At 38.6% G+C, this 113,745-nt stretch overlaps 1 protein-coding gene across 2 annotated transcripts; it reads right to left on the bottom strand.

The window, feature by feature from the left end:
* Positions 1-6,374: 6,374 nt before the first annotated feature.
* On the bottom strand, positions 6,375-67,608 carry RNASEH2B (ribonuclease H2 subunit B). 2 transcript variants are annotated; one of them, XM_021689446.2, is made up of 12 exons: positions 67,326-67,344; positions 57,091-57,138; positions 45,041-45,112; positions 43,088-43,195; positions 38,875-38,951; positions 34,625-34,739; positions 24,802-24,866; positions 18,323-18,428; positions 15,698-15,779; positions 13,847-13,889; positions 9,694-9,774; positions 6,375-6,856 (listed from the first exon to the last, which is right to left on the bottom strand). In XM_021689446.2, exons 3-12 carry the CDS (start codon positions 45,084-45,086, stop codon positions 6,740-6,742), a joined length of 840 nt encoding a protein of 279 aa, XP_021545121.1. In that variant the 5' UTR covers positions 45,087-45,112; positions 57,091-57,138; positions 67,326-67,344; the 3' UTR covers positions 6,375-6,739. The 2 variants fall into 2 exon arrangements, with proteins under 2 accessions (XP_021545121.1, XP_021545120.1); XM_021689445.1 differs by lacking the exon at positions 57,091-57,138 and having other exon boundaries at positions 67,326-67,608.
* Positions 67,609-113,745: the final 46,137 nt, after the last annotated feature.

Genomic DNA, 113,745 nt, shown 5'->3' with positions numbered 1-113,745 from the left:
ATATGTGATACAAGGTGTCTAGTCAAGTTACATCACCTTTAATAGCAGAGAAAGTCAGTCCTAACCATGTGTGGAGACTATCCTTCAAATCTAGTGTTGGCATGACTTCCCAGGGTGTAACGGAAGTCAGTTCCTCTGGGGAGAGGGAGTTTGGTGTAGAAAGTCTGGGAGTCTGAGGTCCTGAGTTGACCTTCTGGCTCAGCTCTTTATTAGCTGTGTGACCTTGGGCTTTTTCAACTGTAAAATGGGGAAATAACACCAATGGTGCCATACTGTTTCTAGAAGGATTAATCACATAAATTCATGTGAAAAGTGCTTAAAACCTGCAAAGCACTTGGTCAGCTTTTGTTATTACTTCCCAGTAACTGTGCTCTTCACATTTCTTTTTACTGCAAGGTAATGTAATCTATGGAAAATGAAGAAAAGAGACAAATATATGCCAGGAACACCTCAAGAGCCAGAATGAGCATGTTGGCGGATTTCCTTCCAGACTTTCTCCTAGGGAAAGAGATAAGATAAGCCAACTAAAGAACTGAGAGGACTGCCTGATGCATGGTAAGCACTGGATGGATACTAACTCTACAGCATTTCCTCATGGGTATAAAGGAGATAAGGCTCCCCATGCAGCAGCAAATGCAGGGAAGGACATAAAAGGACTCAATGATCTAGTCTCATTTCACAGGAAAGACAGGACTGTGGGCCAGCAAAGCTAGTGATTTGTTCCTGGGCCCACAGAGTTAAGGCAGGACCGGGACTACAACCAGGGACAGTAATAATCCAGCTACTTTAAATTAATTGGTCTTTTTAGTCCAATTACTTTTACTTTTTAAAAGTAACCTTCTTAGTTTAGTTTGAAACATGGTTGGTCATTTATCTGTTTACTGATATTGTCATAAATTTGCATGTAACAAAAGCATCACTGTACATTTGGTTAAGTAAATGGATACTTTTTAGTTTCTCACTTCCAAATTGCCTTTGTGTCTTGCTAAGTCTCCTAGTAAGAGAAATATGATCCTGGGAATGGGCTGTAGCACACTACAAACACCCAAACTAACAAAACACAATTCCACTTGACATCCACATTAAACCTGATGGAGGAGAATCTCTTTGGGAGTGCAGAACCAGAGAAGTACAAACCTTGAAAGATGAGAGAGCCTGAGAGCCAGAGTACAGGGAAAATTTAAATTGAAGATAAACCAGACATAAAAAAGAAAAGAATGTGGGCAATCCGAGATCCGTTTCAGAAATATGTATGGTTTGACAAAAACGATGGAGGCTCTTGTGTGTGTACATGTGTTTTTATAGTTTGCAGAAATTTTTTGAAGCTTACCCCAAATCAGCACATTCATCAAAAAGATAACAATGTAAGTAAAGAGAAGTGAAGGGCCGAGGGATTTAAGCAAGCCCTTTGGGTTGGCTGTCCCTATCCTGACTGCTAGGGCACCCAGCCCTGCAACTCTGGCTGTTGTGGGGAATAAAGGACTTATACATAGAGCAAAGTGCTCAGAATAGTACTATGTAAATGTTATACAGTGTGTGTTGTTATCAGAATCACTATTAGTATTATGAAGTGATCACATGAGAAACAGGATATTAGCATAGTTTCAAAAACTGAGGGGCATTTTTACAAAATAACTGACCAGTATTCTCAAAAGTTTGAAAGACAAAGGAAGACTGAGAGGCTCAAACATTAGAAAAAACAGAAGAGATATGACAACTAAATACAATGTGTAATGATGGACTGGATTCTGGAATAGAAAAACAACATTAATGTAAAAACAGGTGAAACTCAAATAAGGTGGTAGATTGGTTAATAGTGTTGCATTGTTGTAAATTTCCTGGGCTTGGTAATTATACTTTGGTTACGTCAGGTGTTAACATTAGAGAAAGCTGGGTGAAAAGTATAAGTAAACTCTACTGTTTTTGCAACTTTTCTGTATGTCTAAAATTATTTCAAGATAAAAAATAAAGAAAAAAGAAAGAAAGAGAGAGAGACCCAGAAGTGACAGAGATGATGCAACCAGTAGACAGGGACAGTAATGAAGTATTTAAAGAAAACACAATGAGAGAAATGGAAAGACAAAAAAAAGAACCAAATAGAGCATCTAGAACTGAAAATTCCCATATTTGAAATAAAAATTCACTAGCTGAGCTTAATGGAAGATGAAACACTACAAGACAAAGTAAACTTGAAAATATAACAAGAAAACTGTCTAACATGAACATAAAACAAAACCAAACCTAGAAACTCAGTTAAAGGACAGGTGGGCTATTATCAAGTGGTCTAACATACATGTAAATGAAGTCCTAGAAGCTGAGGGGGTGAGCAGAAAAAAGCAGAAAAATATTTAAAGAAACACTGGCCAGAAATTTTCCAAATTTGATGAAAATTACAAACTCAAAGATTCAAGAAGCTCAATAGACCCACAAACAAGTTAACACAAAGAAAACCACATCAACACATCATAATCAACTTGCTGAAAACTAATAATAAAGAAAAAATCTTAAAAGAAGCCAGGGAGGAGAGGGGACACCATTTAATATAAAGTAGAAGAAATAAAAAAATTATCACAGATGTCTCATCAGAAATAACACGAGCCACAAGACAATGATTCTCTGACAGGATCAAAGAAGTTAAAAAATTTTTAGCTGGATTAACCAAGAAAACAAAAAAGATACACATGATCAATCAGGTATGAAAAAAGAAAACAACTACAGATCCACAGACATAAAAAAGATAGTAAAAATATGAGAAACAAGTTATGCCAATAGATTTGACAACACAGATGAAACAAACACATTTCTTAAAAGACATAAATTACTAAAACTGGCACACACACATGCAAAAGAAAATTAGAATAGCTCTATATCTATTATAGAAATTGAATCAGTAATTAAAAACTTTCCTAGAAAGAAAATTCCAGGCCCAAATGGCTTCATTTGTTGAATTCTGTCCAATATAAAAGGAAGAAACAATTACTAATCTCATATAAACTCTTCCAGAAAATAGGTGATGAGAAGATATTTCTCAATTCATTTTCTGAGGTCAGTTTTGCTCTGATACCAAAACAGACAGAATTATTACAAGTAAGGAAAACCACAGACCAACATCCTTCATGAACAGAGATAACAAAAATCCTTAACAAAATATTAAGAAGTAAAACACAATACTGTATATGAAAAGAATAATACACTACAGACCAAGTAGGGTTTATCCCAGGAATGTAATGTTATTCTAACTTTCAAAAATCAACCATTATACTTCAGATATTAAAAGCTAATCCATTATTAAAGGAAAATGACATGATCATCTCAATAAATGAGGAAAAAATATGTGACAAAATATGTGAACTGGGATTAGGAGAGAAATCTACAAAAACTACACCCATTGATCGATAGAAGGATTGAGCACATCTTGTGCCTAGATTTTGGTTTCTAAATATCACTCTCCATGAACAGGAACTCTGGCTTTTTAGGAGAAAGGCTGATTCACAGCCTGGGCAGAAAGAGTACAAGAGCCTGGAATACCCTGTCACAGAAGAAGAAACCCACTGGACAAAATACAAAATACAAAATCTACAAGTCCATACTGATACAAGTTCATAAATGAATAAATAAGTAGAGACAGGAAAGCTATTCCTCCTAAAAAAAAATGCCAGCTAAATATAAAAGAATATAGAAGAAAGGAAGGAGTTAGAAAAAGCACCAGTTTTCTATTCTAAACCTTGTGGGTGAATTTTTGATGAGGAATAGTATACCTAAAAGTCCCAGAGTATTTCCCACAAATTGCCTATTAATTGCAAAGAAAAAAGTAGTAACTCTGCAGTGGATAAACGTGTATCAAAGGTTACCACCACCTTAATCAAAGTGAACATCACTGGTAGTGGGTCACACTATCACTGAGATGGGGCACTGAGAAAGACACATTGTTACGTCTGTGGGCGCCCATAGGTATTGCTCGAATCTAATCAAGAGGAAACATTAGGCAAACTCAAAGTGCGGAACATTTACCGAGTAACTGGCCTGTACTCTTAAGTAATGTCAAGGTCAAGTAAGACAAAGGCCAGGTGAGAAATTCTTCCAGGTTGAAGACTGTAACAATAACGAAAAAGAAGTCTCAGTGCTAGACAGTTTTACCGTTTTCTTTAATATGGTCCAATAGTAGAATATTCCAATGCAAAATTATTCCTTCCAGAACATTGGTCAAGATGGGAAGGTAGCATAATTCTAACACTGAAACCGAATAGCAATATTGCTTTTGAATACAGATGCGAAAATTCTAAGTAAAAGCCCAGAAAAACTAATTAACAACTAGATTTCACATGGCTAACCCAGAAGCATACACTGTGGTATTCTTTATATAATGTCAGGTAAGGGTTATTGTAGGAACTCAAATACAGTTCAACAGTGATAAAGACTCCCTCGTCATCTCAAGAGGTGTCAGAAACATATTTGATACCAACCAACACCAATTACTAATTAAAACTTTAAGGAAACTAAGTATGAAAGGAAATATCAAAAATAGATATTCTTTATCATATTAACAACAGCTAGTGTCAGAATTAATGGTAACATACATTAATCAAATCACAAATCAGACCGATTGACTACTATTAATACTCTTCAACACTGTTCCAGGTATTCTCACCATGTTATAAAAGATATATCTCACCCAGGATATAAAAGATATAAAAGAGGTATAACTATTAGAATTGAACACATTTTTTTGAAGATTATTATAATTTATGCATCAAACCCCAAAATGAATATAATAAAAAATTAAATTAATAGTTCAGTAAATTGGTTATTTAAAAGGTAAATATATAAAAATGTAAAAGTTTACCACAAAATAGCCAGTTAGAAGATCTAAAAAATAGATTTCATTAATAGCAACAAAAATACCGAGAAATATGCCTAAAAAGAAGTACCTATATGAAGATGAAGAAGCAAATGTTAGTGAAAGGTATGGTTAGGATTTTAGCAAATATAGAGAAATACTATATTCCTGAATAACAAAAAGGAATTTTATAAACATGGCTGTTTTTCCCCCAAATAATTTATGTGTCTAACAAAAGCTCAATAAAAAATCCCCTTAGAACTTAACTCTTAGAACCTGACAAAATAATTGTACAGATCTAATGGAAAAATCAACAGGTGAGAAAACAATCAAATTAGAGCTTTATCTCACAGCATATTTAAATACAAATTCTGCAGATGATTCAAGTAATTAAATATAAAACAAAAAATTATTAAAAAATGAGAAGAAAAGAAGTGACTGGTTAACTTTCCTGCAAAGGGAAGCATCTAAGTATAACATCAATGTAAAGGAAAAGTTTATATATAGATATATATGTCTCTCTCTATATAGTGGTATGTTACCATTTATACATATATATATGTGTGTGTACATATATATATATGTGTGTCTACATATATATGTCTACATAAAAACCAAAAACATCTGCATGACAAAAAAATCATATACAAAATTAAAGACAATTTACAGACCAAGAAAAAGTTTACAATGGACAAAAATTAATGTCTTTAAGTCACAGAGTATCTTTAGAGTCCATAAGAAAAATACTGACACTCCCACAATTTAACAGAGGACATACACAGATAATGCTCTATAAGATGATGAATGGTTAAATAAATGTGAAAAAAAATGTTCAATATTATTAATCAGGGAAATGTGAATTAAAACCACAATAAAATGCTTTTTTCCCCCACTTATTTGCAAAGCTCACATTCAAAGCTCACAAGGTGGCAGTGAATAAGAGAAGAACTGAGACCACTCTGTGTTCCAGTGTAAGATTCTGTATACTTTCTGTGAAAGATCTTCCCACAAATATGTATTTGGAAAATTCAGTTATAAACTGGGAAGCCCACATCTAAAATCCATTCTAAGGGAGCAATAAAAGATATGAGCAAACATTTACTTGTAATCTGATTCTTCAAACAGTGAACATTTGTAAGCCATCTAAATGTCCACAATAGGGTCATGGTCATTAAATAATCACATATCCAAAGAATTAAAAATGACCATCATTAAAAAAGCATATTTATGAAGCCTACTTTAGTAGCCTGGGAAAAGACTCACAAAATGATGTTGCCAAGAAAGAAGATGATACAATTACTATTATAATTCCTTAAAAAAATTATTATTATAAGAACATGTGCCATAGGATCTCCGGGTAATGTCAAGTTGGAGATTACAATTTTAATTTAATACCTTTCTCTATTTTCTACAACAAAAGCAGATTCATAGAACAGAAAATATTCAACAAAAGATTTACCAAAAGCTCAAGGCTTTTAAAAAGTAGTGGTTTCTCTGATCGCTGTAATCGGATTTCTGTCCGTACGCTGGAAACCATGTTGCTGTTGCTACCATGTGGCAGAATGGCATAGAAGAATAGGCATACACTCAAATACTGTCACATGTCAGTTTATTGAGGAAACTGGGATGCTAGCTAGAGGTTAACTCTATTCACTTGATTACTTTTCATGATGTCAAACAAGAGTCTGAAGGCCACAGGCCATGAAAGTTACACAATGACTTTCCTACATTTTGTTCAGAAACACAAAAATCAAATACCAAGAAATGTTCGACTCTGCAAATTGCCCTCCTTTTTTTTTTTTTTTTGGTAACTAAGGGTCAGGAAGCACAGTGGTGTGGGGGAAGGACAAAAATGGAACATGTAACAGGCAAATATTCTTGCTAGATTTCATTTTCAAAGTTTCAGATCTTTCCAATTTTTTTTTTATTTTTTGTAGCAAAAAAGGAATCAATACTTTTCATTCCACTCTTGTCAACTTTAGCCAAAGCCTTCTGAGCTGCAGTCATTTTGCTATTTTTCTGTTAAGGAAAATAAGAGAAAAACTGTTACAAATGTAACCTTTATAAATCGTACATGCAAATCAAACAAGACCATGCTTGTCTCAAAGTTCATGAAGAGAAGTATTTGCTGTTAACATGCTTCATAAGGGAGTGATTATTATTATTATTATTATTTTAATTCTGATTTCCATTCAGAATTCGGCTCTAAGACACACAATCTGGTAAAAGAGGCAGGAGAAAAAATCGCTGCCTTCTAAGGAGTGGAATGTTACAACCAACGGTTTACTTTGGGGGAGTAATTCTGGAGGGTGTATTAAGTACAATAACACCAATAAAGGAGCTGACTCAGGCAGTGATTGTCAGAGGAGGAATTCCAGCCTAGTATTACTGCGTGATGAATAATTCACCACAATGGACTGTTGCATTTTATTCATAGGCTCTACGGGAAACCAAGGACAACACCATTATATTAAAAAAATAACTTGTACTGTAGAGCATCGGGGCCAGCAGGATAACTGCCCCGGTTTTCCTCCAGCAAAGAAATCCTTTTCAAAAAGCTGACTTCAAGTAACTCTGCCTTTGAAATTCCTCTCTCTTCCTGGTCACTGTTTTTTCTGTTTGTTTTGCTTTGGTTTGGTTTTGTGCCGTGTCCTGGAACTATCACTACTAGAAGGTAAATAGCAGCTGATTCTACTTCAGCGCATCTCAACTTTTCCAGCAGAAGCAAACATGATGGGACTCAGCAAAGGAAAAAAAATGACGTCTCCCTGAGACTGTGAGACAGTCACTGCCAAAGAACCTTTTAAGGGCACAGTATATGATCCCGGAAATCTTGCTTCTCACATTCTGTCACTTACATTTTAGGAGGCTTGTTTTTTGACTGGATGGTGAAAAGCGACAGTCTCTTTGAAACAAGTTATCCCCTGTATTTAACTAACATCCTGGTCCAACCCCTTATTTCCCTGGGGCTGTGCCCAAGTAGATACAACAAAAAGCGGCAGTTACAAGGGTGGGGCAGAATTAGTTCTCCCAGAGAAACTCAAAAACATCCCTGCTTACAGAAGCCATAGAGATAACTAGCCATCTTGCCAAATCTCAACTGGGATTTATCCCCTGACGTCACATGCCCAGATAAATTGCATATAGATCAAAGAATAAAATTTATAAAAAACATTAAATGCTAAGGGGGGGTAAATGTTAAAATCTAAGAGGAAGTGACTTTATCTTGGGATGGGCAAGCATAAAAATAATGAGAAAGTCACAAGGAAAACCAATTCCTACATTTAATCCTCAGAAAAACTTAAAACTGTTTAAAAAATCGAATGAAAAGGCTAAACACAAATTAGAAAATTATTTGCACCCTATATGTCGTGAAGTGTTAATAATTCCTAATCTAGAATAAGCTCTTAAAAATCAACAAGAAATACAGGGCGCCTGGGTGGCTCAGTTGGTTAAGCGACTGCCTTCGGCTCAGGTCATGATCCTGGAGTCCCGGGATCGAGTCCCGCATCGGGCTCCCTGCTCGGCAGGGAGTCTGCTTCTCCCTCTGACCCTCCTCCCTCTCATGCTCTCTGTCTCTCATTCTCTCTCTCTCTCAAATAAATAAATAAAATCTTTAAAAAAAAAAAAAAAAAAAAAAATCAACAAGAAAAACACTACTATCCCAATACAAAAAACAGGCAAGGGGCATGAACTGACAATTTCCAAAAATGCAAATGGGCAATAAGCATTTGGAAAAACAACTAACCTTTCTCACCAAAGAAATGTACTGTAATTAGACAGTCAAAAATTTTCAAGAATAAAAATAATATTCAGTGTTGTCAAGAAAGCAAGATGAGCAATCTTGCAGCAATAATGGTTGGGAATTCAAATTTCTACATTTTTGGAAAGCATTTTATATATATGTGTATGTGTATATATACACACACACATAATCAATCATCTATATGATTATATCTGATGTATATCATATATATGATAAAATCATATATTATTATGTATGATACAGTATATGTGATAAAATCACAATCATACACACACACACACACACACACATATATATATTCTCTCAATAATCATGGAAAGAGCTCATGTTTTCTAAGCCCTTACTCTTAGTTCTAAATTGTGTCTAATGAAATAATCAGAGATACAGACTATAAATGTTTATCACTTCATTAAAACAAAGAATGAAAAAAGCAGAAGTAACCTATGTGTCCAAAAATAGGGGAATGACTAAATAGATTATATTCCATATGGTGAAATAAAATAATACAAATGATTGAATATCATGAAACCATTAATAATTTGTCAAAGAATGCCTAATGACATGAGGACATTTTCACAATATAGTGCTAAATGAAGAGCATAGAACCCCAAACTGTAAATATATTAAAATGCCAATTTTAAAAGCTATGTATGTATTTATAATGTATGTATTATATAAAACTTTGTAAGAAAGGTTATGAAAATATTTGTTGGGGTGATTGCTGAATGGTAGGGTTATTAATAATTATTGTCATCATCATAAATTCTGGGAAGATTCCAGGCAGTAGAGTTGACAAAAAATGACCTGTGGAGGCTCCCTCCCTCTGTGCCCCCACCCCCGCTCTAAATATAGATGGCAAAGTGTAGGCATGCTCTGGCTAAGTATATTGCCTTGCTTGGTTCATAAAAAGTCTTCCTGGCTTGACATATTCATTGTCATTCACAATTTTGAATTACTGAGTCACAGAAATGCAAGTTAATAATCCTTCATGGTTAAAAATCACCGTCAAGCATGAAATCATTCCTGGATGTCCTCATGCAGGATCACCTACTGAATCCAGGAATGTACTACTACAGTTGGATACACATACCTTTTCAGTCTTCCAATCTTTCCTGTTAAACTTAGTGTAATCTTCTTTTGCTTCTACAGGCTCATCAGATAACTTTACTTTCTGCAATGTTAGAGCAGTGAAGCGATGTCAAATGTCACCTCGACACATCAATCCATTTTTAAAAAAACAATGGGGTCAATTTGGACCCGCATCAAGGCCAAATGGAACAGCAGACCCTGCAAAGGGGGCTTACTCTGCATTTTGCCAATTATCTGGGAGAATGAAGCCACATATACCTTCTGGGAAGCAGCCTCGGTGATGGGGGTATATGATAGGGTGAGTCCATGACCCAGCCTCGTGGGCAATCTAGTGGTACTGATCACATACTTTGTATGTGCCAGGACTGGGAGGCATCTGGACGACTGCTGACTTCCAGGACAGTCTAAGGGGGTGAAGGCAGGCACAGAAGTCAAAGATAAGAATTTCCTTTAAGGGGCCAGGTATCCAGCTAGAACCCCCACTTCATTCACCTTCTGGGCTGGGGGTGTAATGTCCATTTAGGAATAAGGCACAACATTATTCTGTTATTACCATTTTTGTATCGCTTCATGTTCTTACCTCCTCTCAACTATCTCATTTTGTCCACACAAGGACAACCTTGCAAGGCAAGCAGCCAGAAGGAGAAGGAAGCACAGAGAGATTAAACAAATGACTTAAGCCCACTTAGCAGAGGACAAGGCGTGAGAGCTCCATTTCTGTACAAGTGCTCTTTCCATGAGGCCCAATATAACTAAGTCCACCTTTACTTCATGTTTTTACCTTTCACATGAGCATTCTGCACCAATGAACGTGGGAACCTTGTCAAGAGCTAGACTGTGGCTTTAATGTTCACATTATGGAAGGAATTGTGACACATTTACTATGTAAAAGGCACCTAACAGGGCAGGTAAGTCTTGATATTTAACACAGAGAATTGACTGCACGTGACCACAACTTGGATTTTTGCAGATCTTCAAGTTCTTTGTGGAGACACCAGGGTTGAAAGACCCAGTGTGGATCTTCCTCAGGAAATGCAGATTTATTCCCAGCTTCCCTCTTCCTACCCCAGAGTTTGCTAAGCAAAGAGCTGTACAGTTAGTGTTAAAAGATGCCACGGCACATGTATAAAACCCAACGAGGTAAAACAACGTGTCTTGAAATTCTTCGCTGTAAAAAAACAGGGGGGCATCCTGGAAATACATAACATCATGTGGCATCACCTTCTCTTGGTCACCCAGCAATCTCTAGCAAATGAATCTTCAAAAGAAAAAGACTAGCTTATCACGAACGAACTACTACCAGCACAGTATGTATATAAGCAATTTCCTTAAGAATATGTTTCTACTTAAAAATTAAGATCAGTAAAGGGCATTTAGGTGATGCATATTTTTGCTAGAAAAGTATCTTCAACGAGGAGAGTAGAACTCACAGGTAATAACGATTAAGGCTGTAATTGTCTCAAATTGCAAAAAGCTTAAAGTTATAAGATGGTTTGCTGTCCTCTGTGGCAAAATGTCCTACTTTAGGTGTCATTATAAACACTTGGGCATATTCACTTTTTGCTGGTAAGTCAAACGAAAAAATGTTCAAGGCAAGAGCTTAAGATGAAAAGTGCTTCTTCATAAATATGCAGTGTTTAATAAGATGATGGACTTGCTCAGGTGTTTTAATGGCTCCTATCAAACAGGACACCAGTAATTAGTGCTCGTAAAAAATAAAATCATTGTGGTGGGCCTCTGCACTGAACTTTTTCTAACGTTACTCACAGCACATGCTGAATATGTTTGAAAGAATCACAACTGTTACACTTATTTGAATTGTTGTTATTTAAAAGACCAAACAGGGGCGCCTGGGTGGCTCAGTCGGTTAAGGGTCCGACTCTTGATCTCAGCTCAGGTCTCTATCTCAGGGTTGTGTGTTTAAGGCCCGCTTTGGGCTCTAACTACTTAAAAAAAAAAAAGACCAAATCGCTACAGATGTCAGGGGATGTTTCAGAACAAACAGAAAAAGGGCTCAGAAAGACAGTAACAAAGGCTATGACTGAATGGGTACAGTTCTGGAAGGAGAAGAACAGCAGAGTACCATAGGAATTAATGCTAGGACGGGTCTTATTCTTACAGATGATCTGCAAGAAGGAACTCAAGAGTATCTCCAATCCACTGACTGCACTCAGTTCTGCCAGCTGACAGCGATAAATTACAACGATGGAAGGGGGCAAGGGTTGGAAGCTGAGCTTCGACACAGGCAAATGTGATAATAAGAAAATAATGCAAAACACATTAAGGATGACAGGTTTTATACTATCATTACAAACAGATACAAAGATACCTAATGACCACTGGAATGGATTTCCTGAAAACCATCAACCACATTACTGTAAAAGTCAATCAAATCTGGGACACAGACAAGAAGGCTAGCAGAAGATGTTATCCTAAACTTGTTTAAAGTGTGGTACATCATCCAGTGCAATTTGCACTCCATACACTAGAGCCCCAGCAAGATATAATAGACCAGGAGACCTCGAACAGCAACTAAACAATCCAGGAGATGAGGCTGAGATTTAGGAGAAACAGGATTGTGAGATCCAAATCGGGGCTTGGCAAACTGCCCACGGGCCCAGCCCCGCCGGCCGCCTGTTTTTATAAATGAAGTTTTGCTGGAACACAGCCGCCCGCATCCGTTTATGAATCGTCTGTGGCGGTCTCTGAGCTACCACAGCAGAGCTGAGGAGTTGTGACAGAGACCATCTGCCTTGTGAGGACTCAAACAGTCACGAGCTGGCCTTTACAGGATAAGCCTGCCAACCCCTGATCTAAATCATACACGATGACATCACAAACGATTTAAAGTTTGGAAATTAACATAGGCAAACAGAAAACCGGGTTAAAAGTTAATGTAGGAAATGCATTACCCCGGATGGTATCAAAGGCCAAAACCTTCATTCATGAATGATCTCTAAGTTCCTAAGGAAGACAGATATTTGGAAGAAAGAAAGATGCTTCGTTTTTGGAAGCAGAAAAGTAAGAGAGGAACACATATGCCCATCGTCTTAGTTCCAGCAAGGCAATCATGCCTCTATCCCCTAGAGCTACTGTCAGAGATGAACTACTAGACTGGAAGAAGTATGGGTCTGACCTAGAATGACCTTGGGTCTTACAGCAACTGACCTCTGCCCAGCGCTATTCCTCCTAAGGGAAAAGGATGGCCCTCCTTTGACAGCCTGCTGAAAATGGCCCACAGCTAAGGTTGATGCACTTGAAATTTTCTGTCCTTCTCATAAGTCAAAGTAATGAGTGCTTCTGGAACCACCACCACCTCCAAACAGGACATGATACAAAAAAAGTCCCGAGCATGTTGGCCACCTTGAAGGCAGGGAAAGAGGAAAATTCTTTAACATCCACTTTCCATTCTCAAGGCATCCATTATTCTGTTGGCAAGAGAATGACCTCACTGATGAGCTGGTTTATTTCCCTGCCTCTGAGCAGCGCTCACTTGTCTGAGATCAGGCCTGGACTGAGGGATACCGCGATTTGCCATCAGGTGTGGTTTATGGCTGGCTTCTCTACTCTCCGTATCTGGGAGACAAAAACAAGCTGCAGCCCACGAAGCCGAGGAGCTGTGGGTGGCAGTTTGAGAACATCTGGAAGAGGAAGGGGTTTTTGCAATACACAAGTTGCGTTGATCATTCCAAGCACGAGAAAAAAAAAAAAGTTTGGCTATCCTTGCTCAAAGGGATTCTTTGTGTTGCAAAAATCATGCTCTGTTCACCTCTGCGCCAGGAACAATTAGATCTGGCCAAATGAGTTTTAGTTATACGTTGAGTATTCCTGATGATTAATAAAGTTAATTGCAGGACCTGGCTAACTTAAGAAGGCCGAATTTTAATTATATATCTATGAGACTTTTAGGTAGGTGTCTGGCTACAACCAACTCTTATCTGGTTTTCACAGTGTTTTTTTTATCATTCAGGTAAAATCTACAAAAATAAAAATTACCGATGGAGAGCTCATTACAATCTTTAATCCACATAACATCACTCCACCCAAGGAGGATTTAGTATGCTTTAAAATGGACTAGAACACACTAAACCTATGTGGTAAAAATGTACTATCTTTCCAAGCCCCCCAAAGATATCTTAGTAACAGCTCCTTACCTTTGATGGAGGGTTTGGCAATGATGCTGAAGGTTCCGGAAGCCTATGGAATAAAAAATAAGAATCATAGTTATGGTTTTTCATAGACAAGCAAACAGAGAGACTGGGCCAACTGAGGACTTAGCAAGTGCTACTTTCATGGACTAGCTTCTCCTCCATGTGTCCTCCTGGACTATCACCTCAGTGTAAAGAATGACATTTCTCTAAATGAAGAAATCTACATTTTCTTCACATTGGAATTGTCTGAACTAAAAAGTAAATTAGAACTTATTTGTTGCAATGGAACTGCTTTTCTTCAGCCTCTATAAATTTACATTTTGGCGTTGTAGTATTTTTTCCTTCATAAATGACGAATCCAGCATATATATTTTTTAATTTAAATACAATTTAGTTAACATAGAGTGGAATCCAGCGTATATTTAAAAGTGAAAATTATTTTAACTGTTGACAAAAAGTCAGACAACTTGACTTTTCTTCAATTAAAGAGAAGTTTAAATGACATATCTTCCTCCGGGAACCTTTAACCAAAAGCTAATCACTTCTGAGGAGAAAAGATTCTAAAAAATAATGGGAGTACAAAGACATAGGTCTCGAATGAGACAAACAGGCACTGAGAAACCCAGGGAAATACTGAACAGAAAGATAGGGTTATCAATTTCCACCAGTTTCCAATAATTGTTTTTTCTTTTTTCACTAATTGTTTTTTAAAGTAAGACCTATGCAATTTGCTAAAAACAGCAACTATATATCTCTTAAGAAGTCACTTTATCTTCATGTATCAGAGGAGAAAGCTATTATAAGAATCTGGAAAAGCTATTATCACACCCATAAAATCTTAAGAATAGTTGCTAAAATCTAGAAAAGAAACACATTCTTTTCAGCCTAAGGTAAAGTCTTTATATTATATTAAGTATCTTTATGAAGGATATAATAACACAGAGCAAATCATTCTTAAACCCATTTTCTACCCTCAGACACAGATTGTGTTTCATCCTTTGAGTTCCAAGTGCTGGGCATAATAAAGGTACTTGGCAAACATCTAATGACAGTGAAAATGGTACAAAACCTTTAAATGTAACTTTCAAAAATATTCTAGGGGTGCCTGGGTGGCTCAGTCATTTAAGTGTCTGCCTTTGGCTCTGGTCATGATCCCAGGGCCCTGGGATTGAGTCCCTCATTGGGATCCTTGCTCAGCGGGGAGTCTGCTTCTCCCTCTCCTTCTATCCCTTCCCTCCACCTCCCCCATCCCCCACTCTTGCTCTCTCTCTCTCTCAAATTAAAAAAAAAAAAAATCGGGGCGCCTGGGTGGCTCAGCCGTTAGGCGTCTGCCTTCGGCTCGGGTCGTGATCCCGGGGTCCTGGGATCGAGCCCCGCATCGGGCTCCCTGCTCTGTGGGAAGCCTGCTTCTCCCTCTCCCACTCCCTCTGCTTGTGTTCCCTCTCTCTCTCTATCAAATAAATAAATAAAATCTTTAAAAAAAAAAAAATCTTTAAAAAAATATTCTACATTCCATCTCTTGTTTCTTCTAATCTTTATTTCTCCTAAAATGATCTTCACATTAGTGAAGTCTAACTGGAGATAAAATAGTATAATGTTAACACTCTAAAATCATACCAACCCATAATTCCAGTCCTAATACTCATCAGTTTCTGCAATCAGTATCCACCAAATCAATTTGTTCCAATAAATCAGTGTCTATTAAAAATCACCTTCAAACCATAGTCTAGGAGGTAACTCAAGAATAATTTATCAGAAACAGTGATGTGATAAAGTCATTAAGGAACCTATTGCTGGGAAACCAAGAAGCACCAAGGTACTTTCTAATTGTGACTAAAGATGAACGATACTTACTTTAAATATTTTGATAAGTCATCACTTAATTCTTTAGGGATATAATCAGATATCAGACCATGTGCATAACGAATATAATCCTCTGAAAGAAATAGAATGGAGAGTATAAGGAAAAAAAATTAGTAACAGCTATGGTAGTTTTACAGTCAAACTGACCAGAGTTAAAATTCTGGCCTTATCCGGCCTTAGAGACTCACTTAAGCTCTTAGCCTCCATTTCCTCCTTTGTAAAATGGGGATGCTAATATCTCTGGTTAGAGCAGTGAGCGATTTCATGGATGAGATATGACAGAGGGTGATATCAAAGAGATGAGATGACAGAATACAGCAGATGCCCACCAAGTGATAGTTAAAACAAAAATTCAGGGTCTTTTTCTTAGTTGAGGCCTTTGAATACAAATAAAGCTCAAAATCAGCTATAACGACATGACATATTCATGCCTTTTAAAGACTAATCTTTTCTAGGTGTTTCCATATAGAATAAATATAATTAATGAATAGTAATGAATATATTCATTTAAGAGATGTAATATATGATATGTCTCTGTCAAGTACTTGCTTTATAAGAGTCCTGAACATTATATATACTCTCAAACTAATAAAAATGCCTTCAAAAATGTAAAAAACTAAGCTCGGTAGAAGGTATAATCATTAATTCTAAAGCATGTGGACACTCAGTACTAAAATGAAGCCGCAGTATCAATGAGATGCAGTTATATAAGTCAAAATCTGTTTTAAAGCCTTGTTTTTTAATTCAGTATTTTATGTAGAATACTAGTGGATAATCAAACTTAACATATGGGATAATCATACGGGGATATAAACTACCAAAAGCACTATCTCAGGTTTGTTGCTGGGATATTCATTTGCTTCTTTTTTTCTTTCTCTTCTGCCTCCAAACTAAGATAATAATTTGCCTAAGCATTTAAGTGACTGCTTCCTGGAGCACAAAATCTCAAAGTCTTCAGTGAGAGATTTACACTACCAACATAGAACTGAAAGTTATCAACGGGCCCTTCTTAAAATGTGTTCTTGGTTCTAGGTTAGTAATTATCCAATAAGTCATGAATAGACAAAGGGAACTAAGAAAGCCAACACATTATTCGTTTGCCTCTTCTGGTAGCTTCCTGAACTAAAGATCTAAAAAAAAGGAAAGCTTACTTTATCACTAGGCCCTACATGGCAATATAGCCGTGTCCAGACCCTTATATTTAGAGACTGGTACAAACACTGGATTCAGAGCGGAAGACGTGGCCTAGCTAGGATGGGTGACCTTGGATAACTCATCTACTCTCTGAGACCACAGTTCTTCACTTTTAAAATGAGATCTGTCTAAATAATCTCTAATATCCCTTCACCTTCTTTAAAAAAAAAAAAATCTATGGTCCATCCATCCACTCCTTCTCTTTTGTTAAAGCCAGTCAAAAACCGTGAGAGCTAGTAAACTCAGTGTGGCCAAAGCTGTCCACTATTTCCAGAATGGCAGGAGTCCTCTACTATCTACATGTGCAAGGTGTTTTAAGGTAGATTTCTGCAAATCAAAGACTGCCTGAATTACCTTCAATCACAAACAGACTCCTGGTCCTAGTTTTATTTGTTTTAATGACGAAACTCAGATGCTTTGGAATTGTATGCCCACAACAGGGGAACACTGAATTGGAGCTTAAAGTCAGAAAAGTTTCTGTCCCACCATTTGGGAATGTTAATTGCATTATATAGCTGTTTTTATTCAACTATACATACAAAAATAAGAGGACACTACACTGGAAAAAAACAAAAGAATGTACCATAATAACCTAAAAGAAAAAAAATTGCCAAGGGAATCAATTTTCATCTAAAATCAAAACATTAAGACCAATAGTAGGACATACATTTCTTGAGAATAAGATGCAGAGAGGTGCAGCCCATTGGAAACCCAGGGCCACACAAACAGTAGGACAAAAAAAGTAAGAGTGTGGGCTTCAGAGTCAGGCAAGCTTCAGCTTCACCATTCACTCACTGTGGAACTTTGGGCGCAGCCTCCAGACTCTCACTGTCAAATAAGACTTATAGGGAGGGTCAGCGGAGATACTGTGTATCCACAGGCAACTCAAGCAAAGGGCTTGACACACAACACACCCTCCATAAATGATAGCCAGAGTTGTTAGGCTGGTTATGACCATTAGTGCAAAATAAATATGTGTCAAAGGCACGATCTAAGTATCAATTAGTGACAGAAATGATCTATGGTAGAAATCTTACTGGGTTCTGAAATAAAATGCACATGTGCCACAAGATCCAAGAGAACACATGGGCAAGAATGAGAAGCTTCTGAGACACTAAGATTGTAAAATCAGGGACGCCTGGGTGGCTCATTGGGTTAAGTGTCTGCCTGCAGCTCAGGTCTTGACCTCAGGGTCCTGGGATTGAGCCCCGTGTGGGCTCCCCGCTCAGCAGGGAGTCTGCTTGTCCCTCTCTCTCTCCCCCCCCCCCCTCCCCCACACTCGTTCACTCGCTCTCTCTCCTCTCTCTCAAGTAATAAATAAAACCTTAAAAAAAAAAAAGATTTTAAAATGGTAAGACAGGCATTTATACATCAGCAACTTACTCCAGGCAAAAATGATTTCTGACAAAATGATTTATTCACCTTCCTTGTCACTGGAAACCTGGTCACCAGAGAAAAATGCAGTTGCCTGTACCCGGCCACCGACATTTACGTTACTGGTTTTTAAGGCTGATACAGTCTGATGAACCTGTGAAGTAACCAAAAAGGGAACATCAGGGTATTTCCAACTAATGTTAGAAATCCACCACCTTCCAGATGCTTCTCAATCCATTTAAGATGCAGGAAGAAGCATCTGAGGATCTAGAAATGTCTTCACCAGGTATCAGATGATGAGAGATGGCCACAGCATTTTGGGATGATGTCATGACATGGACTTCTTAAGGCCTACACAATATGAGAGCACTGGCTCTGGAGTTGGGTTGCTTGGGTATGCTCTGTGACCATGGACTACTTACTTAACCTCTCTGTGCTTCTATCTAATGGGGACATGAGTAGTACCTAATGCATAGTACAGCTGTGAGGATTAAATGAGTTCATGTAAAGCCCTCAGAACAGAACCTGGCACAAAGTTTATATGCAATCATTTTTCTAAACAGAATAAATCAGAAATTTCCTACTTCCTAGATGCTGGAGGAGCAAGATGGCGGAGGAGTAGGAGACCTGGATTTCGTCTGGTCCCAGGAATTCAGCTGGATAAGGATCAAACCATTCTGAACACCTACGAACTCAACAGGTGATCGAAGAAAAGAATAGCGGCAACTCTCTGAACAGAAAAGCAACCACTTTCTGGAAGGTAGGACGTGCGGAGAAGTGAATCCGCGGTGATATTCGGGAGGATAGACGGCGGGGGAGAGGGCCTCCGAGGCTGCTTCTGGCAAGTGATAGAGCAGCGGAGCACAAAATCGGAACTTTTAGAAGTCGGCTCCACTGAGGGACGTCGCATCAGTGGCTAAGTGGCGGGTGGAACCCTCACTGGGACAGTGTGGTCTCAGGACCCTCGGGGTCACAGAAAGACTGGGGGTGCCTGAGTGCAACAGAGCTCCCAGGTATCGGAGCAGGGAAGCCAGTTGCAGAGGCGGAGCCGAGGCCCGGGCTCTCAGCTCGGGGTTGCCATAAACTGTGATCCGTGGCACAGTCAGGCCACTGCTCCTCCAGCAGGGACCCAACAAGCGGCAGATCCGGGAAGACTCCCCTTCCCCCCCCCAGGAGGAGCGGCTCGGGAGTGCACTGCAGGGATCTGCTGGGTTTGGAGACTCCGCATGGGGTCGGGTGCCAGAGATAGAAACGCTGGGTCACAGGCCGGGTGAGCACGGAGTGCGGCCGGAGACCAGGGAGACGGGAGTGATTGACTGCTTTTCTCTGGGAATGCACTGAGGAGTGGGGCCCCGAGTACTCGGCTCCTCCGGGGCAGAGATTGCAAGGCCGCCATTTTCACTCTCGTCCTCCAAAGCTGAACAGAAAGCTTGCAGGGAACAAAAGCTCCCGAGGGCAAACCCGAGCAGATTACTTAGCCTGGACGGGGCAAGGGCGGGGCAATTCCGCCTCTGGCAAAGACATTTGGGAACCATGGCAACAGGCCCCTCCCCCAGAAGATCAGCAAGAACAGCCAGTCGAGACCAAGTTTACTAATCAATGAGGACGGCAGAACTCCAGCACTAGGGGAATACAGCACATAGAATTCATGGCTTTTTTCCCAAGATGCTTTAGTCTTTCAATTTTTTAAATTTTCTTTATTTTTTTCTTTTTCTATTTTCTTTGAATTTTTCTTTTTCCCTTTTCAACCAACATCGTATCAATCCCTTTTTTAAAAATCTTTTTTATTTCTCATTTTTAGAGTCATATTCTATCCCTTCATTGTAGTTAACCTTATTTTTTGTATATATATAAGTTGTTCTCTGTTTAAAATTTTGGGATACAGTTTCTTCTAACAGACCAAAATATACCCCAAATCTAGTGTATGGCTTTGTTCTAGTCTCCTGCCTGATCACATTCTCTCCTTTTTTAATTTTTCTTCTTTCTTTTTTCAAACAATTTCTTATCAATTCCTTTTATAAAATCTTTTATAATTTTCATCTTTACAGTCATATTCCATCCCTTCATCATATTTATCCTTATTTTTGTATATATGTAAGTTTTTCTTTCTTTAAGATTTTGGGAGGCAGTTTCTTCTAACAGACCAAAATACACCCAAAATCTAGTGTGTGGCTCTATTCACCAGCCTGATCATATTATTTTTTTCTTCCTTTCTTTTCCCCCCCCGTTTGCGGGTCTCTTCTGATTTGTTTAGTGTATATTTTTCTGGGGTCGTTGTTACTCTTTAAGCATTTTGTTCTCTCATTCATCTATTCTTCTCTGGACAAAATGACAAAATGGAAAAACTCACCTCAAAGAAAAAGAACAAGAGGCAGTACCAACTGCCAGGGACCTAGTCAGTATGGACATTAGTAAGATGTCAGAACTAGAATTCAGAATAATGGTTATAAAGATACTAGCTGGGCTTGAAAAAAGATACTAGAAGATACTAAAGAATCCCTTTCTGGAGAAATAAAAGAATTAAAATCTAACCAAGTTGAAATCAAAAAGGCTACTAATGAGGTGCAATAAAAAATGGAGGCTCTGATAGGATAAATGAGGCAGAAGAGAGAATTAGTGATATAGAAGACCAAATGATGGACAATAAAGAAGTTGAGAAAAAGAGAGATAAACAACTATTGGATCACGAGGGCAGAATTCGAGAGATAAGTGATACCATAAGATGAAACAATATTAGAATAATTGGGATCCCAGAAGAAGAAGAAAGAGAGAGAGGGGCAGAAGGTATATTGGAGCAAATTATAGCGGAGAACTTCCCTCATTTGGGGAAGGAAACAGGCATCAAAATCCAGGAGGCACAGAGAACCCCCCTCAAAATCCATAAAAATAGGTCAATACCCCGACATCTAATGGTAAAACTCAGAACTCTCAGAGACAAAGAGAAAATCCTGAAAGCAGCTCAGGACAAGAGGTCTGTAACCTACAATGGTAGAAACATTAGATTGGCTGCAGACCTATCCACAGAGACCTGGCTGGCCAGAAAGGATTGGCATGATATATTCAGAACACTAAATGAGAAAAATAGGCAGCCAAGAATACTATATCCAGCTAGGCTGTCACTGAAAATAGGAGAGATAAAAAGCTTCCAGGACAAACAAAAGTAAAAGAATTTGTGAACACCAAACCAGCCCTACAAGAAATATTGAAAGGGGTCCTCTAAGCAAAGAGAGAGCTTAAAAGTAACATAGGCCAGAAAGGAACACAGACAATATACAGTAACAGTCTCCTTACAGGCAATACAATGGCACTAAATTCATATCTTTCAATAGTTACCCTGAATGTAAATGGGCTAAATGCCCTAATCAAAAGACACAGGCTATCAGTTTGGATAAAAAAACCAAGACCCATCGATATGCCGTCTTCAAGAGACTCATTTTAGACCCAAAGACACCTCCAGATTGAAAGTGAGGGGGTGGAAAACCATTTACCATGCTAATGGACATCAAAAGAAAGCTGGAGCGGCAGTCCTTATATCAGACAAATTAGATTTTAAACAAAGACTATAATAAGAGATGAGGAAGGACACTACATCATACTTAAATTGGTCTATCCAACAAGAAGATCTAACAATTGTAAATATCTATGCCCCTAACATGGGAGCAGCTAATTATATAAGCCAATCAGTAACAAAAGCAAAGAAACACATTGACAACAACACAATAATAGTGGGGGATTTTAACACCCCCCTCACTGAAATGGACAGATCATCCAAGCAAAAGATTGACAAGGAAATAAAGGCTTTAAAAGACACTAGACCGGATGGACTTCACAGATATATTCAGAACATTCCAACCCAAAGCAACAGAATACACATTCCTCTCTAGTGCCCATGGAACATTCTCCAGAATAGATCACATCCTGGGTCACAAATCAGTTCTCAACCGGTACCAAAAGACTGGGATCATTCCCTGCATATTTTCAGACCACAGTGCTTTGAAACTAGAACTCAGTCACAAGAAGAAAGTTGGAAAGAACTCAAATACATGGAGGTTAAAGAGCATCCTACTAAAGAATGAATGGGTGAACCAGGAAATTAAAGAAGAATTAAAAAAATTCACGGAAACAAATGAAAATGAAAACACAATTGTTCAAAATCTTTGGGATGCAGCAAAGGCGGTTCTAACAGGAAAGTATATAGCAATACAAGCCTTTCTCAAGAAACAAGAAAGGTCTCAAATACACAACCTAACCCTACACCTAAAGGAGCTGGAGAAAGAACAGCAAAGAAAGCCTAAACCCAGTAGGAGAAGAGAAATAATAAAGATAAAAACTTACACAGCAAAGGAAAACAGTCAACAAAACCAAAAGACAACCGACTTAATGGGAGAAGAGATTTGCAAATGATGTATCAGGTAAAGGGCTAGTATCCAAAATCTATAAAGAACTTACCAAACTCAACACCCAAAGAACAAATAATCCAATCAAGAAATGGGCAGAAGACATGAACAGACATTTCTGCAAAGAAGACATCCAAATGGCCAACAGACACATGAAAAGTGCTCAACATCACTAAAACCTCAATGAGATACCACCTCATAGCAGTCAGAATGGCTAAAATTAACAAGTCAGGAAATGACAGATGTTGGCGAGGATGCGGAGAAAGGGGAACCCTCCTACACTGTTGGTGGGAATGCAAGCTGGTGCAGCCACTCTGGAAAACAGTATGGAGGTTCCTCAAAAAGTTGAAAATAGAGCTACCCTATGACTTAGCAATTGCACTACTCGGTATTTACCCCAAAGATACAAATGTAGTGATCCGAAGGGGCACGTGCACCCTAATGTTTACAACAGCAATGTCCACAGTAGCCAAACTATGGAAAGAGCCTAGATGTCCATTAATAGATGAATGGATAAAGATGTGGTCTATATATATACAATGAAATATTATGCAGCCATCAAAAAAATGAAATCTTGCCATTTGCAATGACATGGATGGAACTAGAGGGTATTATGCTAAGCAAAATAAGTCAGTCAGAGAAAGACAATTATCATATGATCTCACTGATATAAGGAATTTGAGAAACAAGGCAGAAGATCATAGGGGAAGGGAGGGAAAAATGATACAAGATGAAACCAAGAAGGGAGACAAACCATAAGAGACTTAATCTCAGGAAACAAACTGAGGGTTGCTGGAGTGGTGGGGGGGTGGGAGGGATGGGGTGGCTGGGTGATGGACGTTGGGGAGGGTATGTGCTATGGTGAGCGATGTGAATTGTGTAAGAATGATGAATCACAGACCTGTACCCCTGAAACAAATAATACATTATATGTTAATAAAAAAATTTCCCACTTCCTAGGAATTTAAGAAAAGAGACACAATCAATAAATATAAACGTCACTTTGCTATTCGTGACATTATCATTTGCTAAGGACAAAAACTAAATGCCAAGATCCTTCTCAGCACTTACCCTGATTCTTCACCTACTACTAAGGCAAATGAAGGGTGAACCACAGGGACACTTTTAAAATCCTTCCACTATTTTGTATAGTAGGGGCCTAACTCTGCAAGGTTCATTTCCATGTTTCTAGGTTCCCTGTGTGCCCCGTAACATGATATGACAAGCATGTTTTTACATACAAGATAGAGGAGAATCTTAGGAATCAGTACTATACTGGTGTCCACTGACCTTGAAAAACTTTGTTGTCAACAGACCCAGTCTGGTGAGATTCTTAATCAGTGTGTAAGTACACAATCTTAGACCAGTGGCTTTCAAAGTGGTTTGTTTGTTTGTTTCTACTATACCCACAGTAAGAAATATATAGCAACCCAATACTTAAACACATATATAAATATATGTTTCAAAGAATCATACTTAATACTTGTCCTTATTCTCTGCTATATTTTAATATATCCCATCCCATCCCATCCCATCCCATCCCATCCCATCCCATCCCATCCCAATCCCATTCCATTCCATTCCAAGAGAAATACTGGTTTTGACCCACTAAATCAATTTGGAAAACACTGCCCTAGACCTTATATTATTCTAGGATTTTAGGATCACTAAGATCCCTCAGGCCACCAGAAGCTGAGAGTGAGACACACTTCCTCTAAGCCTGAATCCTGTCTGCCTCAGCCCCCTGCCTTGCTGTGTGATCAACGTCAACCTCTGAGACAACAGCAGGACTGACAGCAGCAAATGTGCATCCCACCTGATACTACCTGGAGTGGAAGACTCAAATCTACATCACCAAGTAGTGAGAACTTCTTTTGTCCAGTGGTGAGGATCACGGGCAATGGGGATGCAGGTCAAAGGAAAACATCAAGCTAACTCCAGAGACACATGAGTTAGGGAGGATGAAAAGTAAAAGATTTCTTTTCATATTTGGATATCTTTACACAGTTTTTCTCCTTTAGCTGGATATATAAGATGGCCTTTGGATTCAGACTTAGCACCTTCTCTAAACAATTTTTAAAAGGAGCATTAAAACTTTTTCTGCCATAAGGTATTGGAGATGTACTATACCTTTTTCTCCAGCCACTTTATTGTCTTCTCCTTGCTGTACTTGTAATATTTCTTTTTGTCTATTTCTGGATTAAAGAGAAAAAAACAGAAGAGAGTATTAAACAAAAAATAAATTCATGATATGTATATATACATATATCAACAACAATTAATGTTTCATAGCAGTTTATATTCTTGAAAAACTCAACTTATAAGCCTGAGAGCATATTTGAGAGGTTAAAAAAAAAATCCCCAAACAGAACTTGGGTGCCTCAGGTTTCATCCAAAAATTAAATGAATGGGAATTTAAGGAAATCATCAAATTTTACTAAGTTATCATCCCAAGGAGAAATTTTTTTTTTCTTCCTTTTATTACATCTATATGAGATGACAGATGTTAACTAAACTTATTGTGGTGATCATTTCATAATACCTGTGAGTCAAACCATCATGCCATACACCTTAGACAATGATGTGTATTAATTACTTCTTAATAAAACTGGAAAAAAGTACACAAACAAGTCTGTAGAAAATCTGTAATTTTTAAAACTCAGCAAATTAACATGCCAAGCAACCTTCATTTTTTTGAAATCATCTGAAGCTTAGCTCAGTGTTTTCAATGAGAGACTTCTTTTCTAAAATAAGAATGGAAATCCCAAGAAAAGAAACTGAAACTAAACACAGATGCGTATGAAGTGCACTGCAGGCATTGAGGGAAAAAACCTTGTTAACTACGTGGTACTGTCCTGGTGGGATTAGCGAGAAAGAAGAAAAGATATGCCTATCTTTGAACGCATTACCAGTATAACCGTAACTATATCTCAGGGGAATTTGGATTTACGACAGGCTTGACCTGGCCCTTAATGGGGATAAAACTTTCACCTCTTCTAAGTTATACTTCCTCCCCTCACAGTCCACCTAGCTTTACATACTGTGACACGAGGCGTTATTTCCTTGGTAACACTTCATTCATGGAGTTTTTTGCTTTCTATGCAATCGGCAGAGGCAGAGGCTTGCGGCTCCCAGCCTCCTGCCTCATGCAGGAGTGATCTTTGAGATCCCTGGAAATCTTAGGGCCAGATGCAAACTCCCCCCATGTGACTTTGCTACCCGGGTAGAATGACATTTTCTCTTTCCTCCATAATCTTTGCGGGAAATGGAAATGCTTATTCAGGGATCGTTTTCTGCAGTCTGTTACATCACTTGCGTTCCACGAAATGGTTTATATGGGAGAAGGGCTGGCCTTAGCGCCTGCATGTGTCCTCCCCGTTCCGGACTGCAGTTGTCAAAACTGTGGGCAATAGGAGGCATGATGGAGTGCGGACTGGGCTTCTGTACCCATCCCCTCAGGATGTGTCACTGGAATAGTGAAGGAGAGACTGTTGCAAATGGCGTTGTCAGAGTTTGAGAACTCCAAGGGGTGACCGACGTCTGCTATGCGGGAGCCAGGGGCAAACCTGGGCAAACCTGGGCGAACAGCCTGCTGTGGAACCAAGGCAGGTGAGACTAGACTCAACTTCCCTGGAGACAGTGTCCCACCCATGTACAAAAATAAGGGGAATTCTAAGAGCACACAGCAATCACTCAATAAATGTACTCCACTGTGTGGGTTAAAACTTCTAAAGAAGCTCCGTTCATTGCCTGAGATAAATCTTCAAAGAAGCTCAGCGTAGAGGTCTCTCCTAAGAAATCCAACCTAGACTCTTACTTCTCTCCTGCCTCTTATGTCCACACTTCTTGAAAGAACGTTCTACAACCTGCCACAGTTTCCTTCCTCTCTCACGCTCCCTGAGCCCCTTGCAGACTCTTCCTTAATCCTCTTGCAAATGCTCTGTCAGGAGAAGTGGAGACCACAGGCTCTGAGCCATGCATACTGCTGGGGCTCCGACACAGCCAGTGCACGGTGTCACCTGTTACACGAGATGATCCACACAAAGCCGAAAGCACAGCACCTGACACATAACAAATACTTAATATTACTTAAAAAAAAGATTAAATGACAACTTGCTAATGATAATAGCATCAGAAACTAATGTATCTTCAAGCCTGTGTACGTTCTTTATATACATCTCTCACTGATGTTCAGAATGAATCTCAGGTGAAAACCACTGTTTGTCCCCACCTTAAACGACTGGGCTAGAGTGAAGTGAACTACATTGTCCAAAGTCACTGAGCCATTAAGCAGGGTACCAGACTCCTACTAGGCTAACTTCAGAGCTGCGGATCTGATGTTCATTTTATCAAGATCAATTAGGTCTTCACCCTTCTCAGTACTTTTGACCCTGTTCTTTGTGGGAAAAACTTCTCCTCCGTGATTCTACAAAAACTTTTCCTCTTGGTTCTTTTAGGTCTCTGGTGACTTTTCCTCTGATTCTTTTTGGGCTCTGTTTCATCCTGCTCTGAGGCCAGGTGTACCTTTCTCTGGGGGTGAGTTCATTTTGTTTCAAGAAGACCAAATAACCCCAACCGGGAAGCCCAAAGCCCTGAGCTGAGGCTCTGTGCCTAAAGACAGACTGTTCATCTTCCTCCCAAACCATCCTCCCGGTCAACCAGGCTCGGATCTCAAAGCCATCACTTCCTCCTGCCTTGCTTCCCACATTCTATCACTGGATTCCAGCGTTACCTGGTGGGGGCCGTGGGGGAGGAAAAAACAAAACAAAATGAACAAACAAACAAACAAATGCCATGTCAGAAATGAGGAGGCTTAGCTTCTCATGGATCAGTAACTACTTCCATTTTTTTTTTTAAGTCACCTTTATTTAGGAATAATGTTCATATGGTTAATATACCCATTTTAAGTGTACAATTTGAGGAGTTTGAACAAATGTATACATACAGTCATGTAACTATCACCCTAAACAAAAAGGCTGCTCTGAACATTCTTGCACAAGTCTTTGCATGGAGATGTGTTTTTCATAAGTCTTGGGTAAATCCCTAGGAGTAGAATTACTGAGTCATAAGAAACTGTCAAGTGGTTATACTATTTTATGCTTCCACCAGCCAGGTAGGTGAGTTCTGGTAGTTCCTCAACTTATTGTTTTTCCTTTTTATTTCAAGCCACTCTAGTGAATACTAATGATATTTCCTTGTGGTTTTAATTTACATCTCCCTGGTGACTAATGATATTGAACCTGTTTTCGTGTGCCTATGGGCTATTTATAAATCTTCTGTTGCTAAGTGTCTGTTCAAACTTTGTGCCGATTTTTTTTTACTGGGTTGTATGTATATCATCTTATTACTGTGTTAAGAAAACTCTTTATATATTTGAGATACATATCTTTTATCAGATAGACCATGTAAACATTTTCTTCCAAATGTGGTTTATCTTTTCTTTTTTCTTAATGGTGTCTTTCAAAAAACAGAAGATACTAATTTTGATGAAATGTAATTTATGGTTACATTTATAATTTTTTTTTTTTATGGCTAGTGGATTTTATGTCCTAAGAAATCCTTGCCTATCCCCAAGGTCACAAAAGTTTTCTCTTATGTTTTCTTTTAGAAGTTTAGTCGTTTCCATTTCTGCATGTAAATTAGTGATCCATTTTGAGTTAATTTTTTCTGTATGACTGTGAGGTGAGAGTTAACATTGTTTTTCATACGAATATCCAATTTTTCCAGATCATTTGTTGAAAAGACTATCTTTTCTCCCACTGAATTATCTTGACACTATGGAAAAAATTCAATTGACTATATAAGTGTGGGTCCACTTCTGGATTCTCTATTCTGTTCCCTTATCTATATATTTATCCTCATACCAATGCCACACTTTCTTGATTACTATAGCTCTAGAGTAAGTCTTGAAAGCGGATTGCGTAAGTTCTCCAACTTTGTTCTTCTTTTTCAAAATTGTTCTGGTTATTGCAGGTCTTTTGCAAATTCATATTAATTCTAGAATCAGCTCATCATTTTCTTCCCCCCACTCCCTCCAAAAAAGTCTGATAGACATTACATTAAATCTATAGATCAGTTTGGAGAGAATGGACATCTTAACAATATTGAATCTTCAAATTCATGAACATGGTACATCTATTTATTTAATTCTTTAATTTCTCAGCAATGTTTTGTAAAATCCAGTGTACTGGTCTTGCCCATACTGTGTTATATTTATTTCTAGGACTTCATGATCTTTGATGATATTCTGAATATGTTTTTATTCCATTGTCCGATTGTTCACTGCTAGTATACAGAAATATAATTCATTTTTTATAAATTGACTTTTTATCCTGTTTATTAGTTATAGTAATTATTTTTTTGTAGACTCATTTGGGCTTTCTACATACATGTCCATATTGTTTATGAATAGAGATAGTTTCACTATTTACCTTCCAATCTGTATACCATTTATCTTTTTCTTGTTTTATTGAAACTGTTAGGACTCCCACTACAATGGTGAATAGAAGTGGTCAAAGCAGACATGCTTACCTTATACCCAATCATAGGGGAAAACTGTTCAGTCTTTTACAGTGAAGTATGATGTTAGCTTAGGTTTGTCATAGACACCCTTTTCCAGACTAAGGAAGCTCCCTTCTATTCTAATTTGCTGAGAATTTATATTATGACTGAATTTTGTCAAATGATTTTTCTGCATCTATTGGGATCATCATGCAGTTTTTCTTTTGTCATGTGTAAATATGGTGAATTATGCAGATTGATTTTCTAATGTTCAACCAACTTTGCATTCCTGAGATAAATCCCACTTGGTTATAATATGTTATCCTTTTTATATATTTGATTTAAAAAGTCTATGATCATAAGGGATATTGGCCTGGTTTTCTTTTTAAAATAATTTTGACTTTGGTATTGGGATAATTCTGGCTTCATAAAATTAGGTTGGGAAATATTCCTTCCTCATCTAATTTCTGAAAGGATTTGAGTAAGTATCATTATTTATTATTTCTTTCTTAAAGTATGGCAGAATTCATCAGTGATGCTAACTGGGCCTGGAGGTTTTTTCCTAGGAAATTTTTAACTATCAATTTATTTCTAATTGAACAGTCCCTGGACAAGATGATCACTAAGAAATATCCAACTCGGATATCCCAGAATGCTACAAAAGGACCAAGTGCACGAGCTACTGCTTAATTTTGAAATTTACAAATTTTGATAAGTAAGGGGGTTCAAAATATTCACGAAGGCCACAGATTACCCAAAATTATGAAAAATACCATAACATGTCTGTTCGTGTCTTAAATTTAATATTTGCAAGAGTTCATGAGTTAGATAATATGTACATATGCTGGAAAGGTTTCTTTCCTTAATGTGTCTCATGCCTATAAAACTGGTCTCAAACATCTGGAAAGATTGGGTTTACAAAATAAAGATGGAATAAAAGTGAGTCCACAATTAAATAACATGTTCAGCAATTGGGTAATCGGCTCACAATCCTGAATTTCCCTGATGTATTATTGAACAAACTGCCTAGAGCACATTTTCACATCTACTTTCTCAATGTTTTCCATAACAGAAACTCATATGGTCTCTTTTTTTTCCTGCCTCCTGGGGATAGAAACTTGGCAACTGTACTTGGGGTATTTTAATCAGGTAAGTTTTCCCGGCTCTTCCTGTTAATCACATAGGACAGCCTAGTGCAGCTTTGGCTTGCAATATGAAACAGTGTTACACTCAAGATGAAGTTCATAACCCTTTATTAGGCCTTTCCCCTGTCATCCCTCCACTGAATGTGAGCTTCTTTGGCAAGAAACGTACTGAGCCCCCAGAGCTAGCAAACACAGACACATCATTTCCTTCACTAATAAAGCAGGCAGTGCTAACTAAGGTCACGGTCATCGTCATTTGGGATACAAACAATCGTGGCTGGGTTTACTCAGCAGGGATGAGGTGGGTAGGGGGAGGTTCTTATAAACCTAGCAGGCTTAACCAGATCTTTAATGCCACAGACTTTTGAGACAGCATCTGGAGTTTAATATCAAACCAGCTGGCTGGGGAATCTGAGTATTTCAGGGTTTGCTCTATCTGCAGAGTGCCTATGGAGAGAATGGACGTTAAAGACAATCAGCTCTCTCCTTTATCTTTGCTCCCTCTCATGGATACCACCTGACCACTCCTTAGCAGTCCTCTTTGTTTAATTTGAAAATCCTAGCAATAAAATATGGAGCGAAACCAAACAGTAACTTATAAATGGACAGTAAGCTAAATTTGAATAGGCAGCTGGGACCCAAGGCAATCGCTAAAAGAGGGGAATGGGTGCCTGAGAACAGAAAGCTCACTGCTGGGATGAGAAACTTGTCTTTTCCTTACGTTATCATAGTTCTCTTCTTTCCTGACTCTCTCTTTTTGCCTCACAAAGGGAAATTATGAAGATGGGATATACAAGATTTTTTTAAAAAATAAGTTTCTATCTTTGCATGAGATACCACCTAACAATTCTACCCAAGTCTTCTGGAAGTGTTACACAGTTGCAAGAAGGAGAGGAAAGAGTGGTTGTCAGACAAGGGTTCCAATTCTGGTTCCCCACTTCTACTTCTGTGATGCTAGTCCAGTAACTTCACCTCTTTGAGCCTCGGTCTCCTCATTTGTAAAAATGTAGATTGTAACAATAACAAGAGGGAATTACTGTAAGGATACAGTAACGTATGTAAAATACAGATGATACATAATTTCTCATTAGATAGTAGATATTTTTATTATTACCTGATTATCCCCATTCTACTTAAACCACTTCAATATATATTTAGCAATGGACCATCAAACAGATGCGTACAGGTGTGCCCAGTACTTACACATCAACAAAGAATTAATAATTTCTAATTCAGAAGCCTTAATAGTACTAACATTTACTGAGCATTTACTATATATCCAGTACTCTTCGGGCATTGATTTACTTGTATTACATCATTTAATTCCAGAAGCATCTCTTTATGGTAGACACCAGAGACTATTAGCTGCAATATTTAAATAATGTTCACATCCAGGTCATTCAATAATCTCAACACTATAAAGGTGAGAAAATAAAAGCTTTATTTTATGATCTAGAACAATTTTGCAAAGTACTAATTATAATGTATGGGGGATACTCTCAACCCTTCAAACTCTTCATCTTACAGACCAAGGATGCTGAAAATCTGATTTCTTCAAAACTATACGGCAAATATACTTTTAATTTTCCTTGCATGCCATCAGATGCTAGATCAGATTACCAGACTGTTCTTAAAGAAATTCTTTCCCAAAAAAGATATGAAGCAAATATAATGAAATATAAACCTTTGCTGATTATTGGGTCGAGTGCAAATAATATTTGCAGTTTTTTTATCTGAATTTTTTGTATCTTTAATTTTCTTAACTAAAATAATTGTTTTACTGGCCCATGTACTTTCATTTTCAAAGCAGATATGTTATCAGCCTATATACATTCCAGGTTTCTAAACACTCTTAGCCTCAAATTTTTCTTTCTTTCTTTTTTAATGATGGTAAGGCAAAACATAAAGTGATAATTCAGATTAAATTTCATATAGTAAAAGATGTATGCAATTTTCTCTAAAAGTCTTGACAGTTTCTTCATAATTAAATTCTTCCCCTAATAAATGACACTCTGTAAATCTTAAAATAATGAAAGGTTTAAAAACAAAACCAAAAATTTTAAAAACAAGAAAAAAAAAGAAATTGTAGGATCTCTTCTATCTCTTAAGTATGCTTCACCCTCAAAAAGACCTCTTTATCAAAATGCACATAAACAATCTCACATTACTTGCCTTACCCCTTAACCCAGAGCACAAATATGTGAAATATTTTCTTTATGTCAGTTCTGTATGCAAGGACAGCATACTGAGATAGACATCTTTTCCCATGAAGATCCAAAGGGAAATTCATAGTATTTTGAAGTTTATTTAGAGCTGGTCAAACAAGATAAGTGCAGGCCATGCACTTTCTATTTCAGCAGAACTTCCAACTGTTAAGCCATGTTGAGGAGTGACAGAGATTAGGACAGGAGTTCAGATAATGATTTAATCAATGGTCAGGGGTTCCGTGTGAAAGAAGGGAGGAATGAGAGGGAGGGAAGTTCTTGCTTTGAACCGCAGGCTGGTTTGTTAGGTTTGTTAGGCTAAGCTAACAAATGCCAGTGTATTAACACCATTTCTCAATCTGGGTTTCTGGGTTTGGGTTAAGATAACTGTTCTTTGTACAGCTCATGTAAGCATTTGGGATAATGAATTCATTGCATTTTCAATTTACGTTAGCTGGGCAAAATTAAAATGACTTGTACTTATTCCTCATTATTTAAGCTTTCAAAAAAGGCTATGAGCTACTTCATTTGTTCACCCACAAAAAGACTGTTATCCCCTCCAAGCTCAGCATCAGGGAATGTCTTTAATGGGACTGTTTTGATAAAACCTTGGTGCCACATTCCATATCCAAAATGAAGCTCTAAGCCTGGCCAAGGGTGAATTTAGTTGAACCTAAAATGTAAAATGCAATCAGTGAGGTTCTCCCCTTTCCCACTGTAAGCTTACGCTTCTTGAAACCACCGCTTCCTTGGGCTCAGAACTGTCACGGTTGCCAAACCGACCATGAACAACCACAGCTCATTAGCCTGTTGTTTTGGTTCCCATACTCCACGTCCATATTAACCCTGAAACTACCTGGATGACTTTTTGGAGACACAGATGCTAAGTTTGCATAGTGTTTCTAACTTAACAAGACATACTTACATACACTGCCTCACTTCCTTCTCTCAGAATTCAAATGAATAGTATCTACTACTCCTCTCTTCAGTACCCCCAGCCTGCTCTTCCCACCTGTGTCTCCAGGAGGCCACCCCCACTGCGGGTCAGGGCACAACTCAACAGTCATCCTTGACTCCTCCTCCTTCTTGACTACCACCCAACCCCGAATGAGGCTGGTTCTACCTCTCGGGGCTACTTTCTGCTAGTTCCAGGTGCTAAGCTCAGGCTACCATCATTCCTGCCTAGACCACTGCAGCAGCCTCCGTGGACCCGGCCTTAGATTCTCCAACAGGTTTTTCACATTATAGCTCTTCCCTGCTCAAACTCTGCTGACACTCCACTACCATTAGACAAAGTCAGACACACATCAGGCCCTTCATCATCTGAACCCTTGCCCTGCATTCCCACCCCTTTCCTTCCTTACCAACCTAAATGCATCCCTGGCATCCTATACTCTGGCTAACCTGAACTCCTTAGAGCTTCCTATACAGGATGAACTTTCCCATATATCCTTGCCTCTGTTATGCTGCTACTCTGACTTATCCTTCAGGGCTCCACTTAGAGGTCATTTCACCCAGGAGAGCAACACCATAGCCAACTACCTGCACTCCCCACCTGCGAGGTTATAAACCGGTCCTGTGCATCCCCAGAAAACCAGGAGTTCACTTCTGTTACTTTCTGCTGTCATTGCCCTATTTGCATTTGTCCCCTATAGACTCAAAGCTTACTGAGGGAAAGGATAATGTCTTATTTATAATTAGTTTAACTCTAGTGCTCAACATATGCTTCTTAGTAGACACTCAATAAACACTTCTTGACTCAATGAAGGTATAGGCTTTATGTAATTTTACAATGAGAAATCTGAGGTAGAAAGCAGTCGAGGAACTTAACTGAAGTCACATACTTAGTTCAAAGACGAGCTGAGACCAAAGCCCAAGCCTCATGATCCCTGGCCTTGTGGGAGATAGGCCACTGTATTCCACTGGTTAGAATTTCTAAGACTGAACAGTCCAATGCAATAGAGGACTAGCACCGATGAGTGGAAGCAAGTCTGAATGACAGCTTCCCTTCCGACTGGCATAGAACAAGCCTTCCATTCAGTGGGGCAGGTGCCCAGCCTTTCCAGCAGCCATAAGCCTGATTTAAAAGGCCACATACTCTACCTTTTTCCTCTGTCACATGTCGAAGTAACTTCTCAAGATCAGGAAGTTTCAGCAACAAGATGCAATTTGGAAACATGTCATCCACCACAACTTGCTCTAGGGGCTGGAACTTTCCCTGAAAGAAGACTTCAGTCAGAATGCAAGCACTCCAGTCAGCAAACTCATACATTATAAAAAAGAAAAAGATACATCATCTCATAGCTGGATCTTTAAACTAAGTTCAAAGCCACTTGTCTCACCTAAGGAACCCCTCAACTGGGATAGGCTCCAGAACTGACTCTCAGCTCCCTCTAGGAAGCTCTTGAAAGCACTGGGGTTCCAAACAGTGTACCACCCATATCAAAAGTACAGTCACGGGTGCGGGGGGAGTTCTGGAAGAGCGCTAGAAGCCATAGAAGCTTGTGGAGATGGTAGAGATTGCATTGGGCTGGTCCAACCCATTCAGTGTGTGGGAAAGGATATAAAGCTGAGGTCACAGAGCAGGAGTCCTGACCATCACTCAGGAATAAGCCCAGATCACACACAGAGCAAACAGCTTCCCTCCCTATCCTTACCCCAGGGCTGAAGGAAGAAATACTACAGCAAGGAGAAAATTACCAAAATGAATCTGCTCCTGCCAGAGCTGTCTGACAATGCTTCCAAATGTAGACCATGATAAAATAAAAGATAGGCAGAGGGATAAGTACAAGGAAGCTGCACACATATTAAATCAGGCTCATCTACAGAGGTGTGTAAGGCCTGGAAACCAATGGGTCAGAATTCAGAACATAGGAATTCAGAACATTCTTCTTCTCAATCAGGTTATTTTTACTTAATTGTGCAGGAGCATGGAGGGGTGAAGTCTGTCTAAATGATTAGTTCCCTGACTTGGGGATACGGACTTTATAAAAAATGTATGGTTCTGCCCATGTCCCACTTCGAGCTCGTTGTGCTTTTCTGTTTTAGCGACAACTCCATGAAGACAAAGAAACCATCTGATCAGTTTTCTTTCTGCAAATGCAGTTTTATTTGGTTTCAAGGGTGAAATCTCATTCATTCAGTAGCATGTGTGAAAGCTCGTCATACTTTGTTAAGTCAACAAATGGTAAGAAATGCCTCAATTTCAATGCTGTCTTTTTCCTTCAGATAGTAAGAATAATCCACAGATTTTCCAAATCTTCTTGTCTTTAGATATCTACCTTAATCTATATTCTATCATGGTCAACAAATATTTTAAATATTTAGCAATTTAAAACAATACTCTAATTATATACAATGGATTGCCACACAGTTATAATATAATAATTTCACAATTAACTAATATTTCATTCTTACTTTCTTTACCATATATACCCAAAAAGGAAATGCAATAAGCAACCTGCTTTGAATATAAAGTTAGTAACAGTTGGGATAGCTAGAAAGAATTTTTCTGAGATTAAAAAAGACTAGGTCAACCTTTCGAAAGTGCATACCAATATTCTTTAACTCAGTAGGAAAATATCATGTGTAAAATGCAGGGAAGGAAATACCTAAATGTCATGAGTTATTTTATAGGGCACTTCAAGTATTTGAGAAGAAAAAGTAAGATGGTTTACAATGAAAGCCAACCACCACTTCGAGCAGGATTTCTGCTTCATTCTGTGTCTGTTGACCTGAACCAGCCCTCAGGACTCCCAGAGGGCCAGGGTGAGGGTTAATTCGCCACAGTCATGGTCTCAGTGGGACACAGGGAAACAACCCCACAACATGGGGGGAGGGGCTTTAAATGTGCATCATTACGGGAGCTAAGGCCGGTTGGTGACTTTCTCTCTGTTAATGTATCCTAGAAAACTAATGGGAGCCAACTGAAGTATTCAACTGAATACTACCAGATCCTTGCTTCTGGTGGTGACCAGCCCACCTCCGTTCATTAGAGACGAAGACTTACTGGCCTCGCCGCTCATACGCCTTAAATACACTGGCTCCATGGTAGCTTCCAGATAATGAGCACCATGAATGAAATAAGGAGTAAAACTTCACCAATCCACACTAACAGACAGAGGATATAGGAACGGAGGGAAATAAAAGAAGCTAAGCTGCATCCGGAGAGAGCATGACTTAAAGTTTGAAGTCTGTTTTATTGCTTTCGGTTTTTACAGCAAATTAAACTGAGGCACCCACTGTATGGAAGTTTTGGAAATTTGGTCTAAGGACTAAATAAGATGAGCCCATAAACATTTAAACTATAAGCAAACAGCGTACGAAAACCCAGATTCTTCTAAGCAGTTTAAATAACACTGATTCCTCAAAATTGTTAATTTGCAGATTTTCAAACGGTGGTTGGTAGATGCCTGGGAGTCTCCAACACCCTTTCAGGGGGTCCAGAGCTCAAAACTATTTTCACAACAATGCTAAGATGAGATCTGCATTTTCACTGTGCTGACATTTGCACGGCCAAGGTGGGTAGAACTGCAGGCTCCTTAGCACCAGTCATGGCCACGGCACCGACCTGTCTTACAGCTCCTGTGCTCTTCACTGCCGCGCAGGGCGGTTAAAAAAACAAAACAAAAGCCATGTCACTTAAGGATATCCTTCATCAAGAAGTAAAAGCAATTACTGTTAGTTAAACCTTGACCCTGAGTGCAAATCTTTTAAATATTCCGTGTGTTAAAAGGGATGCTAAAGCCCTTCTGCCGCTACCCAGGTGCAGTGATTACCACAAGGAAAAGTGCCTGCGTCACTGAGTCAAGAGCAGAAATAACTACTTTTTTGTGGGATACCATTTTTAACCGAAAAAAACATTACAGACTAGGGCTGTTCAGACTTGGGCATTTGGCAGAATATAAAAGAAGTGAACCTGTGACTTCAAGGAAAAGACTGAAAGTACTTGCAGCCAATGATACAATTTTAACTTCCAAGCAAAAATTAGAATTGTAGAAAAGTTGTATCGGCTGCTATGAGAGCTTCCCAAAATGTAGTTTTCTGATGAGGTCAGTGGTGATATTAACAAAGGAGAGGGAGAGAGAGAGAGAGAGAGAGAGACAGAGAGAGAGAGAAATGAGGTGTGTCAACATTTGGAAGATCTGCAGAAATCAGTGAAACAATATTTTCCAAATGACCAATGCATGATATTACAAAGTCATACACGGGTAAAAAATCCATTCTCAATGCAAGACAGACCAATGGATTTTCATGTAAACAGAGCACGGGAAATTCATTGACAGGGTTTCAGATTCCACACTGCAATGAACTTTTAAGAAATCACTACCCCTTGTTGATTTTTAGAGTAGTATCAAAGAAGAATATCCACAATTGTCTGAAAGAGTTATTATACTATTCCTCCCTTTTCTGACTACAAATCTGTGTGAGGTTGCGTATTCTTCATCTACTTCCACGGAAACAATACATGGAAACAGACTGAATGCAGAACCAGATATGAGAATCTAGATGTCTTCGATTCAGCCAGACATTAACAAGATTTGCAAAAATGGAAAACAGTGCCATGCTCTTCACTGAATTTTGTTGTGTGTTTCATTGAAAACATGTTATTTATGTTAACATGTAATGGGCTCATTATTTTTATTTCAAAATAAATTAACAAAACTATTTTTAAGTTTCTCGGTTTTAATTTCTAATGTAGTAAATATTGATAGATAAAACCCACAGGAACAAAAAGATTTTGGGGATCCTTAAACATTTTCAGGATTGTAAAGGTATCTTGAAACCAAAATGTTTTAGAACCTCTGGCTGAAACGATTACTGTTAATGAACTCTGTCTTTATACTGGAAGGGTAAATTTCATCTAACTGGGATTCCTTAAGTCTCAAGTACAGCTTCCCCATGAATGAGCTTTTACTAGGCACACCCCAGTTTACCTATTTAATAGTCTCACAGAAAGAAGAAAATAAGTCTTTCCTTTCTTAAGGCCCGAGGTCAGTTTCAGTTTCTTAACATTTGTATTGTATTTTCAAAACGAATGAGTACTTAGTGATAAAATTTTCATAATTAGGCTTTTTCTCAAACAAGTAAGGCACGTGGCATGGAGGCCTAGGCCATTCTCAGAAGTCACAGGTAAACTAGTCAGAGATGAGTGCCGGTTCTCAGGTCTGTGTCGGTCCTCTAATCCATCCCAGCACATGTTCTAGACCAAATCTACCAACCTGAATCAAATTAAATTACATCTGAATTGTGGGGAATCTACATTTGGGTCATTAAAAGGAGAGAGAGAAGATCAAGCAAAAAGCGATCTATTCTGTTCCCTCACTGTTAAAGTCCCAAACAGGGAAACTCACCTCTTTATCAGCCTTTCTGAGGTAGTGGAGAAGCAGAAATAGAGGGTCCATGGGTGTGGCAAAGTGGAGAAGACCTCCTACAGATTAAAAAGAGAACAAAAGGAATGAAATGTCTTGGAAAGACAACTTATTTCATCTTAATCCCAATGTGGAAACCATTCCTTGAAAAATACATGTGAAATTCCAAATTCAGAAGCTCTTCTTACATAGGCACAAGATTTACATGACGCTTTCGAAAGGCAGAATGTGCTATAGTAAGTGTAGTCACCATCTGTCACCAAACAACATTATTACAATCTTATTGACTGTATTCCCTATGCTGTACTTTTCATTTCTGTGACTTATTTATTTTACAACTGGAAGTCTGTACCTTTCAATCTCCTTTATCTATTTCAGCCACTCCCCAACCCACCTTCCCTCTGGCAATCACCAGTTTGCCCTCTGTATTTAAGAGTCCATTTTTTGGGGTGGGGGGGGTGGGGCACCTGCGTGGCTCAGTCGGTTAGGCATCTGCCTTTGGCTCAGGTCATGATCAGGGGGGCCTGGGATTGAGCCCTATGTTGGGCTCCCTGCTCAGTGGGGAGTCTCTGTGTCCCTATCGCCAACTCGTGCTCTCTCTCAAATAAATAAAAAAAATCTTAAAAAAAAATTGAGTGTTGGGCGCCTGGGTGGCTCAGTTGGTTAAGCGACTGCCTTCGGCTCAGGTCATGATCCTGGAGTCCCAGGATCGAGTTCCGCATCGGGCTCCTTGCTCAGCAGGGAGTCTGCTTCTCCCTCTGACCCTCCCCCCTCTCATGCTCTCTCTCTCTATCTCATTCTCTCTCAAATAAATAAATAAAATCTTTAAAAAAAAATTGAGTGTTTTTTTGTTTGTTTCTTTTATGTTGTTTGGTTTCTTAAATTCCATTTATGAGTGAAATCATATGGTATTTGTTTTTCTGTCTGACTTATTTCATTTAGCATTATACCCTCTAGGTCCATTCACGTTGTCACAAATGGCCAGATCCCATTCTTTTTTTTATGGCTGAATAGTATTCCATTGTGTGTGTGTGTATATATATATATATATATACATGCAAGGGAAACAAAAGCAAGGGAAACAAAAGCAAAAGCAAAAATGAACCCTATTGGAACTACACCAAAAAAAAAAGGATTTGCACAGTGAAGGAAACCATCAACCAAATGAAAAAGCAACTATTGAATGGAAAAAGATATTTGCCAATGATATAGCCAATAAAGGGTTAATACCCAAAATACATAAAGAACTTACACAACTCAACACCAGAAAAACAAATAATTTGATTAAAAAATGGGCAGAAGACCTGAATAGACATTTTTCCAGAGAAGACATACAGATGGCCAACAGACCCATGGAAAGATGTTCAACGTCACTCATCATCAGGGAAATGCAAATCAAAACCACAATGAGATATCACCTCACACCTGTCAGGATGGCTAAAATCCAAAATACAAGAAATAACAAGTGTTGACAAGGATGTAGAGAAAAAGGAGCACTTGTGCACTATTGGCAGGAATGCAAATTGGTTCAGCCACTGTGGAAAACAGTATGGAGGTTCCTCAAGAAAGTAAAAATAGAAATACCATATGATCCATTAATTCCACTACTGGGTATTTACCCAAAGAAAATGAAAACACTAATTCAAAAAGATATATGCACCCTGATGTTTACTGCAGCATTATTTACAATAGCCAAGGGATGGAAACAATCTGTGTACTGAAGGATGAATGAATGAAGAAGATATGAAATATTTAGAAATCATTTTTTTTATTATGCTATGTTAGTCACGGTACAGTACTTCATTAGTTTTTTTTTTTTTTTTTAAGATTTTATTTATTTATTTGAGAGAGAGCACATGAGAGGGGTTAGGGTCAGAAGGAGAAACAGACTCCCCGCCAAGCAGGGAGCCGGATGCGGGACTCGATCCCGGGACTCCAGGATCATGACCTGAGCCAAAGGCAGTCGCCCAACCAACTGAGCCACCCAGGCACCCCTCATTAGTTTTTGATGTAGTGTTCCATGATTCATTATTTGCGTGTAACACCCCGTGCTCATTGTAATACGTGCCGTCCTCAATACCCATCACCAGGCGAACCCATCTTGCCATCCCCTCCCCTCTAAAACCCTCAGTTTGTTTCCTGGAGTCCATAGAAATCATTTTTAACAGAGGTCCTCCCACCACCCCCAAAAAAGGCAAGAGTTGGGGAAATATTGACAGAACGTGAACCAGACAAACATCAGGAGAACTGTATGTATAAGTTTATCTATAAAGCTGCAGTAAAATGTAATTTCCTATGCACTTGAGGATGAAGCTATGGGCAAGCAATATTATTCTCTCCAAACATAACTCTTTCTATAGTCTGTGGGTTCACAGCTTAGAATTGCCAATGATTCAAAACTCAGAAGGTGGTTCCCCACCTGAGACCCTACCTTATCCAGACCTTACCTTATCCTCCTACTCCCTAAGGAAAAGGCAAGAGGAAAGAAGTCTAACAAGACTGAGCATAAGGAACAGGAAACTCTGTAGTAAGATTAATGGTACATCCAGGCTAAAAGGAAAAAAGGCAAATCAAACAAACTAGCTATTTATTCCCCACTATTCTTTCCTCTATCACAGCCCCTCCAATCATCCCCGACTCCTTCTTCCATGGAGGTGAACCAGAAGAGATATTTCATCAAATGGAACAATAAACAATTTCTTTATCTTCATACTTATTTTGGTTTCAGGAGACATATGTACTTACTTTTATTCCCTAAAAGAGCAACCTACCTATACAGCCAAGAAATTCTAACCTTAAATTATATATATGATTCCATTTTATAGTAAGTAAAAAAAAAATTAAGAAAGTAATTTTGTAGTTGATTTTTTTTTAAAAGTAGAAGAGAAACTTATGAGAACAACCTATCAGAATCTCTAAGCTCATTTTATAGGAGGCATCCATGATAGAAATTAGGAACAGGTTTCTAGGTCTGAAAACAATATCCTGGTGGCTATTCTTAAAAGCAGCTCTTTCTTCAAGGCTAAGTTTAAAAAGAAGACAATGATGAAAAAAGCAGGCACCTTTGCTATGAACGTAAAACCACTTGAATAAATAAGGTCTATTAGAAAGAAAAAAAAAAAGCAGGTACCAACTCAGACAGTCCAGGAGAGGTGATCAATCACTGCCTCCCAATATTTCCCAGTTTCATCTGGATATTACTGTGTCTATCTAGCTAAACCAGTTGCAAGTGTATTACGTTAGAAGTTAGAACTCTCATATATTGCCAAATGAATAAGCATAGCAGCGACAATAAAAGGGAATACACATACTTTCCACCTGCCAGACTATATACACAGTCTGCCATTGCATTTTGGCAACTGAAAGCCATTTCAAGTATTCTCATGCACATAGGTATATGAAATTTATCACCAGCAATAAACTCTCGTTCTGGAATGTCTTAGAAGAAAGACAAACTGGCCTTTCTACATTGGCACTAAGTGGAGACATACACAGTCAACAGAAAGCAGAGGGCTTACAAAGAAATAGAAAATACTCTCTGGAAACAATGAGAAAATAGGCAGAGGGAATGCAGAATGCCTCAACTATCCCTGACTCCCCCTCACCTCCCCGACTCCTTGAACCATCAGAACATGCAGTATCCTTTTTCCTTCTGAGTCAACACTGCCCCCAAATTAGAGGAACATTAAAAGAACCAGAACTCTGGTGTTGGGTGTGTGTGTTGGGGGGGGTAGAGAGGTGGGGGCAGTAGTAATTTATATGACAACACATTAAAAAATCTTTGTTATATTCTACTTTATTTTAGAAGCATATCCATTTGCCAAGAAATAAGATGTTAAACCTTGAAGATCCTCAAAAGTGTCTCAGAAGAACAAAGAGTCCCCAGTCCACATAATGTATGTTCCCATGTTAGAAAGATCACCTAATTTCTGACTAAGGGCGCATCTGTGTTTTAGGAGACCAAGTGGAGTTACTAGCTTAAATTTTCCTACTATCTAAGATACGTAGATATTGATTTAAACTTGCTCAAACTATCCTTCCTTTCCCCTTGATTAAACCCTACTCTGATGCCAAGGAAGGCTAAGACACAGACCAGACTCCAAACTGGGCAGACAGGCCTGCACCCCTATGCATGAAGGATGGAAAAGCTAGAGTATGTGTTTAGTTAACGGAAATATATACACTAGTCACTTACCTGATTGGACTGATTGATTTATAAACCAAGAATGGTGTTTTTCCTTGAAAATTTTTATTTCAAACAGCTGCTGTAGACACATATTGAACAAGTAAATGGTTCCTTCCCCTGTTAAGACAAATCTGTTTTTTATTTTTAAATTTTCACACACACACACACACACACATACACACACACACAAAATCAAAAGACTGTCCAATAGTTCTGAGGAATGTTCCTAATATGGACATAAACATACATAGATATATTCTATACAAACTGGCTCCCAGGAAAGTTCACAGGTATTATATACAGATGCTTGTTTTCCAGCTCTATAATCCTCACTGAACTTAAACCAATAAATAAAAAAGTGCAAATCATTCATCTTAACTGCTACAAAGCCTCTCACTGAATCCTCCATTAGATCTCAAGGGGAAACCCATTCTTAAACTACCCAAACCTAATGCTTCAATCAGATGAACTGAGCTGGCATGTGGCTCCCTGTCACCAGAGGGCCCAAGAGAGGGACAGGGCCTGAGGGCCAGCTCTAAGTGAGAAAGGCAAGGGCCCTTCGAGGCATGAAATTTTTTTCTAACCACAGCACTATCAAGGACCCTGAGTTTGAATCTATGTGTACCACATGCTGTGCATGTGTCCTCAGGGAAGTTATGTAAACCTTTCTGTGCCTCTGTTTCCATATCTGTAAAATGGGAGCAATAGGGAACCTACCTCACAGGATTTTGTAAGGATCAGAAAGGCAGAACACATGTAAAGTTCCTAAAACAGTCCTCGGCTCATAGTAAATGCTCAGCAAATGTTAGCCTTTATTTTTCCACAGTCAATGTGGTAAATGCAAACATTTGTTCCTCTGTTGTTTATGGACATTTAGATAAAACAGAAATTGTACAAGAAGCCTGACTTTTTGTGTACCTTTACTTTCATTAAATGCTTTACAACCTTTACTGCTACCTAAAACTTCTCTTGAAAAAATTTGCTTGCCTCAATTTAGTCTTAACATAAAATTAGAAGTTCCAGATAATATGAATTTTCAATTCAAATTCAATTCCATTTTGAGGAAAAGGAAACTGGAAGAAGCCAGGAATTTTTGCCTTTCTTGTGGCTTCTATTTATGTCTGTCCATCAACAACGATAACAAGGCACTACGCATGGACTTTCCCTTGTTTTTACTCTTCAATATTGTACCCACCAGCACAATGCTCTAATTTGCTAAGTATCAAATGTCTACTCAAAACCTTATAAAATTAATAACAACCCTCTAACAGAAATCTTGTGAAATAAATTAACAAAAAAATAATCTCACATAGAGATAAATATCAATATTACTATGTATTTATGGTATATTTTAATATTTTTGCCTAAAATTAGAAAACAAAATGCACTGAATATAAAGTTATAATGAAATTAGTTGTAATAAAATATGTATCTCTGTATAAAATGCTTTTAATATAAAAAAAAATCACCTCTTGACTAGGAACAAATATACTGCCTTTTCAGAAGAAAATAAGGAAAGTACCACTAAATATGAAAACACTCAAACTCTTGGCATGTCAAGTAAAAACTTTGTTTTTTCTTTTTTACTCTGGCTGTTTATTTTACTTTACAACATAAAATGAATATAAGTGGACGCTAATGTTGGATAACTACTCTAAGAAGAGTTGGCTTAAGAAAGCTAAAGAAAATCAGTCTGTTTTCAGAGAGAAGCCAAACACACCACTTTCTGTCTTGCATGCATTTCTGATGAGTGAACAGTTCTACGGATTTAAATTAGAAGAAGAAATAAACAATGTTTAGGTCAAGGTTGCTTTTGTCACCCAGTAATGCCATCTTGCCTTTAAAAGCTATTAAGGAAGAACAAACGTACAAAGGTAAATAAGTATATACACTTTTTGGCAGCAGTGTTTAAAAAACATTAAAGTTACTGTTATCGGAAGAGAAGCGGGGAGGAAAGCTTACCTGAACACGGATTAACCAATTTTACAAACATAAGCCCACTTTTCATCTTCTTTGAAGCATCTTTTAAATATTCTGAAAAGAAACGATAAGTTTGTAAACATTTGCTTTGTTGCTCACCTTATTTACTTTATTCTTTTTTTCCTTCTGTTTCTATGATTTTTCTTTGTAAACTCTCTGACTCCAATTTGGTTGTACCCTCTGCATCATACTTAAAAAGGCCTTCTCTTCCTTAAGCCTATACGAATCACCTATATTTTCCCCAAATAATGTTGTATCTTTATTCTATCTAAAATATAGTTGGATGTAAGATATGGAGAGGAGATGCAACTTTTTTTTTCAATGAATTGTCCAGTTGTACCAACGCTATCTTCTGAATAACCCATGATTGAAATAATTCCTTTATGCTAAATGTTTAAACTACATTTATAAGTCTGCCTATGGAAATTCTAATTTGGTCTACTAATCTGTGTCTATATTAGCAATACTACTTCAATATTTTGATTACTATAGCTTTAAAATACATTTTAATATCTATTGAAGTAAGTTCTCTCATTATGTTTCCTCTACAGTATTTTACTGTCAAAGTTTTAATGGTGTAGATCAAAACTCAAAGACCATGACCATTTTATTTATAACATCTTCCATACATTTTGAATGCACATTCATAGAACTCCTTTAGAGACTCTCTCTCCAAAAGGAACAAAGGGGCTCTCCTAATCTAGCAGAGCAACTACCAAAGAGCAAATCAGAGAGCTTTGGGGTAAGGAGTGGCACTTTATTGTTTTTATTTTCTGGGTCCCCCCCTCCTTTCACCCCACTTCAGATCTTCATAAACTTAAATACAGCAAGCATGATTAGAAATCGCCTTACTCATAAATGGTTAAAATACAACTTTCTTCTTAAAATAAGAGGAATATTAAATATATAAAAGAAAAAATAAACCCCAATTTTGAGATTTCTACTTGTAACTAAATGGAGTAACAAGAACTTTATTTATCCTCCCACCTAAAACCACCAAACCAACAACTACAAAACATATGAAACAATCATGTTCAAGACACTGGGCGCTGAGCCATGTGCGACAGTGATCCCTGCAAGATGGGCAACAGTTGAGGTGAACCCTATGAATCCTCTGCTTCCTGCCATGAGAGAGTTTCCATCTGCAGTGCGGGATGGAAAGCCCCAGGGGAAGGCTGGCCGACTCCCTGTGTTGAAGACGTGGGGCTGAGGGTTCTAGAGGCACCATGGCTACGGTTCACTGGGTGGCGTACAGGAAAGGAGAGAACTACAAAGAAAGGAAACTTTCTTTGTTGTGCAAAGGATACTGCTTGAGTATCCAACCGAGTACTGATCAGTGCATGCAGATGATGAAGCTACCTGAGGGCCAGGAGGATAGAGGGGAGAGTACCTCACGTTCACGCAGGGCTCGGAACTCCAGACAGACTGGAAAGCCTCTCAATTCAGAGGACTCAAAAGGGGGCCTTGCCTCAGCAGCAGGGAACAAAGAGCCCTAGCCTGAATGCTGCTGTGGTACCAACAAACTAATTTTAAAAAGCAAGACCTAAAAGGATCAAACTGTTTCTGAGTACCCTCACTGTGCCCCAGAATGAAGCTCAAGATTATTTATAGGAATACAAAAATATATTAATCGGCCAAAAAAGGTAAAATTCACAATGTCTGGCATCTAATCGAATATTACTGGGCATTCAAAGAAGCAGAAAAATTGGCCCATAATGAGAAAAATGAAGAACCCAATTATTGAGGGACGGGTCCTGATATGAGACACAAATGTTAGAATGAACAGGCAGGGGCATAAGAACGGTATTCCTCATGCACAAAAAATTAAGTAGAGACATAGAAGTTTTCTTAAAAGACCCAAATTGAAATGAAAAATACACTGGATGGGATTAATGGCGGAAGAAAAGATTAATGAACTGAAGACATAGCAATAGAAACTATATGAAATGAAAACACAGAGAAAAAAGAATGAAAAATAAATAGACATTAGTGAACTATGGGATAACTTCAAGCATCCCAGTAATACATGTGTCACTGGAGTTCTGAAAGAGAGGATGTGGGAATGGAAAAAATATTTGAAGAAATTATGGCTAAATATTTTCAAATCTGATGAAAACAATCAACCTACACATCCAAGAAGTTCAATTAAGCCAAAGTACAGGAAATAGGAATAAACTATACATCATAATCAATAGTTCAAAGCCAATAATAAAGAGCAGATCTTAAAAGCAGACAAAGTTAAAGAAGACACATTATGTACAGAGGAACAAAACTAAAAATGACAGCAAATTTCTTTATTGTAAACAATGCAAGCCAGAACACATCTGTAAAGTACTGAAAGAAAACACGATGATCCCAAAGAAATTACCCTTGAAAAAATGAAAGTGATAAATACACTTTTTCAGACATGCAGGAGCTGAGAACAATAACCACCAACAGACCCACACTACCAGGAATGCTAAAGGAAGTCCTGGCAGAAGGAATAGATTACCAGATGAAAATATCAATCTAAACAAAGAAATGAGGAGCACTGGTAATGGTGACTACAGGGTAAATCAGTAAGAATTTTTTTCTATTACTTAAATCTCTTTAAAGATCACTCACTAAACAAAAATAACAAGTTAGTGTGGGGTTTACAACATACATATAAATAAAATATATGACAACGACAGCATGAAGTCTAGGACAGGGGAAAGGAAAGCATACTACTGTATGTTTCATCCTATTGTGAGTTTCTTCTGCCTGTGTGTGGAATGCCTGAAGTAGATGGGATCAATATACGTGTGCAATAAACCCCGAAGTGACCACTAAAATTAACAAAAAATGCTGTCACTAATAAGACAACATAGGAGATGAAATAGAACCATAAAAAAAATACTCAATCCAAAAAAAAAAAAAAGGCAGAAGGGGAATAAAAGAAGTTATAAAGGACAGATGAGACAAATAGAAAACAAACAGCAAGATGACAGACTCAAACCTAACCCTATCAATAATCACATGCAATGTAAATGTGCACCCTAATTCAGAGGCAGAAATTTTCAGATTGGTTAAAAAAGTAAAGTAATACTATATGCTGCCTATAGAAACACACTTGAAAGATGCAAGTAGATTAAAAGGAAGGAAGAAGATATATCACCCTTTTCATGCTAACACTAATTAAAAGAAAGATGGAATGGCTCTGTTAATAAGACATAGAACATTGCCAGTAATAAAGAAGGTCATCTCACTGACTGACTTATTGCACTTAGCATTATACCCTCTAGCTCCATCCATGTTGCTGCAAATGGTGATTTCATTCTTCTTTATGGCTGAGTAATATTCCATTGTATATTCATATACCACCTCTTCTTTATCCATTCAGCTTCCTACATCTTGGCTATTGTAAATAATGCTGCAATAAACACAGGGGTGCATGTATCTTTTCAAATTAGTGTTTTCCTTTCTTTGAGTAAATACCCTGTAGTGGAGTTACTGGATCATATGGTAATTCTAGTTTTAATTTTTTTGAGGAGCCTCCATACTGTTTTCCATATGATTTCACTCACATTTGGAATTTAAGAAACAAAACAAATGAATAAAGAAAAAAGAAACAAACAATAAAACAGACTCTTAACTATAGAGAACTGGTGGTTGCCCCAGGGGAAGGTGGGTAGGGGGATGGGTGAAACAGGTGAAGGGGATTAAGAGTACACTCACTGTGAATGGATAAAGAAGATGTGGTGTATATATACAATGGAATATTATGCAGCCATCAAAAGGAATGAAGTCTTGCCATTTGCAATGACGTGGATGGAACTGGAGGGTATTATGCTGAGCGAAATAAGTCAATCAGAGAAAGACATGTATCATATGACCTCACTGATATGAGGAATTCTTAATTTCAGGAAACAAACTGAGGGTTGCTGGAGTGGGGGGTGGGGTGGGAGGGATGGGGTGGCTGGGTGATAGACACTGGGGAGGGTATGTGCTCTGGTGAGTGCTGTGAATTGTGCAAGACTGTTGAATCTCAGATCTGTACCTCTGAAACAAATAATGCAATATATGTTAAGAAAAAAAAAAAAAGATAGCAGGAGGGGAAGAATGAAGGGGGGAAATCGGAGGCGGAGACGAACCATGAGAGATGATGGACTCTGAGAAACAAACTGAGGGTTCTAGAGGGGAAGGGGGTGGGTGGATGGGTTAGCCTGGTGATGGGTATTAAAGAGGGCATGTTCTGCATGGAGCACTGGGTGTTATGCACAAACAATGAATCATGGAACACTACATCAAAAACTAATGATGTAATGTATGGTGATTAACATAACAATAAAAAATTTAAAAAAAAGAGTACACTCATCGTGATGAGTACTGAGTAATGTGTGGGATTGTGGAATCATTGTATTGTACACCTGAAACTAATATATGTATGTTAATTATACTGGAATTAAAAAAATAAGTAAAAAAAATTTTTTTAAAAAGGCCATGTGATTTCATAATGATAAAAGGATCAAGTGGAAATAATCCTAAATGTTTATGCTCACAAATACAGAGCTTCAGAATGCACTAGGTAAAAGCTCATAGAACACTCTGCCCCATTTCCAACCCCTGGAAACCGCTAATCTGTTCTCCATCTCTGTAGTTTTGTGATTTTGAGAATGTTATATAAATGGAACCATACAGATTTAATTTTAAGAAACTTTTAAGACTTTCCTTTCTGCAACTTATAAAAATGTGAAGGATAAAGTTTAGCACTGTTAAAAACTTTTCCACAAAACTAAAACAAGCTGTGGTTTCTCCCTCCTTCACCCTGCCGTTTCTCACTATTCCAGCATCACTGTCTCCATTATGTCAAGGAACAGAAAAGGGGACCTCTGTCTTTAGCAATACACCCGTGATTTTACTTCAGTACTGTAGTAAACCTTTCAACTTTAACTTGGTGAATCATTATTGATTTTTTGTTTCCTTTTTTTCAATAGAAAGTTCTGGTTCTAGTGATTCTTGCCAGCTCTCCTTCAGCCTTCCCATTCTTCCAGCGCTTAAAATAATTAAAATTTATAAACACCAAAAGTCTAATATATATATTTTTAACAACTATACAAGGGAAGCAGTGTTTCCATTTTTCTCAGAAAGAGCACTAAATCCAGAGGATTAGCTATAACCTAAAATGTCAAACTGTAAGAACTTTGGAATTACTAAGTACAAATAAATACTGAAATTAATGTGTTCTGCTGCAAATGCCAGGGTTCTCTGAAATATACTTTGAGATGTATTAGTGTAGATAATGCTGAAATGTCTATGTAGTAGGTGAAAAAAGTCCTCTTTTCTCAGTTGTGTCAATAAAATAACCTGCTGTTGGACTGAATCTTTCAACACAGAATTCCAAGTGAGATGCTATCCTCAGGTTGTTTTACCTCATTAACGATAGAATGGATTTTAAAATTAATCTCTCCTGCCTACTTCACTCATTCATTTATTAACTATTGATTAGCAAAGCAGACCCAACCGGCTCCCATGAGGAGCTTTTGGATGTGCCCTGGAAGAGACAGATAATGAGTCAAACAATCATACAAATGTAGACTCCAAATGTAACAGCTGCTAAGAAGAAGAAATACATGGAATTTGAGACCTTAAGATAGAGGATACTACATAGATGAGTAGGTCTGAGAAGGCTTCTTGCACCTCCCATTAACTTCTTTGCTTTGATGCCTAAGAAGTCAAAGGAATTAGGCATTCACTTCACCAGTGAAATCTTCAGTAGGCTCCTGGGCCAAACTTAAGCCACAGAAGCGTTTTGTTTGATGTGCACGTTTGAAAAAATTTGCATTTAGGTGCCAATATTTGGAAATCGGGTGGTTTTTACATAAAGTGAAGACTTCAAATATGTTTTCCCTAGATATGAAAAAAAATTACTAGGCAAAGATTTTGCCTTGCACAATCAAACCTGGCAACAACAAACGAACTTTGTCAAACTCCCAACTACCACTTTCTAGTTCCCCTTAGTCCTCTGTACCATCTTGTATACCCACCTCATGGCCAGATGATTATCAGATGCCATGTATGTCTTCACTAAACTGCATTCTTGTCTGCTAGAATCTATGTACCCACAGCACCAAGTATCAGGTGCTGAATAAGCATTACCATTTAGTAATAAACAACACCCTCTTATGGAATCATTTTTTTAATTACCAATCTTTATTTCGTTACCAATTTTCTGTTCCCAGCTCATGTACTATCCTAGGCACTAAGGATACAGCTGTGAATAAAACAAAGCCCCCTGCTCTCAGAGCAAGACTGCATTCATAACGTCTCTTTATCTGTCCCACCTCCACCCTCCACCCCCCACCCCCCACCCCCATCTACTTCTCCAGCCCACTTTATCAATGCCCATGCTCCACCGTCCCCTCTCAATCAACCAGTCTTACAGGGCAGGGAATAGGGCCCAGATCTACCAGATCCCGGAGGCCCTGGGTCCAGAACAGAAAATGCATTCCACAAAGGTGAGCCACTTACAAAATTTAAAATTTGCTAGGAGCCACATTAAAAATAGGTAAAGTAAGTGTTGATAATATATTTTACTTAACCCAATATATCTAAAGTATTTTCATTTCAACATGTAAAGAAAATTTCATATGAACTGTGTTAGCATAATGTTACCTGGGGATTTTTTATAGATGCCCTCTATCAGATTGAGAAAGTTCCTTATTCCTAATTTTTGGACTGTTTTTTAGGATGATATAGTGCCATATTTTCTCAAATGCTGTTTCTGTGGCTATTAAAATGGTTATGTGGTTTGGTGCTTTTATTTTATTAAAATGGTATATTATATTGATTGATTTTGGTATGTTGAACCAATATTGCATTCCTAGGATAAATCTCACTTGGTCACGGTATGTAATACATACTCTTTACATACTTCTGGATTTGGTTTGCTAGTTGTTGAGGACTTTTGCATCTACGTTCATAAGGGATATTGATCTGTACTTTTCCTATGCCTTTGCCTGGTGTATGTATGAAAGTAATACTGGCCTCATAGAATGAGTTGGGAAATGTTCTCTCTCTTTCCTTTTTTGGGGAAAATTTTGTAAAGGATTCATATTCATATGTTCAATGTTTAGTGGAATTTACCAGTGAAGCTATGTAGGATTGGGCTTTTTTTCTGTGGGAAGCTTTTAACTTAATTTCTTTATGTGCTATAGGTCCATTCAGATTGTCTATTTCTTCCTGAGTTGGTTTTGGTGATTTATGCCATTCTAGGGCTTTGTCCATTTCATCTATGTTATCTATTTCCTTGGTATACAGTTGTTCGTAGTGTCCCCCACGATCCTTTTTAATTTCTGTAAGGTCAGTAGTAATGTCTCCTCTTTCATTCCTGATTTTAGTAATTTGAAACTTTTTTTTTCCTTGGTCATTTTAACTAAAGATTTGGTAATTTTGTCGATCTTTTCAAAAGGACCAACTGTGGTTTCAAAGATTTTTTTCTCTCTGTTGTTTTTCTATTCTCTACTTTATTTCTGCTCTAATCTTCATTCCCTTCCTTTCTATTTGCTTTGGGTTTGGTTTGTTCTCCTTTTTCTAGTTTCTTAAACTGGAAGTTTAGATTATTTGAGACCTTTCTCCTTTTTAGGCATATACAACTACATATTTTGCTCTGAACACTGGTTTACCTGCATCCTTTATGTTTTTTATATATTTTGTATCATTTTCATTCATTGCATTCATTTAATCCATTGGTTATTTTAAGAGTGTATCATTTAATTTCCACATATTTGTGAATTTCCCAAATCTCCTTCTGTTACTGCTTTCTATTTTCATTTCAGTGTTTTTGGAGAGCATATATTGTATAATTTCAATCCTTTTAAACATAATGAGTTTTGTTTTATGGCCTGTGATATGGTCTTTTCTAGAGAATGTTTCATGTTCACTTAGGGAGAACGTGCATTCCATTGTTGAGTTTTCATTTCAGTTATTGTATTTTTCAACTCAAGAATTTATATATTCTTTTATAATTTCTATTTCTCTTTATCGATATACTCTATTTTGTGAGACTTCATTGTCATACTTTCCTTTAATTTTTAAGACATATTTTGTTTTAGTTCTTTAAATATATTTATAATAGCTGATTAAAATCTTAGCAGAATAAGTCCAACAACTGGGCCCCCTCAGGGACAGATTTTTTTCTCCTGTGTATAAACCTACCTTCCTTTTTCTTCAGGTGTCCCACACTTTTTTTTTTTTTTAACTAGACATTTTAGGTAATAATTAATGTGACAATTCTGGAAATCAGACTCCCCTGCCTCAACTCCCCAAGATTTATTGTTGTTGCTGCTTTTTGTCATCATTGCAGTTGTTGCTGTTTGTTTAGTGACCTTCCTGGACTAATCCTATAAAGTCTGTATTTCCTGTAACCACTGATGCCTCAGTTAGTTTAATGGATAGCTAATGATTAGTCTGAGATTTCCTTAAATGTTTTGAACAAATAAGTCTCCCAACATTTGCTGAGGAGCTCTGCATGTGTTCTGGGACATGCCTGCAACACTCAAGTAATTTAAACTTCTGCCTTAGCTTTTATTAACTGCTTGCCTAAGACCTCAAAATCAGTCAGAAGTGAGAGATTAGGGCCTTGTCAGGTCTCTCCTGGGCATGCACACAGTCCTGTATACGTGCTCAGCCTTTTAATTTCCTAGGACTATGTCAGAGCTTTTCAAAGTCCCTTATGGGGATATCTTATCCCCCTATCTCTCTTTTAAGTTTTTGGCCAGGTCCTTATTTGCCCAACTGCTATTGCCCCCTCAGCAGCTGATATGTTAAACAATTGCCACTGATTATTTTTGACAAAGGCCCTGGGAACAGGATATTTCCTGCAGAGCAAGTTCTAAGCTCCAATCAAGCTTTTCCAGGGAACTATAAGTCAGGTAAAATAGGGACAATGCTCTGGGAATGGGACTTTTTAAGACTCTCCAAACGAGGCCTGTCCAGTCCAGTGGTTGCAATGCTGCTGGTTTTTACACGTACCATGTTTGCAAGACTGCTGGGTTTCAAGGTTACTGTAGACCTGAAGAGAGGGATATGTGAGCAGTTCAAGTTACAATGCCACAAACCCTGCTTAATGAGATTCAGCAGTTTTTCTTGAATAAACACTTCTCAGATTGTTGGAAGATTTTGGCTAATTTCAAGAGTTTTGAAAGAGTTGATTTTGGCCATCTTTGCCAATGTTTTCATTGCCTTTATGGAGGAGTGGATTTACCCCCACTGGATTTTGAAGGCTTAGGATAAGTAAAGAACTCATATTGCTATAAGACTCAGATAAATTCTTTAGTCTACACCTGGCCTTAGGCACACAAAATTACTTGTGACTATAAATTAAAGGCGCTATGAAAGTTAAGAGGTTTTTTTTAAGTTTTCACTAAAATGTGGAAAATCCTGGGTCATCCCATGGACCAATTCCTCACCCACAGGCTTAGAAGCGCCATCTTTTTTCTAACTTTTACCTACATCTAGCATAGCTGAAGGATAGCTAAATTAACTAAGGAAGAAAAAAATCTGCTTTTAGAATAATAAGAGGGGCACCTGGGTGGCTTAGTTGTTAAGCATCTGCCTTCGGCTCAGGTCATGATCCCAGAGTCCTGGGATAGAGCCCCATATCGGGCTCCTTGCTCAGCGGGAGCAAGCCTGCTCCTCCCTCTCCCACTCCCCCTGCTTGTGTTCCCTCTCCCGCTGTCTCTCTCTCTGTCAAATAAATAAATAAAATATTTACAAAATAGAATAATGGGAAAGAATCAGAAAAGTAAGAGAGTGGGGGGGTGCAGTGAAGGTTTCTCCTCTATTAACCTATTTTTAGTTGAGGCCTATTTCTTTGATAATGTCAGCATAGAAAGAGCACAAGATATGGAGACAGAGAGGTCCATAATCCACTTGCAGCTCCTCTTCTTGCTTAGCAGTATGAACTTGGGCACGATACTCAGACTCTGGTTGACTCAGTTGTTTCATTTATAAAATGGGCATAATAATAATTATTATTTTATAGGTTTTTCTTCAGCTTAAAGTGCCTAGAATTTGTAATAAGTGCTCAATTAAAAACCAGTTTCCTATCTCTCAATGATACGGAAACATCAAGAATATGTAGAGAATAATAAGATCAAAATATAAAAGTCAAAGAAATTCTAAGCACAGAATTATCTAAGGGGCTATCAATTAGCTTTCCAAGAAGAGATTAAATTAGGACCTTTAAAAAGGATATCTTTTTTAAAAAGCCAAAATATAATGCATTTTATGTGTGAAAATTAAGATCATATACAGTAAAGTACCCAGTTTTTGGCACATGTGATATGCTCAATAAATGTTACATGAATGTGTTGTTTGATTTTGGAAAAATCTCAGTAAGAAATGGTAAAACAAGTTTTGATACTTAACAAGTTAAACTTCATTTATCTAGAAAATTGACTCATATGAAACACCTTCTTCTAAAACTATTCTGAATAAGGTAAGACTTCAAATCATATCTTTTTTAAAGATTAGGCTTTACACTTTATTTATTTATTTTTTTGGCTGTTTTCTCTTACATAAGAGATGACATAAGCCATGCTGGCCAAAAGAGTGTTTTCACAAAAATAAAAAAAATGCAGACAAATCAGAAGCGGGTACTCAGTCTTTCTGGTCATTTCGGACTCAGTAATATCTTAAACTTCCCAATTGTCTCCAGCCCTGCCACTCTAGCTTCTTACACCTAACCAATTCCAAAGCAGTTTTCTCATGGTCTTTGTGTTTTCTATAAAGATGCAATTTTATGTCCCACTGGTCATCATTAACCCTAGCAGCAAATCTTCCATCTGTTTACCATCCTAATCTAAATACCTCAACAGAAAGGAAAGTCTGATTGCTTCTTTCCTGACATTTGAACTTTAAAGAAAACATACCAGTGATAAAGAGACAACTGTGTCCAATGAATGTTAACGAATAATAGCTAATATGTACTGGGCATTTCCTACATACCAGGCAATGTCCTCGATATGTTACATAATGTTATCCTTATAACATCTCTATGAAGTAAGTACTATTTTGATTTCCATTTTTTTGCGTGAGAAACTTGCCCCAAGTTAGGAAACCTGCTGAAGGTCACAGAGCTACTTCACTGTACATAGAGCCAGAATAAACTCAGGCAACCAACAGTTTACACTATGATACTTTAGAGAAACTCTTAATCCTCAATCTCATCCGTCTTAACTCAGAAAACACAAGCTGCAGCTCTGAAGCACAATAACTATCTTGTACAGCTGTTCTCTTATGACACAGACGTCTCAAACTCATCTGTCTCCTCTTGTGTCCTGTCCAACTTTGAGGAACAGAGAGTCATCTAATCAGCCACCCCCACTCCAGTGCAGCCAGTGTCCCACACTGCCAGGGGTGTGTGCAGCAGAAGTAAAAGGTGGGGGGGTGTGTGGCTGGGGAAAGTGAGAAAGAGAAAAGGGTTGGATCAAAAAAGACATAAATAAAGGATGAGAGAAATCTGTTGCGGGATACAAGAAACATCAAGTGATAAACTATAGATAAAGTCAAGCTTGACCAAATGTGAGAAAAGAAAACTGATCTTCCTATTAGAGAATACAATATCCTATACATAACCACATACAACCCCAAGGCTTCTGTGATAACTTGAGTACACAGCATGGATCAATGCATGGACTTAACCATTCTGTAACATTGAAAAGTTAGTCAGGAAGTCTTGTAGAAGTCAAAATGGAACATTATTTTTCATCTTCAGACTACATGGGGTAGGTGATACAGTTGATATGAAGTTATTTATCAACCAGTTTTTAAACTTGGCAGCTCTTTCTTATCCCTCTCTTGGTTAAGACAAGTGTCTTCACATCATTTAGAGTTCAAAGACATGAGACAGGAGAGAGAGCCACCTTTTTGCCAAGTGTTCTTATGACTTGGAAGCAATGGACATTTGTTCATGGTCCTGTCTGATTTTTGGCACACAGCAGATAAGCTCTGAGAAACACACATCCACCGTTACATGGAAAAGAAAGAACAGACATCAAAGCACCACTTACTTTATTTTTAGATACCATATCAAGCCTATTCAGCTTTCTTAAGAAGATCTAATAGGAAAGAAAAAAAAAAAAATGAGCGCATCACTCTCATGCTCATGCAATACAGTGACCTAAATAGGTTCCAGTTTATTTTCTATAGTCATCAGCCATCAGAACATAATCAACCCCCTTGTTTCCCGTCTCTTTGATCGCCAGGGATAGCTCCTTGGAGACACTTGGTTAGGACACAAATACAATGCATGCAAGACAAATCAGCATAATCTTCAAGTTACTTGCCACTTCCAGGAATGCTAATTTCAGCAATAACTATATGTCTTCCCTTCCCAAGATGTTACCACTGCCATCAAAGAGATCTGAGTCATGTTCCTGGCTTTGAAGCTCTCAGCTTCCTTAAACACTACAGGAGACAAACCAAGAAAGCTAGAGAGAGGCATGCACCAGATGAATAATTTTCAAGTTATGGGTTCCTCTAAGAATATCTTTTTAATTTTGAAACTTGGAAGAAAAAAGAAAAAAGAAAAAAGAAGAACTGGCCTTCGCCAAGACCATAGAAGATAAAATCTCCATTTTCTCAGGGCTGTCCCTATCAATAGCCATGTTTCTAGGATTGGCCTCTGTGCTGAAGAAGAAACTGATGAAAAACTTCAGGTGTGCAGCCAATTCAGAGCCACAGAGACCGACAGTACATTGAGATGGAGCTCAGCTCTTGAAATATCTGGGAAGCAGGAAAATTCTGGAGAGGTTGAAAGGACAGACTTGACTGGGACGTCCAATCATAACCAGGGCTAACTCCAGAATAGGGGATGTGCCTGGTCACTGGTCATCAACCTGACATGCGAGGGAACCCCAGCCTTTCTGATCCTCCCACCTCTCCCACCCTGGTGAGGTACCACCATTCGGTCAGCAGAGTGGCACATAGCAGGGGTCCTAGAGGACTGAGGAGAGCCTTGAATCTCTGCCATTTAGTTCCTGTTGAGTGTTGGACAGATGATCTGACTTCTCGGAGTCTTGTAAAATGGTGATTATAAAGCTTGCCTTGACTACTTCCCAAGGCCATGGAGAGGGTCAACTACAATAACATACATCAACGTGTAGTGCGAAGGTGTAGGAGCTAGAAGATACAGGCCCTAGAAGATGGGTTTCCTAAAAATTATATAAACCCTGAGTAAATGAACAGCCCAAATCTACTTCTTCATACAATAAGCCTCTGCCCCACCTATATGCCATCCAGTCAAAGAGACCACCAATAACTGAGAAACTGAGAATGCTTGGCTGAGACGAGCCTGGTCCCATGTGGCTCTGGCACATGGGTGCGTGAGGGCAGTGGCTAGCTCTTGTGGTGCCTAGCCTCACCTTCCCTTCTCCTGGAAAAGTGCTCCTTACCCTCAAGCACCTCTCCGTCCTCCCCGTCTCCCACCTGCTGCTGTAGTGGAGCTTGCCCCTCATGGCTACAGCTAATAGGGGGTGCTGGGGTTGCATGTGATCGCAGTGGGGCCAGTCAGAAGGCTGTCTTGAAACAAGAAATAAGAGAAGAGGGGCAGCTTCTCCCAGCAGACACCAGGAGATCTGAGGCTTGGGTGCAGTGTGCAGCCTGTTTTCCATGAAGTGGAGGACGCTGGTTTGAGAAGAGGAAGTGAACTCTCAGACAGGCAGACGCTCTGGACCTCTCGGTGCTGCAAGGCATAGTTCCAATGTTCTGAGACTCTTCACCCTGCCCCTGTCCCCGACACCCAGCTGGCCCTTCCTAGGAATAGATGACCCGGCTAGGAAACTCCTAAAGAAGTATGGGCCAGGTTTTGTAACACAAGTAGGACGGACTGACTCTACTACATTAAACAAACAGTAATTTCCATACTAAGGCAGACCGACTCATGGTCCATTCAAACTGTCAACCTATTTATGGCAAGCACCCCAAGGGATGTTTGCAGGAGGCCGTGGTTGTCCTGAAAACTTCTACCTCGAATGGCTTTTGAAGAATCCCAGCTGGCCATTGTGCCCACTACAGTTCTGTGAATTTATGCTCACCTCTCTGGCATCCATTTGTATTTTCAGTCTTTACCCACTCTTAAAGATAACCGATCCAAAATATGTACACCGTGAAGCAGTACTTATTTGGTATATTTGTTACAATAGAAATAAACTCGTAGGTAGAAAGAGTAAATAGTGAAATACGGGTAAAAATAGAAAAATGAGAAAAAAATTAAGAACACTGACTTTATACTAGAATACACACAATATATAAAGACTAGAAAGAAATATTTCCAAAATTGTTATTTCTCAGTGGCAAGATGATAGATGATTTTCTTCTTTATATTTTTCTGTCTTACTAAAGGGTATGTAATACTATTCTAATAAAAGAAGTTACTAAAAGAAAACTGGGAGAAAAATGTCTAAATGAAGATTTAACTGATCAAAACAGCAACTGATACAGCAGAGCCTCACCAAATGTCTTAGGCTCCTGCAGGAAATCAGCTCTGGCTAGAGACCTTGGCCAACTCAGATCCTAGTTGTTTCAGAGGCAGATAATAAAACAGGAATGAGAACACACAGATCCGACCCTTTCAGCACTCAGCCCATTCCACTCAGCGACAATCATACCTGGAAAGGAAAGTTACCTTTTAAAGATATTTAAAAAGCACATACAAAGGACTTCTGGACAAAAAGGCTGAAAGTCTAAGTGGCATGCTCCTTTCAGAGACACTGGGCAAGGGTGGGCTCTGAAGCTTAAGGCCAAGGTGCCCAGCAATGAGCAGCTGATGGTGGTGACACAGGAAGTACACACCTGGATTCTCTCCAGCCACTGGCATGTACTGGGGGTTCAATACATCTTTATATAAAAATGATGGCTAACTGGGGCGCCTGGGTGGCTCAGTTGGTTAAGCATCTGACTCTTGATTTCAGCTCAGGTCATGATCTCAGGGTCGTGAGTTCAAGCCCTGTGTTGGGCTCCATACTAGGTGCAGAGCCTACTCAAAAAAAAAAAAAAAAAAAAATGATAGTGAACCAAATAATCATGATGAAATGTGTAGGTAGGTTCAAGAAGTACCACTAGCTTGCTCACTAACATCAGACAGTCTCAGAGGGAAGATGTCTTGGAGGAGCTGTGGGCTGAGTTTAAAGGATTAGTAGGCATTTGCCAGGCAGAGAATGTGAAGAGCAGACAGAGGTCCAGGCAGACCCAAAGTCATGGGCATTAAAAGAAAGAGACATTGTATAACCCCAATATCCCTCAGTATTTTAGTGAATCTTACAGTGAATTAGTAGTATGAGTACATAGTGAAATAAAGGCAGAAACTGAAAAAAGAGAAAAATTTAAGAATACTGGAATTCATTTTGTGATCCATATAATGGCTTAGCTTTGTGGAAACTAAAGTTGAACTGAGCCTTGAAAAAGGACAGCGTTTGGGTAGAAGTGGAAAAGGAGGACAAAGGGCAGTGTAACAAAGACTGCAGGAAAATAATGGAATGTGAGACATTTTTCCTTTCAGTGAATGTTTACTGGATGCTTACTCTGTCCCAAGTCTGGGGCTAAGAGCTTGGGGTGCAAGAAGAGCTTAGGAGGCTGGGACTGTTCTCCCCACTGTAAAGATAAAGAAATTGAGGCTTTACAAAGAGGATGCAATTTGTTGAAGGACATAGAGCCAATAAATAGCATAAGCCTAGTTTTAGGTGTGTTTTATTATAACACTTTAGAAAATATTGATGAGTTGTTTGTTTCTTAACATCATGGTGAAAGCTTAGAGGATATGGGGGAAATCCATGCAGCTCCTTTTCTGCTATTCAAATTAAAAATTATGTCTTCTTTAAGTAAATACCCAGTAGTGGAATTACTAGATCTTATGGTAGTTCTACTTTTAATTTTTTGAGGAACCTCCATACAGTTTTCCACAGTGGCTGCACCACTTTGCATTCCCACCAACAGTGCATGTGGGTTCCTTTTTCTCCACATCCTCGCCAACACTTATTATTTCTTCTTTTTGATTCTAGCCATTCTGACAGGTGTAAGGTGATATCTCATGGTGGTTTTGATTTGCATTTTCCTGATAATGACTGATGTTGAGCATCTTTTCCTGTGCCTGTTGGCCATCCGTATGTCTTCTCTGGAAAAATGTCTATTCAGGTTTTCTGCCCATCTTTAAATCAAATTATTTGGGGTTTTTTTTTTTTTTTTGATGTTGAGTTACAGCAGTTCTTTATATATTTTGGAAATTAACCCCTTATTGGATATATTATTTGCAAATATAGTCTCCTCTTTTGTAGGTTGCCTTTTTGTTTGGTTGATGGTTTCTTTCACTGTGCAGAAGCTTTTTATTTTGATGCAGTCAAATTTTTTTAAAAGCTTTTTATGTTGATGTGCTTTTGTTTCCCTTGCCTTAGGAGACATATCTAGAAAAATGCTATTATAGCCATCCCTATGTTTATTGCAGCATTATTTACAAGAGCCAAGATATGGAATCCAAGTGTCCATCAACAGATGAATGGGTAAAGAAGATGTGAGATATATATATAAAATAGAATATTACTCAGCCGTGAAAAAGATAAGATCTTGCTATCTGCAACAAATGGATGGATCTAGAGTGTTTTATACTAAGTAAAATAAGTTAGACAGAGAAAAATACCATGATTTCACTTACATGTGGAATATAAAAACAAACAAAAAGCAGAAACAGACCTATAAATACAGAGAACAAACTGATGATTGCCACAGGGGAGGCGGGTGGGGGGTAGACAAAATGGGTGAAGGGGAGTGGGAGATCCAGGCTTCCAGCTACGGAATGAACACGTCATGGGGATAAAAGGTACAGCATACAAAGTATAGAGTCAATGGTATTATAATAGCATCGCATGGTGACAGATGGTAGCCACATTTGCGGTGAGCACAGCATAAGGTATATATAGAGTTGTTGAATTATTATGTTGTGCACCTGAAACTAAGGTAACATCGTGCATCAACTATACTCAAATGAAAAAAGTTATAAACATTTCTTACTCTCCTTTTATGAAAAATTTTTTCTGCCCTGGAGGATAAATATGTAAGAGTTATAAGTTCTTATAAATGTCCTAAATCTTTCAGAACAATTACTAACAGGACAACATCAGGCTCAGTTTGATTACACCAACTGACAACTGATTAAGTCCACCCCCTTCAGAACGTGCTCCGCCAGCAAAGGGACCAGATCTAATGGCCATCTGAGAAAGGTCAGTGGGGGTCCCACCAAAAACAACTTTGTAAAGACAAAACCAGCCTCGGGATTTGTGTGGGAAATATCAAACATGCTCCATGCTGGAGAATTCAGAGACTCCCACACTGCTGAAGGCCTGCAGAAGACTATTCAGTAAAAGACAAATCTTCCAAGAAGTTGAACTTAATTAGTCAGAGGTTGTCTAAAATCAGCACTTGAATTATTCCCCATCCCTCACCAAGCTAAGCACAGGTTCCTCCCCTGTGAATAAGCTCTTCTCAAAAGTAAGGAGGCTTTCAGCCCACAAGCTGTATTTCCAAACACAAACATGCACGCATGCAAACAGTGTTGCCAAAGAACAAAAAACCGGCTTAGATTTTTCTTCTGAGATTAACCCTGTGCCCTTACCTAAGTAAAGGAGGAAAAAAGTTCTATGTGTTTTTTTAGGGTCACTGAGAAGTCATTTAGGTCTAAGCAATTCTTCCTTTACCATATACTTTTTTTTTTTTTTTTAAAGATTTTATTTATTTGAGAGAGAGAGAATGAGAGAGAGAGAGCATGAGGGGGGGAGGGTCAGAGGGAGAAGCAGACTCCCCGCTGAGCAGGGAGCCTGATGTGGGACTCGATCCCAGGACTCCAGGATCATGACCTGAGCCGAAGGCAGTCGCCTAACCAACTGAGCCACCCAGGCTCCCTACCATATACTTGCAACTGTTACTTTTTTTTTTTTCCCCAAATAAGAGGTGTTTCTTGTGGGCTTACTAAAAAGCTATAGGACTCTAATCAGAAATAACATTAATATAAATGGTCTCTACCACTAAATAGGAAAATCAGTTTTGCCTTTTAAATTTGATTTCTTTTTTAATCATTTAATTAGAACATAGTCCTAAAGCCCGCATTCATCTAATGCTTTCAAATCTATTTTTGTATTCTATTTGGAGAGACAAATCTGATATTATTATTTGTATTATCATGCTGACTCTCATAAAAGGCTCATTAATATATTTGGAATGACTAAGGCAGGCAGGCCACCTGTGATTCTTATTTCCCAAAAAGCAACCCATCCTCTAACCCCGCAAGAGCTGACATTACTCATGCTGTGGGGAAATAAGTAACAAATATGACTCTCCCTAAAATACTTTCTAACGTGTGTTTTCTTGAGATAAAGGGGAATAACGTCACTGCAAAAACCTGTCTACAGCTGAAGATGGGATGTGGTCTACTTTGATCTGGGGGCTGTTTAATCAGGGGGCCGGCTGAGAGATGCTTTCAAAGTAAGCTAGCCCGAATGAATTTAGTGGTCCTGAGATCATTTCTGTCCTTCCTTTTGTCCCTCACACAACATTAGGGTTTCCCAATGTTCTGACATCTACTTCGAGCTGGTGCAGTGACAGGGTTCAGCCATGCCAGCAATCCACACAATCTCGTATCCTACACTCAGTGAACCTGTTCCCAGCCCACCTTTCACGTTGGGGCCCATTCCAACTTAGCAGAACTGACCAGTGTACAAAACTTGCACTAGAGAAAAATATTAAAAATATGACTTAAACATTTACTTTTGGGGCAGCAAAGGGATAGAAACTTATACCAAATTTTTAAAAATAGAGATGTTAATGGTCTAGAGATGTTACAGTAACTAAAACTGCAAATAGGCTAGTACCCCCAGGCCATTTTGGAGAAACCTTTAAGACTATTCCAAACTACAAGAAATGCTTACCTTGCTGAAATGGGAAGCAGTTCTGTCCCCACCGACCTATGAAAGTCAAGGGCCTAAGTCGGGCTACTTCACAAGTATCCCTTCCAAGTTCCAGCTTTTGTTTTTCTGGGACATTCGACTTCTCCAAAGAAATTGAAAACAAGAGGCCTAAATAGTGCTTTTTAATATATCCTTCAACATATAACACAGTGTAATTATAGGCAACTTGATAAACAACACGAATTAAATGGGAGGAAAAAAGTATCATTCCAAGGTCCACTGGCTTTGCATTTGTCTCATGGATCAATCGCTAAAGTTCTGTTTGCCTCTTGGTTAATGTGCTCATGTTCCAGTATACAGAGTAAGCTCTTCGGATCCCAGAAAGTTTCTAAAACTGAGTAAAACTGCTTCCACCAAATGCTTTTGAAAAATTCTTAATTTTTGTTTTCTTTCTTAAGAGCCCAACTTCACTGTAGCTATGGTGCTCACTCCAACCAGGATATAGTCTCCTTCTCTCAAATGTACAACTTACTGGGGCTGACTTCTCATCTGCTAGGAAAAAGAGAAAACACCAACAAGTACGTATCTGTGAAGACAGGCCTCCTGGCCTGTGCTTCCACGTGCACCCCTGATATTAAATCTGGCCCCCACAAAGACAGCTACACCTGAAGCTGGCCAATCCTGCCTCGTAGCCCACTCCCAAGGGCTGTCTCAGTGCAGGAACAGTGGTGTCCGCACACCAGCAGCATCGGCTTCACCTGGGAACTTGTTTGAAATGCACATTCTCGAGCCCCATCCCAGAACCAGGGAATCAAAAACTCTGGGGGTGGGGCCCAGTTGCCCAGGTGACCAATGCCCTCAAGTCTGACCAATGTTCGTCCACTCAGAACCTGCAGGTGGCAGTAAAGGCCGGCTAGAAGGACAGGAGCAGGAAGCTCAAGTTGTGTTACAGAACCTGCCTGCCTGACAACACGGTCCTGAACAGCCCGCTCAGCCTCCTCCAGTAAGTCCAAAGGTCATAGGACATCTCAGCTTTGAACAGGAATTGGACTGAAATTCTCACAGCCCAGCAGTAAACACATTAAACCTACAATTTTCAGGGATGCAATCGATATTCAATTATTTTGAAGGTTTTTGTGTTTAATACAGTGAGGATACAAACACACCTCAAGAATGAAAACGTAGGGGCACCTGGGTGGCTCAGTCTTTAAGTGTCTACGTTCGGCTCAGGTCATGATCCCAGGGTCCTGGGATAGAGCCCCGCATCGGGCTCCCTGCTCAGCGGAAAGCCTGCTTCTCCCTCTCCCGCTCCCCCTGCTCGTGTTCCCTCTCTCACTGTCTCTCTCTCTGTCAAATAATAAATAAATAAAAATCTTTAAAAAAAATAAAAAAAGAATGAAAATGTCAATACCGGTTAAACAGAACAAAATAAGAAACTCAAATTATCATCAGCCCTTGTGTGTACCTGAATCATAACAAGGCCCTTCATTCTGAAAGAATGATTAGAGTTCCTACCCTCAAAATCTCATCAAATTGATGTGATAAAGGCAAGAAGAGGATTTTTCTAACGTAAAGCATGTATCCACATAGGCCCTTGCTAGATTCTTACAAAACCCTGAATTTTGCTTTAATGGTTTTAGTATACAAACATCTGTAGTGAGGATGTGGACCAATGGGAACTCTCATACACTGCAGGTGGGAGTATAAATCGGTATAGCCACTTCGGAAAACCGGTTAGCAGCATCTACTAAAGCTGAACATACAGGTACCCAGAACCAGCAATTCCACTCCTGGGTACACACCTCAGGGAAATGAGTGCCTCTGTCTACCAAAAGCCTCATAAAAGAATGTTCTTAGAAGTGTAACTCACAATAGTTACAAACTGGAAACAATCCAAATGCCCACCCACAGTGGAGGAAATAAACATGGATGTTCATACAATAAAGTATACACAGCAATGAAAACACAAACCAACCAATAAACGAAACCACTGCTACACACAATATGGATGAATTTCACAGATATAATGCTGAAAGAGGCCAGACCTAAAGGAGTACACACTTATCCGAACAGGCAAAACAAATTTCTAGAGACAGAGGTTATCATAAAGGTTACTAAAGCTATCTAGCAACAGACATGAGCTTGCTGAAAAAGTTCTACACCTTGACTTGGGGGATCATTACAGGGGTGTATACATATGTATACCTAATGAAAATACAGGGGTGTATTCATTGAATTGCACTTAAATTTGTATACTGTATGTTATACCTCTTTATAAAGGAAGAACAAGTTAAACATACACACAAAAATTATTCTTGACGGACTGTCACACAATAATTTTCAATATTCATTATAAAAGTCCAGGTTGCTGGGTAACTATAACATCATCAGAGTATTATTTGCTGTAAAAATAATGCATTTGCTGAGCTAAATCTAAAAATTAAATACAGTGAGCAAAGGATTTTCCTTATTTCCAATGTTTTGCCATCACATCAATGTATCATCCTTTAAGAGGGCCAAACTTTTCTGACTTGCACTCCCTAGTCCCAAACTCCTTTTATCCTGACACTTACTGGAGCCCATCGTGTGGAAACTGACTATCCATTATTCCAAGCTCGTGCAGACCCTGGATGGCTCCTCATCACCCAGGGGGAGGCTGAAAAGGCTTGGCGCCAGCATTCCTATCATGATCTACCCACCTGAATTTCTTTGAACCACCTCTGTCCTAACCCCTATCACCATCTGGCTTCCCTCCTGCATACCCACCCAAGGCCTGGCCCAGGGCTGGGGCCCTGTTAAAAAAGTGCAGTGTCCGAGCTTTTTCCGGGTCCACTGGATCCGATCCAGTGGGAAGCCAGAGGCGGCCAGCTGCCGAGCGCGGAGAGCGGGGGACAGCAAACTGCACCCTAAAGCAGACACTCCAGGGCCCCACAGCGTGCCGCGAGACCCTGAGCCCATGTCGTTCCCCGCAGGCCTGGGCCACTCCTGCGGCCCACCCCAGCATAGGCAATACGCTCGGTCCGTTTCTGCGCTTTCGGATTTGGGTTGTGAAAACGGCAGCTAGCTGCAACCAGCGACCAAGAGGAGGAGAAACGCTTTGGGAAGGGAATCCCGTCCCGCACCCGCGTCCGAGGGGCGCGCAGCACCACTGCCCACGGCGCGTGGCTCCGCGCGGGTAGCGCGACCCGCTGGGGTGCGCGCGTCGGACCGCGGGCGCCAAGGGCCGACGGGGGGCGCGCCCCGCCGCTCCAGGTGGAAGTCCGGCCGCGCGCTGTCCTCGTCGACCACTCCGCGCGCTCTCGGGCCGGGCGGGCGGCCGGGCGAGGCGCGCCACCGCCCGGGGCGGGCGTGTTTACCTGGAAGCAGGAATACATGTTGCCGGGCGCGAGCCCCGTTTCCACAGTCCATGCCGCCCGCGTTCTCCGCGGGGCGCGAGCCCGACGCCTGCAGGCCCGGCGGCGGTAGGCCTCACCCGCGGGGCGCGGGGCCTGCTAGGAGCCGGGGGAAAATGGCGGGAGAAGGGTCTATTCCGGGTACGGCCGCGCGCCGAGGCGCCGGCAGAGCCCGGGAGGCGGCCCGCGGGGACGAATTTACTTTCGTTTCCGGAGCCAGCCAGCTGCGCCTGTTAAGTTTTTAAATTTAGCGCCAGGCCGAGGCGGCACGAGTGGTGGCGCGTCGCCCGCCGGCAGGGGAAGGGTCGCGGCCTCTCCCCTCCGCGGCGCGGCCAGTGGTAGGTGCTCACCGAGGGCGCCGAGTGACGCGGCGCGCGGGGCGGCCGCCCTGGGACGCGGAGGCGGGAGGGGTCGCCTCGGCCCGCGGAGGGGTGGCGCGGCCGGTCGGGAGATTCCCAGGGGCGAGAGCCGGGGAGGCCGGGTCCCCGGGGAGCGGAGCCGCAGAACCGAGGAACCGCCACCCCCGGAGGGCTGGAGGATTCGCGCACACCCAGCAGGGAGGAAGAGCCTGCGGCAGGTCCATGTTTAGGGCAACAGCTCTCCTATCCTAAGCCTGATGTCACTCTTCTCAGTGTATCTTGCTCATCAGTTGCGTTCTGCTTTGGAATTAATGTCGTAACGCGTTGTAAGCAGTCCTCAAATTGGGTTTAGCCTTCACCACTAAACAGAAGTGTACAATTTGAGGCTCAAAATACGAATTTGTTATTTTGGAAGACTCTTAGTAATGAGTTAAAAATTACATTTGAAAAGCGTTGTTTAGAAAGAGCCATGAAATTTGGGGATTTAAACTTCGAAAAATAAAATTTTGTTTGAAAAAGTGGTGCCTGATACATGGTTTTTAAAAGGAAGATAATAAATGCATCTCTCATACTTTAAAGAAAAATAGGTCTCCCTCCTCCCCCAGATCCCCAGTCCCCCTCCCCAGATCCCTAGTCCCCCTCCCCAGGGGCAATTACTGTTAACAGTTTCTCGTCTGTTCTTCCAAAATTTTTCCATGCACATACAAGTCCATGTCTTACTTTTTTGCACAAGTGGAAGAATAATATTACATAACTTTTAGTGCACTTCACTTTTCTTGAAGACAGTTAAATCTGGCAGTACTAGATCTCGGCCTTCTGAAAAGGGTTTTAATTTCAATTCCATTCCCCGTGGGGGGTGGCAAATGCAGTTGAAGTCAACTGCAGAACACACCTCTCTGGCTGAGGAGGGACATCCAGGTGCCAACGCTGGAACAGGCAACAGATTAGTATTTCTCTGATCTCTTTCCTCCCCCAAGATTATACCATGGGAAAAGTTATGGTGTGTAAGCTAAATCCCCAGGCACACCATAATCATTACTAACAGCTACAAGAGAAACGTTACCCACAGTTCCCTCGCTCTGACATGCAGAGTTGTTTTCATTCTTCTCTGATCCTTTCCAGCCGTTGGCTGTATGAATATGTATTTGTTATGTGGTTGTTTTCACGGAGTAAAGACAATTTTGTCTGCTTTTCTCCCTTAACATTGTATAAACATATTTTCCATGGCATCCAGAATACTGTTAATGGAGACATTATTTCACACTGCTAATGTACCAAGGTTACTTAACCATTCCCTAGTGTGCAATATTTAGGTTATTTCAGCCTGTTATTATAAATAATGCTTCAGTGCATACTGTCCATGGACTTGGCTGAAGTTCAAAGAAAGGAACTGGATGTACACGTAGCAACATGGATGCTTCATATCAAGAGAAAAAAAAAGTTAGATGCAGGACTAGATTTACAGCAGAATACCAAGTAGATAAATTAAAAACACACATAAAACAACACTATATCTTTTTTTTTAAGGTTTTATTTATTTATCTGACAGAGCAAGAGAGCATAAGCAGGGGGAACCGTAGAGGGAGAGGGAAAGCAGGGCTCCTGCCGAGCAGGGAGCCTGATGTGGGGCTCGATCCCAGGACCCTGGGATCATGACCTGAGCCGAAGGCAGACACTTAACCATCTGAGCCACCCAGGTGCCCCATCACTGTATCTTTTATAAGGATACATGCACCTTTAAGACCATGTATCAAACACATAAGGAATGGTCTTCAAAATGGAGGGGAATGGGATAAAGGACAGATAAGGAATGAGGGGGCAAGAAAAATCATGAGAGGGACCAGTGCGCACATGGGCAACTGTCAACTATGTCTTATGAATGAGAGTATAATTAATTCTCTGACAGTTAGGTCCAGGGACAAAAACTTTTTTTTTTTTAATGTGTTGCAACAAACATTTCTAAAAAATTTCCTTTATCCACTTAAAAATTTATTTTAGTACCTTCTTGGAAGGCATACCAGTGGTGATATAGGAAAACAACTTGTCCTCGGGGTAAATAAAGTCCAAGGTATTAAGCTTGGAACACAGGGACCTTGAGATCTGGTCCTCACTTGCCCCTCCAGCCACACTTCCCACTGCCTCCCACCCTGTCCACAGTCTGGCCACGAGGACCTGCCCTTGTCACATCTAGTGCTTGACACGGTTCCCAATTCCAGGGCTCCCCTGCCCCCCTGCCCCCCACCACTAGCCTCATTCCTACACCTTCTCTCTCACCCTCCACCACTGGTTGGCCAACTCTTACTCATCCACCAGGGGCGCCTGGGTGGCTCAGTCGTTAAGCGTCTGCCTTTGGCTCAGGTCATGATCCCAGGGTCCTGGGATCGAGCCCCGCATCTAAACCCCTCATCGGAGCCCCGCATCTAAACCCCTCATCGAAACCCCGCATCGAAACCCCGCATCAAGCCCCGCATCGGGCTCCCTGCTTGGTGGGAAGCCTGCTTCTCCCTCTCCCACTCCCCCTGCTTGTGTTCCCTCTCTCGCTGTCTCTCTCTCTCTCTGTCAAAATAAATAAATAAAACCTTAAAAAACAAAAAAAGAACTTACTCACCCACCAGGTCTTAGACAATTCCTTCTCTACAGCACTTCTCCTGCTGCCCCCCAACACTTCCCCAAGAATGAGTGAGATGCCTCCAGTCTTCCCAGTTATGTCACTAGGTAGTGGAGCCTAATCCTCCTTCAGTTCCTTGAGGAAGGACAGCATCTTGTAACTCACCACTTAATCCTCAAAAAATAACAATGGCTCTCTCTCAGTACTAACTGGGACAGCACTGTGCTAAACACTTAACTCAGATGATCTCTTTCCATCCTCCACAGCCTTAAGGGGAAGTATTAGTGTGATCCCCACATTTTACAGAGGAAGAATGTAAAGTTTAGAGAGATCAACTAATTGCCCAAAATGCCCAATCAACAAGTGGCCGAGCAGGAATACCAACCCAGAAACAGCTCTTCATCTTCCCTCCCTCCTTCCCTGGTGTCCAAGCCTAGGACAAAGCTTACCAGCACAGCATGAGCTTAGCATGGATCTTTTGAATAAACATGTATATGGATAGATAGGCAGTTATGGCACAGTATGGCTTGTGGTATTCTTAAGTTTGATAAATAAGAACAAGTTGATTACACCCAGTATACCATAAAATATTCCACAAATTAATTTTTATACTAGTCACACTAACATGCAAAGAGACAAGCAGGTCATTCTCCAAAGAACAAGAAACAACAAGTAGAGAATTGAGTGAAGAATCATAGAAGCTCCTCTAAATGCCAGAAGCAAGAGATGTTCGTTTTCTAGTTTAAAAAAAAAAAAAAAAGAAAGGAACTGGGGGAAAAAAGATAAGTTCAGAGTCAAAGGACCTTTAGCAATGCTTAGTGGTGGCCAGAGCAGAAAAAGTTCTAAGGGTAGAGAAAGGATTTTTCTCTCTCAGAGATTATTAAAAACTTATGAGAATGCTTTTTTCAAAACAAAATGCAAATGAAAAATTGCATTTATCATCACTTTTATCCTAAGAAAAGATCGTTGCCTTGTTTTTGTCTTGTTGCCAAATGTTCATCTTAGTGACAACAGAGAAGGCAACATCAAGCATAAGCTGGGGAAGGGAAAGGGATCAGCTCTCACAAGAGCCAATTATTTAGAAAGGGGACCAAAGAGTACTAGTGAACCATCCTTTCTGGGGAGAATATTTCCTTTATGTTCACTCTCTTAACCCACCCAACCTAAAAGTGGATTGTGCTTGTTGCAAAGGGGCAGTGGGCACACATAAACCAGTGAGATCTGCCAGTTCTGGAATAAGAATGTGCGAAACCAAGGCAGAAGAAAAATTATTAAATTTCCTAGAGCCCATTGACAAGTCCTTGAAACAGGAAGAGTGACACTCCCCTAGGGACTCAACTGCCTCCCTGTTAATACTTTGCTAAGGGCAAAAGGCAATTCTAGTCTCCCCCCCCCGCCCCCCCCCCCGCCGCCTCCTCCCCCAGGATCCTGTAAGTCTACTTTAACATAAAATTTCCTTTAGAAATTTCCTTTATCTGTACACCCCAAGATATGTGTTGGCAATCACCCCCCAGTATGTGGCCCACCGATATACATCTGAAGGGTCTCATGACTAAGGTTTTATTAGACGGTAAAAATGGCCTTTTCCCAACAATAGCTAGTCCCCTCAAGGTCCTGGAAACCTTGCTTCCAAAATTCCTTAGAAACTTATGCTATCCCTAACCCTCTCCCAACTTGAAAGTAGACTATCAGCCACTCCTCATGACCCCATTGCAGCTCTTTTTGCCCACGGGTCCTGTCCCCATGCACCTTTTTGCACCAAAGACATCTCAAGAATTCTTTCTTGGCCATTGGCTTCGAATCCTAACGTCTTTCCTACATCAAGAATAACTGAAGCTATTACGAAAGGAAGAAGAGCAACCCCTGACATGCAGAAGCTGCCCTGGGGCTCACAGCTGGACCATGTGACTCTCCCAGGAGACTTAAACAATTTCCCAGAATACCAGCCTCACACAAGGCTGCCCTGAGACCAGAATAAAATGACACAATGCCAGGCCACTTCATGATTTTGGCAAAGCGCAGACAAAAATGGGTCACTGTGGCATCCACAAAATGCCACACACCTCCCCTCTCAGCCAAAATGAGTGACTGCTACTTCTTTACTATTTCTGGCTTTCTCCTCATTCCAGCTTCCCCTTTCTGTAGATAAGATTCATTGAGATACCCAATTCCAGAACTGCCCCACTTTCCAACAGCACCCAGTCTGGAGACAATTCCTGTTTCCTTAGACTCTCCCCCAAGTCACCCAACCAAAGCCCAAACTCCAAAGCTTCCTTCTAACACCCTCTTACTAAGACCCGTGAGTTTCCATAGCATGTTTTCACCCTCCCTGCAACAAGTAACAAACCGAACTTGTTCAGCTATCGATCGGTGTGTTCCTGGTAGTCTTTTGCTGAAGCCTATTGACACCATGTTTACGCATTTCAGTCTGTGTGTGTGCATACAGTTATAAACATTACATATATTTACATAAAATCAAGGTAGCAAGAAAATTCAGGCAACTCAAGCTCCAAAATCTACTTTTGTGCCTGAAATATCTGTAGAGATAGGCTACCATGATCAAATGAGTTAGATAATCATATGATTACATATTTTGCTGCATGAATGCCTGAGCAATCACCATACACTTCAGAAAATTTTAATAACTTGATGTCCTAGTTATTCACTTAATTTGCTTTTATATATGCTATTAATATTTTCTACAGTGCAGTGCTTTTGAAATGTGTTTTTTTAAGCGATGAATTACCTAGCAAGCCAATTAATTGAGAAATGCTAAAATGTTGGCTATTTTTCATTACTACATTTATTTTCAAAAGCAAGATACACACTCTTATAGAAAGTATGACCACGACTAAGAAGAATAAAAAAAAGACTGGTGACTAAAATCTAACCATAGTTGTTCTTTAATTATTTCAGTTAATATTTCAATTTGATAATAGAACTATTATTAATTTCTAGTTTCATTTTACTCTGTGCTTCCTTCTATCTGTTTAAACAATAATATTCTGGTTCCTTTTTGGTCCTGCTTCCTTTTACCAATGGTCTCACAATTAAGAAGCTTACCGATATATATTCACAGATAACATCAAAGCAGAACATTTCTGCTGCTCTCTGACTACAAGTAAAATACTCTTCAAATAGTAATGAGATATTTTATGAACTTACCCTGTCAAACGATCTGAAAGTAGGAACTGCAACTGCTAAATATGGCTAATGCATTGCAAAAGATTAACAATTTCTCCTGGTAATGTGACTTCCACCCAACGTTTTGCTCAACAGCAAATACTAGTAATATTGATTATTTAAAGAGGAACTTCTGCATCTTCTACAGAATATTTCATTTCACATAAACTGTTCTAATTATGTTGACTATGTAACATTTCTGACATCTTAGAATCTTCTTCATAGTCCATGAAATATTCTTAATTCTTTAAGAACCTAATAAAAGGACTGTCCTTTAAAAGTGCTTATCGGGCGCCTGGGTGGCTCAGTTGGTTAAGCGACTGCCTTCGGCTCAGGTCATGATCCTGGAGTCCCTGGATCGAGTCCCGCATCGGGCTCCCTGCTCGGCGGGGAGTCTGCTTCGTCCTCTGACCCTATCCCCTCTCATGTGCTCTCTGTCTCTCTCATTCTCTCTGTCTCAAATAAATAAATAAAATCTTTAAAAAAAAAAACAAAAAACAAAAAACAACAACAAAAAAAAAATAAAAGTGCTTATCATTTCTCTATTTTTAGCATAAACATGAAGCACACTATTTAAAAAAAATTCATCAAAGTCTCTAGACAGAACAAATGAATGTTGCTAGTTCATGAATACCCGTAATTCTTTAAGAACTTAATGAAATTAATAAAACAATTGTCTTTTAAAAGTGCTTATAATTTTTTTATTTTTTAGCATAAATATTAAATGCACTTAAAAAAAAACCTATCAAAACTTCTAGACAGAACAAATGAATCCCATGTATTTCTTATCAAGATCATGCCAGAGGTAAAGAAGGTGTAACCAAATAAGTACCCCTTGTTCTGCAGTTGGGAAAAAAACAAAGAGATTTAAAAAAAATTAACATTGACTTAAACTGTGAAAGAACTGCCCTAAACTTAAAGACTGCAGTTTTGTGGGGGTTTTTAAAGATTTTATTTATTTATTTGACAGAGAGAGACACAGCAAGAGAGGGAACACAAGCAGGGGGAGTGGGAAAGGGAGAAGCAGGCTTCCCGCGGAGCAGGGAGCCCGATGCGGGGCTCGATGCGGGGCTCCATCCCAGGACGCTGGGATCATGACCTGAGCCGAAGGCAGACGCTTAACGACTGAGCCACCCAGGTGCCCCAAGACTGCAGTTTTTATTCCACAGCTTTGGCAATATTGACTAAACTGTGACTAAATTGACTAAAATGTGACAAGCCTATAATGAAACAGATTCTGTCATCTTTCTTGTAGGTGGGATCCATCGAGACATGTTTCCATTTATTTAAAATGTAGCTTAAAATAAAAACAATATTAAGAAGTATGAACAAGGGGGCGCCTGGGTGGCTCAGTCAGTTAAGCCTCTGCTTTAGGCTCAGGGTCCTGGGATCAAGCCCCAGCCTGCATTGGGCTCTCTGCTCAGTGGGGAGTCGGCTTCTCCTTCTCCCTCTTCCTCTGCCTCTGCCCACTCGTGCTCGCATGCACTCTCTCTCAAATAAATAAATAAAATCTTAAAAAGAAAAAGAAAGTATGAACAAGGTATGGTGCAGTGCTTCTGGCTTCCGAGATAAACACTGAGACAGAAGAGAGCTTTACAGCTGAATTTATGTTCAAATTGCTCAAATATCAGTACAGATTGGAATGAAGGAGGTATCACTTTGGGGACAAAAGAAAAATGATAATGCTTTCAGCTTCTCACATAATTGTAACAGTATGCTAAATAAAGAAGCACAGATTAAGATAATGATTAAAAGAAGTGGCCAACTTTTTAGTCCTCCCTTTTGTGAAGCTTTTTGTTATATTTGTTTTGGGGTTTTGTGCTAATTTCTATGATGTCAGTCTATTTGCAGTCCCTTCCTTTTGTGATTTCTAACATCAAATATATCTTCTGTGAGTCATCTTATAAATGGCATCCCTAGGGCAATCATGTACAACCCAAAAGTGATATTTCTATGGTTTCTTCCTGGAATTATTTATTTCACAATCTTCTAGCTTTTAAAAAACTTGAACTACTTCATATATGATCCTCGTAACGCAAACTAGATCCAGGTACCTTTTTTGGAATAAGTACAGAAAGGCATTGTTGAGGGCGCCTGGGTGGCTCAGTTGGTTAAGCGACTGCCTTCGGCTCAGGTCATGATCCCGGAGTCCCTGGATCGAGTCCCACATCGGGCTCCCTGCTCGGCAGGGAGTCTGCTTCTCCCTCTGACCTCCCCCCTCTCATGTGCTCTCTCTCAAATAAATAAATAAAATCTTAAAAAAAAAAAAAAAAAAAAAAAAAGAAAGGCATTGTTGATTTCCTTAGGTACCAGGAGTAGTAGTCCCTGCTTCTATGTTAGAAAGTTTGAAGTGAGAAATAAATGAAATGTACCAAATACATAACCCTCCTGCCTGAGTGGCAGGGCCAACTCCGCCAGGGACTTTTCTTCCCTAAACTGGGTGGCTCCAGAAATAAAATTTCAGGGCCCATCACATTGATCCTGTTACTTTTCTCCCGAAGTTTTATGTTGTAAACCAAGTGATCCTGTAATTTATTTTCTGACCTCCTTTACGATTTCATTTTCCATGTTGGATAAATAAGTGAGCTCAGCAGAGGTGCATATTTTGATGATTTTACCTAGATTAGTTCTATTAAGTCTATAAATTGTAACCAGAGGCTCATTTCTTAACTTGTGCTACACTCCTCTGGGATGGATTCCTAGAAGTTAGTTGGAGGCTCTTGGTCTAATGGCCTATAGAGTCAGAGGACGACCAGGCCTTATAAGGAGAAAGCGTAAGTTAGAATGCCTGCTTTCTAGAAAGAGAAGGTTCTGATAAAAGGCAGGAAATAACATAACATAATAAAATTAAAAAAAAAAAAAGGCAGGAAATAGCGTACGAATGCAGTAACAATCTCCTGGTAATTTTGAATCTGAGGGCTTGGTCTCTCTCCCTCTTGATGTGGGCCCAATCTAAATTAATCTACAGTATTTATTGACATCTACTCTGTGCCAGACACTGTCCTGGTTGTTTGGGCTCTATCAGTAAACAAAACCGCAAAAATACCTGCCTTCCTGGAGCTTACATCGAGTAGAGGAAGACAGACAAGTAATACACATAACAAATAAATTCTATAGTATAACCGAGGAGGGCTAGCACTATGGAGGAAAGAAATATAGCAGGGAAAGGGGGGTTGTGAGGATGAGGGCTGCAATTGTCAATCAAGAAGTCAGAGTGGGCCTCATGAAGAAGGTAACCTTTGAGCGAAGACTTGAAGGAAGAAAGGCAATTAGGCAGGTACATATCCAAGGGAAGGGTGTTCCAGGCACAGGGAACAGCTAATGGGAAGGCCCATGCCGTCCCTCTCATGGCACATTCAAGGACAGCAGAAGAAACTGTGTGCCGTAAGTGGAGTAAGCAGGGGGGAGGTAGTAAGAGGTGAGGTTAGAGAAGTGAGGATCTTGCCCACCACTGAATGGGGACAAATAGGATCCCTCAGAGGGCTGACCAACGTGTGCTAAGAGAGTGCAAAAATGCATCAGAAAAGGACTTTGATCAACAGGTGGCCAAGGGAAAATGGTAGGACAACCAAGAGTCCTTGCAGCTACAAATCTGAAAGAAGCCCAGTGTTGCTCAGAATATTTTCACTGTAATCCACAGGAAGAAATACATTTTACAGCATGACCCAGCATTCATACAAAAGGCACACACAACTAAAGGTTTTCACAAACCAAGACTTCCATGCAACATTACTTATCTGCAGTTGAAAGAGCATTGCTATCAGTAACGTGATCCTTTTGACTCCTCCCTAACACATGGACGATGTAATCAAGGTCATTAACTCTGAGCCTGCTTTAGCCAAACACCACCTAGGGCCTAATGACCTTAAACAGGGAACCACCATTAGCTCATTAATCAAAATCCAACGTATTTATAAGATTTTCTGCTTTCATGTCAGCTGTCATTATATAAAAATACTGTGTAGGTTGGATTGCTATTAGGAAATGTAAAACATTTGAGATTTGGGTACATCATCTCTGACAGGGAGCCAATATTTATGGTAGTTGGCTAAAGAGATTTTTCTTCAAATAAACACATGTTTAATGTTTCCAAAAAAGCATAGATGTAACCCTAATTAGTAAATTTGCTAATAGATATTTGTTCATTATCTCCAGACCAGTCTTTATGTATATATATATATATATTAGATAATACAAATTTTAGAACTGCCTCTCAAAATGTTTTGACAGTTTCTCAAAATGTTTAAGAGCAGCTTGTTTTATGAACATATAAGCCCTGGTACTTTTCTGGCCTGTTAAATTGCTCTTTTAAAACTCAAAATTGGGCGCCTGGGTGGCTCAGTTGGTTAAGCGACTGCCTTCGGCTCAGGTCATGATCCTGGAGTCCCGGGATCGAGTCCCGCATCGGGCTCCCTGCTCGGCAGGGAGTCTGCTCCTCCCTTTGACCCTCCTCCCTCTGACCCTCCTCCCTCTCCTGCTCTCTGTCTCTCATTCTCTCTCTCTCAAATAAATAAAATCTTTAAAAAAAAAAAAGACTCAAAATTTGCTTTCAATGAGATTATAGTTTAAAATATTTTTTCCCCTGCAAAAAGTTCTTAGATTTGCCACTGGATACGTTCAAGTCTATTTGTTTGTGACTTATTTATTTTGTAAGTGGAAGTTTGTAACTTTTTTTTTTTTTTAAGATTTTATTTGGCACAGAGAGAGAGAGAGAGGGAACACAAGCAGGGGGAATGGGAGAGGGAGAAGCAGGCTTCCGGCTGAGCAGGGAGCCCGATGCCGGTGTGTGTAGGGGGGCTCCATCCCAGGGCCTAGGGCAGAAGCTTAACGACTGAGCCACCGAGGCGCCCAGAAGTCTGTAATTCTTAATCCGCTTCACCTATTTCATATATCCTCCTATCCACTTCCTCTCTGGCAACCACCAGTTTCTCCTGTGTATTCAAGAGTCTGTTTCTTTTTTGTTTGTCTTTTCATTTATTTTGTTTATTAGATTCTACATATAAGTGAAATCATATGATATTTGTCTTTCTCTGTCTGACTTATTTCACTAAGCATAATGCCGTCTAGGGCCATTCATGTTGTCACAAACGGCAGGATTTCATTTTCTTATGGCTGAGTAATATCCCATTGTGTATATATATACACACAAACCACCTCTTCTTTATCCATTCATCTATCAATGGACACTTGGGTGCTACCATATCTTAGTTATTGTAAATGATGCTGTAATAAACATAGGGGTGTATATATCCTTGCAAATTGGTGTTGTTGTTTTCTTTTGGATAAATATCCAGTAGTGGAATTACTGGATCATATAGTATTTTCATTTTTAATTTTTTGAGGAACCATACTATTTTCCATAGTAGTTACACCAATTTACATTCCCACCAACAGTGCACAAGGGTTCCCTTTTCTCCACATCCTCGCTAATACTTGTTATTTCTTGTCTTTTTGATACTAGCTATCCTGACTGATGTGAGGTGATATCTCGTTATTGTTTTGTTTTGCATTTTCCTGATGATTAGTGATGTTGAGCATCTTTTCTTTGGTCTGTGGCCATCTGTATGTGTTCTTTGGAAAAATGTCTATTCAGGTTCTCTGCCCAGTTTTAATTGGATTACTATTTTTTGGGGGGGGGGGTGTTGAGTTGTATAGGTTCTTTATATATTTTGGATATTAACCCCTTATTGGATACTTGCAATTGGATATTTGCAAATATCTTCTCTCATTCAGTAGGTTGCCTTTTTGTTTTGTTGCTTTCTTTTTCTATACCAAAAAAAAAAAAAAGAAGCCTTTTATTTTGGTGTAGTCCTAACAGTTTATTTTTGCTTTTGTTTCCCTTGCCCAAGGAGATGTACACATAAATATGTTGTTGAGGCCAATGTCCAAGAGATTACTGCCTATGTTTTCTTTTAGTTTTATGGCTTCACATCTCACATTTAGGTCTTTAGGTTCAAGTTTTACAGCACACTGGAATCATCCCCTCTGAACCACTTACCACACAGCAGTGTCCAATTTTTTCAACAGTGTTGTCCAATGAATCATTCTGCAATGATGGAAATGTTCTATATCTGTGTTTTCTGTTAAGATAACCACTAACTGCTTGTGACTTTTGAGCACTTGCAATGTGGACTGTATGAGAAGATGAAGTTTTAATTTTGTTTATTCCTAATTCATCTAAATCTAAATAGCCATGTGAGACTAATGGCTGCCATATTGGATAGAACAGTTTTACAAGGAAAAGCTGAGCAAGTCACTTCCCCACTTAAACTCCACCAAGTTTCCAATGACCTTTCAAATAAAAATTTAAAGCCCTCAGTTTGATATTTAAAGCCAAGACGAGCTGACCCCTACCCATTACTTCCTCCACGTAACCCTAGCCTCCTTGGTCTTCTTTATATTCCTGCGACATGCCACACTCCTTCCACTCTCAAAGAGCTGATGCAGGTTGCTCTCTCTGTCAGGAAAGTTCCTTCCATCTCCACGCAATACTCCTCCCACATCCTCCATTTCTCTGGCCAAAGGCCACTCATTTCTTAGGTCTCTTTCTCTTATTGATTCACGTACTCATTCATTCAGCAAATATTTGTTGAATTCCCACTATGAGCCAGGCATCTTGCTAGTGAGTGACAGTAAGGCAATAGAACAAGATAAAATGGGCCCTCTGTCCTCATGGAGTTTATAGTCTAGTTAGGGTGACAGACTTTTTAAAATAAATAATCAAAATAATTGTAAGTTGTGTTAAGCTTCTCAAATCTGGGCTCTGAACCAAACCAGAGAATAACAGCAGGTGGGGAAAGGATTGTCAATGGATATGACATTTTCAATGAAACCCTGAAGGGAAAGGAGCCACATTATGTGAGAAAAGGAAAAAGGGCACTGGAGAGCACTTATCACAGGTATAGTTAAAGCTTCCCCCTGTGATTACATATTTATTTAATTTCTGTAAGCTCCACGAGGACAAGGACTCTATCTATCTTGTCCTATTTACTCGTAACAAGAGCCTGGCATATAATTGATGCTCAGTAAATGCTTGTTAATAGATAAATAAGTAAGTTTTTTGAAGTCTAAAACACAGAACAATTGCTTTAGGATAATTATAAAAGGAAAAATCATTAATGATTATTAATTATGATTCACTTTGGCTTATAAAGATAACTTTATCCAAAGATTTTGAAACTTTAAAGTACAAAGTACAAAACAATTTCTCACAAATCAAGAATTTGTTGATATTCCACAAATTCTCAGAACGTCTTAATGAAGCCACTTTTCCTTGAGTCTCATCTTCATGCCCAAGTTCCTACTAGTTATTAAATTAATTTTTAAATTAAGCCTGAGTGAGGCCATTCTTTCCATTTGTGCTTCAGATCCCCCCCTGGCTATTCAGGTCAGAAACATGTCAGCTCAAGATTGCAGTTAGTTCATACCTCAAGTCCCCACCTACACTAGTCCAAACAACACTGTAGATATGATATAAGAATCGAAAAGGCATAGCTCATGTTGTAAAGCCAGATAGGCATCCCTATGGACTACCTTTAGAGAGGAAGCTCAGAACAGTAAGTTGGGACTAGTTTTGCAGGTCTGCGGGCTCGGAGCCCAGAGGCAGGCAGAGGCAGCTGAGAGTTCCACTGTGCTGGGTACAAGGACTAAAGGTGCCCTATGTGAGACAGGGTCAGTGCGGTCTCATTATTTCAAATCAGGAAGTGACGTAGGGATAGAAAGAGGGATAATGGGATGAGGGAAGACACAGACATAACCCATAGCCAGGACCTTTGCAAGGCCCTCTGTGACTAAGTGACTGGATCTGAGAGCTCTCCAACATGACCAAGGGTGGGAGCCCTGAGCTACAGATAATTAGACTGCTCTGAGTTGGGAGCTGGGTGAAGGCAATCACAAAATTGCTAGATAGAAGGGCATGAGTAGAGCTGGAGGTAGGGATGAGCAGGACAAACAAAAAACAACCCTTCAAGATGAGCCTGCAATCTAGAATTCCAAAGCACAAGAGGAAGAGGACAGTTATTGTGCAAAGTATGGGGCACGCAACCTACAAGAGGAACATGAATTTTCTCAAGATGATATGAAAATAACAGAGCGATCTGAAACTGATATTGAAATAAATGTTTCAGAGTCCCAAAAAGATAAAGGAACATCCTCATAAAAAAAGACAAGAAATCATAAAATAAAAACTGATGGAAATTGAGAACATGTGTGTGTGTGTGTATATGTGTATGTATATATATATACATACACACACACACACACACATATATATATATATATATAATCCATTTAGATTCCTCAAAATAAAAAAAACACAGGCATTGAAATAAATGCACGAAGTAGAATGAATTCGAGGCTGGACACAGTCAAGTAGAGAAGCGGTGGATTTGAAGGCAGTAATGAGGAACAAGAAAGCACACATACAAGTTGGTGGAAATAGGAAAGGGCAGCTGGTAAACATGGTGGCTAGACTGAGAGGCTCCTGCAAGAGTTCTGGAAAAGATTGCAGGGAATGGGAGAGAAGCAAGATTTGGAGACATAATGGCTGAGTATATTCAAGAATCATTGAGGTATATGAGTCCTGATAGGAAAGTGCATACAGAGTTTGTCTCCATCTCCTGCCTCTCCCTAACTCCTGAACCTTCCAGTATGCCCACTGGAACTCACCGTGGCCACCCCCTGAATCCTTTATATCACAATCTCTTCTCTGAACATTTGCTTCTCCTTCTTGCTCTAAAGCAAACTTGGTTCACCCAAGGAAAGCGCTTTCCTGGAAGCCCTCCAGAGTTTTCTCTCTCATACCACCTGATTTTGAGGTGGGATAAGTGTTCTTGTTCTTCATTGTTAGGAAGAAACTTTTATGAACATAAGATGAAATGCAAAAATTGAAAGCTTCTAAAAAAAAAGACTGATGAATTTGACTACATTAAACAGTTTTTAAAAACCTGTAAAATATGATACTTAAACTTAAAAGACAATCCACAGACTGGGAAAAGATATTTGTCATGTCTGTAACTGACAAAAGATTAGAAAAACAGAATGTATATATTTTTAAAGCCTGCATGTCAATAAGAATGACAAAACAGACAGATGGGTAAATGCCACAAACAAATAATTAACAGAAGAGGGAACCCGAATGATCAACAGACAAGAAAATACACTTACCCTCATAAACAACCAGAGAAAAGACAAATAAGACACCAAGTTTACATGTTATTGGAAGAATTTTAAAACACGAACAGTATTAAGTGGTGAAAACCTCAAAAGCTTCTACTGGAAGTGTGACTTTCTATAGGCAATTTGGAGAGCAAATTTTATTATCTGGTAAAATTCAAGATGTACATATTCTATAATACAACATTTCCACTTGTATTATATCTTAGAGAAACTCTCAAATATGTGCACGTTCTGATCCATACATATATTTTAAATATATAGTTGTAATAGAGGAAAATTGGACACGTTTTAAATGTCCATCAATAGAAGAATGAGTAAATAAATTATATCATTGTCATACAAGGAAAAACCATATTGCCAACTTGGAGAAATCTTAAAAACACATTCTTACATGTAAGTAAATTCCAGAGTGATACATACACTGTGATTTAAAGAATATGAACACTCAAACATGGTGCCTATTGTGTCACATAATACATATATGTATATGACATGTGTATATGATATATGTATATGGGATATACATATATATGTGTGACCTAAAAACTGGACAGGAAGAATATGCACTTAGCTTCAGGATAGTCCTTACCCTTCTGGAGAGAGAACAGGCAGTAGTAAAAGGGGCATCAATTATATCCTTAATATCTTATTTTTTAAAATAAAATATTTAAAGCAAATGTGACAAAATCTCTCTGTACATTCTGAATGCTTGAAAATTTAAAGGACTTGCCTTTTTATAGTCAGTAGTATAGATGGCTATTTACTTTAAAACAGAGACCAGATATAAAACACAATACCACATCCTCAGTTTGTAAAGAAGACAGGCTGGTAAATAACATTTTTAAAAATCAGTTATGTGGTGTGGACATGGTTTTCAGCAAAGAAAGCCCTGGTCCCTTTTTCCACCTAGGGTTGTGATAAAGGGAATGGACTTGAGTTCAGCCAAAGAGATTTAGATTAAACACTAGAAATAACTGTGTATCTCTGTAAGACATTCAAGATTGCCTAGGGATTTGGAGAACAAGAACTTTGCTGAAACAGCTGAGATCCTAGCCTACTTGGAGCTAGAAAGGATTATCAGTGTCATAGATATCCTTTGAAATTTGAGATTCGATCTGTGAACTCTACAGATAAGAAGAGCTTAACGGATCTCAGAATCTACTGCAAGGCAGGAAGGACACTGAGGGAGAGAAGAAGAAAGCTTGGTCCTCAGTCCTCATAAGAACCTATGCTAATGAGAAGCTGTCATACCCCGAAGAACCAGTGGCGAGCAGGGCTCTGGGAATGAGTGATGCAGGGTAAGGTGCAGCTTCATGTGTCCGCCAGGTTATTTCTAACCACCTGTCAACAAGCATTTGTAGAGGAGCATTCGAAATCCATACTGTGCAAGGTGCTCCGCAGAATGAATATAGGAAAGAATGACATCACTGCTTGTTATTTAAAAAGTATGCAAATTAGAGAAGACCCCCGCGTTTGAAATAATTAGAAAAACATAACACAACAGTTGATAATCAAGGGTGAGCGCTACTGAAGGCAAGGAAAAATTATGGGCTGGGCTGCCTGTCCTTAAGGAGGGATTTATGATGAGCCCCTATGGGATGTATGGGGCTTGAACAGTCACAGAAGAGTTGAGGGCATTTCAGATGTCAGCTAAATGTAGGCTGAGACCTGAGGGAGAAATATTCATGAATATCAGAGAACGCTGTTCATGGAGGGTTATGGCTATAGTGCAGGTGTTTCAGAGAACACGGGAAGTGATGAGGTGAAATAGTTGATTAGCAGTGTGTGGTCACAGAATGCTTTGGAAGTCAGCCAGAGAATTCTAGCATTAAGGATGGATGGGGGAACGAAGCCAGTGTGTGTTCCTGAGTCGGGCAGGGATGTACTGAGAACCATGTTTCCAGGGTTTATTTGGCAGCAATTTTCACAATGAAATATTTCATGTGGATTAGGTATAAAATAAAAGGTCTGCATATTTTTCTGCTTTTTTATATTAAAATTTAGGATTCTTGCTCTTGTGAAATGACTACTCTTAATTGTTTTAGAACGCACTGAAAAAAAGAATAGCCCTCTCACCAGTCAGACAATTTAGGCTGAGCTTTAACCTGGAGCTTAAAACCTTTTCCTGATGGTTAGTTTTTCTTTAGATTTTCATTGCATCTAAGCGTGATTTCTCAGAAAATAGCAGTAGTGGTTTTAACATGGCAGAAATGAAAAATTCAGCCTTCCTAAATATAGAATCTCAGCAGTTTTATGTCAGATCCCCAACATAATGCTTACATACTGCTCATCTGCCACTGGGAAAGGGCATTGGGGTTACGCTTAAGACTCAATATTGTAGAGTAGTGAGCTGAGCACCGAGTGCAGAGCAGGAAATGTGGGCTCTGTCCTGTCTCTGTGTCTCCTCAGCGCTTCCTGAGTCAAGTCAGGTCAAGTCACTTCCCCAGTCTAGGTTTTACCTAGAACTGAGGGGAATTAAGTTTAATAAAATAAAACAAAAACAAAAACAAAAATTTTCAGCTCAGACTTTATATAAAAATACATTTATTTATGTATCTGGGGTGCTCACTTGAACCTAAACAAGCATATTTGGGGGCATCCCTGGACATATTTGGTGGGTGAGTAGAAGTCTAGTCCCAGTTGCAGGAGGAAGAAGTCTCTTGGGAAAATAACTCAGTCTTAGAGAGTCAAGCACACACACGGTTCAAAAACAGTTCTCCAGCACTGGGGAATGGAGAGCATAGGTAGTACGTTGTCTACTATTTAAAGTCTCTGTGGCCCAGCCCTCGTGGACTGGTGGGGAAATTCTAGGAAGACTTTGGAGATATTGGTGTACAAATTGCTCAGAAGACCACTTAAATAGGTTGAGTATTTTCAACTCCAAGGAATTAAAATCCCTGACTCAAGCAGGCATAAACAATCAGAATATTTATTTATATAACTGGATTCCAAAGGTAGAGAAGCATTAGTTTCCTAAGATTTGTTCTGTTTGTGCTCACAATACAAATCCTTTTTATGTTGCCTTTATCATGTCAGATGCTGTGCCTGGCCTCATCACAGTGGCTGGGGGACCACCATTGACTTGAACTTGAACTAATCAGGTTCATTGTTGGTGATCCAGGTGGTGGTCAAAACCCCCTGAGACGTGTGGAAGAGGGGTAGGGTTCTGAAAAGCACTTAGGTTCTATAAGGTCCTAATGAATATTCTGCAAGCAATGAACATCTCTCAAGACTCTTAATCTAGCGTCTGGATAGCATCTGGAGAGGTGGGGAGAAGACAGCATCTCCTAATGGCTGGAAACACTTACCTTGAGGACACCAGAACACAAGGGTTATTGCCACAGAGGGTGTCTGTGATTGTCTTCTAAGAGCTGAAAGGACACAGCTTCCTCAAACTAATAGGTCATCCAAAACATAGTTTTGGTAATTCTGACAGTTCATGTTCTTCAGTATGAGGTTTCTCATTCATGGCTACTGACTTGAGCAGAAATCACATGTTCCATGCAGTTGGAAGGAAGCTGCCTATGAGCAGTTACCCACTGTGTGTGAGGAATGGAGACTATTAAATGTATAGATGGGGAACCTGCTGGCTGGGATTTGGGATAAATGAAAATTCAAGAAATGCATTTGGACAGAACCCTGGGGATTTGGCTAAAGCAGAGAAGGGAAGATATTTTTTTTAAATGGTTTTTCCTTGATTAATGGTATAATTATGCTTTAAATCATGAATTGAGACCATTTCTTGGTAGGTGGGGTTGATGAACAGCAGAAATTCTAGTTCAGCTTTACCTTGGCTCATGGCACCATTTTAACGTTAATGCTGATTGATACGTGCCTCTTTTCGTTAGCAATAAAACCTCCTGAGCTTATTAGAAAAGCCATGTTTCCTACCTCATTCAGTGCCTCTACTTTGCATATAAACAGGGAGCTTGGTTGCGGCCTAACTGAATTTCTATGCACAGAAGTGTGGTTTCCTGATAAAGAAAATGAAATCCTGTCTCCATGTCATTATGAGTCTAACATGCATGCTAACTTTTTTTTTTTTTAACTGTGTATCTGACTCACACCGAAAAATCCTATTTCTACTCCAAAGGGGAAAAAAAAAAAAGTTAAATTTATGTTACATGCCTGTAAGGCATTTTAAAGTTAATCGGGCCCTTTGGGTCTAATTTAATTTGTGTAAGATTGCTGTTGATGATTAGAATAGCTATTTAAGATTTTTGTTAACAGTCTGTTATGTGGACTTAATGGAAACACTCCAAAAGCAGTCTGTTCACTTTCCCCTGTCAAATTCAGGTTACAGAGCCTTCACAGATGTTGTAAGTAGACATCAATATGAAAAGGGAATAGAACACAAATTAAAATCATAAGTGTACTCAAACTGCCAACGTTGAGCTTTGGTTAAAAACATCTGTCACATAAAAGCAAACATTCAGAGCTATTGCGTCTTGTAACAATTGTCTTTATTTTTCATATCTTTGGCATTTTCATCATTTTACGTTACTGCTCCCTTTGGAATTTTTCTTACGAATGATTGCTTTCTTACCACCGCTGATTTCTCTATACAAACAGCATTTGTAAGGCTTTGGTACCAACACTTGAAGTGAAAGAACCCCAAGGATAACTGGAATTGTAATGGTCTCATCGAATCAGAAAACTGACTAATGCAGAGCCGTCAGAGAAAGTGAATGTATTTAACTCGTACAGGCTCATATCAACTCAAATGAGCCCTCTGATTCCTTCTACAAGGTTATGTTTCCTCATTCACAAGTTCACAGTTACGCTCCTTACAGACATAAAATGACCATGAGAAACACGTTGGTCCAGTTCCTCCTTCTCTGTAATCGAGATTTCAGGATGTTCTAGACTCAGTCTCCTGTTATTTGTTATAATCAGAGGTCTTTTTTCAGATTTAAAACTTTATTTCTCTCATTACTTTGTTCCAAAGCTTTTGATTTTTTATTTCTTTATTTTGTTTTAGTTTTCTGTTATCCAGCCTCTGCCTTTCAAAACCACGGACCCTCTAGTTCATCTTCCCCTTCTTGCTTTTCTCTTTCATCTCCTCGATTTCCTTTCCCCTCTTTGACTCATGGTCCTTTAATATAGGGAGAGATTTCTCAGAGCAAATGAGTGTCCTGTGAGCTGCAGCCGAGCATCCACACAGCAGAGCAAGAGCGAGGAGGCAAATGAGCACCAACCCTGTGCCATGTTGCGTTACCCAGGGACGCCCTTTGCTTCCTGGGTGGCGGTGAGGGCGGGGCTATGCGTGGCAGCATGGATGCCTGAGATTGTAGCAAATATTTTTTTTTTTTAAGATTTTTTTTTTTTAATTTATTTGCGAGAGAGAGAATGAGAGACAGAGAGCGTGAGAGGGAGGAGGGTCAGAGGGAGAAGCAGACTCCCCGCCGAGCAGGGAGCCCGATGGGGGACTCGATCCCGGGACTCCAGGATCATGACCTGAGCCGAAGGCAGTCGCTCAACCAACTGAGCCACCCAGGCGCCCTGTAGCAAATATTTGGAAAATAATCAAGTTACTCTTTGAGTGGGAAGTAGTTGGACCAAAATGCTGGCCTTTATTCTTGATTTGCCCTTAATGGTGACAGGTTATGATACTATAATTTATACATTATAATCAATCAGATGACTGAAGATTTAAACTTACGTGGATAGCATTATCTTGATAGGCATTTGGCTGGAGGTTTGCCATAAAGTATTCTTTTCCTAAAATGTCTTTAAAAAATATTAATTTTGGGTGCATGGGTGGCTCAGTTGGTTAAGCGTCTCTCTTCAGCTCAGGTCATGATCGCCAGGGTCCTGGGATGGAGACCCCCCCGCAGGCTCTCTTCTCAGCGGGGGCGGGGGGGGGGGCGTTGGAGGGGGTGTGTGGTCTCTTTCTTCCTCTCCCTTTGCCCCTCCCCCACACTCGTGCTCTCTCTCTGTCTCAAATAAATAAATAAAATCTTTGAAAAAAGTACTAATTCATAGAAGGGGAACATAAGATTTAGATTAACCCTATTCTTTAATTTGGGGGAAAAAAATCTCTATTTTATCTTGCTTTATGTAATGGATAATTGGCATTAAGAGACTAAAAAACTAATACAAAAGGTTATGGATCATGCTGTCCCAACCTACTCTCTTCCTGATCAGCCCAGGCTGGTCACCACGCTCTCCTTCCTTAGGCTGCCATTTGTACCATCCAGGAGATTATATCCTCTCTCACTTTCTTTTCATTCAAAACAAAATCTCTTTTATACTAACATATTTAATGTCATGAATAATAAGACTCAAATACAAAGGCCCAGCAATCACATTTTCCCCCATAACTGATTAGGTAATTGTACAGTTTGGTCAAACCTTTGTATTTTCCCTTCAAATATATTTTCAAAGATTTTTTTTTAAAAACAAACTTTTGCTTCTACACCTCTGACAGTAATGATAAAAACACCTTACCTCTCCCATTCTTACATGTCTATCATAGCTGTAATACTCTTGAAAACAGGGAAACAGGATGAAAACAGGGCATCACTGAAATTATAGTAGAAAAATTTGGCAGCCTTTCCATGAGTACTTGAACTATGGAGATCTAATTTGAATGTGGGCATTCTTTAAAGGTTCAGGCCACCCTCCTGCATGGAGCTTTACCAGCTGTGAGTCCATCTTAGGAGTTATGTTTTCTTCCCTGTTGCAGACCTTCCTTATATTTGCCTCAGTGTGTGGTGTGCTGGTAAGGGTTAACAGTTGGCTGGGGGGAAGGTGCGGGTACAGTTTGTAGCATTTGCCAATTTCTGTGGTATAAATACTCCCAGCTCTGCCATCTTCAAGCTATCACCTTGGTATCACTAAATCTAAAATTGGGAAGTGATATGCATAATGGGCTCTTGGGAGCAGGTACATGCCACCTCAGAGATTATTAAACTACTGTTGAAAACAAGACAACAGATCCAAAATGGAGTCCCTTATGCTAAGCCCCACATCACCAAACTGAGATTTGCTTACAGTTCTGGCTTTCCCAGAAACTGTCAATTAGGAATTGCCTGATCAGTACTAGTTAGGTAGACTGTCTGATAGACCCCTGTCCTCCCCTAAAGGAAAATAATCTTGCAATAACCAACGTCCTTTTTGCCTAGTATCACTTCCTTTATCCTGCTCCCTTCTGGCTGTAAAAGTCTTTCATTTTGTATGGCTTCTCAGTTCTTTTCTATCTGCTACACTGGATACTAACTGATTCGAATCAATTTTTTGCTCAAACCCTTAAAAATTGTAATATACCTCAGTTTATCTTTTAACACTACTCGCCAAACATTTACCTACTGTAAGTCCACTGCTTTTGTTATGTACCATGGGAGGAGAGGGTGTATAAAATAATGTCCCTGACAAAGGAGAAGGATACCCAAAGCAATGGCCAGAGAAAAACAGTATGCCGTAGTGATCCACAAACTCCACTGAAGCGACTCAGAAAAGCTCAAAAGGGCACCTTCATGGGGAAAGTGTGCCTGAAAGATGCTGAGGATTTCACTATGTGGAGGAAAGAGGAGAAGCCATTCCAGGCAAGGGAAGCCTTGAAGGCTGAAATAGTCATGGTATATTCTTAGAAAAGACAAAACAGATCTCAAGTCACCAACACTGCCCCAATGACCACAAATGGAAAACTTTTTGTACTATTACAGAATATTTGTTTCCTATTTACAAAGCATTTTTCACACAGTGTTTCTTTGGATCCTCACTAAAACCTTGGGAGACAGGTAGAATAGAATAGGTATTATTATTATTATTATTATTATTATCTTCATTTTATAAATAAGGAAACTTAGAGTAGGGGAAGTTGAGAGCCTTCCTGTTCTCCTATAGTCCCAGGTCCAGAATGCTCTATCCCACACCTCACTGTCTGCCAGTTTGAGGGTCCTGCTCTGAGGTCCCTTGCTAAGAAGCACATCCATACAGTGGCCCCTCAAATGGCAGAGCCCCTTAGGCATGAGCATCATCTGTTTTTCTTTATAAAGAAACTGAGGGACTGCCTCAATGGCTTTATAAAGAAGAGCAAAATCTTCTAACAGTGTCATTCTTTACAACATGTATTCAAGATACTGTGAAATTACTTTGAAAATAGACCAGTTATCTGACATAAATAAATGAACAAATACATTTTTTAAATAAATGCTTTTATTTTATTTATTATTCCTCCTCTGATAATTCCACAAAATTCTTGAGACGCCTCACAGTGAAGTGGTCTACATTAGGCAGGGTTCTTTTGGTTGCAAGTGACAGAAATCCAATCAGAAACTAGCAGAAGCTATGAGGAACATTTCTTGATTGACTCAGTTAACCTAACTGGAGGATGAACAAGGTCGTTTGTAATTTTAGTATGTATTTAAGATAAATAACATACATTTTTTTGTATGTTTATAAACTACATCAATATTGTAAATGTATTTAATATTCAGTTTATTCTTTGTAGTGGACACAGTGATGTGATCACCCAGACCTTCAGGACAAGGTACACTCCCCCCATTTGGGAGTGTTGGCCATGGTTGATTCCCTCTCCGAGAATTTCCACTGGCCAAAGGGAAATACCTTGCCCAAAGTCACACCCCCTCCCTGAGAGCATCTGGATGGGGAAGGAGAGCCAATCGAAAGACCTGGCCTCTTGCCTCAGTGTGGGGCAACTCTGAGGGGGGATCCAGCTCCAGAGCTCCCCATGGAATTAACTCAGACTCTTTTGCAGCTGACACGTGGTTCAACTTGTCCCTCTGCCAGCTCAGCTCCCCTCATTCCCTTACAGGTGTTGATCCTGAGGGCACTCCCCAGTAAACTTCCTGTGGTAGTACTAAGTTGTTGCCAAAGTGATCATAGCAATTTACTCTATAACCAAAGGTTTTTATGAGTTTTTCTTCTCCCCACCAGCATTCTGTGTTGTCGGGTTAAAATATTTTCTTTGTAAAGCCAGTGAGTGTCATGGACCATTTCAATGTTGTTTTAGTTTTAATTTCTCTGAGTACTGGTGAGATTAACCATCTTTTCACCTGCTTATTGGTTATTCACATTTTATCTTCTGTGAACTGCCTATTCACATTCTCTGCCCATTTTTTCTATTGGGTTATCACTTTTTCTTATTGATTTGTCGGAATTCTTCACATACTAATAATTGCTCTGTGCTATGCAAATGTCCTAGTGTGTCGCTTGCTTTTTTACTTTTGCTTGTTTGTTTTGGGTTTTTTATTTTTTTATTTATTTATTTTTTAAAGATTTTATTTATTTATTTGACAGAGACAGAGATAGCAAGAGCAGGAACACAAGCAGCGGGAGTGGGAGTGGGAGAGGGAGAAGCAGGCTTCCTGCCGAGGAGGGAGCCCGATGTGGGACTCGATCCCAGGACCCTGGGATCATGACCTGAGCTGAAGGCAGACGCTTAATGACTGAGCCACCCAGGTGCCCTGTTTTGGGTTTTTTAAATCTTGTTTTTGTTTTATTTGCTTTTTTACTTTTATACGGTATTATGTGCAGGATTTTTCTTAAGTTTAAGATATTCAAGTGTACTATATTTTTTATGGTTTATGTTCTTGAATTTTATATAATAATTACTTCTCTATTCCAATGCCATAAAGAAATTATTTTCTATTTTCTTCCAAACTTTTATAATATTGCTTTTCTTACATTTAGGTTTTTCATCTGTCTTAATAGCCAATTTCCTCAAGACTCCTAACTTGTAATGTTGTTTCAAATATCTATATGTAAGTTCTTAAGTTTCTAGACTTCTTTGTCTTTGGTGTTCTGAAGTTTCCCTGTGATATGTCTAGCTATGGTCTTATTATTTTCATCCAAGAGTGAAGGCAAAATAGACTTTCAGAGAAACAAAGCCTAATACATTTACTAGATCCTTGCTAAAAGAACTACTGAAAGATATACCTCAGGAAGAAGAAAATTAAAACCAGATGAATTAGGATGCAAGAAGCAGTGCATCTTTGCTTTATTTGGCAAAGATACAACTGAAACAAAACAAGAGGTTGAAAATAGAGCTACCCTATGACCCAGTAATTGCACTACTGGGTATTTACCCCAAAGATACAAATGTAGTGATCCGAAGGGGCACCTGCACCCCAATGTTTATAACAGCAACATCCACAATAGCCAAACTATGTAAAGAGCCAGATATCCACTGAGAGTTGCATGGATAAAGAAGATGTGGTGTGTGTGTATGTGTGTGTGTATATAATGGAATATTATGCAGCCCTCAAAAAGATGAAATCTTGCCATTTGCAACGACGTGGATGGAACTAGAGGGTATTATGCTAAGCAAAATAAGTCACTCAGAGAAAGACAATTATATGATCTCACTCATATGTGGAATTTAAGAAACAAAACAGAGGATCATAGGGGAAGAGAGGAAAAAATAAAACAAGATGAAACCAGAGAGGGAGACAAACCATAAGAGACTCCTAATCATAGGAAACAAACTGAGGGTTGCTGGAGGGGATGGGGGTGGGGGGATGGGGTAACTGGGTGATGGACATTCAGGAGGGCACGTGACTTAATGAGCACGGGGTGTTATATAAGACTGATGAATCACTGAACTCCACCTCTGAAACCAATAATACATTATATGTTAGTTGAATTTAAATGAAAAATTTTTTATAAGTGGAACAAAACAAGCACTGGCTATCAAACAATAATCATAATGCATGTTGGCTCTTCTCAGCATTATTTAATAGCCAATCTCCTCTTAACTATATCATAAAAGGTAAGACAGAGAAAAGTGGAGAACATAACAGAAAGCCTAAATAGAAGGTGGAAGATACTGAGAAATCTGTGCTCCTTGAGATCATATTTGGTGCCTTTCTCTTTTTTTTTTTTTAAAGATTTTATTTATTTGAGAGAGAGAATGAGATAGAGAGAGAGAGCATGAGAGGGGGGAGGGTCAGAGGGAGAAGCAGACTCCCCGCTGAGCAGGGAGCCTGATGTGGGACTCGATCCCGGGACTCCAGGATCATGACCTGAGCCAAAGGCAGTCGCTTAACCAACTGAGCTACCCAGGCGCCCAGTTCCTTTCTCTTTTTTACCATTATGTGAGTCAGTTAAAAAATGACAAATTTATGCTTTTCCTAAAAAATGGATAATTTGCAGGTGTTTTTAATTTGGAATAGTATAAGCACCTTTAAAATGTTATTTTAAGTTTTAAAAAGTAAGTAAATAGCCAAAAGGTGGAAGCGACACAAGTATCCATCAATGAATAAACAGGAAACAAAATATGTTATATAGGTAGAATGGAATGTTATTCAGCTTTCAAAGGAAATTCTGACATACGCTGCAACATGGATGAAACTTGAGGTTCGCCTATGCCATGTGAAATAAGTCAGTGATCAAAAGACAAATACTGTATGATTCCATCTATAGGAGGTACCTAAAGTAATCAAATTCATGGCAAGAGAATGCAGGTGGTGGTGGTCAGGGATAAAGGGAGAAGACAATGGGGAGTTATTGTTTGATGAAGACAGAGTTTCAGTTTTGCAAAAGATGAGAGAAGTTCTGGACGTGGATGGCGATGATGGTGGCATAATAATACCACTGAACTGGACACTTAAAACAGGTAAGATGGTAAATCTTATGTGTATTTTAAGACAATTTTTTAAATAATTTAAAGAAATGAGCAAAATTATGTTTGGATCTGTTTTATAATGTGTTCAGGGATGAAAGCCCCTCTGAGAGAGAAGTCCATTGCTCTGTCAAGGTTCTAAGACACCAAGTTCAGTCTGCTGGTGCCATACCCTATCCATCTCCCACAGTGCCACTTCCAACCAGTCCCTACTCCCTAGGGTCAGTTTTTCTAATAACTCTAGAACCTACTCCTTCTCTCTATTAGCACTCCAAGGCTTGGGTCAGGGCCTCTCGTTTCTTACTTTGGATTACACAGCACAGTACTCCCTGAAGTATTTTCCATACTTCAAGCTAAGTGGTCTTCCAAAAGCAGGAATCTGTTTAAAAAAGAGTGGGGGAGAAAGTGGTTAATCATGTGAAATGATGCAGAACAGTCAAGGAGAAAATGCAGCCTGAGAAACAGTTAACGGATTGCTGTCCTTCAGGACAGAAGAGTTTAAGTTGTGGAGACAGAAGCCAGATGACAAGGAGTTAACAAAAGTGAAGAAAGTGAAATGAAATTGCCTGTTTGTCTAAAATTGTCTATTCCATTTGTCTGCCTGGCAAACACTTAGTCTTTAAAGACCAGATAAATGACAACTTTTTCACAGTCTTCCTTAATATTTTCAGGAAAAGTTGAGAGCTTCCATTTCCCCATATCAGAGTACATTGTTCACTCTTTTACTATGGAACTTATTAAATCCTTCTAATTGTTAGTTTTTCATCACTTTCTGTCACTAGACTCTGTGCCCTTGGGAGCAGATATTATTTTCTGTTTATCTTTGAATCCCCAGATCCCAGCATGATGTGAACAATATCAGTGCTGGTTGAATGAAGGAATGCTGTTGAAAACATCTATAATTTAAAATAACTTTGAAGCGATCTTAATCTAATTAATTATTCCCCACCCACAGGGAAGCTACTACAGCAGAGTCTACTGAGAATCCATCTCCCTGACTACCCTCCGGCATAGCATCATTATATACTTATATGATAACCCTCATAAATCCCATCATATAGGTCTGGAAATATCTGCATGATAGAGTCATATTTTATGCATAACACACCTGACAGCCACTGATTTCTGCCTATAACCAGCCATGGATCAACACATTTTGTGCATGACCTGGAATTTCTTCTGGAGGGTCTAACTTTAACTCCAGTGCTGTCAACTCTTCCATTCAAGGGTTGGCACACAGGCCAAATCCAGCCCACTGCCTGTTTTTGTAAATAACGTTTTATTAGAACACAGCCATGGTCGTTTATTTACCTATTGTCTATGGCTGCTTTCATGCTATAACATGAAATAGCAGAGTTGAATAGTCATGGCGGAGATGGTAAAGTATACAAAGCCTAAACTATTCACAACCTGGAACTTCAGAGAAAGTTTGCTGAACCCGCTGTTAGTCGATAAACTAAAACTGTGTGAGTAAACATGATTTCATGTCTTATGGTATGTTTGGTAAATAGTACAATTGTTTGGCTTAAGCTATTAAGAGTATACCCAAAACATGAAATGCATTTTTCTGCTTTTCATGGTCTCAGAAGTTTAAGTAAAAGAAATGAATGCAATAACATAATTCAGGATGTTACTATTTCTAGGTTAGCTCTTCGCTCACTGTTCTTCTCTGCCAGAGATGTGATACTCTTAAAATTGTAGATGAAGATTCATTTTAACTTATATTCATAACTTCTGTTAAATTATCCTGGATTGCTTATTAAGTGAGCATTATTATCCACATTAAATCTGTCACCAATGAAAAAATTACACACAGAGAAGAGTGTAATCCCCTCATTAGCCTGTGACCCCAGGGCATGCCTGAATATGCACAGAGGCCCTGAATACTCAGCTTTCCATGTGGAGCTCTGACTTTGCTGAAAGATGTCTAGAAACTGATGGAATCAGGCGGCTCCCTGCTGGCTACACATCTGTACAGAACTCAGAAGCATTGTTTATTTCAGCAGAGATCTGGAATAAATTATCCTTAATAATTTGGCTCCTGAAATAGCTGTTTCAAATGTTAGACCATGGTGAACTTGCACATTGTGGGAGTTCTCCCATCTAAATCATGATCCTTTTATTTTTCTAGAAGTCCACTATAACGTAAGCTCCATGGGACTTTTATCCTGTACTTCCAGGCCCTGGGAGAGTCCCCAGCACATAGTAGGCACACAATAAGCACTTATATTATATGAAGTCCATCCCAAATATGGGAGATTCTAGAGGGCATTTTTGAAGACTAAGGAAAGTTTAAGCTCCTTCACATTTAGTATGGATGTTGAACTTTGAGGTTTTAAAGCATTATTTAGACACATTTAAAAAGAGTGTGTGTGTGTGTTTCAGGTAACCTTGTGACAGGTACACAACTTATACCCTGAGGACAATGCACATCTAATGAGGGGATAAGAGTTAATTTCCGTATAAGACACCGCAAGTTACAAGTCTGTCTTCTTATCCTGAAAAGAAGAATAGCCAGAAACACTACAAAATCATAGTTGGATTTGTTGCCGTTTTTGTTTACTTGTTTTATACCCATCAGAGAATTCATGAGGCAAAAACGACTAAATTGACTAAATTTTAGAAAGAATCAAGTACTTTCTGGAAGAGGAGTCCCACGCTGCTTTCATCTCTAGGACAGTTTGGAAGGGTCATAGAAAAGGAAGGAAGAGACCAGTCTACTTTTAAACACACATTCAATGATTATATGTGGGCGGGCATAATGTATTAGAATCACGAGGTTCTCACGAACAGTCTGCACTCACTCACCTAGCCCTGAGTACATGGGGGTAGTACACTGAGAGTTGGTGCCAGGGCAGAAGGGCTGAAAAATATCCTCCAGAGGTACATAAAGTCTTCCTCAACAGAAGAAAAAACACATCCAGGCACATCATAGTCAAACCGTTGAAAACCAAAAATAAAAAGAAAATCCTAAAAATATCCCAAGAAAAAAATACATGTTACGTTCAGAATATCAATAAGAATGATGACTGCTTTTCTTTAGGAAAAAAAATGGAGGCCAGAAGATAGTAGAATAACATTTTTAAAAAGTGGAAAGAAAAGAAAAAACATCAACATAAAATTTGCTATGTATTTCAACAGTGTCTAGTAGTTTTAACAATGTGTGTATGTGTATGTGTACCCACTGCTGATATATACATATAAATTTATCTATATATTATCTACACATTAGATAGCTATATATTTATCATATATATCATATTTATGTTTATCTATAAATTATATAAAAATTTATATATTTTTCTACGTAGATATTTATTATATGTCATATATATAAGCAGCATTTGATAGTTTTAACAAGGTTTAAGATACTGAGACCATGTTCATAGATGAAAGATTTAATACTAAAATACCATTATCTCCAAATTGATGTATAGATTCATCACAATACCAATTGAAATCCCAAAAGGCTCTTTTGTAGGAAATCACAAGCTAATTCTAAAGTGCATATAGGAAAAAAAAACAATAAAGTGCATATAGGAATGCAAAGAGGCTAAAATAGCCAAAATAACTGAAAAAGAAGAACAAAGTTGGAGAATTAGCACTACTTTATTTCAAAGCTGAGTATGAAGCTGCATTAATCAAGACAGTAGTTCTGGCATAAAGATAGACCAAGAGATAATGACACAGATCATTTTATTATGTATTATACATATACACATGTTATGTATATATGTATTATACATATACATATTATGTATTATACATATATGTATATGTATAATGTATGTGTATACGTGTATGTCGATATGATGTATAGATATATAGGTCTATAAATTTATCTATAGATCTGTCTATTGAGCTATCTAGCTATGTAGCTATTCAATTATTTCCTTTTACTCTGGAGAACTCAGACATACATACTCCTAGGTGTGTACCCAGGAAAAATAAAAATATGTCTACACAAATGTTATACAAAAATGATAATAGCAGAGCTTTTCACATTAGTCAAAAACTAGAAATGACCCTAATACTTCAGCAGGTGAATACGTAAATAGAACGTGGTGTATCTATGTGATTAGATACTGCTCAGCAATAAAAAAAGCACTGCTTATATCACAACTACACAGGTGAATCTCGAAACCATAATGATGAGTAAAATAAACTAAATGCAAAGGACTATATACTGTATAATGTCATTTATATAAAGTTCTAGAAAAAGAAAATCTATGGTAACAAAAAAATGATTAGTGGAGGGACCATTGTGTCGCAAAGGGACATGAACAAACCTTTGGGGGTGACGGGAATGTTTTATGTTTCGATTACGGTGCCAGTTTAATAGGGATGCACATCCGTCAAATTCATTAAACTGTACAGTTTAAACAGATGCAGTTTATTGTATGTAACTTATACCTCAACAAAGTCATTTTTAAAATACGGATAGACACCTTTATGCATATGCAAGTACACAGAAAATGGTTTGGATAGTCACCTCCGTATAGGGACATAGGGTGGAAAAATTTAACTTTTTACTCTACACGGTTCCAGATTTTTAAAATGTACTGTAAAATGTATAGCTTCATAGCAAAGATTGGTGAAGTATAGAAACTTATCAGAAAAATTACAGATTACTCATAATCTCATGACTCAGAAAAAACCTTCTTAACATTTTGGTTCAATTTAAAATAGTATCATGTGTGTATATTCCTTGGGAGCATGATTGCACAGATGCACATAAAACTGAGATCATTCTGTATGCAATTTTTGCATCCTGCTTTTTCATTGAATATTATATCATAAGCATTTCCAAATGTTTTTAGCTGTTGTTTGAAAACATGATTTTTATGGAAGTGTAGCATTCCTCTATAGGGAAGCAGCATAATTTATCTAACCAATTCCTTATTGTTGGATTATTATGGATTATTTCCCATTTTTTATTATAAATAATGCCCCAATAAATATACTTAGAGTTAATCTTTCCATGCATCCCTATTTAATATCTAAAAATAGATTCTTGGGAGTTGGGATTTTTGTATCTAAAGCAATACAGACACTTTTTTTTTTTAAAGATTTTATTTATTTATTTGACAGAGAGAGACACAGTGAGAGAGGGAACACAAGCAGGGGGAGTGGGAGAGGGAGAAGCAGGCTTACCGCCGAGCAGGGAGCCCGACGCGGGGCTTGATCCCAGGACCCTGGGATCATGACCTGAGCCGAAGGCAGACGCTTAACAACTGAGCCACCCAGGCGCCCTACAGACACTCTTTATATGGTTCTCATATGATTGAGTTTCAGTTAAGCATGACAGCATGAAAAAGAGAGGGCCACTGGCATTTTTATGGCTAGATACATATGCCATATTGCCCTTCAAAAACTGTACCACTTTATATTTCCACTAGCAACCTATGGTGCATCCTAGCCAAATTCCAATAATATCACTTAAAAATGTGACAATTTGAGAGGAAAAGACATGGTTTCTAATTTACAGTTTATTTTTCTTTTGTTATTAGAATACCTTAACTTCTGTCATATGTTTATTAGTCAGTTGTATTTCTCCTTTTGGAACCTGCTTTAAATTTTGAAGCAAAATGCTCTGTAAGGGAAAAATGGAATTTTTAAATAAACTTTATATATCTATAATAATCCCTCTAGTCTCTACCAAACTTTCAAATCTTTACAGTCACCACAATATAATATTAAAAACCTCTTGGATGGTATCAGCAAGGGTGGGAGCAGTAAGTCAATCATCCACAGCAGACAACTTGCCAGCATAAAGATAGGCGAAAAAGGAATATAAATCTCATTATCTTTCTTCACTTTAATCGCAAAGCTTTCAAACCCATACGGTTATATTGGACTCAGAATTCTAAATCAAATCATTTCTCAGATACACAATTTCTATTTCCTATGGAAATAAGCTACATCTTGTTTCATACTGTAGTTTCTGGGAAATACAAATGCTTCAGGTTAATAGTATATTTATAATATGTAACTTTCCACTATGGATGTAATAAAGACCCGTTTGAAAGTATAAAATTTGTCATTAAGGAAGGGAATATGTCTGGCTTGAAGCACATTTATCAGGTAACAGGACAGAGAATATCAAAACAAAATGGTTTTCCAGTGTGAAGGCTCAGCATAGGGCTGGACAAATGGTAGACACTCAATTAACTACATTGAGAGTAAATGCTAACTAAATAAATACTCTCCCTGCCTCCTTAGGATTTTTTTTTTTCATTTTTAATGAGATACAATTGCCATATATAAATAATGCACAGAATTTAAGTACTCAGTCTAATAATTTTGGTGGTGGTGTTAATTTGAGTATAGTTAACACACAACGTTACATTAGTTTCAAGTGTACAATTTAGTGATTTGACAAGTGTATATATTATGTTATTAGTCTAATAATTGTTAATTACTTACTCCTGTGTCATCATTACCCAAAACAAAATGTAGAATACTTCCATCACCCAGAAGTTTCTTTCTGATCCTTTCCCATTCATTACCCATCTCCCAAACCTAGAGGCAACCATTCTCTGATTTTTATCACCATAGCTAGTTTTTACTGCTCGTGGACTTCACAAAAATTGAATCAACAGTATTCATTCTTTTGTGCAGAAATTATTTTGCTCAATATACTATTTTAAAGATTCATCCATGTTGACGTATCACTGTTTTTTGCAGCTGAGTAGACATTGTATTCATGGTACGGATATACTACAAATTGTTTTTCCATTCTCCCGCTGGTGGACATTAGGTTATTTTTTCAATTGGGGGCTATTATGAATAAGATTGTTTTGAACACTGTTGCACAAGTCTTTGTGTGGACATAGCTTTCAATTTTCTTAGATAAATTCCTATGAGTGGAATTGCTGGGTTATGGGGAGAATGTATCTTCAACTTTATGAGAAGTTGCCAAACATTCTCCAAATTGGTTGTACCATTTTTACTCTCGCCAGCAATGCTCCACATTCTTGCCAACACTTATTGTCAGTGTTTTGTTTGTTTGGTTTTGGTTTTTTTGTGTGTGTGTGTGTTGGAGTTTTTTTTTTTTTTTTTTTTGAGCCATTCTAGTGGGCATTGTGTTTCTTTGTTGTTGATAGAGATATAAAGTTAATGAATTTTGATAATTTTATAACCATACAATTACCATGTAAAACAACATACAGAACATTTCTAATACCCCAGAAATTTTCCTTGTGCCCCTTTGAGTTATTCCTCTCTTTTTATAGGCAACTATTTTGTGACTTTTATTATTGTAGATTAGTTTTGCTGTTCTAGTATTTAAAATAAATGAAATCATACAGTGTATTAGTTATACCTATTTCTGCATAAAACTTTGCCACAAATGTAACAGCTCAAAACAGCAGACATTTATCATCTCACAGTTTCTATAGGTAAGAAATCTGTTCGCGCATGGCTCGGTTCTCTGCTCAAGGCCAAAATCAAGGTGTTGGCTGAGGGAGTCTCATCTGGGTCTCAGGGTCCTCTTCCAAGCACTGGTTGTTGGCAGAATCCATTTCTTTCTCACACTTTCCACATGAGCTCCTCCACCTTCAAACCACTCTGAGTTCCTCTCAAGCTTCAAATCTCTCTGACTTCCCCCTTCAGCCTCTGTTTTTAAGGGCTCATGTGATTAACTGAGCCTCCCAGGATAATCCCGAATCATCTCCTTAAAGTCAACTGATGAGTGACCTCAATCACACCTGCTAAGTCCCTTTGCCAAGTAATGTAACATATTCACAAGCATAACAATATGACCAAGGTCATGGAGCCAAAATTTTCTCACCTACAGTAAGGTTCTTTTTTCTGTTGTTCATTTGCTGCAATCAGATTAATATCTGTAAGATTTAGGCATATTTTGCAATTATCAATAGTTTTAAACTTTTTTTTTCTTGAGAAGTATTCCATTCCATGAATATACCATAGTTTATTTATCCACTCTCCTAGTTGATTGACATGTGTGTGTTTTCAGTTTTTGGCTATTGTGAATAAGAATGCTGTGAATATTCTTTTACAAGTCCTTTAGTTAACATGTGTTTGCATTTCTCTTGGTAAGTACTTAGGAATGTAACTGCTGAGTCATAGGGGACATGTATGTTTAATTTTATAAGAAGCTGCCAAATAGTTCTCCAAGTTGCTTGTACAATTTTTTACACTTCCACCAGCAATGTATGAGAGTTTCAACTGCTCCATATGCTTCCTACATTTGTTATTGCCAGTCTTTCTTTTTTTTTTTTTAAGCCATTCTAGTGAGTGTGAAATTGTAGCATGTTGTGGTTTTAATTTGCCTTTTCCAGATGACTAACGATGTTCAGCTACTTTTCTTGTGCTTGTCGGCTCTTAATGTCCTCTTTCGTGAAATGTCTGTTCAAATTTTGTGTCTATTTTAAAAATAGGATTTTCTCAATTGTTAATATGTGTGTATCAGGATACAAGTCTTTTGTCAGATATTAATTGTAAATATTTTCTCCAGTCTGTGACTTGCCTATTCATTTTCTCAATAATAGCTCTTGAATAGCAGAAAATTTAATTTTCATGAAGTCCAACTTATCAATATTTTTGCTATTATTGTTAGTGTTTTTGGAGCCCCCTCTAAGAATATCTATTTTTTTCTAGAAGCTGTATAATTACATATTGTTTATATTTAAGGTTATGATTATCTTAAATTAATTTTCTTCTACTGAATGACATGGGGGTTGAAGTTTATTTTTAAAATATAGATATTAGTTTTTTCCTAGCACTTCCCTTTATTAGAAAGACTTTCCTGGGGTGCCTGGGTGGCTCAGTTGGTTGAGTGTCTGACTCTTGGTTTTTGCTCAGGTCATGATCTCAGGGTCATGGGATTGAGCCCTGCTTCAGGCTCTGTGCTCAGCTGGGAGTCTGCTTGGGATTCTCTCTCCCTCTCCTGCTACCTCTGCCCCTCCCCCTCCTCACACGTGCATGAGCACTCTCTCTCTCTCTCAAATAAATAAATAAATCTTTTTCTTAAAAAAAAAAAAAAGACTTTCCTTTCCCCATTGATAGATTTTTGTCAAAAAATCACCTGGAAAAAAAAAAATATATAATACATATAGTAAAAGTTCTCTAGTTTCATTCTTCTTTTTCAGAATTAATTCTCACTATTTTAAATCATTTGCAAGTATTCCAGCACCATTTGTTAAAATGATTTTCTTTTCCCACTTAATTACTTCAGCAATTTTGTCAAAAATCAATTGATTATATGTATGAGTCTATTTCTGGACTCTACTGTTTCATTGATCTATTTGCCTAGCTTATTTCAGCATCACACCATCTTGACTACTGTGACTTACAAAAAGTCTTGAAATCAACTTTATTCTTCTTCAAAGTTGTTTTGACTATTTTAGGCCTTTGCATTTCCATATAAATTTCAGTGTCAGTATATCAATTTATACAAAAAATAAGCCTGCTTAAATTCTGAATGAGATCGTGTTGAATCTGTATATCCATTTAGGATGAGTTGATATCTTAATAATATTTAATGCTTTCAATCAATGAACATGGTATGTCTCTCCATTTATTTGGATCTTCTTTAATTTCCTTGACCATTGTTTTATCATTTTCAGCATAGAAGTAATGCACATATTTTGTTAATGTGCATTTTGTTAATTATCCCTAATTATGTCTTACTTTTTGTTGTATTATAGATGATACTTCTTTTAAAGTTTCAATTTCTTTTTTTTTTTAAGATTTTATTTATTTATTTGAGAGAGAGAATGAGAGAGAGCCGAGTACATGAGAGGGGGAAGGGTCAGAGGGAGAAGCAGACTCCCCGCCGGGCAGGGAGCCCGATGCGGGACTCCATCCAGGGACTCGAGAATCATGACCTGAGCCAAAGGCAGTCGCTTAACCAACTGAGCCACCCAGGCGCCCTAAAGTTTCAATTTCTAATTATTTGTTGTGAATGTATAGAAATACAATCGATTTTTGAATATTGACCTCTCTCCTGTAAACATGCTATATTCATGTTCTAGTGATTTTTTTTATAGGTTCCCATTGGATTTTATACATAGATGATCATGTTGAATGCAAAAAGAAAGATAGTTTTACTTTTTCCTTTCCAATCTAGATGCATAATTTTTCTTGTCTTGTTAACACTGACCAAAATCTCTTAGAAGAGTATAGAATAGAAGTGGTAATAGTGAATATCCTTTCCTTATCTCAAATCTTAGTGAGAAAACATTCAGTCTTTTACCATTAGTATCGTGTAACTGTAATTTTTTCAAAGATGTACATTTTCAGATTGAAGAAGTTCTTTTCCACTCTTAGTTTGCTGCAAGTTTTATCAAGAATGGATGTTGCATACTGTGAAATGCCTTTTTTTGTATCTATTGATATAATCATATAGTTTTCCTTTTTTAGACTGGTAACATGGTGTGTTTCACTAAATGATTATTAAACAGTCAATCAACCTTGCATTCCTGAATAAACATCAATTGGCTATGATGTGTTACAATTTTTGTATATTATATTGCTAAAATTTTTATTAGAATTATGAGGTTTATTTATGAAAGACATGGTCTGCAGTTTTCCTATAATATCTTTGCTAGGTTTTGTTATCAGGATAATAGTTGCCTCATAGAATGTATTAGAAAGTATTCTGTACTTTTTGATTTTCTGGAAGAATTTGTATAGAACTGATACTATATCTTCCTTAATTGCTTGGTGGACTATACCACCTGAACAAGGAGTTTTGTTTATGGATAAGTTTCTAATTATAGATTAATTTTCTGTAGTAAATATATATTAATTTTTTGAATACTTTTCTCTAATCAGGTTATCTGTTTCTTCTTATGCACTTTGGTAGTTTGTGTCTTTCAAGGAATTTATCCATTTTATCTAAGTTGTTAAAATTGTTGGCATAAAGTTGTTCATAATTATTTCTTGATATACTTTTTTAAAATATAGTTTTAATATTTGTAGAATCTGCAGTGGTATAACGGTGTAGTGGTTTTATTTAGGGCTGCCATTTTGATATTTGTTCTTTTGCCTCATCTATGTTTGTTTCTCTATTCTTTCTTCATTTTTATTTTAAAATCAGATATTTTGTAGTATTCCACTTTTATTCTTTGTTTTATAGCTATAACCCTTTGCTTCATTTTTATTTTTTACTTACGTATTACAATATTTAACATAATCCTGGCTACTTAGAGTTAATATTGACTGGCTTCAGGTACAATATAGGAATCTTACAACAGTATATTTCCACTTACCATCCCTCCATTTTTTTAAAAGATTTTATTTATTTATTCGACAGAGAGAGAGAGAGAGTGAGGGAGAGCACAAACAGGGAGGGTGGGAGAAGGAGAAGCAGGCTCCCCACTGAGCAAGGAGCACGGCGCGGGGCTCAATCCCAGGATCCTGGGATCATGACCTGAGCCAAACGAAGGCAGATACTTAACCAACCGAGCAACCCAGGCACCCCAACCATCCCTCCTTTGAGCTATTTAGTCACATACATGACAGCTATATGTTTTAACCCATCTACATATTATAATTAATTCTTTAAATAACTTTACCTCTTTTAATGACTTTTTTTAAACTTATAGTAATTTTTATTTACCCACATATTTTTGTTGCTGGTGTTCTTCATTTTCTTCTATATATTTTAATTGTTATCTGGTGTCATCACCCTTCTGCCTAAAGTTGTTTCTTGTTTTTTTGATTTCTTTTTTCATTTACTATAGTGCAGTACAGCACTACAACAACAAACTCTTTTCTTTTACTTATTTAAAAGTGTCTTTGTTTTGCATTATTTTTTGAAGGATAATGTCAGTGGATATAGAATTCTTTTTTAAAAAGATATTTATTTATTTGAGAGAGAGAGCAGGAGTCGGGGGGCGGCAGAGGGAGAGAGAGAACCCACAAGCAGACTCCTCACTAAGCATGGAGCCTGATGTGGGGCTTGATCTTAGGCTCCTGAGATCAGGACCTGAGCTGAAACCAAGAGTCGGCCACCTAACCGGCTGAGCCACCACCAGGTGCCTGGATATAGAATTCTTAAGCTGCCATTTTTATACCCCTCAGCATTTCAAAGCCCTTTGGCTTCTATATTTTGGTTGTTAGATAATCTTTTAATGTAATTTTATCTTTCAGGAGTAGATGTCCTTCTGCATGCTTGTTTATTAGATCCCTAAGGTCTCCTCCAATATCTGTAGATTTTAGCCATTATGGATTTAGGAAGAGTTTATATTCACAATTTGTATTTCACTTTTTCTCTTGTTCTCTTACTGCTAAGATTTCCCCTTTAAATTTCCAGCTGCTTTTCCATCCCTCAATCTTATCTCTGGCATATTTACCTATAAAGATGTGGGGTTTTTTTCCCATAATTTTCTGCAGCCACAGACACTGGGATTGGGTAGTGCCCTTGGACCAGAAAAACACAACCTCATAATTCTTACCCTTCCTAACTGAAATTTTAAACTTGAACTTGTCTGCAACTTCAGTCCACTTTTGGATGTCCCACTGTCTTAATTTTTTTATTTTATCCAATTCGTGTAATTTTTATTTGAAGAGAGGATTCATGTAACCAGTTTATTCTTTTGCCATTAGCAGAAGTAGCAATTGATATATATCTTCTTGTAGAATTTAGAAATTATAATTGGGATCATTGTATACAAGTTCTGTGAGTTTTTATCAAATAAAATATGCCTTGGTTATTTTTCCATGTTAACACTATATCATTCTTTTTAATAGTTTCTGTGTATTTCTTAGTATAATATGCTATAATTTATTTACCTATTTATCTAAATAGAGATATTTAGTGGATCTCCAAATGTGTGTTTTAAACAATAAACACTGATATTGTAAGTGAAACATATTACAAGTGATACATTTTTGTGAATATGTGTGATTATTTCCATAAGAAATATCTTACAGAGGGAATTGTTGGATCAAAATACATGTGCATTTAAAATTTTGGTAGATAACCTCCAAACCATCCTCAAAATGGCTGACCTAATTTACATCCTACCTAGAGGCTGAGACTGTTCATTCCTCTTTCCATACCCTCACTAATCCAGGATATTATCAACTGAGGATTCATTTTAGACACAGAAAAATCAAGAAAGGTAAGTCACAGTCAACTAAGGCATCATAAAATTTGCATACTGACCAGTTATAATTTATATTTTGTTAATGATAAAGAAGCAGATTCAGGGAATGTAAGTTCCAAGAAGTATGGATTTTGTTTCTGTTCACTGCTATATCCAGAACAGTGCCTTATACATAGTAGACATTCAGTAATAGTTGTTGAGTAAATGAATAAAAGAATAAATAAATGAAAAAAAAACTGTGAGTCAGAACTAGCAGGGATATTGGAAATTACAAATGTAACTGCTGCAAATAGGGAAAATGAAGACCAAAGAGCTAATTAGCTGTTTGAGATCTCACATGTGATGAGTTGCAGGGACATAACTGGACCACAGGCCTTGTGAGAACTAGGGCACTGGAAAGTCAGCGGTGATGTTGACTTTTTGACTATTACTTTTCTCTGATTGATACCTCTTCAAGCCACATAATGCCCAATACCCTATCTTAGGCAAAATATTTAGCCATGTCTTTGAAACCACAACATAGACTAAAATTTTAGGTTGGAGCTAAAATTTCATAACTGAAAGCACTTCACATCCCTACAGGACCAAAATGCAACACCAACATCCCTGAGATTGAACTCTGCACTTCTATTCCTGTGAAGCTTTCAAAGTGACTGGGAGTGTTGAAGTCCCCACAGTTATTTTCACTGGTACATAAAATGCATAGTGAGCGTCCTTCTTCCTTGTCCCCACTGACCAGGAGCATTTTCATTGGACTGTCATTCAATCAAGAAATAAACTGCTATTTTGTTAAACTACTGAATATTTAAAATTTACTTGTTTCAATGTTTAACATAATGGTATGACAGGGGTTTTTGAGAGCATGTAGAAGATACAATTAGCCATCCTTAGAAGGTGATAGAAGGTGTCCTGGAAGTAATAATACTTAAGATAAGCATTGATGAAAAAGAAGTTAGACTAGGGAGAATGGCTCCCTGTAGCTGACAAAAAGAACAGCAGGGGGGGGGGGGGGGGGGGGGGGGGGGGGGAAGAATAGCATGGAAAGAGCTCCAGTGGCAAGAAAAAGTATACTGCATCTGAGGAACTGAGTGTGGATGTGACACTAAGTGGCCACAGTGTAATAGGTAAGAGAAGCAGAAAGATAAAATGCTGGAAATTAAATAGGGACAAGTTCATGAAGATCTTACAAGCTGTTTTACTGTGTTCATACTTTATCTTCAGGGTAATGAGAAGCTAGTGAACATTTTTTTTTTTAAATAGGAAAGTGTCTTTCCTGGATTTGTATTTTAGAATGACTATTCTGGGTGCCCTATGGAAAATGACTTAGCTGGTAGTAACAACAGAAGCTGAAAAAACAGGAGAAAGTAGTCACCCAGATGTCAGTTAATGATGATGGTTTAGAGTAGGGTGTAGGCAGTGGGTGAAGAGAAGTAGGTTGGTTACAGGGATATTTCAGAGGCAGATGAACCAATCATAATGCCTGATATCATGGAGAAGGTGAAGGACAGAGAGGAGTCAAGGATGACACCTAGCTTTTTGTCTGGGACACTGGAAGAGGAGCTGGGAACATAGGAGAAAGAACAGTTGTAAAGAGTGAAGAAAATTAAGTTAGTCCTGAATAGGTTGAGTTTGAAGTGATTATGATATATCCAAGGGATATCTCCCACATCTCCTAGCAAGTTGTCATGTGTCCACAGAGCTCTAGAGAGAGCTAAGTCAGTCTTATTTGGGAATGTCATTATCATGAAGGTGGTATGTAATGCTTGAAATAAAGAAATGGTTCAGGAAGAATGTGCAGAGTCCACTCATTCATCAAATTGGTCATTCACTGTCAGCACTGGGGAAAAAGCACTGAAAATGCAGGTTTGTTGATCACTGAAGTTATAATCCAGAGGGGGATCCTCTGGGGATAGACAATAAACATGTAAACACATCAATAAATAAGATTTTCAGTTAGTCCTAGTGCTAAAAAGAAACAGTATGCAATGACAGAGAATGACTCTGTGTTTTAGACCAGGTGTTCAGGGAAGGAACTCTCTGAGGAGATGTACTATTGGAGCCAAGAGACAAGGGGGCCAAGGACTAAAGCCAGAGAAAGACTGACATTTAAGGGCCAAAGAGACAAAAGATCCCACAAGGAAGACAGGGAAGGCCCAGCCTGAGATTTGGGAGAGCATCCATAGACAAGGTAGCAGAAGCCATGAGAAGAGAGCTTTCCAAGAATGGAAAGGTTAAGAGACTGACAAGTGGCCCCTGAATTGACAACAGGAAGATGACAGAACCTTGGGAAGGGTCCATTTCTGGAGTGGAGGAAGGCTGGCAGGCAGATCCCTGAAGCGTGGGGATGGAGTTAGAAGTGAGGAGGCAAGCACAGGGAGAATAGACAGGTCTTTCAAGAAGTGAAGGAAGGTAGGAAGCTGGACTGAGAAAGATAGAAATTTTAAGCTGTGAAAAATAATAAGCATATCTGATAGAAAGAAGCCACTATAAAGAGTGCAGTTAGAAACTTATGAGGGAAAAAAAAAGACAACAAAATAAAAAAGAATTCAGAGATTGCTTTGTGTACCATTTTACGTATTTTTTTCTTATTTAATTCATACAATACTAATATTACTCCCTGTTCGCAGATGAGGAACTTATATCACAGAGAATAAATAAATTCTTCAATTCACACAGCTAGTAATAGATATTTTGAGCCTAAATCCATATCTGTCTGACTTCAGACTTTATGTTTTTTAAAAATTGTTTTGACAGTATGGAGTTCCCCCCAAAATTTTAAAATAGAAACACTAAGGTATCCAAATTGGTAAGGAAGAAGTAAAACTTTCACAATTTGCAGATGACATGATAGTATATATAGAAAACCCTAGACTCCACCAAAAAACTACTAGAACTGATTAATGAATTCAGTAAAGTCGCAGGATACAAAATCAACATGCAGCAATCTGTTGCATTTTATACACTAATAATGAAGCAGCAGCAGGAGAAATTAAGAAAACAATCCCATTTACAATTGCACCAAAAATAATAAGATGCCTAAGAATAAATCTAACCAAAGAGGAGAAACATCTCTACTCTGAAAACTATAAATACTGATGAAAGAAACTGAAGGTGACACAAACAAATGGAAAGACATTCCATGCTCATGGATTGGAAGAACAAATATTGTTAAAATGTTCATACTACCCAAAGCAATCTTAATGCAATCCCTATCAAAATACCAACAGCATTTTTCAACAGAAATAGAACAAAGAATCCTAAAATTTATATGGAACCACAAAAGACCTGAATAGCCAAAGCAATTTTGGGGAAAAGAAAAGCAAAGCTGGAGGCATTACAATTCCAGATTTCAGGTTACATTACAAAGCTGTAGTAATCGAAGCAGTATGGTACTGGCACAAAAACAGACACATAGATCAATAGAACAGAATAGAAAACCCAGAAATAAACCCACAATTATATGGTCAATTTATCTTTGACAAAGCAGGAAAGAATATGCAATGGGAAAAAGGCAGTCTCTTCAACAAATGTTCCTGAGAAAAATGAGCAACCACATTCAAAAGAATGAAACTGGACCACTTTCTTACACCATACATAAAAAAGAAACTCAAAATGGATTAAGAACCTAAATGTGAGACCTGAAACCCTAAAAATTCCAGCAATAATTTCTCTGACATTGGCTGTAGTAACATTATTCTAGATAGGTCTCCCGGGGCAAGGGAATTATAAAAGCAAAAATAGACTATTGGGACTACATCAAAATAAAAAACTTTTGCGAGGCAAAGGCAACAATCAACAAAACTAAAAGGCAACCTATGGAATGAGAGAAGATATTTGTAAATGACATATCCAATAAAGGTTTAGTATCCAAAATATATGAAGAACTTATACAACTCAAAACCAGAAAAAACAAAAAAATCCAATTTAAAAATGGGCAGAAGAAATGAACAGACATTTCTCCAAAGAAGACATACAGATGGCCAACAGACACATGAAAAGATGCTCAACATCACTCATCATCAGGGAAATGAAAGTCAAAACTACAAAGGGATATCACCTCACAGCCGTCAGAATGGCTAAAATCAAAAACACAAGAAAGAATGAGTGTTGGTGAGGATGTGGAGAAAAAGGAACCCTCTTGCACTATTGGGAATGCAAACTGGTGCAGCCACTGTGGAAAACAGTATGGAGGTTCCTCAAAAAATTGAAAATAAATTACGCTATGATCCAGTAATCATGCTACTGGGATTTACCAAAAAAATTCAAAAAAAAAAAAAAACCCACTAATTCAAAGGGATACATGCATCCCTATGTTTACAGCAGCGTTATTTACAATAGGAGCTTCTATAATTTGGTTATTGTAAATAATATATATGTATATAATGATATATATAATATAAATACATATAATATATAAGTATATATATATAATGGAATATAATTCGGTCATAGAATGAAATCTTGCCATTTGCAACAACATGGATAGAGCTAGAGAGTATAATGCTAAGTGAAATAAGTTGGTCAGAGAAAGACAAATACCATATGATTTCACTCATATTCATTCCCATGCGAATGACTTTTGAGCTCAGGTTAAGGAATTCAAGGCCCATGTTGGGTGTAGAGCTTACTAAAAAAGGAAAAATAGTCCCCCGCCTGGAATGCTGACCTATTGCATGACCAGTAGCCTTTTTGTAACCAAGAGGACAAAAACCACATACTGAGGTTGTTAGAGCAGAAAGCTGAAAGGAGCTTTATTCTTTGGTAAGCTACCCCCCAGATTCCCTCTCTCTCACCTGAATTTCTGTTATACATGATAAATAAATCCTTATTTATTTAAGCCTTGGCTAATTGGGTTTTCTCCTACAGCTGAATGCAGTAAAAAATGACACACTATGCTTTATTTTTCTTCACAACACTTATTGAGCATTATCAGTTACATCTACTTGTTGATTTGTCTATTGTCAAACTGACATTAGAATATAAGCTGCTCAAGGGAGGAATTTTATCTGTTTTACTTATGTCTATATCCCAAAATCTACAACAGTGCCTGACCAGTTGAGATAGTCAATCAGTATTAATATTTGTCAGGTGAATGCTTTGTGGCTTGCTCCTTTCCGTGTTAATGATTATGGCTCTACCTATTTTTTGGTATCAGCTTTCTTTGTAACAGGGATATATACTGTCTTTGTGTCCCATGATTTCATGTATCCATTCCCCTATAGATAGACATTTCAGTTATTTGTGTTTTTCCTGTATGTACAACTGTGCTCACATGTGACTATTTCTGTAGGATAAAAGTTATCCTCCAAAAGGATTGACTTCGTATACTCCTACTAATGGCATATGAAACTAGCCATTACCCAATATTGTTGGCCATGTGTGTATTAATCAGCTTTTATTTCTGCCAGTCTGGGGGTTGAGGAGTAGGAAGCCATATCTCAATGTTGATTTTACCTGCATTTTCCTGAGAACTTGTGAAGTTGACTATCTCTTCATATGTTTATTAGACCACTGATTTTCTCTATATCTTTTGCCTATATTTGATCAAAATCTGTATCATTAAAAATTGTATAGTTGTTTTCTGTATGTTCATATATAGATCCTTTGTATTTTTTTATGCTGCGAATATATTTTTTCAGACTGCACTAGTTTTTAAATGTAATTTATGGTCTTTCATCAAATAAAAGTTTTATAATTTTATATAGTAGAATCTATCCAGGGTTTCCTTTGTGATGTATACATCCTGTACCTTGTATATATTTATGAGCACTCAGCACTTGGGGTAGGGAACTTGGAGCCCACGCAGGGCCCACCTGACTGCAGAACAGAGCTCCTGGAAGGCCGTGCCAAAACCTTTCTCTGGAAGTCCTTTCTCTCTCACATAAATCAGTTTCCTGCTCCTGCTGAAGGCCCTTTCCACATGTGCAGCCGTGGTTCTGACTCTTGAACTCTTTGTCCATTTTAGTACCATTATCGCACTTTTTTAAAAAAAACATTTTATTTAAATTCATTTAATTAACATATAATATATTCAGAGGTAGAGGCCTGTGATTCATCAGTCTTATATAACACCCCATGCTCATTACATCACATGCCCTCCTTAATGTCCATCACACAGTTACCTCATCTGCCCACCTCCCTCCCCTCCAGCAACCCTCAGTTTGTCTCTTATGATCAAGGGTCTCTTATGGTTTTCCTCCCTCTCTGATTTCGTCTTGTTTTATTTTTTCCTCTTCCCCTATGATCCTCTGTTTTGTTTCTTACATTATCACACTTTTAAAATTAGTATAGCTTATAGCACGTTTTGATACACAGTAGAGGAAATCTTTCCTAATTGTTCTTTTTTTTTAAAGATTTTATTTATTTATTTGAGAGAGAGAGAGCACCCCCA

Source organism: Neomonachus schauinslandi, chromosome 3, assembly GCF_002201575.2.
Source record: "Neomonachus schauinslandi chromosome 3, ASM220157v2, whole genome shotgun sequence".
NCBI lineage: Eukaryota > Metazoa > Chordata > Mammalia > Carnivora > Phocidae > Neomonachus > Neomonachus schauinslandi.
The sequence above is the reverse complement of the archived record's forward strand: the minus strand, read 5'-3'. Positions and strand labels throughout refer to the sequence as shown.

Bases quoted from the DNA above. Each gene is read 5' to 3' on its own strand.
- RNASEH2B (XM_021689445.1), bottom strand. From the start codon at position 67,377: ATGGACTGTGGAAACGGGGCTCGCGCCCGGCAACATGTATTCCTGCTT. The intron at 38,952-43,087 runs GTAAGTGACTAG...TTTAATCTGTAG, and splicing joins AAATCAATCAGTCCAATCAG to GAGGTCTTCTCCACTTTGCC. The intron at 6,857-9,693 runs GTATGTGTATCC...TTTCCTTAACAG, and splicing joins AAGATTGGAAGACTGAAAAG to AAAAATAGCAAAATGACTGC.